Genomic DNA, 144,179 nt, shown 5'->3' on the forward strand with positions numbered 1-144,179 from the left:
GAACTCCAAAGCAACTCTTGAGCATTACTATTATTGATTACACGTTACGATCCAAGCCTGTTTACCGACCATAGTTTATTGATTTCTGTTTTGTTGACCACCGCTTGTTTTTGACTACGTCCTCGCCTACCGTTTTTGTACTTTTGCTTCGCTGATTGTTTCATGGTTTCGACTCCCGCTTCGCCCACGACTACGCCTCTGCCTGCCGTCCGTCTGTTCATCTGCCCCGCTGACAGCTCTCCTGCTACCGGACCTCCCTGCACGTCTACCGACTACGAGTTTGCCTCTTCCCTCGGCACCGTGCTTTTTGTTTGTTTACTTTTTGTTTGGCTGGATCTACGTGTATGGACTTTGCTTGTGTTGACTACTCTCCTGGGATTCGTCCCGAATAAAGCCCTGAGGGGTCTTTATATTACTATTGTTTCTGAGTCGTGCATTTTGGGTCCAACCCCCACGCACCCGTCTCAGTTGTGTTTTTATACAGCTTATTTAACCATTAACTAACTATTTACATTCATTATTGTTTGTTATCCTATATAGCACTGTGGAAATGCAAAGTGAGTGAACAAAAGAAAAATTTAAATCAAATCAATATTTGGTGTGACCACCCTTTGCCTTCAAACCAGCATCAATTCTTCTAGGTACACTTACACAAAGATTTTGTAGGCATATAGTCAGGTGTGTGATTAACCAATTATACCAAACAGAAGCTAATGATCATCAATTCAATATGTAGGTTGAAACACAATAATTAACTGAAATAGAAACAGCTCTGTAGGAGGGTTAAAACTGGGTGAGGAACAATCAAACTCTGCTTCCAAGGTGAGGTTGCTGAAGACAGTTTAATGTCAGAAGCAAGACTGAGCACAGCAACAAGACACAAGTTAGTTATACTGCATCAACAAGGTCTCTCCCAGGCAGAAATTTCAAGGCAGACAGGGGTTTCCAGATGTGCTGTCCAAGCTCTGTTGAAGAAGCACAAAGAACCGGGCAACGCTGAGGACCGTAGACGCAGTGGTTGGCCAAGGAAACTTAGTGCAGCAGATGAAAGACACATCATGCTTTCTTCCCTTCACAATTGGAAGATGTCCAGCAGTGCCATCAGCTCAGAATTGGCAGAAACCAGTGGGACCCAGGTACACCCATCTACTGTGCAGAGAAGTCTGGTCAGAAGTGGTTTTCATGGAAGAATTGCAGCCAAAAACCAATACCTCCGACGTGGAAACAAGGCCAAGCGACTCAGGTTGCTTGAACTGTGGCTAGTTCTCCAAGATGTTTGGAACAACCTACCTGCCGAGTTCTTTCAAGAATTGATGCTGTTTTGAAGGCAAAGGGTGGTCACACCAAATATTGATTTGATTTAGATTTTTCTTCTGTTCATTCACTTCTTCTGCTCATGCATCTTGTTAATTGATAAAAATAAACTATTAACATTTCTATTTTTGAAAGCATTCTTTTATAGCATTTTTTCTCACCTGCCGTATCCTTGCCAATATGTCCAAACTTGACTGTGAATGTGGGAGCGCGCTTATTGTTTTAGTACCACTGGACATGGTTTCTGAAGGCTAGACCTCATGCTGGCACCTTCAATAACCAGGCTCTTCCTGTTTGCACAGCGACAGCCATCTTGTGTTCTCAGTTATTGTGGCTGCGTTGTACAGTTTAGAAGAACTGGGCGCATTTTCTGACAGAATGACTCAGTGGCAGATTCCTTCCTGTGTACTGTGACGGAGCAAAGACTCTCACATGTTCATGCACTTCCTGCTCAGAGGCCTGTCAGGTGTTCATAGGGGCCTATAGTCTAGAGACTAAGGAGAGTAATGCCCTCACCCAGACTGGACTTTCAACTGTAAAATATTTATTATCCCTACCATCCCTACCATCAATTAGGGACATCACACACAAATATAATTAAGATGGTGACAACTGGGATTGGATGTGACTTAAGCACAATTACATTTCAAGGTGGGGGATGTTTTTTTTAAAGAATATCTCAGCTGGCTACCACATTAGTTGCTATTAGATCTACCGGCAACATAGTTTATTTCATTCTGTGGTATGTTGTATGTCTTGTCCAGGATTATTGTTTGTTTTTTACTGGGCTACACAGTCTGCTCACTTTTTCTTTTCTTTTTTTGCACCATTCTCTGCAAACTCTGGAAACTGTTGTGTGTGGAAAAACCCAGGCGATCAGCAGTTTCTGAGATACACAAGCAATCATTCCACGGTCAAAATGACTTAGATCATATTTATTCTCCATTATGACATTTGGTCTGGAAAAGCAGCTGAACCTCTTGACCATTTCTACATGCTTTTATGCCTTTTGTTTTTGCCACATGATTGGCTGATTCAATATTTGCATTAACAAGCAGATCTACAGGTCTAACTATATTCTAATAAAGAATCTCACTATAATGCTAATTACACTGAGAATGTTTTGGACAATATCTGAGGCCACCCTAGCAGAATGTCACATAGACAGATACCTTTGGCTGATATGATGCCTGTTCTGAGATGTTCGTATTGTTTTTGTTGTTGATCACTGTTACGACCCCCTGCCTCCCTGCCTGTTTGTCTCTCGCCCCTGCCTGTAGGTATGACGTTGTGTGTGTCTGTGTTCTGGCAGGGGCTGGAGGGGGGCGTGGCAGGGAGGGAAATTGGCTTCACTGGTGACACCTGTGACCAGTGAAGCTAATTGTTTCAGTATTGGATAAAAGGGTTCAGGAGAGCTCAGGTAGTTGGTGAGCTCTTCCCCCACAGAGACACCTGTGAGGTTTGTGCCTTTTGTTATGTTGTACACCTTACAACATTCCACTCCTATACTTTCCACTCATGCACTCAGTCACATTACTGATTTGCTGATTTCCACACCCCATTGTTTTATTATGTTGATTAGGTTCTGTTTGCTTTTGTTATAATAAATAAGTAAAAAGTGACTTGGTTGTGCATCTCCCCTTTATTTGTCATGGCCCAACGAGGGGGGCCATGATAAGTGGGGGCTCGTCCGACGGTTAGTTTGTTGGTTTTGGCCGTAGTTTGGCTTCCTTTGTTGGGAGGTTTTTTTGTGGGAGATGCATGTAGTTCCTTTTTTTGGCTTAGAGTTGGTTTCTTTGTTTGGTTTGGCTCCTTTTTTTGTGGAGGGATGTTTCTTTTTTTTTTTCCTTACCGCCCGTTGTGTTAGCTAATGCGTTGGTAGCCGGGCAGATTGGCAGTAGTGCATGGTGTTGATGATTTCTAGGTGTCTGGTGTGGTGTGTCGGTTCTTTGTGGAGTTTCCTTGATAGAATTAGCAACGTGGCCCACTGGGTTCGTTGGTTTATTTTTTTAGTTTCTTGTTTTTGTGCAGTAGGCGGTCTGGGGACACATCCAGGGCTGTCAGGTGGGTAACCAGCTTGCTGGGGGCTTGACCGGGCTCTCAGAGTTTGTGTTTAAAGATCCTCCCGCTGATCCGCATGAAGATTAGGGGCAGTTAGATAGTTTATTTTGGGTAGGAAGTGTAGGTAGAGGAAATTCTGCATTGGGCTTTTACACCCACCAGAAGACTAGTTTGCGGCGCTGTCTGAGTTGTGTTTTATTTTGCTGGGCTGTGAACGCATCGAGTATGGCAGCGGTAGAGGAGTTTTTTTCTGCTCCGTCTGAGGAGCTGTTGGAGAAATGTACCAAAGAACAGCTGGTGTGTATCGCTGGGGAGTACGACATCGATCTCAGTGGGTTGAGTGATAAGCTTAAAGTTACGTGGGTGTCCACGATTCGGACAAGGCTGGTTGAGCGGGGTGTGCTCTTGGCTCCACAGGGGGTAAATCGGTTGCCGGTTTCCAGTGTATCTGTGGGGAGTTTGAGTTTTGAACAGCAAAAAGAGCTACTCTTGTTACAGCTGTCTCATGATAGGGAGTTGGCAATCCAGTTGGCATCGGACAGGCAGAAGAGTGAGCTCAAAAAAGTTTAAATTGAGGCGGACACACAGGTGACTATTGAACGGTTACGGCGGGAGTCCGAGCAGGCAGAGATAAGTCTACGGGCTACTAGACTGGGCTTAGTAAGGGACGGGCTGATGTCTGGCGATGCTTTGCGGGGGGGATGACGGTTCATCTCCGCCACCGGGGGCTCCCGATGTAGTAAACAACTTACGGCTGTTACCGAATTTCAATGAGAGGGATCCGGATGTGTTTTTTTTCTTTGTTTGAACGGCTTGCAGCGGCGCGGACTTGGTCCGACTCTGAGCAAATTGTGCTGCTACAGTGTGTGTTGACGGGAAAAGCACAGGAAGCTTATGCGTGTTTGAGCAGTGGAAACCTGACTTATAAATCTGCAAGACTGCGGTGTTGAAGGCGTATGAGCTGGTCCCTGAGGCATATCGCCAACATGGGAAAGGGGGGTTGTTCAGTCGCATATGGAGTTTGCAAGGGAGCTGACTAATCATTTTGATCGTTGGTGTGCAGCCTCCTGCGTTGAGGATTTTGAGCAGCTACGTAATCTAGTCATCATGGAGCAGTTTACTAACTCCCTGCCCGGTGGGGTTGCTACCTACGTTAGCGAAAGGAAGGTGGTTACTGTGACTGAGGCTGCGGGGCTGGCTGATGAGTACGTACTCATCCATAACAGACGGCCTGGGGGGGAGCCAGTAGTGCGTAATGATGTGGGTAGCAGGCCTAAGTCGCCTGTTGGTTTTGGGGGGGGTTACAATGGTTCTCGGGTAGGGGGTCCAGGGCGGTGCCTGATAGACGTGAGGAGGATATGTGTCACTACTGCCGGGAGTATGGCCATTGGAAGTTGGAGTGCCCAATATTTAGGGCTAGGAAGTCGCAGTGGGAGGGCGGGCATGCCAAACCTACGGCGCTAGCTGCCGGCGTCTCTGGTCTGGTTGGTGTGAGATGGCGGCAGGGTGAGCATGTGGTGACTGGCGGCCCCGGTAAGTCCTATCTGCCCTTTATTACAAAGGGGTGGGTCACACAGGTGGGTAGTGACACTAAAGTTCCCGTTAGGATCTTGAGAGATACGGGTGCTTCCAACTCCTATGGTCTGGAGTCTATTTTGCCGTTTTCTGAGCAGACAGACATTGGGGATAGGATCCTTATGCGAGGGATGGGGTTAACAGTGGTACCTGTCCCAGTGGATAGGATGTATCTAGATTGTGGCTTGGTGCAGGGGGAGGTGCTTATGGGAGTGAGGCCGGAATTACCGGTGGAGGGGGTGGATATCATTTTGGGCAACGACTTGGCTGGTAGTCGTGTGTGGCCTAATGTTTCCTTGCCTCCAGTGGTCACCCTCTCTCCTCCCAGTTTAGAACAGTCTGATGAATGTGCTGCACCTTTTCATGAGGTTTTCCCTGTTTGTGCAGTTACACGGGCAATGAGCCAGGCTGAGTCTAATAAAGTTGACGATGATATTAAGAGTACCTTGCCAGTACCTGATTCTCCTTTGTCTGTGTCTTCTAGTGAATTACGGAGTGAACAAAGAGCTGACCCATCTTTGGGGGATTCTGTACTTGAGTCTGATGAGGGGTTTTTGACGGGTAGGCTGAAAAATTCAGAGACCCTCGTGAATTTGAAGGCGTTGTTTGGCCACTTGCCCGCAGAGCAGGCTGTTGAATATGAGGGTGTTATTCGGAGCTATCCTGGTCTGTTTTGTGATGTGCCCTCCCGCACTGACTGGATTGAGCATGATGTTGATGTGGGGGAGGCGCGGCCTATCCGGCAGCACTTTTATAGGATTTCTCCTGCGAAGCGTGCCTACTTGGATGCGAAGGTACAGTATATGTTGGATAACAATATTGCAGTGCCTTCTGCATCGAGTTGGGCTTCTCCGTGCCTTTTGGTGCCCAAGAGTGATCGCTCCCCTCGGTTTTGCTCAGATTTTAGGAAGGTGAATAAGGTGACGAAACCTGATTCTTTTCCACTGCCGCGGATGGAGAACTGCGTGGATCAGGTTGGCAGTGCAAAGTACGTCAGCGGGTTTGATTTGCTTAAAGGCTACTGGCAAGTGCCGTTGTCGAAGAAGGCCCAGGAGGTATCTGCTTTCATCACCCCATCTGGGCTGTATTCGTATAAGGTGATGCCGTTTGGGCTGCGGAATGCACCAGCGATTGATGAACCGCGTGGTGGCTGGGCTGGCTGGCTGTGCGGTTTATCTGGATGATGTGGTGGTGTATAGTGACACCTGGTCCTCCCATGTGCAGCGGGTTTGTGCACTTTTTGACCGGTTGGCCCAGGCTAAGCTCACGGTGAACCTGGCAAAGTGTGAGTTTGCTCGTGCCACTGTGACTTACCTGGGTTGGGTGGTTGGTCAGGGACAGGTGGCTCCTGTGCGTGCAAAGGTGGTAGCAGTTGAGCACTTTCCACAGCCTACCACTAAGAAAGAGCTTATGCGATTCTTGGGAATGGTGGGCTACTACCGCTGCTTCTGTAAACTTCTCCAGTGTGGTAGCACCCCTTACTGACCTATTAAAGGCTACGGCTGCCTTTGTGTGGTCAACTGAGTGTCAGGGGGCTTTTGAAAATGTCAAATCTCTATTGTGTACAGCGCCAGTGTTGGCTGCACCCTGTTTTACCAATCCTTTTGTTTTGCAGGTGGATGCGAGCCACATAGGGGCGGGGGCCGTGTTGATGCAGGCTGATGGGCAGGGGGTTGACCGGCCTGTGAGTTTCTTTTCTAGGAAGTTCAACCAGCATCAGTTGAACTATTCTGTGATAGAGAAGGAAGCTCTGGCTTTGATCTGGGCTTTGCAGTATTTTGCGGTATATGTGGACTCTCTGCCTGTGGTGGCCTACACAGATCACAACCCGCTCACCTTTATACACTCCCTGCGGTGCCCTAACCAGCGGCTGCTTAGGTGGTCGCTGTTTTCGCAGGCTCATGACCTGGACATCCGCCACATTAAAGGCCGTGATAATGTGGTCGCGGATGCATTGTCGTGGGCTCCAGGCGGTGGGTAGGGTGGCCTTCTGATGCGCAGAGTTTTGATGGGTTTTTTCGTTAAGGTTTAGTTGGGGTTTTCCTTTTTTTTACGGTGTCCTATGGACCCCGTCTTATGGGGGGAGGTGTTACGACCCCCTGCCTCCCTGCCTGTTTGTCTCTCGCCCCTGCCTGTAGGTATGACGTTGTGTGTGTCTGTGTTCTGGCAGGGGCTGGACGGGGGCGTGGCAGGGAGGGAAATTGGCTTCACTGGTGACACCTGTGACCAGTGAAGCTAATTGTTTCAGTATTGGATAAAAGGGTTCAGGAGAGCTCAGGTAGTTGGTGAGCTCTTCCCCCACAGAGACACCTGTGAGGTTTGTGCCTTTTGTTATGTTGTACACCTTACAACATTCCACTCCTATACTTTCCACTCATGCACTCAGTCACATTACTGATTTGCTGATTTCCACACCCCATTGTTTTATTATGTTGATTAGGTTCTGTTTGCTTTTGTTATAATAAATAAGTAAAAAGTGACTTGGTTGTGCATCTCCCTTTATTTGTCATGGCCCAACGAGGGGGGCCATGATAATCACTTTTGCATACCGCTCTGTTACTGCACCAGTGAAAGGTGTTTGTCCGTTTCAGATGGTTCTGTTGTGGTTTCACAGAGCAGAGCTACACAGGAAGACTGACCTGCCACACAGCTGTATGCACCACTCCCTTTCGCAGAACTGAAACCACACTGACGCTTCGATCAAATTCACCCGCCTCACGCCTCAGACCACCTTTCCTTTAACAACAGACCAACAGACCAGAAAAAAGAGGCTTAGAAAGAAATGCACATACAAAATCTGTCCACAATTTTCTAAATATATAACAAGAACTGCGATCACTAAAGGTTGAATTAAAACACATTTTGAATTATGAAATGTGCAGTGACAAATCATTAAATCCTTATTTAAAAACACCTCACCCTGAGTTTCTGTAAAATAGTGACCTGAACAGCACCCTTGACACCCTTGCAGAAGTCATATTTTGAGAATGAAATTTCCAGTGTTCATTGTTGAAATATCAGGCAACACTGACTGAACCATAACATTTTTCTATACAACATGTCGACTTTACCATTTCACATGCTGGCGCAATGGAAGAATATTTCATTGGTTTGCTTATCCTAAGCAAATCACATGTTATATTGAATTAGTAGTGGCATATTTAAATCTCATTAAACATTAAATCCTGCTAAATCTGTACCGTCCATGTGTGTCAAGCATTCTGAATTGCCATGGAAACCACTTGGCTTGAACTACAAAATTGTAATGATCAGATTCAGCATTCAGATAAGAGATACTGTAAACACTTGAGTATTTCACTCACTTGTGTTTTGACTAAACAAGACAGCACTCTGTTCTGTCTGGTAGATGGGCCATATTCATCTACCAAACAGCCGAGACGAGACGAGACGAGAGAACGTCTGGCTGGGGGCTGGAGCCTATCCCAGCATACATTGGGCGAAAGGCAGGAATACACCCTGGACAGATCGCCAGTCCATCACAGGGCACACACACCATTCACTCACACACTCATACCTACAGGCAATTTAGACTCTCCAATCAGCCTATCCTGCATGTCTTTGGACTGTGGGAGGAAACCGGAGTACCCGGAGGAAACCCACGCAGACACGGGGAGAACATGCAAACTTTGCACAGAGAGGCCCCGGCCGACGGGGATTTGAACCCAGGACCTCCTTGCTGTGAGGCGGCAGTGCTACCCACTGCACCATCCCTGCCGCCACGTCCGGAACGTCCGTGTTTAAATCTCAAAACGTCCGCGAGTATGGACTTGGCCACACCAAAGCGCCGAGTAAACAAATAAACGACTGTTTCCATAACGGCCCAAATTAACTGTAACCTTAAATCAATAATTGTTCTAAAACTCCAAGCTTAAGACTTAACAAGCTCAGTTTTCGAAAAGCCTGCCGCCGAGAGCCGAAGTTCTAAAATCAGACAGTTCACGCAGATAAAACTTTCTTCTAAAGATGCTAAGTCTCGTCTCGTCTTGGCTGTTGGGTGGAGACTGGGCTTTAAGGCTCACGTCCATCCTGAATACACAGTGATTATATAATGCCCGTGTTTACCATTTTGCGAATGTTATTCTGTTATGGCTTACTCAAGTTTTCAGTAGAGCTATTCATCACAATTTGACAATGCCACTGTGCTGTCCACTGTTCTCTGCTCAATAGTATCCTCGCCATACAACGTTTTTAGGTTTGGATTTCAAGTGTCTCTTGAACATTTTGAAAATCCAGTATCCTCCTATTGCCTAGTAATTCATGTTTGTCCTCTGTAGAGGATATACAGCATGTCTCTTAATCTCAAGAACAATATATTGTACAATACTGAAGCCTACACTCCTGACAGAATAAATAACATTTGTGAAAATATTTTCAGTGAATGTTTTATTCATCCAGGACACTTGTGTTATACCCCCCCCCCCCAAAAAAAAATGAAATACGGTGCTTAAAAATAGTTTCTCTGACAGGTCTCAAATGTTATGTTCTAAAGTGTCAAAAACAATTGGGAATACTCATTTAACTCATATACACCATGAATGTAATAATTAAAACTCAATCAGACAGACAAACTAAACGTACAAAATGCATTTTATTTGATTAAATTAATGACTTATTTAGCATTTGCATTGCATTTTTGTCTTTGATTTAATAAGCTGTAAATTAAAACAACTGGTATTTATTCTACAGCATATAGATTTTGTTATAAGTAAACTTTATAGTGATACAGCCATTACACGTGTTTAGAAAGACACAACTGTATATTTCACAATTGTAAGTTTTTGTAATAATAATAATAATAATAATAATAATAATAAGAAGAAGAAGAAGAAGAAGGAACAATAGGAAGATGGAAATATTATTATGAGTATTACTCAGTGGCTGATTTAATATTACACCCCATAGTAACTTTATTATTTATGTCCTTTTGCAATAGATCAGGACAAATGTGGGCAAGATGCAACACAGAACTCCAGTCCTTATGATCGAGAGCCAGACGAGCCTGGATAAATCACAACCTGAAATAAAAGAATGAAGTAGAAGATTTAATGAAATTAAAAATGCATTAAAATAAAAATATGTGTTGATTATAGTTTGACATTTCAAATGAGAATCTATACTATAAGTGTGGTATTATACCATAAAAACATTGAAATGAGCTTACCCTCAACATGTAGCTTGGTCCCGTTCCCAAACAGGATCTCCCCACAGGTGGCCACAGCACAGTAATAAGTCCCAGCATCAGAGCGGCTGAGGTTCCTCTTGGGGAAGTTGTAGACACAGCTCTGTGTGGGAGACACAGTCCCAGAGCTCCTCTGGCACTCATCACTCCTGTGTCCATGGGTGTGAATGATTCCTGGAGGGGACTCTCCTGAGGCCTGTCTGAACCAGTACACACTGTGTTCTCCTGCACAGGTCTCAGTGTGCACTGTACACTGCAGAGTCACAGAGTCTCCTGGCTGCACTGACTCAGACTCGAGCTGCTGGAGAACTACTGTCCTGTTCTGGGACTCTGGCCCTGGAAAAGGTTAATACATATAAGATATAAATTAGCTTTATTTGTAGATTATACCAATAGCTTAAGCTGATTCCACCAAATATTCTCAGTTACACTTGCGAAACAATTATACAGTAAAGAGAAGTGTTTTTTTATGACAGTGTGTAATTATTATTGGTTTCAGTATTATGTACCAGTGAGCTTCCTTAAACAAATGAGAAAAACCTATAGCAGCATTCTACATTTCTGTACATTACATCATAATAAGGATGTGCTTTTTGCCTCTTCTAAATGTACTTATTCAGGCTTGTTTTTTGATATAGTTTTTTGTTCAAACGGTAAGAATAAGTCATGCAAAAATGAGACGGTAAAGGTATGGTTGAGGGGGAAATTACAAGGATGGAACACTCAAAGAAGACGTGTCACTGTTTCTACACATATGGCGTATCAAGAGTGTTTTGACACAGGTTGTGTTCATTCTGAACATTCAGACACACAATGCGCAAGATACTCTAGAATCAGTGTACATGTTTACGTTTCGGCCACCCAAAACCCTTTAAAACGTTTGTATTTAAATGCGAGTAATTTATGTGCATTTGCATTTAATGAGCTGAAATGTATATTTTCCAATTTAAAAAACAAAAAACATAAAAAAACAACATTCTTTTGTGTTGCCCAATTGCAGTCGTTGAGTGCATTCAAATGAATGGCTTACACATTTACTGTGTCATACCCTGAACACACTCTCGAAATGTGTGTCTACACAACATGTGTTAAAAATGACACATCTCTTCTTAGAGAGAAGATGCAAATGAAATGTATGCCCCACTCTTTACCATTAGGCATTAGAAATTTTTTTTTGTAAAAGCATTAGGTGAATTCTCTTAGAATCTAATTAGGCAAACAAGTATATGTCAAGTATATGTATTTTACGAGAACCATTGTATTAAATTCAAATAATTAATTTAATTTAAATGAAATCATTAATTTATAAATCAGTATGTTTTCTACCAGAGCAGAAATAGTTAATTTGATGGCAAACTACTCATACTGAAGCTTCATAAGTATATTGGACCTTCACAAATAACTATAGTAACAATGCAATGAGATATGCTCTTAGATTTCACATTCCACAGAATGTGAGTGTTGACAACTTGATAAAATATTGTTTATTCTAATGTTTTTTTTTCTTAACTTTTTTTCACAGCGGTGGATTTATCAAATAGCAGATCTGTTTTTGAATAAATCATCACCAAAAACAATGAGGTCATAAATATTCAGGTTATTGTAAGGATCAGATTTAAAGGTATCTTTGAAATAGCATTTCTGGGACAATGTTTTTGAGTAAAGATACCCTTAGCATGAACGTATGCTACAGAATGACAAATTACAATTACAAATTAAGCTACAGAAAAAGGAATACATTTCATATTTACCTGTCAACATTAAAGTAGTTCCATTTCCAAAGGTGACCTCATTGTAGTGTATAATAGCACAGTAGTATGTTGCTGAATCAGACGGCTCTACTTGTGAGATAGTCAGGTTAAAGATCCCCTCTGTTGTGTTAGCACTGAAACGTATGATGTTTCCAAACTCATTCAAAAATACAGCACCTGATCGATGTTTCAATGACAGGGCTACAAGCTGAGGCTTCTGTCCAAGGCGTTGCTTAAACCAGCTGACACAGGTGATAAAGGCATGAGAGTGGAAACATGGTAGAGTCACAGTGTCTCCACGCTGAGCTGTCACCAGTGCGATTGGCTGAACTACATCCATCTTAATGTTTTGTTCTCCATCTGGAATAAAACAAGAAGCAATATTTCAACTGATAACAGTAGAAATACAAAGGAACTCCCCACCCCCCATCAATCTGAAATACCTCAAAATACTTCTTGCGCAAAGTTACTTTGGCCAATTAGTGAATAAAAATAATAGACTTACACACTTTGCTGATAAACACAAGAAGAGCATACAGTGGTGCCATCGTTGTATCTCCCTGTGAAACACTTCTCTCCTTGAGACCCTGCTTGTACCCTGCACTGTAAAACTCAAACTGTTCAGAGAAGGAGGACTTGAGCTTAAGGATTTCCAGTGATTCTCTGAACAGTAGGATGTCACAAGTCAGGGGCAGATTTGATTGGCTGTTCTAAGAGGCAAATCATTGGGTTACGAATGTCCGAATAATCAACACTCTCAGTGCAACTAAAGAAGAAGAGGAAACGTGAGCAGAGTTGTGGTGGGTGGGGGAAGGAAGCTGTGCCAGGGTGCTGTGAGTCTGAGGCTTCACTGTCCACGAGGGGGAGGCATGTTCTGAAAAATGTCTGATACCTTTGTTACATCTGCTGTTTTTAAACTAATTTAAGAATATAACATCTGTTATATATGTCATTTGTTTCTACAAGCTGAGGCTTCTGTCTAAGAGGTTGCTTTAACCAGCTGATGAATATCACATCTTCTGTAGGATGGAAACATACGAGAGTCACCGTACCTCCAAGCTCAGCTGTCATCAGTGTGTACTCCTCCCAAGCAGACCACCCGGAATACTACAGAAAGCAGTTGTTCAACTGAACTGGGGAAAAAACTATGGACAAAACCCATGAATCTACATATAAATACCCCTATACTGTCCTTGTGTAAAATAATTTGGGCTTATAAGTAAATAACAATTATGCACTCACACACGTCACTGAAAAACACAAGAATAGTGTAGAGTGGCGCCATCGCAGTATCTGTACTTGCTTCTTGAGACTCTCCTGTCCTCGAAAAGCCAAACTGTACAGAGAAGGAGGACTTGAGCTGAAAATATTCCTCTGATTCTCTGAACATTCGGAGGTCACATGTCCCTCGTCACTATTCACATTTTGATTATATGTGTTATGTAATAATACACAAACTGCAATCATAAGGAAAGTTTGCAATAATTTGCATCACACATTAGAAACTACACCTCAAACCCTACTGTATGTAACCGTTGTCAGGGAAAAATGCCCTTTTTAACATTTCCCAAACAACTATAGCTATACTTGAGTTAACTTTCGTATTTATTTCCAAAGAAATGACAGAAAGTGAGGACGCTTACCGGTTTTCTGATTTGAATCAGACATAGTAAGACACTTATACACACTTTTCCAGAAGGGGGGGCTTTACCAGAACAAAAAGACATGAAGCTGGCCACTAACATTTATCAGTATTTTGTCTTCTGAATACCCCTAGTTGACCTTGCTGTAAGACCGGAATCTGATTACTACCCGCTTCCAGAAGAAGCAGAGACATTAAGGTCAATGGCTGTCTGTCTGCTGGGAGAGAGACAGAGAAAGTCTCTGAGAAAGCACTTAATTCCGAAAGGGGTCCAATAGTAATGAGGATTAATAATAAAAGGTTATTTTTAACCAGGTGATTGTCTTCATGCTAACACACATTGTCAATTAAGAATCAATTAAGAAAATTTAGCCTTACACCATTAATATTATATAATCAGTCATATGCTACTTTAAACTTTTGGGAGAGAAAAACATTTGCAACAAATTGCGAAATCTGGACTCATTGATTCAAGAGGTAAAATACTGAGTGTAGCCAGCATAATGGCATACAACATCATATTTGCTAACCAGCTGGCTACCAAACTAGCTGTATTAGCAGGATGACATGGATCTCAAGCATGCTGAATATATTTGCTTTTAATGACATTGAAATGTGACGACCATCAGCAGCGATGTGTACAAAAGTGAACTTGCGGATCTGGGTCTTGTGTGAATGGCAAAGACCCGGCACTTACCCCCAACCATAACATTGTGAAGGCATCAAATGTGGGTTGAACCCGTGTTCAATACCCCGTGTCAACCCCTGGGGTTTTATGTAGGAAAGGGGTACAAATGGGCGTCAGGTGCTTGTCTAGCTACCAATACAGATGTTATGCTTCCTGCTTGGTCCTCATGGAGCTGTCCAGGCTTGAGTGGGGAGCAGGGTGCTGAGGTCTCTCCTGGTCCTGTCTGCACTGTCCATAGGCCTGAATTCCCCTGCTGTGGAATGGGACAGGTATACACCCATTCCTAAGAAAACTCCCATATGTTTATTAGCACCTGCTAAAATTCTTTCAGAAAACCTGCTGCCTTAAACCAGATTGACAATGAGATTATGGCCAGGGGAAAAATGTCCTTGCACTACATGTTCAAACTTTCATAGACATTCACAAGACATTACTTCCATCTTCTGGTTACATATTGACATTACATAGCCATATGCAGTCATATCATATAAGAAATATTTGACTATTTGTTTGCCAGGCTTATACATTAATTAAACACCCAGGTACCAAAAGTGTTTCAATATCTTCTGGCACTTGGCCAAATTCTTTAAATTATTATTTTTACAAACAATCCATTTATTGCTTTATACTTTTCTACTTCTTTCTAATCCAATTCAATGTTTTATTTTCAAAAGCATTCACATTGCATTCATCCACTGTGTGAACTCAAGATTACAGTGGAGCTGTGACTTCACAAGCATTTTACATTCTCAAGCATTTTCACAGGTATTTGAAGATCTGTCATCTGGAGACAATAAAAAAATCAGTGGTCTTTACTTCATAAATTACCCAAAGATATAGTGGAGCAGTGATGCTGGTCAGTTCAGAACATTGGACAGGGCAGGGGAATGTACATACTGTGAAGTTACAGATCCACTGTAATCTTGAGTTCAGACAGTGGCAAACACATTATACATTATCACTGTGTTGTATGGAAGAAATTGAACATTACAGTTGTAAAACATGGCCCATGTATAAGGCATTAGAAGTATAGAGAGCACTTCTGTCTTGTTTAGTCAAAAGAAATATTAGTTAGTGAGACCTTAATATGCTGAATCTGATGACTGAAGTTTATTTTAACTCACGTGGTTTTCCAAGGCATTTCAGAAAGATCGATAAAGACCAATGTCTGATGCAACAAAGTATTCATGTTTAAGAAGATCCAACCCTCTTTTTTTGGAATGTGTTTCTAAGTCAGTGTTCTCTGACTCCATTGCTTTCATCACCAGTAGCGATTGTTACATCAGCATTACTGTATTATGTAAAAGTTACGAACATTCTAAACACATTTCAGTCAGGACAACTGACATATTTAGATAAATATTTTTATGTATATGTAAGTAAATAATTTTTTATGTTTGGTGCTGAGTGGATCTGCTTCAGGTACTACAGTGCACACACCAGCACACACTACCCTATCTAACAGGGAGTAAGTGCATCATTCTGACCAGGTGTTTAGTATCGCTGTGGACTTTCCTCTAGACGCGGTAACGTTGATTTTTAAATTGCTCATTTGAACAGCAAGGGTTAGGGCTTGAGCCAGTTTGTTTGTCTATTACCTGTTAATCACTTCTACTGGTTGCATACCTGTAGAGTGTTTGAACATTTGTCTTAAATAGCTTAAATAGCTGTGGAATTTATCAGTAGATTAGCTTTGATTTGATATTGCTTGTGAGCAATTGTAGGCGATTTAAATAGGCGTGTCAGTTTGTGATGTTATGTTTCACCCCATCCCAATCTGCTCTCTCCCTCGAAGACACCCCCTGTGACGTGGGCCTCCACGGCGTCGGAACCCCTCCAACCTCAGCTACCCCCCGCTGACCCCCTGTGAGGACTTTGCTGTCACAGGGGGACTATGGAACTGCCAGTCTGCCACTCGGAAGGCTGACTTCATCCCTGCGTATGCCTCCCTCCAGTCCCTACAATTCCTTGCCCTCACGGAGACCTGGATCACACCTGACAACACCGCCACTCCCGCTGCCCTCTCATCCTCCTTCTCCTTCTCGCACACTCCCCGGCCTTCCGGCCGTGGCGGTGGTACTGGTCTTTTAATTTCCCCCTCGCGGAAATTCTCTGTTCTCCCCCTCTCTGACCTGTCCATATCCACTTTTGAATTCCATTCTGTTGCAGTATCCTACCCTACTAACCTTTTCATTGCAGTTATCTACCGTCCTCCAGGGCCCCTGGGAAACTTCCTTGATGAGCTAGACACCCTTCTCAGCTCCTTCCCTGAGGATGGCACCCCACTGATTCTCCTTGGAGACTTCAACATCCACCTAGAAGCCTCCCAGGCTGCTGCCTTCCTACCGCTAATCCACTCCTTCGGCCTCTCCCTGCAACACTCTCCTCCAACCCACAAGGCGGGCAATGTCCTAGACCTTGTCTTTGTGAGGAACTGCTCATGCTCCGATTTCACGGTTACCCCTCTGCACACATCTGATCACCACTTCATCTCATTCTCCCTCCCTCTTCCTCCCCATCCTCCTCCCCCTCCTCCCACCCACACTTCCTCAGCCCGCCGTAACCTCCGCTCCCTCTCACCCTCTTCCTTTGCCAGCACCGTCACCGCCTCACTCACCCCTCTCGAATCCTTCCTCAAACTCCCCACTAACTCTGCATCTGCCACTCTCCTTTCATCTCTCTCCTCCGCCTTTGACTCTCTCTGTCCGCCTGCCTCTGTACCTCCAGGGCCAGCCTCCGCGCAGCGGAGAGGCAGTGGGGGAAATCCAGAGACGCTTCAGACCTCACGACTTACCAGTCTCTCCTGGCGGCATTCTCTTCCGCTGTCACTGCCGCCAAAGCAAAATACTATCAAACACAAATTCAGAACTCCGGTTCTAACCCCCGGAAACTTTTCTCTATTTTCTCCTCTCTCCTCAACGCACCACCTCCTCCTCCTCAGTCCTCCTTCGCTGCTGATGACTTTGCTGATTTCTTCGATGAGAAGGTCACAGTCATCCGCAGATCCTTTACAACCACCGCCCCCCTCACTGTGCCCTTCCCCCCCTCTAGGCCCATCCCTTCCTTTTCCACTTTCTCCCCCCTTACAGACTCTGATGTTTCTCAACTCCTGCTCTGCCACCGCCCTACAACCTGTGCCCTTGACCCTATCCCCTCTTCTCTTCTCCAAACTATCACACCTGACATTCTCCCATTTGTCACCTCCCTTGTCAACTCCTCCCTGTCTTCCAGCTGTTTTCCGGCATCCTCCAAGAGGGCCCACATCACTCCGCTGCTAAAAAAGCCTACTCTGGATCCCTCCATCATCCAGAACTACCGCGCGGTATCTCTTCTTCCTTTCCTTTCTAAAACTATAGAACGAGCCGCTTCTACTCAACTTTCTTCTTTCTTTTCTAACAACAACCTGCTAGACCCCCATCAGTCTTGCTTCAGATCGGGCCACTCGACAGAGACTGCGCTCCTCTCCGTCAGTGAGTCACTCCATGCCGCACGAGCAGCCTCCCTCTCCTCTGTCCTCATTCTCCTAGATCTCTCTGCTGCCTTCGACACTGTGGATCACTCCATCCTCCTATCTGCCCTCTCAGCAACGGGCATCTGTTGCACAGCCCTGGACTGGATTGAGTCCTACCTCTCTGGTCGCTCCTTCCAGGTTGCCTGGGCTGGTTCGGTATCGACACCTTGGCCCCTCGCCACAGGAGTTCCCCAGGTCTCAGTCCTAGTTCTTTTTTCTCTTTACACTCGCTCCCTTGGCCCTGTGATCACTGCATATAGGCTATCCTACCACTGCTACCCGGACGATACCCAACTCTTTGTCTTGTTCCCGCCGTCTGAAACGCAGGTTTCAGCCCGTTTCTCTGCTTGCCTGAGGGACATCCAGAGCTGGATGGACAACCACCATCTAAAGCTCAACCCAGGCAAGACTGAAATGATATTCATCCCTGCTAAAACCTCTCCCCATCTGGATCTCTCCATTTCCCTCGGGGATACCACACTCACGCCGTCACCCAGTGCAAGGAACCTTGGCGTGGTGATGGACAGCAGACTGTCCCTTTCCGAGAACATTGCAGCGGTGACCCGGTCTTGCAGGTTCTTCCTATACAACATACGGAGAATCCGCCCCTTTCTCACCCCCTACTCGACCCAGCTCCTGGTCCAAGCGATGGTTCTGTCCCGCCTGGACTACTGCAATTCCCTCTTGGCTGGCCTCCCAGCGTCCGCCATCAGACCCCTCCAACTCATCCAGAATGCAGCAGCTCGTCTGGTCTTCAACCTTCCCAAATACTCACACGTCACCCCCCTGCTTACTTCCCTCCACTGGCTGCCTGTCATGGCTCTCATCAAATTCAAAACATTGGTGCTAGCCTTCCAAGCAGTTAAAGGGTCTTCCCCAGCTTATCTACAAAAAATCATCGGACCCTACACCCCTGCTAGACCTCTTCGTTCAGCCTCCACAGGCCGCTTGGCACCTCCCCCTCTCCGAACCTCCACCTCACGCTCACGACTACTGTCTGTTCTGGCTCCACAGTGGTGGAACAAACTCCCCATTGAGGTCAGAACTGTAGAATCTCTCCCCACCTTCAAGCGCAAGCTGAAGACGCACCTCTTCAAGCAGCACCTCTCCCTGTCCCTCCCTACCTCCCTGTGAACCTTAATTGTTGTCTCTGTGATGTGCTTTGTGTATCGGTATTTTTAGTTGGCTAGGTCAGCAGTGTTTGGATAGTTCACTTTGGTCACTCTGCTCTGTTTGTTCGTTTATTTGTTCTCAAAAAAAAATAAAAATAAAAAAGGCCCTCGTCCTTATCTTTGTTGTACAGGTAGCAGTTGAAATTGTACTTCCCTCTAGGGTCTTTCAGCGAACTTATCCCTGGTTATGGGTATGCACTTTGTTGTACGTCGCTCTGGATAAGAGCGTCTGCTAAATGCTAATAATGTAATGTAATGTAATGGAGCATGATACATCTCCCCTACTAAACACTAGTACTTCTCTGAAGAGCCAATCAAATCTGCCCCTGACTTCTGACTTCCTACTGAGAATCAATAGAAGTTTTCAGCCCTCCTTCTCTGTACAGTTTGGGTTTTACAGTTACTGATACTGCGATGACGCAACTCTACGCTATTCTTGTGTTTTTCAGCGAAGTGTGTAAGTGTATAATTTTATTTACTCATTAGGCCAAATAATTTTACACAGGAACTGTATAGGGTATTCATAGGTAGATTCATGGAGTTTTCCATAGTTTTTTCCCCAGTTCAGTGAGGTGTTGTATTCCAGGTGGTCTGCTTGGGAAGAGAATAACTCAGCCTAACACGCTGGTGACAGCTGAGCTTGGAGGTACTGCGACTCTCGTATGTTTCCATCCTACAGAAGATGTGAAATTCATCAGCTGGTTAAAGCAAACTCTTGGACAGAAGCCTCAGCTTGTTGCAAGAAAGTCACATTACCAATCACTACGTGGGTGTCCAACTGCCCCGGTCCATGAGTATCCACCCCACTTTCCACGTCTCCCGCCTTAAACCACTGCTGATAAGTGCGGGGGCCCCGGCGGAGGTCCCTCCGCCACCTCCACGGCTCATTGACGGGGGCCCGGTCTATACAGTGTGCCGCATCCTGGCTGAGCGCCGCGTGGGCAGGGGTAAGCAGTACCTCATTGACTGGGAGGGTTTTGGCCACGAGGAGCGCTCTTGGGTCCCCTCTAGGGACATTTTGGACCCAGAGCTCATCCGCAAATTTCACAGGCGGGGGGCTGAAGGATTGTCTGGGGCCGCTCCTTAGTAGGGGGGTCCTGTCAGGGTTGGGAGGTAGTGACCGGTTGTGGCCACCAGGGGGCAGGGGTTCATTATTTTCACCTGGCCCTCATTAGTGCCAGGGGAGCCTACCTCCTGAGGGTATTTAAAGCACTCGCTGGCAGTCTGTCGGCGCTTTGGTGTCAACCGTTCGCCCTTGCACCAAGCTGGTAAAGTTCGCGGTAGACTCAGGTTTTGTGAGTCAGGTATCGTGCTGGTTCGGGTTTCTGTCTCCCTTAAAAAAAAAAAGGTAAGGAAGGTGATCAGATTGTTAGTGCTGTGTGCACTTCTGACGCCTTCCTAAAGGTTCTTTTTTTTTCAACTCGTGTGAGCTTTTGGGTGAGAGACGTTGTATTGTATTTTGGTTTGTGTTTTTCCTGAGGCTGTCTCAAGGTTCTTTTATTTTTTGCATGCCTAGTGTTTTGTACGAGGTTGTACTTTTATTTTGATCCCCAGTCTGGGGTTTCAGTGCTCGTAGGGTTGTTCGCCCTGTTTTTCAAGGGTCGCTTTTATTTACTAATAGCCGTTTTGGGCTTGGACCTGGTTTGGTCGGAGTTTGTCTCCGGGTTCGGTTCTGTTCCCCTTCCTGTTCCAGGCGAGGTCTCCCTCTGTATTTGTTTTCTCCCTGTTCCCTTATCTCCCGGGATTTTGTGGTGAACATGTTAGCGTGTCCGCTTAAACGGTATTATCCTTAGTCGCTCCTGGTTCTCCGCCAGTCCCCGTCACTACACACTCGCATTGTGAACATTATATGTGGCTGTAAATGACACTGACCTATAAGACTAGCCTTTTCTTAGTGCTGTGCTTCTTCTTAAATTCTGCTGTTGTTCAAATAAAGTAAAACTTCAAAACAGTGGTGTGACTGACTGGCTTCACAATATCTTTCAAGGCTGTTAACCCAAATGACTTCAGCAAATTTCTGTATAAACTGGAAGTGTATACATATGTAAAATGATGTACTGTAGCTGAGTCATTCTGGGTAAACGTGCCTGCCACATGGCAGTAATGTTCAACAGAAATGGGAAAACATTAGGAAAAGTGAAATATTAGGACTGCACAACAAGTTCTCATTAGTCTGTTACTTTATTATTTGGCGGTAACTTTGACTTTGAGTGTGATTGTAAATAGTATCATAGTTTGCGACCTGAACAAGAGAAATAGCTGTGAGAAGGGTAAGGGGCCTAATGTTCATATGTCGTGCTGTGTTTTTCTACAGCTTATTTAACCATTAACTAACTATTTACATTCATTATTGTTTGGTATCATATATAGCACTGTGGAAATGCAAGAACAGAAGAAAAATTTAAATCAAATCAATATTCGGTGTGACCACCCTTTGCCCTCAAAGCAGCATCAATTCTTCGAGGTACACTTACACAAAGATTTTGTAGGCATATAATCAGGTGTGTGATTAACCAATTATACCAAACAGGAGCTAATGATCATCAATTCAATATGTAGGTTGAAACACAATCATTAACTGAAATAGAAACATCTGTGTAGGAGGGTTAAAACTGGGTGAGGAACAGCCAAACTCTGCTTCCAAGGTGAGGTTGCTGAAGACAGTTTAATGTCAGAAGCAAGACTGAGCACACAAGGTAGTTATACTGCATCAACGAGGTCTCTCCCAGGCAGAAATTTCAAGGCAGATGTGCTGTCGAAGCTCTGTTGAAGAAGCGCAAAGAAAATGGGAAATGCTGAGGACCGTAGACGCAGTGGTCGGCCAAGGAAACGAAAGATGATGAAAGACGCATTTGGAATTGGAAGATGTCCAGCAGTGCCATCAGCTCAGAATTGGCAGAAACCAGTGGGACCCAGGTACACCCATCTACTGTGTGGAGAAGTCTGGTCAGAAGTGATTTTCATGGAAGAAGTGCAGCCAAAAACAGATACCTCCGACGTGGAAACAAGGCCAAGCGACTCAAGTATGTACAAAAACACAAGAACTGGGGTGCAGAAAATTTGAAATATTTGGCTGTAGCTGTCATGGTTTCCCCTGTAGACTTCTGGAAATTCCTGTATTTACCGCTCTAGACCTCTAGGGGCTTGCCGGCTTTGCTCAGCAGGGGAATTTGCCTCCCTCATGTGGAATGCACGTGTAATCATGGCCGATTGCCATCATCTGGTTGGAGAGCTATTTGAGTCTCTTCCTGGCACTGCTCTGAGATTTGGTGTTTCACTTTGACACGTACACAGAGCCGGTAAGGTATTAAGGTAGCCAGACAGACAGACAGACAGACAGAGAGTTTTTTGACTGAATTGCTTTTCATCTTGAGAAGCATTCAGTTAAGAATCTAGAAATTAGAAATTAGAATTTAGAAATTAGAAATAGAGAAGCTTAGGGACCTAGTTTGTTCTGAAGAGCGAGTGGCAGAGTTCAGCGCATAATGTTTAGCCTGTTCAAGACTGCCGGTAAAATATCTCGTTTTGTTTCTCCTGACCAGTATAGCTCAGGTCAGTTTTTCTGTTGGCAGATCGTCGGGGAGTTTGGTTCCCTTTTTACGTTCTTTCCTCAACTATTTTAGTGGTTATCCAACTTATCGTTGGTAACTTTGTGATCCCTTCCTGGTCGCTCTTGGTCTCCCGCCCCTGCTCCCTTACAGTAGCAGAAAGAAGTTTGCCGAAGGGCTGGAGAGCGGTACACGAAACATGGTGGAGGTTCCTTGCAAGTTTGGGGCTGCATTTCTGCAAATGTAGTTGGGGATTTGGTCAGAATGAATGGTCTCCTCAATACTGAGAAGTACAGGCAGATACGTATCCATCATGCAATACCATCAGGGCGGCATCTGATTGGCCCCAAATTTATTCTGCAGCAGGTCAATGACCCCAAACATACAGCCAATATCATTAAGAACTATCTTCAGCGTGAAGAAGAGCAAGGAGTCCTGGAAGTGATGGTATGGCCCCCACAGAGCCCTGATCTCATCATCATCAAGTCTGTCTGAGATTATATGAAGAGACAGAAGCATTTGAGGCTGCCTAAATCCACAAAAGAACTGTGGCTAGTTCTCCAACATGTTTGGAACAACCTACCTGCCGAGCTCCTTCAAGAATTGATGCTGTTTTGAAGGCAAAGGGTGGTCACACCAAATATTGATTTGATTTAGATTTTTCTTCTGTTCATTCACTTCTTCTGCTCATGCATTTTGTTAATTCATAAAAATAAACGATTCACATTTCTATTTTTGAAAGCATTCTTTTACAGCATTTTTTCACACCTGCCGTATCCTTGCCAATATGCCACTGTTAGCCAGGGAAAACTTGACTGTGAATGTGGGAACTCGCTTGTTGTTTTAGTACCACTGGACATGGTTTCTGAAGGCTAGGCCTCATGCTGGCACCTTCAATAACCAGGCTCTTCCTGTATGCACAGCGACAGGCATCTTGTGTTCTCAGTTATTGTGGCTGCGTTGTACAGTTTAGAAGAACTGGACGCATTTTCTGACAGAATGACTCAGTGGCAGATTCCTTCCTGTGTACTGTGACAGAGCAAAGACTCTCACATGTTCATGCACTTCCTGCTCAGAGGCATGTAGGTCATATTTGACAACTAGTTAGGCAGGCATATGATTAATTAATACCAGTGTATCAGAAGTATTTTAATATGTTATGGTACCTTAACATCATGTCATACAGATTGCACAAATAAAACATATTTTACAAGGTTCTTAAGTATTACAGTGTTTCTTCTAGCCCAATCTCAAATAATTTTTTTTTTTACAAACAATCCATTGATAGCAGAAGGGCTGAAACTTATGACTTATTTTTAATTCAATTCTATTTTTTAATTTTTTTAGTCATATAGGAGGCATTTTTGGTATTTCTTCTGAAATTACCCTAAGATATAGCCCAGTGGTAATGCTATTAAATTCAGAACATTGGACAGCGTTGTGGAATCTACATCCTGTCACAGTTCCACTCTAATCTTGAACCATATCAGAACTACATTTAGTACAACACAAATTTATAAAACCAAAATATAATACCATTGCAATGTAGACTGTCTAACCGAAAGGACTCATACATCATCACACTTTTTCAAACCTCCAGTATAACTGCAATCAGCACTGTTTTAAAATGGTATCAGCTGGTTGTGGTTTGCTGTCCCTTCAGCACCCAGGTCTCCCAGCATCCTGGAGGAGCTGCATAACCACAGACAGAACCACGGACAGACCACGGACTGCACCAGCCCCACTCACAGGCAGGGTGGAAGATGTGGCTCATTGTGAGGGGGGTCAGCTGATACCCATTGTCTAATCACTGGGCCTGAAAAGGGGCCTTTAATTGGTTTCTTTTCGGTTTGAGAGTTAGTTTGTCGTGGTGTTTTGGCCTGTGGATATTTTTGGTTATGATTTCCTCATTCTGTTTTTTTGGTTGTTCTCCAAGTCCTGGACTGATGAAAGGTTGAGTGTATTTGATTTACTTCAGCTGTTCATCATGTGATACGATGGCCAGAACTGCCCCTCGAGGTCAATCAAGATAAAATTATTTTAAAGAAGAGTCTTTGAATGGTAAGTCTTAACGTCGATGACATGAAAAATTAAATAGTGATGAAACAGAAATTCTACTCATTGCAAATAATCTCCAGTTATCCAAACTCAACCTCTTTACATTAGATATTCATGGTTTCACTATTCAAGCCTCAAATGCAGTCCATACTCTGCTGTCTCTTCAACCCGATCTTAATGATCTGGTCAAAACATAATTTTGTCACCTTAGAAATATTGCCTTTGTCCCTCACTGTCCACCTCCACTGTTGAATGCCTCATTCATGCCTTCATTGCCTTCTGCCCTGACTTCTTCAATTCATTACTCTATCACCTGCCTTTACACCCTACTGACCAAAACCCCACCATGCCCAAAACTCTGCTGCCACAATGCGAACCCACACTAGATCCTGGAATCACACCATACCCACCTATGGCTCCCCATCATGCCACGAATACAGTAAACTTCCAAATTCTGTTGCTTTCATATTTCATTCACAACTGGTCCCTCCCAACTGACCTGCTAGCTGGGTGCACTCTTGCACCCTCATTCACAGGCGCTGGAAGTCCCCTCTCAAACTCAGAAACAGAACTTTCTCTGTGGCTCCTCCCAGCCTGTGGACCGCCCTCCCAATGCACATCAGGGAAACAGAGACTATGGCCACTTTTGCCTTGTTTGTGTGCTGTCCCCTCCGTTTCAGCTTCCTTTGTGTCTGTTTGCCTGTATGTACTGGTCTTGCAGTTTGATTTGTAGTAGTGACCTTGGGCTCTGGAAGAGCCCTATATGAATACAATGTATTGTTATTATGATTATTATGATTATGATGCTTATTATTATTGTTATTATTATTATTAATATTATTATTATTATTAAAATGTTTGTATTAGTAAAATTATTAAACAGCCTATTGTAGAATCATGTCAAATGGTGTTCTCAGCTTTCTGAGGAACAACAAAATGGCTGCAAGCACAGAATGATTGGAAGGGTTTCCAACTCCTTGTGGAAAATGTTACAGGCTTCTGATATGACCTGCTGAGATATGTATTCTTCAAAATAAATTGCATGTATTCACTGATTCTCATAAGAGCAAACATAGATTTGACCTCTCTGAAGTACCGCAAGAGAAAAGCACAAGAAAGAGAGAGACAGAGAGAGAGAGATGGAGAGAGAGAGCGAATGAGAGGTGTGTGAGAGAGAGAAAGGCAGGGGGAGGTACCAGCTAATGCATCAAAGGGTTGCATGCTGTGCAAAGCACGAAGGCAGAGTACATAGGTTTTCTTTTCGCCAATGACCGTGGAGTCAGGGCAAACTTCAGACAAAATCACAGAAGAATTTGCGCACAAGCTGAAAAACTATTTCTCTTTGGAAACAGACTTGTACTATTTTTATGTTGAAAGGCATCGCCTTCTAAGCCTCTCTTTTCTGGTCTGTTGTAAAGGAAAGGCGGTCTGAGGCATGAGGTGGGTGAATTTGATCGAAGCGTCAGTGTGGTTTCAGTTCTGCGAGACGGAGGGGTGATACAGCTCTGTGCGGCAGGTCAGTCTTCCTGTGTAGCTCTGCTCTGTGAGACGCTGTGAGTGGAAAATAAGTGAACCTCCCCTGTTACCACAACAGAACTGTCTGAAACGGACAAACACATTTCACCAGTAAAGAAATGAGCCGTATGCAAAATCTTTCAACAACAAATAGCAGCGCAAACATCTCCGCACTGGCAACATATCAGCCAAAGGTATCTGTCCATGTGATATTGAATACATGCATCTACCACCACTCGACAGACTTTCAAAAAGTCTGATTTTTCCCCAGAGCTTTCTAAAAGCCCCAAAATGTGCATGTTTCTGCGGGAAATGTTCTGATAATAACATGTGCATTGAGGCCATGAGAAGGGGGAAACAGCACAAGGTTTTCATGGAAAACGCCTCTACTCCAGATAGATTCATTATCATTATTTATTTAGCATGAATTTGTGCTTGTATTGTACCCTGAGGTGGGAGCAGATTAGTCACACATAGAGAATTGCCAGCTGACTGTAATGTGAGTGAGGCTGTATTCATGAAAAATTTAAAGTTAAATCAAGAGTGCATTCAAAAGTTTGTGGAAATTGATTTTAGCTTATAATCACATGAATTCCAGGGTTGGCCAACTTCTGTGTGATCTCCTTGATTCAATGTGGTGTGGGATAATATACTATATAATATAATATAATATAATATAGTCATTTTGCACAGATACGTCAAAGGGCCCTATAACCCTGTTCAGCTAAACTAAATAATTTACAGCACAAAGACCAGCCTGGGTGAGGGTATGACTCTCCTTGATCTCTAGACTATAGGTCCCTGTGAACACCTGACAGGCCTCTGAGCAGGAAGTGCATGAACATGTGAGAGTTTTTGCTCCGTCTCAGTACACAGGAAGGAATCTGCCAGAGTCATTCTGTCAGAAAGTGCGCCAGTTCTTCTAAATCGTACAACGCAGCCACAATAACTGAGAACACAAGATGGCTGTCGCTGTGCATACAGGAAGAGCCTGGTTATTGAAGGTACACGGATGGCTCTGCTATCAAGAGGCCTAGCCTTCAGAAACCAAAATTCACATTGTCAGTCATCTTTTCCCTGGCTGAGCAGTGGCATATCAGTAGGTATCGCAGATCCACCCCTGGTATGGATGTGCAGACATATCTCTACAGGCCTACTTCATGTGGAGAAAATATCCCTGACTAGGAAACAGATTTTGAGTTTGAGGTTTGCATGTTTTTCATCTGTCCATTTATATAGTAATCATTCATAAAGACTGCTTCTGCAGCTCAGTTTTGGAACAACACCAATTGACCTGATTTTCTGTGTAAATGCAAGTGCAAGGAGTACTAGTGTGCAATGTTATGAAGATAAATATATGATACCAGACAATATTCACCTAATAAATTGTTTATTAACAGTTAAATAAGCTGTGGAAAAAACAACACATGCCTCTTACCCTTGCAGTTCTCACATCCTTTTATCTTGTTCGTGTGCAAACTATGATACTATTTACTATCACACTCATAGTCAAAGTTAAGCAATAAAGCAACAGACTTATGAGGACTTGTTTCACAGTTTCACTCTCCCATCTCTGTTGGATATCCCATAACTCCTATATGGCAGGCACTTTTACCCAGAATGACTACATAATTTTACATATGTACACAGTAACAATTTATACAGCTCCATACATTTGCTGAAGTCATTTGGGTTAACAGCCTTAACCCACGTGTTGTCTTAAGGTTAAAAAAATGACCCGCCACTCCCTATGATCTTTTTTCAACTTGAAATTTGATGACAAAGTTTCTGATGAGTGACAGGTTGTTTCTTCATGGAAAATAAATTTAGGATTTAAAATTAAATTAAGCTGGGGTTAATTTTTGGGTTTAGTGAAGGCCGGTCATTTTTGAGTGTACAGAATACAGAATACAGACTACACAAGGGTTAAAGATTGAAGTCAGTTGGTCACACCAGTGTATACGTTTTGAAGTTTTACTTTATTTGAACAACAGCAGAATTTAAGAAGAAGCACAGCACAAAGAAAAGGCTAATCTTAGAGGTCAGTGTCATTTACAGCCACATATAATGTTCCCAATGCTAGTGAAGAAATGTTTGATACATTATGATCATTCCTGTGATGAAGATTTATTATGGAAAGCTTCACTTGTGGTGTGTAAATCTCATATCAGAGTAAACAGTTTCTCCCGGCACTTCCCTCTTATTCCTCCTCACTTTGGGTTTCTTGGTGAAAGACAAAGCTGCGTAATTCATTGTTTCATCTTGACACTGAAAGGAAAAGCATCACACAGCACATATGAATATTCCTCATTCTGATTATCATTTTACCAGGATATTCACCACAGAAATTGTCTTCATTTTCTTTTTCATTAAATCACAATATAATACTTGTACCTGTGCACTTGACGAGTCTTCTCTGAACGTTTGGAGGTTTGATACAGCCCCTGTTTGAGAAAATGAAAATGGCTGTATCAACCACTGGTGGATCAATTCATGCTGTGATTTCTGTTGTACGGCCGATTATCTACACTGCAGTTGGACGGTGAGTTACAACTCCAATGAGAAGTACTTCTGAGAAGAAAAATTGTTACATAATCACCAGGGAATTTGTGCAGGCTTCACTGGAGATATATTTAAATCTGTATGAAGGCCAGACAATTCTGCTAATTCTATACTTTTATTGCCTTTCATGGCTTTTGCCCAACAGCAATTTTATTTTCATAATCGAGAGACTGTCTCATCACAGCTGTCTGCCATATGTAGTATATTAAATTTATTCTGTGCCAGTTTGATGGCAAACACAAATACATCAACAATAGAACCAAAGTATGATATTGGGGCTAATATCAGAAGCTAAAAGTTCAATAAATTCAATTGAGAATTGATTTGTTTTTACATGTAATATCTAAGTTGTAAGAAAATACCCACCTCATAAACCAGACATTGATCACTTGGTCTCTTACCTCTGGAATTCTCATTGCTTTTGCTCCTGTTCACAGCGAGGACAACATTCAGGATCACACTCAACGCCAAAGTTCCCGCCAAGCAATAAAGAGGAAGTTGTTGGTTTTCTGGAATTTTAAAAGCTAAATTTAGCATAGCACCATCAGTAATATTAATAAGAGCATAATTCAGTGAGACACTGACCGTAATAACCATTCTAAATAACTGATCTACATGAAAATCCCAAGGACGGATATCAAACAATTTACATCTTACAAACTAAAAATGAATAAAAGTAAATGTTACAGAATGATTGTCTAATGTCAGATGAAATCCATATGTTTTATTGGATGTAATTAAAGCTTCAGCCCTAGCCCTGACAGAATAAATATATGTATTTTAATAACTGAATACACCAAGATGATGCTACCACCATGTGATCACATTTTTGCTTACCCTCAACATGCAGCTTGGTCCCGTTCCCAAACAGGATCTCCCCACAGGTGGCCACAGCACAGTAGTAAGTCCCAGCATCAGAGCGGCTGAGGTTCCTCTTGGGGAAGTTGTAGACACAGCTCTGTGTGGGAGACACAGTCCCAGAGCTCCTCTGGCACTCATCACTCCTGTGTCCATGGGTGTGAATGATTCCTGGAGGGGACTCTCCTGAGGCCTGTCTGAACCAGTACACACTGTGTTCTCCTGCACAGGTCTCAGTGTGCACTGTACACTGCACAGAGTCAGGCACAGAGTCTCCTGGCTGCACTGACTCAGACTCGGGCTGCTGGAGAACTACTGTCCTGCTCTGGGACTCTGGCACTGGAAAAGGTTAATACATAAGTTTTATTTGTACGTTATACCAATAGCTGAAGATGAGTCCACAAATTATTCTCAGTTCCACTTCCAAAACAATTATACAGGAAAGCGGATTGTTTTTATATGACAGTGTGTAATTATTATTGGTTTCTGTATTATGTACCAGTGACCATCCTTAAACAAATGAGATAAACCTATAGCAGCATCATACATTTCTCTATATTACATCATAATAAGGATGTACTTTTTGCCTCTTCTAAATGTACACATTTACTGTGTTAAAATCAACACAACATGTGCTGTCCCTGAACACACTCTCGAAATGTGTGTCTACACAACATGTGTTAAAAATGACACATCTCTTCTTAGAGAGAAGATGCAAATGAAATGTATGCCCCACTCTTTACCATTAGTAACGAAAACGCATCAGGTGAATTGTCTTAGAATCTAATTAGGCAAACAAGTATATGTTAAGTATATATATTTTACTGGACTAGAAACTTTAAACTCAAATAATTTGATTAAAATGAAATCATTAATTTGTAAATCAGTATGTTTTCTACCAGAGCGGAAATAGTTTAATGGCAAACTACTCATACTAAAGCTTCATAAAATAAACAAAATCAGTACTATCTATAGAACGCGATTTAAATTACATTTTCTGAAACTTCTTTGTGACATTAATGTATTTTCAAGAGTATATCGGACCTTCAAAAATTACTATCGTGATAATGCAATGAGATATGCTCTTAGATTGAGCATAGATTGACAGCTCCACAGAATGTGAGTGTTGACAACATGATAGAATATTGTTTATTCAAATGTCTTTTTTTTGTTCACTTTTTTCACAGTGATGCATTTATCAAATAGCAGATCTGTTTTTGAATAAATCATCACAAAAAATTTGAGCAATGAGGTCATAAATATTCAGGTTATTGTAAAGATTTAAAGGTATCTTTTAAATAACATTTCTGGGACAATGTTTTTCTAGAGTTTTTTGTTTCATAAATTGAATCAGTACTTTGTTTTCTGTACCAGTCTACGAGTAAATATACCCTTAGCATGAACTTTTGCTACAGAATGACAAATTACAATTACAAATTAAGCTACGGAAAAAGGAATCCATTTCATATTTACCTGTCAACATGAAAGTAGTTCCATTTCCAAAGATGACCTCATTGTAGTGTATAATAGCACAGTAGTATGTTGCTGAATCAGACGGCTCTACTTGTGAGATAGTCAGGTTAAAGATCCCCTCTCTTGTGTTAGCACTGAAACGTGTGATGTTTCCAAACTCATTGAAAAATATAGCACCTGATTGATAGTTCAATGACAGGGCTACAATCTGAGGCTTCTGTCCAAGGCGTTGCTTAAACCAGCTGGCATAGGTGATAAGTTCCTGATTGTAGAAACATGGTAGAGTCACAGTGTCTCCACGCTGAGCTGTCACCAGTGCGTTTGGCTGAATTACATCCATCTTAATGTTTAGTTCTCCATCTGGAATAAAACAAGTAGCAATATTTCAACTGACAATAGTAGAAAAACAACCCCCCATCAATCTCTGTACAAATACTCTCAAAATACTTCTTGCGCAAAGTTACTTTGGCCAATTAGTGAATAAAAATAATAGACTTACACACTTCGCTGATAAACACAAGAATAGCGTACAGTGGTGCCATCGTTGTATCTCCCTGTGAAACACTTCTCTCTTTGAGACCCTGCTTGTACCTTGCACTGTAAAATTCAAACTGTTCAGAGAAGGAGGACTTGAGCTTCAGATTTCCAGTGATTCTCTGAACTGTAGGATGTCATAAGTCAGGGGCAGATTTGATTGGCTGTTCTAAGAGGCAAATCATTGGGTTACAAATGTCCGAATAATCAACACTCTCAGTGCAACAAAAGAACGCCCTTGTTATTGTTCACACATTCATTATATTGCACAAACTGCAATCATGTGGAACTCTTCAAAAAGTTTGAAATACTTTACATTGAGAATAATCGGAGAGTAGAATCTATTAGAAACTATATCTGAATCCCCACTGACACCTGATCCCAGCCAGGATATTCCACTGACTCCATTTTATAGCAGACCTATCACAAAACTTCAGGGGGCAAGGATTCATTCAGGCAATGTAACCTCAACAACTATGAGAGAGTGACCCCTTAACCACAGCATATCTTTCTTAGTGTAAGTGTCAAAATCTAAAAACCTGCTGCAGTGTGTTCCTATCCTTGTGCTGCACATTGATTTTCATTTGATCGGAGGAGGGAGTCCTTCACTGAATCAAGAGATCCACATCCACCACCCAAGCTGGGCTTCTCCTGTTTGCTACCATATGATGTGTGTGTGTGCGGGCGTGTGTATGTATTTTTGTGTGTGTGTGTGTGTGTGTGTGTGTGTGTGTGTTCTTGTGTGTGTGTGTGTGTGCGGGCGTGTGTGTGTATTTTTGTGTGTGTGTGTGTGTGTGTGTGCATTCTTGTGTGTGTGTGTATGCGGGCGAGTGTGTGTGTGTGTGTGTGGGCGTGTGTGTGTGCGTGTGAGTGTGTGTGTGTGTGTGTGTGCAGGCGTGTGTGTGTGTGTGCGTGTGAGCGTGTGTGTGTGTGTATATATGTGTGTGTGTATGTGTGTGTGTGTGTGTGTGTGTGTGGGCGTGTGTGTGTGTGCAGGCGTGTGTGTGTGTGCGTGTGAGTGTGTGTGTGTGTATATGTGTGTGTGTGTGTGTGTGTGCATTCTTGTGTGTGTGTGTGTGCGGGCGTGTGAGTGTGTGTATATGTGTGTGTGTATGTGTGTGTGTGTGTATATGTGTGTGTGTATGTGTGTGTGTGTGCAATGTAATGCAGGACCATGGATGCGTAACAAAGACGAGGCAAGAGGCAGTTGTGGTAGGAAAAAAAACAGTTTATTTTTCCTTTTCAACAAAAGAAGAAGAGGAAACGTGAGCAGAGTTGTGGTGAGTGGGTGAAGCTGTGCCAGGGTGCTGTGTTGGTCGTGAGTCTGAGGCAGTTATGTACAGTTGGACCCCTTTCATGCTCAAGCAATGACCCGGGTCTCTGCTTGTGAGACATCTGCTGTTTTTAAACTCATTTAAGAATATAACATCTGATTTGTTTCTACAAGCTGAAGTTTCTGTCCAAGAGGTTGCTTTAACCAGCTGATGAATGTCACATCTTCTGTAGGATGGAAACATACGAGAGTCACAGTACCTCCAAGCTCAGCTGTCACCAGCGTGTTAGGCTGAACTACATTCTTCCCAAGCAGACTACCTGGAATACAACAGAAAGCAGTCATTCAACTCACCGAACTGGGGAAAAAACTATGGAAAAAACCCATTAATCTACATATAAATACCCCTATAAAATAATTTGGGCTTATAAGTTAATAACAATTATGCACTCACACAGCAGTATCTGTACATGCTTCTTGAGACTCTCCTCTCCTCGATAACCAAAACTGTACAGAGAAGGAGGACTTGAGCTGAAAATATTCAGTAGGAGGTCACATGTCCCTCGGCACTATTCACATGTTGATTATATGTGTTATGTAATACTACACAGTTTTAACTTACAAACTGCAATCATGAGGAAATCTTCAAAAGGTTTGCAATAATTTACATTATAACACACCTCAAACCCAGAACCCACTGGAGAGATGATATATCCACCAGGAGGAGCTGGAATGCATTGCTGGGGAGAGGGACGCCTGGAATACCCTGCTCAGCCTACTGCCACCGCGACCCGACTCCGGATAAGCGGGTGACAATGGATGGATGGATGGACCTTAATATGCTGAATATGATAACCCACGTTGGTTTCCAAGGCATTTCAGGAAGATTGATACAGACCAATGTCTCATGTATCAAAGTTCTCATGTTTAACAATACTTTGAAAAGTATATTTTTGGGAATGTTTGTCAAAATTCTAAGTCAGTGTTCTCTGACTCCATTGCTTTCATCACCAGTCGCGATTACTGTAGAATATTCAGTTACGAACATTCTAAACACATTTCAGTCAAAAATAATAATAATAATAATAATAATAATCATAATAATCATAATAATCATAATAATCGGAAGAAGAAGAAGTCTTGTACATCATTACAGATCACTGCATGCATTGCATCATTATTTTCATACAACCACCAGTGGTTTACATTTTTATCTTACTCAAACAGGGGCTGTATCAAACCTCGTTGTTCAGAGAAGACTCGTCAAGTGCACAGGTACAAGTATTATATTGTGATTTAAAAAAGAAAACGAAGGCAATTTTTCTGTGGTGAATATCCTGGTAAAATGATAATCGGAATGCAGAGTATTCATATGTGCTGTGTGATGCTTTTCCTTTCAGTGTCAAGATGAAACAATGAATTACACTGCTTTGACTTTCACTAAGAAACCCAAAGTGAGGAGGAATAAGAGGGAAGTGCAGGGAGAAACTGTTTACTCAGATATGAGATTTACACACCACAAGTGAAGCTTTCCATAATAATTCATCTTCATCACAGGAATGATCATCATGTATCAAACATTTCCTCACTCGCATTGGGAACATTATATGAGTCTAAATGAGTCATTTTGTTCAACAGAGATGGGAGAGTGAAACATTTGCACTGCTAAATATGTCCTCAAACCTCTGTTGCATTATGGGTTGGCAGTAACTTTGACTTTGAGTGTGATTGTAAAAAGTATCATAGTTTGCACCCAGAACAAGATAATAAACTGTGAGAAGGGCAAGGGTGTTAATATGTTGTGTTTTTCTACAGCTTATTTATCGACAGTCTGTTTCTACAGTCTGTTATACCTGCCAATATGCCACTGTTAGCCAGGGAAAACTTGATTGTGAATGTGGGCACTCTCCCGGATGTTTTAGTACCACTGGACATGGTTTCTGAAGGCTAGGGATCTTGATAGCATCTCAGGGATCTTGAGCCATCCATGTACCTTCAATAACCAGGCTCTTCCTGTATGCACAGCGACAGCCATCTTGTGTTCTCAGTTATTGTGGCTGCGTTGTACGTTTTAGAAGAACTGGGCACATTTTTTGACAGAATGACTTTGGCAGAATCCTTCCTGTGTATTGTGATGGAGCAAAGACTCTCACATGTTCATTCACTTCCTGCTCAGAGGCCTGTCAGGTGTTCACAGGAGCCTATAGTCTAGAGACCATGGTAGGTAATAAAGTTTAATGGGGCCAGTAGTGTAGCGGTTAAGGTACATGACTGGGACCTGCAAGGTCAGTGGTTCGATCCTCAGTGTAATCACAGTAAGATCTGCACAGCCGTTGGGCCCTTGAGCAAGGCCCTTAACCCTGCATTGCTCCTGGGGAGGATTGTCTCCTGATTAGTCTAATCAACTGTATGACGCTCTGGATAAGAGCGTCTGCCAAATGCTATTCATGTAATGTAATGTAATGTCATATGTTTCATAATATTGATTCTTAGTTGCCTTATGATGACCTTTGTTTAAAATGTGTGTAATTTGGATTTTACCAGTTCACATTATTTAACGGTGTGACATTATGAAGATTATTTATCGCATTATGATCTGAAACTGGTCTGATTATATTTTGGCTATAATTCCGTCAAAATGCTTTGTCTTAGCTTTCAGATTTTTCATATACTGCAGAGTTTTGATATATTGAATATCAATGTGTGTATAATCCTCAATAAAGTGCATCAAATTTGATCAAATTTGTGGCTCAGTGATTAGCACTGTTGCCTCACAAGCCAAAAGAAGTAGCCCTCAGACTTTAGATGAAAAGATATAGATGCTAGGTCTGACACTTTGAAATTAAATTAAATATACACTCAATAATTGACAAAAAATAAGAAGCACTAACATCCTCAGATAAATACAAACACACAGCATCTTGATTATTATTTCAGTTTTCACAATGAATGTACGTGCTGAGTGAGGTGTAAGTGTGTGTGCAAATATGTGTGCTTTTCTGTGTGTGTGTGAGTGTGTAAGTGTGTGAGTGTGTACATGTGTAAGTGTGAGTGTGTGTGTGTGTATGTGTAAATGTGTGAGTGTGTTTGTGTGTGTGTGTTTGTATATGTGTGTGTGTGTGTGTGCATGTGTAAGTGTGAGTGTGTGTGTGTGTGCGCGTGTAAGTGTGAGTGTGTGTGTGTGCATGTGTAAATGTGTGAGTGTGTTTGTGTGTGTGTGTGTGTTTGTATATGTGTGTGTGTGTGTACATGTGTGTGCACATGTGTGTGTGTGTGCTTGTGTGTGCATGTGTAAATGTGTGAGTGTGTTTGTGTGTGTGTGTGTGTGTGTGTGTGTGTGTGTGTGTGTGAGTGTGTTTGTGTGTGTGTGTGTGTGTGAGTGTGTGTGTGTGTGTGTGCATGTGGATTGGGTATGGGGTGGGGACTTATCTTGTTTCCTGTTCATAACTTCTTACCGTTTGAGACACTAGCAATCATACTCTGAGGCCTTGGCTGGGGTGCAGTGATCTCTGTGGTTTTGTCATTGACTCTCTGAACAAGACCTGTGTGCTCTGCCTTTTGGTCGTCATAACATGCAACCTTATCATTGTTGGTACCTCTCTCTCTCTCTCACTCTCTGTCTCTCTCTCTGTCTCTCTCTTTCCGTCTATGTTGCTTGGTGCCTCACACACACAGACACACACAATCTCTCTCTGTCTCTCTCTCATCTATGGTAATTCTTTGGGCATTTAATTAATTAAACAAGCTCAAAGCACCATTTAACTTGTTTCTACAATAGGGTGTTTACATTTTTTCAATTAAATATTGTGATGTAATCCATAATAATTATAATTGTCATATATAACCCTTATATATTTTTAAACAATGGTGTGGATTGTAATTAATCAAGATGATGAAAGTGTCCACAGGTTTGAATATGTTTGACATTTTTAATCTAAGATACCCTTCTGTGTCACATCATTTATGTTATTGTCTATCTTATGATGTCTCAAAGCCTTTTTATTTTATTTGAACTACTCATGGGTTTAGATGCTATGTATGCTCATGAACTGGTGCTTCACTGAGACAGGGCCAGTTGAGATAACAGAGGAGGTCCCCTTCATGGGGTCTCAAAATCATTCACTTCAGAATTATGAATTGTGTAATTACAAATCAGCATAATATAATTAAAGACACCTCGCCCTGGTTGTGTGCAGAGTAAAATGACAGTCTTGAGTGTAAAGCCCACTCTTCTGTTTACAACAGTGTCACAATGTTGAACTTTTGGTTGTTGACCACTCTGATTTTGTTTCACTGCACAATTATCTTGTTAGACTCACCTGTTATTCAGTCATGTGATTTGTTTAGCTTATTGTCTCTAGTATTTAAGCCTGGTCTTTTCACCCTGTCTTTGCTGAGTCTTTGCTGAACACTTTGTGAGTAACTTTGACCTGTACCGCTGTATATGGAAACTCTGATTGCCTCACCTGCTTTTGAACCTGGACTGTTGTAACTCAGATAGTGATACTTTGATTGCCCTATGGATTTGTTTGCCCTTCCTGGATTATTCTTTTTGCCAATGTAACCAAAACCTGCACCCTGATTAGTTGGATTACCCTTGGGATTAACTGTTTTATGTTTTTGCCTTTTTGTGGATTTGAGGACTGAACTTTTGCTTTTGGATTTTTTGTACGATATATTCTGAGCTTTCTAGAATTTGTCTTTGTGGAATAAACTAAACTTAACCTGCTGTTGCTCCGCAATTGAGTCATCCTCAGTTCCTTGGTGATTTAAAGGATTGTTCTCGGACTACCACACCAGAGACCTGGGTTCTAGACCAGAGTCTGACGCACAGTGAATCTTGTTTAATCATTTAAAGGTGTCACTAGCAAATCATTATTTTGACTAAACTTAACAGTAGTGCACTCTGCTGTTTCTCTATACTTCTAATGCCTTGAACATGGGCCATGTTTTACAATGCTCAATTTCTTCCATACAAAACTGTATAATGTGTTTGCCACTGTCTGAACTCAAGATTACAGTGGAGCTGTGACTTCACAGTATGTATATTCCAATGCCCTGTCCAATGTTCTGAACTGCGATCACTAAAGGTTGGATTAAAACGCATTTCTATCATAAATTAATTTTACCAGGAGGGGGCAACATAGCATAGCGATTACATTTTGCAATTTAATATGCAGTATATTGCATGCATGTTATGGTGATGATAAATTGTGTCTAAGATCTAAAGCTTTTGAAATTCCACTCAATATTGGTCTGATTTCAGCTTGTGCACCATTTTTTGTGATTTACCCTCACAATATTGAATATCACGTTAAGTTTGATAACAGTGCATCTGCATTTCTAATATGCCTTTCAGAGCAAACAAATTTGAGTGTCTGCCTTGTCTCCAATTTTATATTTACTTTTTACATTTTACTTGTAGGTTTAGTCCCCTCCTTGTGGCCATTGTGATGTCATCGAGTGACAGAACCTCAGACCTAATGTTGACACCAGTGCTGTTGTGGACAAGCTGCATTATGGGTAGAATTCCTGAAGTTATTACTGGTTCATTGCTGAGTTCAGGAAAGGTTTCACCTTTGGATTATGAAATGTGCAGTGACAAATCAAGTCCTTATTTTAAAAATGCCTCACCCTGAGTTTCTGTAAAATAGTGACCTGAGTCTGAGGACACCCTTGCAGAAGTCATATTTTGAGAATAAAATTTCCAGTGTTCATTGTTGAAATATCAAGCAACACTGACTGAACCATAACATTTTTGGTATGCAACATGTCTATCCAATATTATATTGGTGGAATTACTACTTTACCATTTCACATGCTGACACAATGGAAGAATATTTAATTGGTTTGCTTATCCCAAGAAAATCACGTTATTTTATCAGTAGTGGCATATTTAAATCTCATCCGACATGGCTCAGGCAGTAAGCGCAGTCGTCTGGCAGTCTGAGGGTTGCCGGTTCGATCCCCCCCCCCCGGGCTCTGTTGAAGTGTCCCTGAGCAAGACACCTAACCCCCAAATGCTCCTGATGAGCTGGTCGGCGCCTTGCATGGCAGCCAATCGCCGTCGGTGTGTGAGTGTGTGTATGAATGGGTGAATGAGAACCATCAATTGTACAGCGCTTTGGATAAAGGCGCTATATAAATGCCAACCATTATCATCCATCCATTATCTTAACCCGCTTATCCTGAACAGGGTCACCAGAATACCCAGAGGAAACCCACGCAGACACGGGGAGAACATGTAAACTCGACACAGAGAGGCCCCGGCCACCCGAGATTTGAACCCAGGACCTACTTGCTGTGAGGTGGCAGTGCTACCCACTGCACCAACCAAAGTTTTAAAAACCAGATTCAGCATTCAGATAATAGATACTGTGAACACTTGAGTATTTCTTCTAAAGACGCTCTAAAACAGTTCCGTCTCGTCTTGATTGGTGGAGACTGGGCTTTAAGGCTCACATCCATCCTGAATACACAGTGATTATGCCTGTGTTTACCATTGTGCGAATGTTATTCTGTTATGGTTTACTCAAGTTTTCAGTAGAGCTATTTCATCACAATTTGACAATGCTACTGTGCTGTCTGCTGTTCTCTACTCAATAGCATCCTCACCGTACAACGTTTTTAGGTTTGGATTTCAAGTGTCTCTTGAACATTTTGAAAATCCAGTGTCCTCCAATTGCCTGGTAATTCATGTTTGTCCTCTGTAGACGACATACAGCATGTCTCTTAATCTCAAGAACAATATATTGTACAATACTCCTGACAGAATAAATAACATTTGTGAAAATATTTTCAGTGCATGTTTTATTCATCCAGGACACTTGTATTATACCCCCCAAAAAAATTGCTTCTCTAATGATATGTTATGAAGTGTCGAAAACAATTGGGAATACTCATTTAATCATCTACACTCCTCATTAATCATATACACCATTAATGTAATCATTAAAATGTTATCAGACAGACAAACTAAACATACAAAATACATTTTGTTTGATTAAAATCACGATTTCTTTAGCATTTGCATTGCATTTTTGTCTTTGACTGAAGAAGCTGTAAATTAAAACAACTGGTATTTATTCTACAGTGTATACATTTTGTTCTGAGTAAAATGTATAGTGATAATGCCATTACATATGTTTAGAAAGATTCAGTCGTCTGTTTCTTTTGACAAGGTTTTGCTCGCAGGTAAAAAGAAGAAGAAGAAGAAGAATAAAAGAATAAAGGAAGGATATATTATTCTGAGTATTACTCGCTGACTGATTTAATATTGCACTATATAATATTACATAGTAACTTTATTATTTATGCCCTTTTGCAATAGATCAGGACAAATATTGGCAAGATGCAACACAGAACTCATGTCCTTATGATCGAGAGCCAGACAAGCCTGGATAAATCACATCCTGAAATAAAATAATGAAGTAGAGAAGGAATGACATTAAAATTGTACTAAAATAAAAAATGTGTGTTAATTAAAATTTGACATTTCAAATGAGAACCTATACTATAAGTGTGGTATTATACCATAAAAACATTGAAATGAGCTTACTCTCTGCATGCAGCTTGGTCCTGTTCCCAAACAGGATCTCCCCACAGGTGGCCACAGCACAGTAGTAAGTCCCAGCATCAGAGAGGCTGAGGTTCCTCTTGGGGAAGTTGTAGACACAGCTCTGTGTGGGAGACACAGTCCCAGAGCTCCTCTGGCACTCATCACTCCTGTGTCCATGGGTGTGAATGATTCCTGGAGGGGACTCTCCTGAGGCCTGTCTGAACCAGTACACACTGTGTTCTCCTGCACAGGTCTCAGTGTGTACTATACACTGCAGAGTCACAGAGTCTCCTGACTGCACTGACTCAGACTCAGGCTGCTGGAGAACTACTGTCTTGCTCTGGGACTCTGGCCCTGGAAAATGTTAATATACATATGATATAAATTAGCTTTATTTGTACGTTATACCGGCTGCACGGATGGTGCAGTGGGTAGCACTGCCGCCTCACAGCAAGGAGGTCCTGGGTTCGAATCCCGATCGGCCGGGGCCTCTCTGTGCGGAGTTTGCATGTTCTCCCCGTGTCTGCGTGGGTTTCCTCCGGGTACTCTGGTTTCCTCCCACAGTCCAAAGACATGCATGTTAGGCTGATTGGAGAGTCTAAATTGCCTGTAGGTATGAGTGTGTGAGTGAATGGTGTGTGTGCGTGCCCTGCGATGGACTGGCGACCTGTCCAGGGTGTATTCCTGCCTTTCGCCCAATGTATGCTGGGATAGGCTCTGGAACCAGCATGTTAGGCTGAACTACACTCCTCCCAAGCAGACCACCTGGAATACTACAGAAAGCAGTCGTTCAACTGAACTGGGGAAAAAACTATGGACAAAACCCATTAATCTCCATATAAATACCCCTATACTGTCCTTGTGTAAAATAATTTGGGCTTATAAGTTAATAACAATTATGCACTCACACACGTCACTGAAAAACACAAGAATAGCATAGAGTGGCGCCATTGCAGTATCTGTACTTGCTTCTTGAGACTCTCCTCTCCTCCAGACCCTTCCTACACCCTGCACTGTAAAACCCAAACTGTACAGAGAAGGAGGACTTGAGCTGAAAATATTCCTCTGATTCTCTGAACAGTAGGAGGTCACATGTCCCTCGTCACTATTCACATTTTGATTATATGTGTTATGTAATAATACAGTTTTTACTTACAAACTGCAATCATAAGGATTGCATCTCACTTTAGAAACTACACCTCGAACCCTACTGTATGTAACCGTTAATATTAAATAATGAGTCATACGCTACTTAAATATTTTGGGAGAGAAAAACATTTGCAACAAATTGATAAATTTAGACCTCATTGATTCACGAGTTAACATACTGAGTTTAGCCAGCGTAATGGCAAACAACAATATTTGCTAACCTGCTGGCTACCAAACTAGCTGTATTAGCAGGATGACATGGATCTCAAGCAAGCTGAATACATTCGCTTTTAATGACATTGAAATGTGACAACCATCAGCAGCGATGTGTACAAAAGTGAACTTGCGGATCTGGGTCCTGTGTGAATGGCAAAGACCCGGCACTTACCCACAACCATAACATTGCGAAGGCATCAAATGTGGGTTGAACCCGTGTTCAATACCCCGTGTCAACCCCTGGGGTTTTGTGTAGGAAAGCGGTACAAATGGTCTTCAGGTGCTTGTCTAGCTACCAACACAGATGTTATGCTTCCTGCTTGGTCCTCATGGAGCTGTCCAGGCTTGAGTGGGGAGCAGGGTGATGAGGTCTCTCCTGGTCCTGTCTGCACTGTCCATAGGCCTGAATTCCCCTGCTGTGGAATGGGTCAGGTGTACACCCATTACTAAAAAATTCTTTCAGAAAACCTGTTGCCTTAAACCAGATTGACAATGAGATTATGGCCAGGCGAAAAATGTCCTTTCACTAGATGTTCAAACTTTCATAGACATTCACTAGACATTACTTCCATCTTCTGGTTACATATTGACATTACATAGCCATATGCAGTCATATCATGTAAGGAATATTTGACTATTTGGTTGGCAGGCTTATATATTAATTAAACACCGGGGTACCAGAAGTGTTTTAATATCTTCTGGCACTTGGCCAAATTCTTTAAATTATTATTTTTACAAACAATCCATTTATTGCTTAATACTTTTCTACTTCTTTCTAATCCAATTCACAAGCAGATTCACAGGTATTTTCACTGTCATCTGGAGACAATAAAAAATCTGTGGTCTTTACTTCATAAATGACCCAAAGATATAGTGGAGCAGTGATGCTGGTCAGTTCAGAACATTGGACAGGGCAGTGGAATGTACATACTGTGAAGTCACAGCTTCACTGTAATCTTGAGTTCATACAGTGGTAAACACATTATACATTATCACTGTGTGGTATGGAAGAAATTGAACATTACAGTTGTAAAACATGGCCCATGTATAAGGCATTAGAAGTATAGAGAGCACTTCTGTCTTGTTTAGTCAAAAGAAATATTAGTTAGTGAGACCTTAATATGCTGAATCTGATGACTCAAGTTTATTTTAACTCACGTGGCTTTTTGTAAGAAAGTTTTCATGTTTAACAAGATCCAACCCTTTTTTTTGGAATTTGTTTCTAAGTCAGTGTTCTCTGACTCCATTGCTTTCATCACCAGTAGAGATTGTTAAATCAGCATTACTGGAGAATGTTCAGTTACAAACATTCAAAACACGTTTCAGTCAGGACAACTGACATATTTAGATAAAAAAATTTTATGCATATGTAAGTAAATAATTTTTCACATTTGCTGCTGAGTGGATCTGCTTCAGGTACTACAGTGCACACACCAGCACACACTACCCTATCTAACAGGGAGCATGATACGTCTCCCCTACTAAACACTAGTACCTCTCTGAAGAGCCAATCAAATCTGCCCCTGACTTCTGACTTCCTACTGTTCAGAGAATCAATAGAAGTTTTCAGCTCAAGTCCTCCTTCTCTGTACAGTTTGGGTTGTACAGTGCAGGGAGCAAGAAGGGTCTCGAGGAGAGGAGAGTCTCAAGAAGCAAGTACAGATACTGCGATGGTGCCACTCTACGCTATTCTTGTGTTTTTCAGCAAAGTGTGTAAGTGTATAATTTTATTAACTCATCAGCCAAAATAATTTTACACAGGAACTGTATCGGGTATTCATAGGTAGATTAATGGGGGTTTTCCATAGTTTTTTTCCCATTTCAGTGAGTTTAACGACTGCTTTCTTTTGTATTCCAGGTGGTCTGCTTGGGAAGAGTGTAGTTCAGCCTAACACGCTTGTGACAGCTGAGCATGGAGGTACTGTGACTCTCGTATGTTTCCATTCTACAGAAGATGTGATATTAATCAGCTGGTTAAAGCAACCTCTTGGACAGAAGCCTCAGCTTGTAGCAACTGCGTCAAGATTTGGATCAGATGTTACATTTCCAAATGAGTTTAAGAACAGCACACGTCTCAGACCTAAAGGAACGAAGGGAAACTTTAACCTGACTATCTCACAAGTAGAGCCATCTGATTCAGCAACATACTACTGTATAACGTCTACAACCTTCAATGGGATTAGTTTTGGAGATGGAACTACTTTAATGGTGATGGGTAAATATGAACATTTCATGTTTTAAACCTTTTTTTCTCATACAGCTTTGTTAAAGGTGAACTTAAATTATTTGAAGAAAGCAGATCTCTCTTTTAGAGTGTGATGATTCAACTTGTTTTGTGTGTTCAAGTTTTGATGAAGTGTCATACTATTGAGATGTATTGAGATTTGGACAAATACTGCTACTTGATATTACACACGTACATTTGTCACCAGTTCAGTTTGGGACATTCAGAAATGACCAAAACTAGATTAGAAATTGTGTTTGTATAGAATAAATACCAAAATTTACTTGTGAATCACACAACGGGGAAAAAAAAAATTTAATCCAAGCATGAATGTATTTATATTTTTAATGATGAATCTGAATCCTTCACTTTCAGAGTCCCAGAGCAGGACAGTAGTACTCCAGCAGCCCGAGTCTGAGTCAGTGCAGTCAGGAGACTCTGTGCCTGACTCTGTGCAGTGTACAGTGCACACTGAGACCTGTGCAGGAGAACACAGTGTGTACTGGTTCAGACAGGCCTCAGGAGAGTCCCCTCCAGGAATCATTCACACCCATGGACACAGGAGTGATGAGTGCCAGAGGAGCTCTGGGACTGTGTCTCCCACACAGAGCTGTGTCTACAACTTCCCCAAGAGGAACCTCAGCCGCTCTGATGCTGGGACTTATTACTGTGCTGTGGCCACCTGTGGAGAGATCCTGTTTGGGAACGGGACCAAACTGGATGTTGAGGGTAAGCAAAAATGTGATCACATGGTGGTAGCATCATCTTGGTGTATTCAGTTATTAAAATACATGCATTTATTTTGTCAGGGCTAGGGCTGAAGCTTTAATTACATCCAATAAAACATATGGATTTCATCTGACATTAGACAATCATTCTGTAACATTTACTCCTTTATTTTGTTTTTATTTCTCTCCTTGCTATTCTCATGTAGATCAGTTATTTGGAAAGCGTATTACAGTTAGTGTCTCACTGAATTATACTCTTATTAGTATTACTCAAGAATAGTGCTATGCTAAATTTTGTTTTTTACATTTCAGAGAATGAACATCTTCCTCTTTATTGCTTGGTGGGAGCTTTGGCGTTGAGTGTGATCCTGAATGTTGTCCTCGCTCTGAACAGGAGCAAAAGCAGTGAGAATTCCAGAGGTAAGAGACCAAGTGATCAAGTGGTTTATGTCATATTTCTTTCTTGCTTTTGCAATTTACAATTCAATTCTTATTAAATCAGACTAATATGAAACATACAAGGTCATAAAATTCAACATCTTAAAGGGTGCAGTTACAGATAAATAATGAAAAAACTTAGATCATGTTAAATGTTAGTGTAAAGTAGTTAGGATTTGAAATTTGAGATCTGAATGTAAGGCCGTTTCATGAATACTGCATGCAGAAATAGTCATATGCTGTCCCTGCACAGTTCTGTAAAACCAGTGCTACTCAACTCCAGGTCCTGTGGGCATCAGTGTCTGCAGGCATTTGCTCCTACCTTGCACTACGCCACTTCATTTTACTAATTATTTTACCTGCTTGGTTCAGATAATAAGCTAATTAGTGAAATCAGGTGGTGTACCGCACGGTTGAAGCAAATCCATTTACATCCAAATCCAAATCCATTGTTGCAGATGGCTGTTTCATACTGCTTTTAAATATGTTCACACATACCTGTAAAGGCATTTTACACATATCACATGTAAAAGCAAGTCAAATCTCAGTCGAATTTATAGCATTTTGCTTCTGGTATTAGTCCCAATATCATATATTTGTGTGTGGTGTCCAGCTAGCACTAATTAAATTATTTACACTACATTCAACAGACAACGTTGAGTGACAATCATTTGATTATGAAAATAAAATTGCTCTTCAGCAAAAGCCAGTAAAATAAAAAATAAAAAATCAGTGCACAGTATGTAGAATTGGCCTCCTCGTTTCCAAAATGTTTTAAGTATTCATAAGCAATAATAAATCTTTAAAAAATATTAAGTGAAGCCTTTTCCTATTCCATCAAGGTTATGTAACAGACGTACTTCTCATTGGAGGAGTAACTTACCATCCTACTGTGGTGTATATGATTGACTATATGTAAAACACTACTAACACTACTGCTACTACTCTTGTGAATAAAAAATAGAATTTAAGGGGAGCCGCGTTGGTGCAACGGTCTAAGATGCAGCGGACTTGCGGTTGCAGTTCGTTGCAGTTGCACACCGAGGACCAGGGTTCGATCCCCGGTCCTGCCAAAAGCCAAGTTTGCCCAGGTCTTGTGGAGCAGCTCGCTGCTCCAGAGGGAGGGACTTGGCAGGGTTAGCTGATCCCCGCACAAGAAGCACCTCGGGCGCCTCGAAGTCATGGTCTCGAGCATGAGACGAGATGGCTTGAAGAAGGCATGTCTCCTTCTGGCCGCCGAGGGACGGGGTGTGAGCAGTGTATCGAACACTAACTCTAATTGTATTAGATGGGGTAGAATTGGCTAGCAAAAAGGGAAAAAATCTGAAATTCAATCCAATAATAATAATCGGAAGAAGAAGTCTTGTACATAATGCACTGCATGCATTGAATAATTATTTTCAGACAACCTCCATTTTTATCTTACTCAAACAGGGGCTGCATCAAACATCCAAATGTTCAGAGAAGACTCTTCAAGTGCACAGGTACAAGTATTATATTGTGATTTAATGAAAAAGAAAATGAAGACAATTTCTGTGGTGAATATCCTGGTAAAATGATAATCAGAATGAGGAATATTCATATGTGCTGTGTGATGCTTTTCCTTTCAGTGTCGAGAGGAAACAATGAATTACGCTGCTTTGTCTTTCACCAAGAAACCCAAAGTGAGGAGGAATAAGAGGGAAGTGCAGGAAGAAACGGTTTACTCTGATATGAGATTTACACACCACAAGTGAAGCTTTCCATAATAATTCATCTTCATCACAGGAATGATCATAATGTATCAAACATTTCCTCACTAGCATTGGGAATATTATATGTGGCTGTAAATGACACTGACCGATGGGATTGGCCTTTTCTTAGTGCTGTGCTTCTTCTTAAATTCTGCTGTTGTTCAAAAAGAGTAAAACTTCAAAACAGTGGTGTGACCGACTGGCTTCGCAGTATTTTTTTAAGGCTGTCAACCCAAATGACTTCATGACTTCAGCAAATTTATAGAGCTGTATGAATTGCAACTGTGTACATATGTACAATTAGGTACTGCACCTGAGTCATTTTGCCAGCTAAATTACAATAATGTGATGTTCAACAGAGATGGGAGAGTGAAACATTTGCACTGCTAAATATGTCCTCAAACGTCTGTTGCATTATGGCTTGGCAGTAACTTTGACTTTGAGTGTGATTGTAAAAAGTATCATAGTTTGCACCCAGAACAAGATAAAAAACTGTGAGAAGGGCAAGGGTGTTATATGTTGTGTTTTTCTACAGCTTATTTATCGACAGTCTGTTTCTACAGTCTGTTATACCTGCCAATATGCCACTGTTAGCCAGGGAAAACTTGATTGTGAATGTGGGCACTCTCCCGGATGTTTTAGTATCACTGGACATGGTTTCTGAAGGCTAGGCCTCTTGCTGGCAGTGTCTTCCCTGTACCTTCAATAACCAGGCTCTTCCTGTATGCACAGCGACAGCCATCTTGTGTTCTCAGTTATTGTGGCTGCGTTGTATGGTTTAGAAGAACTGGACGCATTTTCTGACAGACTGACTCAGTGGCAGATTCCTTCCTGTGTATGTGACGGAGCAAAGACTCAAAGACTCATGTTCACGTTCACGCACTTCCTGCTCAGAGGCCTGTCAGGTGTTCACAGGAGCCTATAGTCTAGAGACCATGGTCGGTAATAAAGTTTAATGGGGCCAGTAGTGTAGCAGTCACTAGTGGGACCTGCAAGGTCAGTGGTTCGATCCTCAGTGTAGCCACAGTAAGATCCACACTGCCGTTGGGCCCTTGAGTAAGGCCCTTAGCCCTGCATTGCTCCAGTGGAGGATTGTCTCCTGCTTCGTCTAATCAACTTCATGCCGCTTTGGATACGAGCGTCTGCCAAATGCCATTCATGTATTGTAATGTAATGTCATATGTTTCATAATATTGATTCTTAGTTGCCTTATGATGACCTTTGTTTAAAATGTGTGTAGTTTGGTTTTTACCAGTTGGGAGCAGCATCACATTATTTAAAGGTGTGACATTATGAAGATTATTTATGGCATTATGATCTGAAAATGGTCTGATTATGTTTTGGCTATAATTCTGTCAAATTTTTTTGTCTTAGCTTACAGATTTTTCATATACTGCAGAGTTTTGATATATTGAATAGCAATGTGTGTATAATCCTCAATAAAGTGCATCAAATTTGATCAAATTTGTGGCTCAGTGATTAGCACCTCACAAGAAGCCAAAAGAAGCAGCCCTCGGACTTTAGATGAAAAGATATAGATGCTAGGTCTGACACGTTGAAATTAAATTAAATATACACTCAATAATTGACAAAAAATAAGAAGTGATGAAGGTTCTTCAGCACTAACATTCTCAGATAAATACAAACACACAGCATCTTGATTATTGGTTTCAGTTTTCATAATGAATGTACATGTTGAGTGAGGAGTGGGGCAGAATGGATTCATATGAAACGATCCTTGAATCATGGGGGGTTTATCTATAACTGGTGTTATGAGGCACTGCAAGGTCATCATCACCTTCTTTGAAAATGCATGTATTTTACCAGGAGGGGGCAACATAGCATAGCGATTACATTATGTAAAAATGATGTAAAATAATTTAATATGCATTATATTACATGCATATTATGGTGATGATAAACTGTGACATTAAGGTCTAAAGCTTTTCAAATTCCACTCAATATTGGTCTGATTTCAGCTTGTGCACACCATTTTCTGTGATTTCCCATCACAATGTTTAATATCACTGTGTATAAAACGCTCAAGAAAGAGATATCTTAAAAAAAAATTTAAATATACAATCAATAAAACATTACCTGCTGAGTAATGGAGCAAAATTGATTCATATGACACAATCCTGGTGTGCATGTGTGTGTGTGACACCAAAAAGAGTAGTAGTAGAATGTAACAATGTAAGTTACATTCCACTAACAGGACATTGTTCGCATGAATTATTGGCTGGTAAAGAGCACACTAGCAATCCCGCTCTAAGACCCGCTTGCTGGTCCATTTGCACAATGCTGGGTGTGCAGCTATCTCTGTGGTTTGCTCTGACTCCCTGGTCATTGGCTAAAACAAAACCTATGTGCTCTGCCTTCGTGGTTTCCACAGCACGCAACCCTTTGATGCATTAGCTGGTACCCCTCTCTCATGCACTCTGTCTCTCCATCTCTCTCTCTCCCTCTCTCTCTCTCTCTCTCTCTCTCTATCTCTCTATCTCTCGTACTTGTCTCCTGCAGTTCTTCACAGGGATCAGAACTTGATAAAGATTTTTAATTAATCCATCATAATGACATAATGACTCGTTTTAAAATATTCTTCTTTATAATCCTTTACCCTTAATTTTTTTTTAAACTGTGCTGGTTGTAATTCATCTGGATGATTAAAGTAGCCAGAGTTTTGAATAAGTTTGATGACTAATTCTAATATGCCTTTCAGAGCACACAATAAATTTTTGAGTGTCTACCTTGTCTCCCATTTTGTATTTAGTTTTAAAAATGTATATTCTAGGTTAACTGCTATCTATGTTGATTGAACTGGTGGTTCACTGAGACAGGGCCCGTTGAGATAGCAGAGGAAATCCCCTCCATGGGGCCATTGTGATGTCATCGAGTGACAGAACCTCAGACCTCTGATGTTGAAACCTGTGCTGTTGAAGACAAGCTGCATTATGGGTAGAATTCCTGAAGCTATGACTGGTTCATTGCTGAGTTCAGGAAATGTTTCACCTTTGGATTATGAAATGTGCAGTGACAAATCATTAAATCCTTTTTTAAAAACACCTCACCCTGAGTTTCTGTAAAATAGTGACCTGAGTTTTCTATACGAGGACACCCTTGCAGAAGTCATATTTTGAGAATAAAATTTCTAGTGTTCATTGTTAAAATATCAAGCAACACTGACTGAACCATAACATTTTTGTATACGACATGTCTATCAAATATTATATTGGTGGAATTACTACTTTACCATTTCACATGCTGACACAATGGAATAATCTTTCATTGGTTTGCTTATCCCAAGCAAATCACATGTTATATTTTATCAGCATATTTAAATCTCATCCCTCCATTATCTTAACCCGCTTATCCTGAACAGGGTTGTAGGGGGGCTGGAGCCTATCCCAGCATACATTGGGCAAAAGGCAGGAATACACCCTGGACAGGTCACCAGTCCATCGAAGGGCACACACACCATTCACTCACACACTCATACCTACGGTGAATTTAGACTCTCCAGTCAGCCTAACCTGCATGTCTTTGGACTGTGGGAGAAAACCGGAGTACCCAGAGGAAACCCACGCAGACACGGGGAAAACATGCAAACTCCACACATCTTGGGTAAAAGGCATGGAGGAAAATGAAATGCAGGTCTGTAAATGTGGTAATATTGTTAAAAATAATCTTCAATGTGTAATCTGATGTGGGTTTTTCTTTTCCTCTTAATTTATTTTTGCATTTTTAGATTCCTTTATTTGTGCTAATGTGATGTATTATGATGTAATTATATGTGTCTGTAATTTTGTGCTGCTTTTCTTGGCCAGGTCTCTCTTGAAAAAGACACTTCGTAAAAAGAGACTAACGTGGTTAAATAAAGGTTAAATAAAAAAAGTAAATGTCACATGGACAGATACCTTTGGCTAATATGTTTGCGCTGCTATTTGTTGCTGAAAGATTTTGCATACGGCTCTTTTCTTTACTGGTGAAATGTGTTTGTCCGTTTCAGACAGTTCTGTTGTGGTAACAGGGGAGGTTCACAACGTTTCACAGAGCAGAGCTACACAGGAAGACTGACCTGCCGCACAGAGCTGTATCACCCCTCCCTCTCGCAGAACTGAAACCACACTGACGCTTCGATCAAATTCACCCACCTCACGCCTCAGACCATCTTTCCATTACAAGAGACCAGAAAAGAGAGGCTTAGAAAACATGCATTTCAACATAAAAATGGTAAAAATATGTAACATAAATTGCAATCACGAAAGGTTGTATTAAAACACGTGTCTATGATAAATTCATCATCATTCACATGGCTGATGCTGCTACTTTATACTTATGGTGTTATGAGGCTTTGCAAGGTCATCATTTTAAAATGCTTGTAGTTCAGATTACATTATTACATTATTGGCATTTGGCAGACACTCTTATCCTGAGCAACGTACAGTTGATTAGACTAAGCAGGAGACAATTCTCCCCTGGAGCAATGCTGGGTTAAGAGCCTTGCTCAAGGGCCCAACGGCTTACTGTGGCTACAACGGGATTAGAATCATCGACCTTGCGTGTTCCAGACATTTACCTTAACCACGACGCTACAGGCCGCCCCTTAACGTAGCATAGCATAGCGATTACATTATGTAAAAATTACATGCATATTATGGTGATGATAAATTGTGACATTAAGATCTAAAGCTTTTCAGATTCCACTCAATATTGGTCTGATTGTGTTTTTTGGGATGAATGTTTTGTTTCAGCTTGTGTGTGCCATTTTCTGTGATTTTTTTATTTTTTTATTTTACATTATTCACAATGTTGAATATCACTGTGCATAAAACGCTCAAGAAAGTGATTGAAATATACAATCAAGTGACAAAAAATTACCTGCTAGGTGATGGAGCAAAATGGATTCATTTGAAACGGTCCTTGAATCATGGGGGGTTTATCTATAACTGGTGTGCATGTGCGTGTATGTGTTTTAAATAAACTCACCACCAAAGAGAGCAGTATCACTGCAAGTTAAATTCCACTAACAGGACATTGTCAGTATGAATTATTGGCCGGTAAAGAGCACACTAGAGATCATACTCTAAGACCCGCTTGCTGGTCCACGGTGGGTTTTCACAATGCTGGGTGTGCAGCTATCTCCTTGGTTTGCTCTGACTCCCTGGTCATTGGCTAAAATAAAACCTATGTACTCTGCCTTCGTGGTTTCCACAGCACGCAATCTCTCTCTCTCCCACTCTCTCTCTCTCTCTCTCTCTCTCTCTCTCTCTCTCTATCTCTCGTACTTGTCTCCTGCAGTTCTTCACAGGGATCAGAACTTGATGAAGATTTTCACTTAATCCATCATAATGACATAATGACACGTTTTAAAATATTCTTCTTTATAATCCTTTACCCTTAATTTTTTTTAAACTGTTCTGTGGAGGGGTTTAGTCCGCTCCATGGGGCCATTGTGATGTGATCGAGTAACAGAACCTCAGGCCTCTGATTTTGACACCAGTGCTGTTGTGGACAAGCTGCATTATGGGTAGAATTCCTGAAGCTATGACTGGTTCATTGCTGAGTTCAGGAAATGTTTCACCTTTGGATTATGAAATGTGCAGTGACAAGTCATTATCCTTATTTAAAAACACCTCACCCTGAGTTTCTGTAAAATACTGACCTGAGTTTTCTATACGAGGACACCCTTGCAGAAGTCACATTTTGAGAATAAAATTTCCAGTGTTCATTGTTGAAATATCAGGCAACACTGACTGAACCATAACATTTTTGTATACAACATGTCTATCCAATATTATATTGGTGGAATTATTACTTTACCATTTCACATGCTGACACAATGTAAGAATATTTCATTGGTTAGCTTATCCCAAGTAAATCACATGTAATTTTATCATTCATTCATTCATTCATTATCCTAACCCACTTATCCTGAACAGGGTCGCAGGGGTGCAGGAGCATATCCCAGCATACATTGGGCGAAAGGCAGGAATACACCCAGGACAGGTCGCCAGTCCATCGAAGGGCACACACACCAATTCATTCACCCACTCATACCTACAGTCAATTTAGACTCTCCAGTCAGCCTAACCTGCATGTCTTTGGACTGTGGGAGGAAACCGGAGTACCCGGAGGAAACCCACGCGAACACGGGGAGAACATGCAAACTCCACACAGAGAGGCCCCGGCCGACGGGAATTCGAACCCGGGACCTCCTTGCTGTGCTACCCACTGCACCAACCAAAGTTTTAAAAATCTGATTCCGCATTCAGATAAGAGATACTGTAAACACTTGAGTATTTCACTCACTTGGGTTTGGACAAAACAAGACAGCCGAGATGAGACGAGACAAGACTAGAGAACGTCCGGAACGTCCGTGTAAAAAAGTGTCTCTTGAACATTTTGAAAATCCAGTATCCTCCAATTGCCTGGTAATTCATGTTTGACCTCTGTAGACGACATACAGCATGTCTCTTAATCTCAAGAACAATATATTGTACAATACTGAAGCCTACACTCCTGACAGAATGAATAACATTTGTGAAAATATTTTCAGTGCATGTTTTATTCATCCAGGACACTTGTATTATACCCGCCAAAAAAATGGTTTCTCTGACAGATCTCAAATGATATGTTCTAAAGTGTCAAAAACAATTGGGAATACTCATTTCATCATCTACACTCCTTATTAATCATATACACCATTAATGTAATAATTAAAACGTTATCAGACAGACAAACTAAACATACAAAATACATTTTGTTAAATCATTGTTAAAATAATGATTTATTTAGCATTTGCATTGCATTTTTGTCTTTGACTGAAGAAGCTGTAAATGAAAACAACTGGTATTTATTCTACAGTATATACATTTTGTTCTGAGTAAACTGTATAGTGATAATGCCATTACATATGTTTAGAAAAACTCATTCGTATATTTCTTCTGACAAGGTTTTGTTTGCAGGTAAAATTAGAAGAAGAATAAAAGAATAAAGGAAGGATATATTATTATAAGTATTACCGCTGACTGATTTAATATTACACCTCAAATTAACTTTATTATTTATGTACTTTTGCAATAGATCAAGACAAATATGGGCAAGATGCAACACAGAACTCCAGTCCTTATGATCGAGAGCCAGACAAGCCTGGATAAATCACAACCTGAAAAAAATAATGAAGTTATTTAATGAAATTAAAAATGCATTAAAATATATTATAAATTATAGTTTGACATTTCAAATGACAATCTATACCATAAGTGTGGTATTATACCATAAAAACATTGAAATGAGCTTACCCTCAACATGCAGCTTGGTCCCGTTCCCAAACAGGATCTCCCCACAGGTGGCCACAGCACAGTAGTAAATCCCAGCATCAGAGCGGCTGAGGTTCCTCTTGGGGAAGTTGTAGACACAGCTCTGTGTGGGAGACACAGTCCCAGAGCTCCTCTGGCACTCATCACTCCTGTGTCCATGGGTGTGAATGATTCCTGGAGGGGACTCTCCTGAGGCCTGTCTGAACCAGTACACACTGTGTTCTCCTGCACAGGTCTCAGTGTGCACTGTACACTGCACAGAGTCAGGCACAGAGTCTCCTGGCTGCACTGACTCAGACTCGGGCTGCTGGAGAACTACTGTCCTGCTCTGGGACTCTGGCACTGGAAAAGGTTAATACATAAGTTTTATTTGTACGTTATACCAATAGCTGAAGATGAGTCCACAAATTATTCTCAGTTCCACTTCCAAAACAATTATACAGGAAAGCGGATTGTTTTTAATATGACAGTGTGTAATTATTATTGGTTTCTGTATTATGTACCAGTGACCATCCTTAAACAAATGAGATAAACCTATAGCAGCATCATACATTTCTCTATATTACATCATAATAAGGATGTACTTTTTGCCTCTTCTAAATGTACACATTTACTGTGTTAAAATCAACACAACATGTGCTGTCCCTGAACACACTCTCGAAATGTGTGTCTACACAACATGTGTTAAAAATGACACATCTCTTCTTAGAGAGAAGATGCAAATGAAATGTATGCCCCACTCTTTACCATTAGTAACGAAAACGCATCAGGTGAATTGTCTTAGAATCTAATTAGGCAAACAAGTATATGTTAAGTATATATATTTTACTGGACTAGAAACTTTAAACTCAAATAATTTGATTAAAATGAAATCATTAATTTGTAAATCAGTATGTTTTCTACCAGAGCGGAAATAGTTTAATGGCAAACTACTCATACTAAAGCTTCATAAAATAAACAAAATCAGTACTATCTATAGAACGCGATTTAAATTACATTTTCTGAAACTTCTTTGTGACATTAATGTATTTTCAAGAGTATATCGGACCTTCAAAAATTACTATCGTGATAATGCAATGAGATATGCTCTTAGATTGAGCATAGATTGACAGCTCCACAGAATGTGAGGGTTGACAACATGATAGAATATTGTTTATTCAAATGTCTTTTTTTTGTTCACTTTTTTCACAGTGATGCATTTATCAAATAGCAGATCTGTTTTTGAATAAATCATCACAAAAAATTTGAGCAATGAGGTCATAAATATTCAGGTTATTGTAAAGATTTAAAGGTATCTTTTAAATAACATTTCTGGGACAATGTTTTTCTAGAGTTTTTTGTTTCATAAATTGAATCAGTACTTTGTTTTCTGTACCAGTCTACGAGTAAATATACCCTTAGCATGAACTTTTGCTACAGAATGACAAATTACAATTACAAATTAAGCTACGGAAAAAGGAATCCATTTCATATTTACCTGTCAACATGAAAGTAGTTCCATTTCCAAAGATGACCTCATTGTAGTGTATAATAGCACAGTAGTATGTTGCTGAATCAGACGGCTCTACTTGTGAGATAGTCAGGTTAAAGATCCCCTCTCTTGTGTTAGCACTGAAACGTGTGATGTTTCCAAACTCATTGAAAAATACAGCACCTGATTGATAGTTCAATGACAGGGCTACAATCTGAGGCTTCTGTCCAAGGCGTTGCTTAAACCAGCTGGCATAGGTGATAAGTTCCTGATTGTAGAAACATGGTAGAGTCACAGTGTCTCCACGCTGAGCTGTCACCAGTGCGTTTGGCTGAATTACATCCATCTTAATGTTTAGTTCTCCATCTGGAATAAAACAAGTAGCAATATTTCAACTGACAATAGTAGAAAAACAACCCCCCATCAATCTCTGTACAAATACTCTCAAAATACTTCTTGCGCAAAGTTACTTTGGCCAATTAGTGAATAAAAATAATAGACTTACACACTTCGCTGATAAACACAAGAATAGCGTACAGTGGTGCCATCGTTGTATCTCCCTGTGAAACACTTCTCTCTTTGAGACCCTGCTTGTACCTTGCACTGTAAAATTCAAACTGTTCAGAGAAGGAGGACTTGAGCTTCAGATTTCCAGTGATTCTCTGAACTGTAGGATGTCATAAGTCAGGGGCAGATTTGATTGGCTGTTCTAAGAGGCAAATCATTGGGTTACAAATGTCCGAATAATCAACACTCTCAGTGCAACAAAAGAACGCCCTTGTTATTGTTCACACATTCATTATATTGCACAAACTGCAATCATGTGGAACTCTTCAAAAAGTTTGAAATACTTTACATTGAGAATAATCGGAGAGTAGAATCTATTAGAAACTATATCTGAATCCCCACTGACACCTGATCCCAGCCAGGATATTCCACTGACTCCATTTTATAGCAGACCTATCACAAAACTTCAGGGGGCAAGGATTCATTCAGGCAATGTAACCTCAACAACTATGAGAGAGTGACCCCTTAACCACAGCATATCTTTCTTAGTGTAAGTGTCAAAATCTAAAAACCTGCTGCAGTGTGTTCCTATCCTTGTGCTGCACATTGATTTTCATTTGATCGGAGGAGGGAGTCCTTCACTGAATCAAGAGATCCACATCCACCACCCAAGCTGGGCTTCTCCTGTTTGCTACCATATGATGTGTGTGTGTGCGGGCGTGTGTATGTATTTTTGTGTGTGTGTGTGTGTGTTCTTGTGTGTGTGTGTGTGTGCGGGCGTGTGTGTGTATTTTTGTGTGTGTGTGTGTGTGTGTGTGTGTGTGCATTCTTGTGTGTGTGTGTATGCGGGCGAGTGTGTGTGTGTGTGTGCGGGCGTGTGTGTGTGCGTGTGAGTGTGTGTGTGTGTGTGTGTGTGCAGGCGTGTGTGTGTGTGTGCGTGTGAGCGTGTGTGTGTGTGTGTATATATGTGTGTGTGTATGTGTGTGTGTGTGTGTGTGTGTGTGGGCGTGTGTGTGTGTGCAGGCGTGTGTGTGTGCGCGTGTGAGTGTGTGTGTGTGTATATGTGTGTGTGTGTGTGTGTGTGTGTGTGCATTCTTGTGTGTGTGTGTGTGCGGGCGTGTGAGTGTGTGTATATGTGTGTGTGTATGTGTGTGTGTGTGTATATGTGTGTGTGTATGTGTGTGTGTGTGCAATGTAATGCAGGACCATGGATGCGTAACAAAGACGAGGCAAGAGGCAGTTGTGGTAGGAAAAAAAACAGTTTATTTTTCCTTTTCAACAAAAGAAGAAGAGGAAACGTGAGCAGAGTTGTGGTGAGTGGGTGAAGCTGTGCCAGGGTGCTGTGTTGGTCGTGAGTCTGAGGCAGTTATGTACAGTTGGACCCCTTTCATGCTCAAGCAATGACCCGGGTCTCTGCTTGTGAGACATCTGCTGTTTTTAAACTCATTTAAGAATATAACATCTGATTTGTTTCTACAAGCTGAAGTTTCTGTCCAAGAGGTTGCTTTAACCAGCTGATGAATGTCACATCTTCTGTAGGATGGAAACATACGAGAGTCACAGTACCTCCAAGCTCAGCTGTCACCAGCGTGTTAGGCTGAACTACATTCTTCCCAAGCAGACTACCTGGAATACAACAGAAAGCAGTCATTCAACTCACTGAACTGGGGAAAAAACTATGGAAAAAACCCATTAATCTACATATAAATACCCCTATAAAATAATTTGGGCTTATAAGTTAATAACAATTATGCACTCACACAGCAGTATCTGTACATGCTTCTTGAGACTCTCCTCTCCTCGATAACCAAAACTGTACAGAGAAGGAGGACTTGAGCTGAAAATATTCAGTAGGAGGTCACATGTCCCTCGGCACTATTCACATGTTGATTATATGTGTTATGTAATACTACACAGTTTTAACTTACAAACTGCAATCATGAGGAAATCTTCAAAAAGTTTGCAATAATTTACATTATAACACACCTCAAACCCAGAACCCACTGGAGAGATATCCACCAGGAGGAGCTGGAATGCATTGCTGGGGAGAGGGACGCCTGGAATACCCTGCTCAGCCTACTGCCACCGCGACCCGACTCCGGATAAGCGGGTGACAATGGATGGATGGATGGACCTTAATATGCTGAATATGATAACCCACGTTGGTTTCCAAGGCATTTCAGGAAGATTGATACAGACCAATGTCTCATGTATCAAAGTTCTCATGTTTAACAATACTTTGAAAAGTATATTTTTGGGAATGTTTGTCAAAATTCTAAGTCAGTGTTCTCTGACTCCATTGCTTTCATCACCAGTCGCGATTACTGTAGAATATTCAGTTACGAACATTCTAAACACATTTCAGTCAAAAATAATAATAATAATAATAATAATAATAATAATAATAATCATAATAATCATAATAATCGGAAGAAGAAGAAGTCTTGTACATCATTACAGATCACTGCATGCATTGCATCATTATTTTCATACAACCACCAGTGGTTTACATTTTTATCTTACTCAAACAGGGGCTGTATCAAACCTCGTTGTTCAGAGAAGACTCGTCAAGTGCACAGGTACAAGTATTATATTGTGATTTAAAAAAGAAAACGAAGGCAATTTCTGTGGTGAATATCCTGGTAAAATGATAATCGGAATGCAGAGTATTCATATGTGCTGTGTGATGCTTTTCCTTTCAGTGTCAAGATGAAACAATGAATTACACTGCTTTGACTTTCACTAAGAAACCCAAAGTGAGGAGGAATAGGAGGGAAGTGCAGGGAGAAACTGTTTACTCAGATATGAGATTTACACACCACAAGTGAAGCTTTCCATAATAATTCATCTTCATCACAGGAATGATCATCATGTATCAAACATTTCCTCACTCGCATTGGGAACATTATATGAGTCTAAATGAGTCATTTTGTTCAACAGAGATGGGAGAGTGAAACATTTGCACTGCTAAATATGTCCTCAAACCTCTGTTGCATTATGGGTTGGCAGTAACTTTGACTTTGAGTGTGATTGTAAAAAGTATCATAGTTTGCACCCAGAACAAGATAATAAACTGTGAGAAGGGCAAGGGTGTTAATATGTTGTGTTTTTCTACAGCTTATTTATCGACAGTCTGTTTCTACAGTCTGTTATACCTGCCAATATGCCACTGTTAGCCAGGGAAAACTTGATTGTGAATGTGGGCACTCTCCCGGATGTTTTAGTACCACTGGACATGGTTTCTGAAGGCTAGGGATCTTGATAGCATCTCAGGGATCTTGAGCCATCCATGTACCTTCAATAACCAGGCTCTTCCTGTATGCACAGCGACAGCCATCTTGTGTTCTCAGTTATTGTGGCTGCGTTGTACGTTTTAGAAGAACTGGGCACATTTTTTGACAGAATGACTTTGGCAGATTCCTTCCTGTGTATTGTGATGGAGCAAAGACTCTCACATGTTCATTCACTTCCTGCTCAGAGGCCTGTCAGGTGTTCACAGGAGCCTATAGTCTAGAGACCATGGTAGGTAATAAAGTTTAATGGGGCCAGTAGTGTAGCGGTTAAGGTACATGACTGGGACCTGCAAGGTCAGTGGTTCGATCCTCAGTGTAATCACAGTAAGATCTGCACAGCCGTTGGGCCCTTGAGCAAGGCCCTTAACCCTGCATTGCTCCTGGGGAGGATTGTCTCCTGATTAGTCTAATCAACTGTATGACGCTCTGGATAAGAGCGTCTGCCAAATGCTATTCATGTAATGTAATGTAATGTCATATGTTTCATAATATTGATTCTTAGTTGCCTTATGATGACCTTTGTTTAAAATGTGTGTAATTTGGATTTTACCAGTTCACATTATTTAACGGTGTGACATTATGAAGATTATTTATCGCATTATGATCTGAAACTGGTCTGATTATATTTTGGCTATAATTCCGTCAAAATGCTTTGTCTTAGCTTTCAGATTTTTCATATACTGCAGAGTTTTGATAAATTGAATATCAATGTGTGTATAATCCTCAATAAAGTGCATCAAATTTGATCAAATTTGTGGCTCAGTGATTAGCACTGTTGCCTCACAAGCCAAAAGAAGTTGCCCTCAGACTTTAGATGAAAAGATATAGATGCTAGGTCTGACACTTTGAAATTAAATTAAATATACACTCAATAATTGACAAAAAATAAGAAGCACTAACATCCTCAGATAAATACAAACACACAGCATCTTGATTATTATTTCAGTTTTCACAATGAATGTACGTGCTGAGTGAGGTGTAAGTGTGTGTGCAAATATGTGTGCTTTTCTGTGTGTGTGTGAGTGTGTAAGTGTGTAAGTGTGAGTGTGTGTGTGTGTGTATGTGTAAATGTGTGAGTGTGTTTGTGTGTGTGTGTGTTTGTATATGTGTGTGTGTGTGTGTGCATGTGTAAGTCTGAGTGTGTGTGTGTGTGCGCGTGTGAGTGTGAGTGTGTGTGTGTGCATGTGTAAATGTGTGAGTGTGTTTGTGTGTGTGTGTGTGTTTGTATATGTGTGTGTGTGTGTGTACGTGTGTGCACATGTGTGTGTGTGTGCTTGTGTGTGCATGTGTAAATGTGTGAGTGTGTTTGTGTGTGTGTGTGTGTGTGTGTGTGTGTGTGTGAGTGTGTTTGTGTGTGTGTGTGTGTGTGAGTGTGTGTGTGTGTGTGTGTGTGCATGTGGATTGGGTATGGGGTGGGGACTTATCTTGTTTCCTGTTCATAACTTCTTACCGTTTGAGACACTAGCAATCATACTCTGAGGCCTAGGCTGGGGTGCAGTGATCTCTGTGGTTTTGCCATTGACTCTCTGAACAAGACGTGTGTGCTCTTCACAACATGCAACCTTATCATTGTTGGTACCCCTCTCTCTCTCTCTCTCTGCTCAAAGCACCATTTAACTTGTTTCTACAATAGGGTGTTTACATTTTTTCAATTAAATATTGTGATGTAATCCATAATAATTATAATTGTCATATATAACCCTTATATATTTTTAAACAATGGTGTGGATTGTAATTAATCAAGATGATGAAAGTGTCCACAGGTTTGAATATGTTTGACATTTTTAATCTAAGATACCCTTCTGTGTCACATCATTTATGTTATTGTCTATCTTATGATGTCTCAAAGCCTTTTTATTTTATTTGAGGAGGTCCCCTTCATGGGGTCTCTGATGTTGACATAGGTGCTTTGTCATGGGCAAGCTACTTTGTAGGTGCTAATTTGATAAAGTTATTCCTGATTCATTGCTCATTGCTATACTCACAAAATCATTCACTTCAGAATTATGAATTGTGTAATTACAAATCAGCATAATATAATTAAAGACACCTCGCCCTGGTTGTGTGCAGAGTAAAATGACATTCTTGAGTGTAAAGCCCACTCTTCTGTTTACCACAGTGTCACAATGTTGAACTTTTGGTTGTTGACCACTAGGTGTCACTGAATCTGATTTTGTTTCACTGCACAATTATCTTGTTAGACTCACCTGTTATTCAGTCATGTGATTTGTTTAGCTTATTGTCTCTAGTATTTAAGCCTGGTCTTTTCACCCTGTCTTTGCTGAGTGTTCGCTGAACACTTTGTGAGTAACTTTGACCTGTACCGCTGTATATGGAAACTCTGATTGCATCACCTGCTTTTGAACCTGGACTGTTGTAACTCAGATAGTGATACTTGGATTGCCCTATGGATTTGTTTGCCCTTCCTGGATTATTCTTTTTGCCAATGTAACCAAAACCTGCACCCTGATTAGTTGGATTACCCTTGGGATTAACTGTTTTATGTTTTTGCCTTTTTGTGGATTTGAGGACTGAACTTTTGCTTTTGGATTTTTTGTACGATATCTTCTGAGCTTTCTAGAATTTGTCTTTGTGGAATAAACTAAACTTAACCTGCTGTTGCTCCGCAATTGAGTCATCCTCAGTTCCTTGGTGGTTTAAAGGATTGTTCTCGGACTACCACACCAGAGACCTGGGTTCTAGACCAGAGTCTGATGCACAGTGAATCTTGTTTAATCATTTAAAGGTGTCACTAGCAAATCATTATTTTGACTAAACTTAACAGTAGTGCACTCTGCTGTTTCTCTATACTTCTAATGCCTTGAACCTGGGCCATGTTTTACAATGCTCAATTTCTTCCATACCACACAGTGATAATGTATAATGTGTTTGCCACTGTCTGAACTCAAGATTACAGTGGAGCTGTGACTTCACAGTATGTATATTCCAATGCCCTGTCCAATGTTCTGAACTGCGATCACTAAAGGTTGGATTAAAACGCATTTCTATCATAAATTAATTTTACCAGGAGGGGGCAACATAGCATAGCGATTACATTTTGCAATTTAATATGCAGTATATTACATGCATATTATGGTGATGATAAATTGTGACATTAAGATCTAAAGCTTTTGAAATTCCACTCAATATTGGTCTGATTTCAGCTTGTGTGCACCATTTTTTGTGATTTACCCTCACAATATTGAATATCACGTTAAGTTTGATAACAGTGCATCTGCATTTCTAATATGCCTTTCAGAGCAAACAAATTTGAGTGTCTGCCTTGTCTCCAATTTTACATTTACTTTTTACATTTTACTTATTGTAGGTTTAGTCCCCTCCTTGTGGCCATTGTGATGTCATCGAGTGACAGAACCTCAGACCTAATGTTGACACCAGTGCTGTTGTGGACAAGCTGCATTATGGGTAGAATTCCTGAAGTTATTACTGGTTCATTGCTGAGTTCAGGAAAGGTTTCACCTTCGGATTATGAAATGTGCAGTGACAAATCATTAAGTCCTTATTTTAAAAATGCCTCACCCTGAGTTTCTGTAAAATAGTGACCTGAGTTTTCAACGAGGACACCCTTGCAGAAGTCATATTTTGAGAATAAAATTTCCAGTGTTCATTGTTGAAATCAAGCAACACTGACTGAACCATAACATTTTTGTATGCAACATGTCTATCCAATATTATATTGGTGGAATTACTACTTTACCATTTCACATGCTGACACAATGGAAGAATATTTAATTGGTTTGCTTATCCCAAGAAAATCACGTTATTTTATCCGTAGTGGCATATTTAAATCTCATCCGACATGGCTCAGGCAGTAAGCGCAGTCTGAGGGTTGCCGGTTCGATTCCCCCCCCCCCTGGGCTCTGTTGAAGTGTCCCTGAGCAAGACACCTAACCCCCAAATGCTCCTGATGAGCAGCCAATCGCCGTCGGTGTGTGAGTGTGTGTATGAATGGGTGAATGAGAACCATCAATTGTACAGTGCTTTGGATAAAGGCGCTATATAAATGCCAACCATTATCATCCATCCATTATCTTAACCCGCTTATCCTGAACAGGGTCACAGGGGGGCTGGAGCCTATCCCAGCATATCAGCAGTCCATCGCAGGGCACACACACCATTCATTCACACAGTCATACCCACGGACAGTTTAGACCAATTTTCCAATCAGCCTAACCTGCATGTCTTTGGACTGTGGGAGAAAACCAGAGTACCCGGAGGAAACCCACGCAGACACGGGGAGAACATGTAAACTCGACACAGAGAGGCCCCGGCCAACCGAGATTTGAACCCAGGACCTACTTGCTGTGAGGTGGCAGTGCTACCCACTGCACCAACCAAAGTTTTAAAAACCAGATTCAGCATTCAGATAATAGATACTGTGAACACTTGAGTATTTCACTCACTTGTGTTTGGACAAAACAAGACAGCCGAGATGAGACGAGACAACGTCCGGAACGTCCATGTTTAAATAGTCCAAAGTATGGACGAGGTCACACCAATGGACTAGGTAAACAAATAAACAACTGTTTCCATAACGAGACAAAGTTAACTGTAACCTTAAATCAGTAGTTGTTGTAAAACTCCGGGTTTAAGATTTGACAAGCTCAGTTTTCGAAAAGCCAGCCGCCGAGAGCCGACGTTCTAAAACCAGACGATAAAACCCGATAAAACTTTCTTCTAAAGACGCTCTAAAACAGTTCCGTCTCGTCTTGACTGGTGGAGACTGGGCTTTAAGGCTCACATCCATCCTGAATACACAGTGATTATGCCCGTGTTTACCATTGTGCAAATGTTATTCTGTTATGGCTTACTCAAGTTTTCAGTAGAGCTATTTCATCACAATTTGACAATGCTACTGTGCTGTCTGCTGTTCTCTGCTCAATAGCATCCTCACCGTACAACGTTTTTAGGTTTGGATTTCAAGTGTCTCTTGAACATTTTGAAAATCCAGTGTCCTCCAATTGCCTGGTAATTCATGTTTGTCCTCTGTAGACGACATACAGCATGTCTCTTAATCTCAAGAACAATATATTGTACAATACTCCTGACAGAATAAATAACATTTGTGAAAATATTTTCAGTGCATGTTTTATTCATCCAGGACACTTGTATTATACCCCCCAAAAAAATTGCTTCTCTAATGATATGTTATGAAGTGTCAAAAACAATTGGGAATACTCATTTAATCATCTACACTCCTCATTAATCATATACACCATTAATGTAATCATTAAAATGTTATCAGACAGACAAACTAAACATACAAAATACATTTTGTTTGATTAAAATCATGATTTCTTTAGCATTTGCATTGCATTTTTGTCTTTGACTGAAGAAGCTGTAAATTAAAACAACTGGTATTTATTCTACAGTATATACATTTTGTTCTGAGTAAAATGTATAGTGATAATGCCATTACATATGTTTAGAAAGATTCAGTCGTCTGTTTCTTTTGACATGGTTTTGCTCGCAGGTAAAAAGAAGAAGAAGAAGAAGAAGAATAAAAGAATAAAGGAAGGATATATTATTCTGAGTATTACTCGCTGACTGATTTAATATTACACTCCATAGTAACTTTATTATTTATGCCCTTTTGCAATAGATCAGGACAAATATGGGCAAGATGCAACACAGAACTTGTGTCCTTATGATCGAGAGCCAGACAAGCCTGGATAAATCACATCCTGAAATAAAATAATGAAGTGGAGAAGGAATGACATTAAAATTGTACTAAAATAAAAAATGTGTGTTAATTAAAATTTGACATTTCAAATGAGAACCTATACTATAAGTGTGGTATTATACCATAAAAACATTGAAATGAGCTTACTCTCTGCATGCAGCTTGGTCCTGTTCCCAAACAGGATCTCCCCACAGGTGGCCACAGCACAGTAGTAAGTCCCAGCATCAGAGCGGCTGAGGTTCCTCTTGGGGAAGTTGTAGACACAGCTCTGTGTGGGAGACACAGTCCCAGAGCTCCTCTGGCACTCATCACTCCTGTGTCCATGGGTGTGAATGATTCCTGGAGGGGACTCTCCTGAGGCCTGTCTGAACCAGTACACACTGTGTTCTCCTGCACAGGTCTCAGTGTGTACTATACACTGCAGAGTCACAGAGTCTCCTGACTGCACTGACTCAGACTCGGGCTGCTGGAGAACTACTGTCTTGCTCTGGGACTCTGGCCCTGGAAAATGTTAATATACGGATGGTGCAGTGGGTAGCACTGCCGCCTCACAGCAAGGAGGTCCTGGGTTCGAATCCCGATCGGCCGGGGCCTCTCTGTGCGGAGTTTGCATGTTCTCCCCGTGTCTGCGTGGGTTTCCTCCGGGTACTCTGGTTTCCTCCCACAGTCCAAATACATGCATGTTAGGCTGATTGGAGAGTCTAAATTGCCTGTAGGTATGAGTGTGTGAGTGAATGGTGTGTGTGCGTGCCCTGCGATGGACTGGCGACCTGTCCAGGGTGTATTCCTGCCTTTCGCCCAATGTATGCTGGGATAGGCTCCAGCCCCCCTGCGACCCTGATCAGGATAAGCGTGTTCAGATAATGGATGGATGGATGTACGTTATACTAATAGCTGACGATGATTCCACCAATTATTCTCAGTTACACTTGCAAAAGAATTACAGTGGGAGCAATAATTATTTGATCCCTTGCTCATTTTGTAGTTTGCCCACTTACAAAGAATGGAACTGTGTAGAATTTTAATCATAGGTACATTTTAACATTGAGAGACAGAATATCACAAAATAATCCACAATAACAACATCATACAAATTTTATAAATGTAATATCATATTTTAACATGAAATAAGTATTAGATCCATAAAACAATAGGACTTAATACTTGGTGGAGAAACCTTTGTTGGCAAGCACAGAGGTCAGACGTTTTTGTAGTTTTTCACACGGTTTGCACAGATCTTGGGAGGGATTTTGGTCCACTCCTTTTGCAGATCCTCTCCAAATCCTTAAGGTTCCGAGGCTGTTGCTTGGCAACTCGAAGCTTCAGCTCCCTCCACAGATTTTCAATGGGATTTAGGTCTGGAGACTGGCTAGGCCACTCCAGGATCTTAATATGCTTCCTTTTGAGCCACTCCTTTGTTGCCTTGGCCGTATGTTTTGGGTCATTGTCATGTTGGAAGACCCATCCACGACCCATTTTCAGTGTTCTCACTGAGGGAAGGAGGTTGTCACCCAAAATTTCCTGGTACATAGCCCCATTCATCCTCCCCTCGATACGGTGAAGTCATCCTGTCCCCTTAGCTGAGAAACACCCCCAAAGCATAAGGTTTCCACCTCCATGCTTCACAGTGGGGATGGTGTTCTTGGGGTTGTACTCAGCATCTCTCTTCCTCCAAACACGGCGAGTCGAGTTGATGCCAAATAGCTCTATTTTGGTCTCATCTGACCACATCACCTTCTCCCAAGCTTCCTCTGGATCATCCAGGTGTTCTTTGGCAAACTTCAGATGGGCCTGTACATGTGCCTTCTTCAGCAGAGGAACCTTGCGCGCGCAGCAGGATTTTAATCCTTCACGGTGTAGTGTGTTACTGATGGTTCACTTCGTGACTGTGGTCCCAACTGCCTTCAGGTCATTAACAAGCTCCTCCTGTGTAGTACTGGGCTGATCCCTGATCTTTCTCATGATCATTGATATCCCCACGAGGCGAGATCTTGCGTGGAGCTTCAGACCGAGGGAGATTGGCGGTGACTTTGTGTTTCTTCCATTTTCTAATAATTGCTCCAACAGTTGTTAACATCTCACCAAGCTGCTTGCTTATTGTTTTCTTTTGTTTCATAAATTGAATCAGTACTTTGTTTTCTGTACCAGTCTACGAGTAAAGATACCCTTAGCATGAACTTATGCTACAGAATGACAAATTACAATTACAAATTAAGCTACGGAAAAAGGAATACATTTCATACCTGTCAACATTAAAGTAGTTCCATTTCCAAAGATGACCTCATTGTAGGGTGTAATAGCACAGTAGTATGTTACTGAATCAGACGGCTCTACTTGTGAGATAGTCAGGTTAAAGATCCCCTCTGTTGTGTTAGCACTGAAACGTGTGATGTTTCCAAACTCATTCAAAAATACAGCACCTGATCGATGTTTCAATGACAGGGCTACAATCTGAGGCTTCTGTCCAAGGCTTCCAGCTGGCACAGGTGACAAATTCCTGAGAGTGGAAACATGGTAGAGTCACAGTGTCTCCACGCTGAGCTGTCACCAGTGCGTTTGGCTGAACTACATCCTTCTTAATAATGTGTTCTCCATCTTGTAATGTTTCTGTATTTGTTCTGTATGTTTTCATGTTTAGTCTTGTTTATTATTCATTTTTCTTAGTTACCTGGTTTATGTTTCCCATTACAGTTCTCCATTGTCCTCCCCTGTTATGTCTGCGTCTGAATGTTTACCAGTCTAGTCACTCCCCTGTCTGCGTGTCCCACTATTCGGGTGGTTACGGTAATTTCGGTTTTTCAACATTTTTTCTAAAACTCGCGATTCTTACTTCTTGCTTTTTCTTGGTAGTTAAATGTTGTAAAACACGATTCTTACTAACTACTACTAATCTAGGTTTTGTACAGTACTAATCCGATTAATACACTTACTGTCTGCCTAACTAACTAACTAACAATCACTTTTATTGGGTAGTTTAGAAATATTCACGTAACTAACTCACTAACGCTATCTCTTAGTATTTCAGCACTGTTCTGTAACTCCGCCTCCCTATGCTATCCCTGATTACTCGTTTAGTTTCAGCGAAGTGTTCGCACCTGTCTCTAACTATCACTACGTCTTCAAACTGTGCAAATGTCTACTCCCTAATCCGGAGCCGTATGTTTTACATGTTTTGTTTCGTGCATCCAGTCTGCGTTTTCGTCTCCCTCCCGTTATTATGTTATTACCCTATTATGTTTTCCCACCTGTTGTCTATTTGTTTAGCCCACCTTTTTCTCTGCCCCGCCTAGATTGTCACCTTCCCTCTTGTATTTAAACCCCATTCTCAGTATGCTTCTTTGTCAGAACGTTGATCTTAATAAGTGCCAAGTGTGTGTAAGCCTTGTTATAGAGATTCTTGATAGACACCCCTTTTTCCTTGACTTCCGTACCTGCCTTGCCCTCTTGTTTTGTTTGCTCATCTGATCTCCTGGTTTTTTCGACGTATTATTTTGTATATTGGGACACCAGCAGCAGCAGTTGGACTCGTTTGCCCAACAGCTGCGGGCAGTATCCGACTGTTTGGCTAACCTGACCGTGACCCTCCAGACTGCGAACCCCAATTTCGGCACTCCACCCCTCAGTGCTGCGGCTGCTCCCACGGCACCACCTGCTCCAGTGTGTGAACCTCGTCTTCCACCTCCCGAGAAGTACGCCGGAGAACCGGGAGAATGCCGGGCTTTCATCACACAGTGTCAGCTACCTGCCGATTTGGAGGGGCTCATCGCGTTGGCCATCCGGGTGGACTCTCGCCTACGCGATCGCCGCCGTTTCCAGAGTCCAGTCCGTCCTGTCCGGTCTCTAGGGTAGATCCCCAGAGTCTGGTCTGTTCCCTCACCCCGGGTGGAGCGCCCTACCAACACCACCGAGACTGAACCCATGAGGGTGGATCGTGCCAGGCTGCCCCGTGAGGAGAAGGAACGGAGGATGAGGGGTCGGTTATGCCTCTACTGCGGCCAGGAGGGACACTTCGTCTCAACCTGCCCGGGAAAAGCCAACGCCCACTAGTCACTGTAGGAGCACTAGTGGGCGTGACTCCTGTGGAAGTCTCCTCCAAGAACCGCACCTGTTTTCCTGTCACCATCTCCTGGGAGGGGCAGACGAGGAGGATCTCCGCCCTCATTGACTCCGGAGCCGAAGCTAGTTTTCTGGACCGCGGGGTGGCCACCAGGTGGGGCATTCCAATGACCCAGATGCCCCAGTCCCTGGTGGCCAACTCACTCAGCGGCCAGAGACTGGCCAGCATCACCCACAAGAGCATTCCCCTTTCGATGCTGATCTCCAGCAACCATCAAGAGGAGCTGGTGCTCCACATCATAGATTCCCCTCATTCCCCCATCGTCCTGGGCCATCCCTGGCTCGGGAAACACAACCCTGAGGTGGACTGGGAGAGGTATGAGATTTTGGGCTGGAGCCCATTCTGTTCTGCTCATTGCCTTCGCCAGGCCCACATCCCTGTCTCGAGAAGGGTTCCCGAGAAGGTTCCGGATCTGGAAGGGATCCCAACCGAGTACCTGGACCTTGGAGAGGTCTTCTGTAAGTCCCGAGCCACATCGCTACCTCCGCACCGACCCTATGATTGTGCCATCAACCTTCTGCCAGGAACCACCCCGTCCAGAGGACGGCTGTTCTCCTTGTCCCGCCCTGAGACTGAGACCATGGAGAAACACCTCAGGGAGTCTCTAGCTGCAGGCATCATTCGCCCGTCATCATCTCCTGCTGGAGCAGGGTTCTTCTTTGTGGGCAAGAAGGATGGATCCTTACGCCCATGCATTGACTATTGAGCCTTGAACGACATCACTGTCAAGAATCGCTACCCTCTCCCCCTCATGGCCTCAGCATTCGAACAGCTACAGGAGGCTACCATCTTCACCAAGCTGGACCTACGCAATGCTTACCATCTGGTGCGTACCCGTGAGGGGGATGAGTGGAAGACAGCCTTTAACACCCCTACAGGCCATTGGGAGTACTTGGTGATGCCGTTCGGTCTTACTAATACGCCTGCCGTCTTCCAGAACCTGATCAACGATGTGCTGGGAGACATGATTAACAAGTTTGTTTTTGTTTACCTAGATGACATCCTGATTCACTCCAAGTCCAGGGAGGAACACATCCAACACGTTCGTCAGGTTCTCCAGCGTCTGCTAGAGAACCATCTGTTTGTAAAACTGGAGAAATCCGTCTTCCACGTTTCCACCACCTCGTTCCTGGGATACATCATTTCAACCGGCAACATCCGCATGGACCCCAAGAAGGTCACAGCAGTGGTCGAGTGGCCTCAACCCACTGGTCGCAAGGACCTGCAACGCTTCCTGGGGTTCGCTAACTTTTACCGCCGATTTATCCGGAACTACAGCACCACTGCTGCTCCTCTTACTGCCCTCACGTCCAGCAGGTGTAGTTTCCAGTGGAACGAGAAGGCCAATCAGGCGTTTAGCAGTCTGAAGGACCGATTCACCACAGCCCCTATCCTGATCCATCCCGACCCAACCAGGCAATTTATCGTTGAGGTGGATGCCTCGAACATCGGGGTAGGGGCGGTCCTGTCACAACGTTCCAGCAAGGACAACAAGGTTCACCCCTGTGCGTTCTTCTCTCGCTGCCTATCTACCACTGAGGAGAACTACGACATCAGCAACCATGAACTCCTGGCGGTGAAACTAGCCTTGGAGGAGTGGAGGCACTAGCTGGAGGGAGCTCAGGTCCCCTTCTTGGTGTGGACCGACCACAAGAACCTGGAATACCTGCAAACTGCCAAGAGGCTCAACTCTCGCCAGGCCCGATGGGCATTATTCTTCTCAAGGTTTAATTTCACCCTTGCCTACCGTCCAGGATCTAAAAACGTCAAGCCCGACGCCCTATCCAGACGATTCAAACCCTCCAGCAAGGAGGAGAGGCCGGACACCATCCTTCCCACGGACTGCTTCATCAACGCGGTACAGTTAGAGATCGAGGACATTGTCCGCACGGCCCAGAATGGTGAAGCAGGCCCGAGTAACTGTCCGGTTGACCGCCTATATGTACCTCCAGCAGCCAGGATGCAGGTGTTACAATAGGGACACTCTTCTCTCCTCTCATGCCACCCTGGGATCTCACGTACCACCACATTTATCCAGAGAAGATTCTGGTGGTCGGGCCTCAAGAAGGATGTGCTAGACTTTGTTTCTGCCTGCTCGGTCTGTGCCCGAGGTAAACCATCTCACTCACCCCCATCAGGTCTGTTACAACCCCTTCCTATCCCTCACCACCCTTGGTCTCACATAGCACTAGATTTTGTCACTGGGTTACCCCCCTCCAACACTTTCACCACCATACTCACTATAGTAGATAGATTCTCCAAAGCTGTGCATTTTGTTCCCCTCACCAAACTCCCCTCAGCCAAAGAGACAGCCAACTTACTTACCCAACATGTCATTCGTCTGCACGGTATTCTCTCCAACATTGTCACCGATAGAGGTCCCCAATTCACGGCACATTTTTGGAAAGCTTTCTGTACACTCATTGGTTCTTCATCTACTTTATCTTCAGGTTTTCACCATCAGACCAACGGTCAGACCGAGTGGGCCAACCAGGTCATCGAGACGGTGCTTAGGTGCCTTTGTGAGCGTAACGCTGCTTTGTGGAGTGAGATGTTGCCCTGGGCCGAATACGCCATTAACTCCCACACCTCCTCTGCTTCTAAGTTTTCTCCTTTTGAGTGCTGCCTAGGTTATCAACCCCCATTGTTCCCTGCCCAAGAGGAGGAGGTGGGAGTCCCGTCGGCTGAAGCCTTCATCCGGCGCTGCATCAGGACCTGGAAAGCTACCCGCATCAACCTGCAGCGCGCCAGTACCCGGATGAAGGCAACAGCCGACCGGCATCGGTCCAAGGCACCCACCTACCGTATTGGACAAAAGGTTTTCCTGACCACCAGAGACATCCCTCTACGCGTTGAGACACGTAAGCTGGCGCCCAGATACATTGGCCCCTTTCCCATCACCAAGATCCTCAGTCCCACCATGCGCCGAATTCACCCTACATTCCACGTTTCCAGAATCAAGCCGGCTGTTACCCACCCTCTCTGTCCCAGCCCTGAACCCCCCCCTCCCCCCCGACTTATCGATGGAGGCGAAGCCTACACCGTTCGGCGACTTATGGACGTTCGCCGTCGGGGTAGGGGCCTTCAGTACCTGGTCGACTGGGAGGGCTATAGCCCCGAGGACAGAAGCTGGATACCATCCAGATTTGTTCTGGACAAGGACTTATTGAGAGACTTTCACCGTACTCATCCGGTGCCACCTGTTAAAACGCCAATGCTATCCCTGATTACTCGTTTAGTTTCAGCGAAGTGTTCGCACCTGTCTCTAACTATCACTACGTCTTCAAACTGTGCAAATGTCTACTCCCTAATCCGGAGCCGTATGTTTTACATGTTTTGTTTCGTGCATCCAGTCCGCATTTTCGTCTCCCTCCCGTTATTATGTTATTATTATGTTTTCCAACCTCTGCACCGTACATAACACATCTGGAATAAAACAAGAAGCAATATTTCAACTGACAATAGGAGATAAACAAAGGAACTCCCCACCCTCCATCAATCTCTGTACAAATACCTCAAAACACTTCTTGCGCAAAGTTCCTTTAGCCAATTAGTGAATAAAAATAATAGACTTACACACTTCGCTGAAAAACACAAGAATAGCATACAGTGGTGCCATCATTGTATCTCCCTGTGAAACACTTCTCTCCTTGAGACCCTGCTTGTTCCCTGCACTGTAAAATTCAAACTGTTCAGAGAAGGAGGACTTGAGCTTCAGGATTTCCAGTGATTCTCTGAACAGTAGGATGTCACAAGTCAGGGGCAGATTTGATTGGCTGTTTTAAGAAGCAAGTCATTGGGTTACAAATGTCCGAATAATCAACACTCTCAGTGCAAAAAAGAAGAAGAGGAAATGTGAGCAGAGTTGTGGTGAGTGGGGGAAGCTGTGCCAGGGTGCTGTGTTGGCCGTGAGTCTGAGGCTTCACTGTCCACGAGGGGGAGGCATGTTCTGAAAAATGTCTGATACCTTTGTTACATCTGCTGTTTTTAAACTAATTTAAGAATAGAACATGATTTGTTTCTGCAAGCTGAGGCTTCTGTCTAAGAGGTTGCTTCAACCAGCTGATGAATGTCACATCTTCTGTAGGATGGAAACATACGAGAGTCACCGTACCTCCAAGCTCAGCTGACACCAGCATGTTAGGCTGAACTACACTCCTCCCAAGCAGACCACCTGGAATACGACAGAAAGCAGTCGTTCAACTGAACTGGGGAAAAACTATGGACAAAACCCATTAATCTCCGTATAAATACCCCTATACTGTCCTTGTGTAAAATAATTTGGGCTTATAAGTTAATAACAATTATGCACTCACACACGTCACTGAAAAACACAAGAATAGTGTAGAGTGGCGCCATCGCAGTATCTGTACTTGGTTCTTGAGACTCTCCTCTCCTCCAGACCCTTCCTGCACCCTGCACTGTAAAACCCAAACTGTACAGAGAAGAAGGACTTGAGCTGAAAATATTCCTCTGATTCTCTGAACAGTAGGAGGTCACATGTCCCTCGTCACTATTCACATACATTTTGTGTGTTATATGTGTTATGTAACCCTTCTCAGCTCCTTCCCTGAGGATGGCACCCCACTGATTCTCCTTGGAGACTTCAACATCCACCTAGAAGCCTCCCAGTCTGCTGCCTTCCTACCGCTAATCCACTCCTTCGGCCTCTCCCTGCAACACTCTCCTCCAACCCACAAGGCGGGCAATGTCCTAGACCTTGTCTTTGTGAGGAACTGCTCATGCTCCGATTTCACGGTTACCCCTCTGCACACATCTGATCACCACTTCATCTCATTCTCCCTCCCTCTTCCTCCCCATCCTCCTCCCCCTCCTCCCACCCACACTTCCTCAGCCCGCCGTAACCTCCGCTCCCTCTCACCCTCTTCCTTTGCCAGCACCGTCACCGCCTCACTCCCCCCTCTCGAATCCTTCTCCAAACTCCCCGCTGACTCTGCATCTGCCACCCTCCTTTCATCTCTCTCCTCCGCCTTTGACTCTCTCTGTCCCCCTGTCTCAAAGCCACCTCGCACATCCCCTCCCAGTCCTTGGATATCTGACACCCTCCGTACCTCCAGGGCCAGCCTCCGCGCAGCGGAGAGGAAGTGGGGGAAATCCAGAGACGCTTCCGACCTCATGACTTACCGGTCTCTCCTGGCGGCATTCTCTTCCGATGTCACTGCCGCCAAAGCAAAATACTATCAAACACAAATTCAGAACTCTGCTTCTAACCCCCGGAAACTTTTCTCCATTTTCTCCTCTCTCCTCAACGCACCGCCTCCTCCTCCTCAGTCCTCCTTCGCTGCTGATGACTTTGCTGATTTCTTCGATGAGAAGGTCGCAGTCATCCGCAGATCCTTTACAACCACCGCCCCCCTCACTGTGCCCTTCCCCCCCTCTAGGCCCATCCCTTCCTTTTCCACTTTCTCCCCCCTTACAGACTCTGATGTTTCTCAACTCCTGCTCTGCCACCGCCCTACAACCTGTGCCCTTGACCCTATCCCCTCTTCTCTTCTCCAAACTATCACACCTGACATTCTCCCATTTGTCACCTCCCTTGTCAACTCCTCCCTGTCTTCCGGCTGTTTTTCGGCATTCTTCAAGAGGGCCCACATCACTCCGCTGCTAAAAAAGCCTACCCTGGATCCCTCCATCATCCAGAACTACCGCCCGGTATCTCTTCTTCCTTTCCTTTCTAAAACTATAGAACGAGCCGCTTCTACTCAACTTTCTTCCTTCTTTTCTAACAACAACCTGCTAGACCCCCATCAGTCTGGCTTCAGATCGGGCCACTCGACAGAGACTGCGCTCCTCTCCGTCAGTGAGTAACTTCATGCCGCACGAGCAGCCTCCCTCTCCTCTGTCCTCATTCTTCTAGATCTCTCTGCTGCCTTCGACACTGTGGATCACTCCATCCTCCTGTCTGCCCTGTCAGCAACGGGCATCTGTGGCACAGCCCTGGACTGGATTGAGTCCTACCTCTCTGGTCGCTCCTTCCAGGTTGCCTGGGCTGGTTCGGTATCGACACCTCGGCCCCTCGCCACAGGAGTTCCCCAGGGCTCAGTCCTTGGCCCACTTCTTTTTTCTCTCTACACTCGCTCCCTTGGCCCTGTGATCACTGCACATGGGCTATCCTACCACTGCTATGCGGACGATACCCAACTCTTCGTCTCGTTCCCGCCGTCTGATACGCAGGTTTCAGCCCGTATCTCTGCTTGCCTGAGGGACATCCAGAGCTGGATGGACAACCACCATCTAAAGCTCAACCCAGGTAAAACTGAAATGATATTCATCCCTGCTAATACCTCTCCCCATCTGGATCTCTCCATTTCCCTCGGGGATACCACACTCACGCCGTCACCCAGTGCAAGGAACCTCGGCGTGGTGATGGACAGCAGACTGTCCCTTTCCGAGAACATTGCGGCGGTGACCCGGTCTTGCAGGTTCTTCCTATACAACATATGGAGAATCCGCCCCTTTCTCACCCCCTACTCGACCCAGCTCCTGGTCCAAGCGATGGTTCTGTCCCGCCTGGACTACTGCAATTCCCTCTTGGCTGGCCTCCCAGCGTCCGCCATCAGACCCCTCCAACTCATCCAGAATGCAGCAGCTCGTCTGGTCTTCAACCTTCCCAAATACTCACACGTCACCCCCCTGCTTACTTCCCTCCACTGGCTGCCTGTCATGGCTCGCATCAAATTCAAAACATTGGTGCTAGCCTTCCAAGCAGTTAAAGGGTCTTCCCCAGCTTATCTGCAAAAAATCATCAGACCCTACACCCCTGCCAGACCTCTTCGTTCAGCCTCCACAGGCCGCTTGGCACCTCCCCCTCTCAGAACCTCCACCTCACGCTCACGACTACTGTCTGTTCTGGCTCCACGGTGGTGGAACGAACTCCCCGTTGAGGTCAGAACTATAGAATCTCTCCCCACCTTCAAGCGCAAGCTGAAGACACACCTCTTCAAGCAGCACCTCTCCCCATCCCTCCCTGTGAACCTTAATTGTTGTCTCTGTGACTTGCTTTGTGTATCGGTATTTTAGTTGGCTAGGTAAGCAGTGTTTGGATAGTTAACTTTGGTGACTTTTGCTCTGTTTGTTTGTTTGTTCAAAAAAAAAAAAAAAAAAAAAATGGCCCTTGTCCTTATCTTTGTTGTACAGGTAGCAGTTGAAATTGTACTTACCTCTAGGGTCTTTCAGCGAACTTATCCCTGGTTATGGGTATGCACTTTGTTGTACGTCGCTCTGGATAAGAGCGTCTGCCAAATGCCAATAATGTAATGTAATGTAATGTAATAATACAGTTTTTACTTACAAACTGCAATCATAAGGATTGCATCTCACATTAGAAACTACACCTTGAACCCTACTGTATGTAACCGTTAATATTAAATAATGAGTCATACGCTACTTAAATATTTTGGGAGAGAAAAACATTTGCAACAAATTGCTAAATTTGGACCTCATTGATTCACGAGTTAACATACTGAGTTTAGCCAGCGTAATGGCAAACAACAATATTTGCTAACCAGCTGGCTACCAAACTAGCTGTATTAGCAGGATGACATAGATCTCACGCAAGCTGAATACATTTGCTTTTAATGACATTGAAATGTGACAACCATCAGCAGCGATGTGTACAAAAGTGAACTTGCGGATCTGGGTCCTGTGTGAATGGCAAAGACCCGGCATTTACCCACAACCATAACATTGCGAAGGCATCAAATGTGGGTTGAACCCGTGTTCAATACCCCGTGTCAACCCCTGGGGTTTTGTGTAGGAAAGCGGTACAAATGGTCTTCAGGTGCTTGTCTAGCTACCAACACAGATGTTATGCTTCCTGCTTGGTCCTCATGGAGCTGTCCAGGCTTGAGTGGGGAGCAGGGTGATGAGGTCTCTCCTGGTCCTGTCTGCACTGTCCATAGGCCTGAATTCCCCTGCTGTGGAATGGGTCAGGTGTACACCCATTACTAAAAAAAACTCCCATATGTTTATTAGCACCTGCTAAAATTCTTTCAGAAAACCTGTTGCCTTAAACCAGATTGACAATGAGATTATGGCCAGGCGAAAAATGTCCTTGCACTAGATGTTCAAACTTTCATAGACATTCACTAGACATTACTTCCATCTTCTGGTTACATATTGACATTACATAGCCATATGCAGTCATATCATGTAAGGAATATTTGACTATTTGGTTGGCAGGCTTATATATTAATTAAACACCGGGGTACCAGAAGTGTTTTAATATCTTCTGGCACTTGGCCAAATTCTTTAAATTATTATTTTTACAAACAATCCATTTATTGCTTAATACTTTTCTACTTCTTTCTAATCCAATTCACAAGCAGATTCACAGGTATTTTCACTGTCATCTGGAGACAATAAAAAATCTGTGGTCTTTACTTCATAAATGACCCAAAGATATAGTGGAGCAGTGATGCTGGTCAGTTCAGAACATTGGACAGGGCAGTGGAATGTACATACTGTGAAGTCACAGCTTCACTGTAATCTTGAGTTCATACAGTGGTAAACACATTATACATTATCACTGTGTGGTATGGAAGAAATTGAACATTACAGTTGTAAAACATGGCCCATGTATAAGGCATTAGAAGTATAGAGAGCACTTCTGTCTTGTTTAGTCAAAAGAAATATTAGTTAGTGAGACCTTAATATGCTGAATCTGATGACTCAAGTTTATTTTAACTCACGTGGCTTTTTGTAAGAAAGTTTTCATGTTTAACAAGATCCAACCCTTTTTTTTGGAATTTGTTTCTAAGTCAGTGTTCTCTGACTCCATTGCTTTCATCACCAGTAGAGATTGTTAAATCAGCATTACTGGAGAATGTTCAGTTACAAACATTCAAAACACGTTTCAGTCAGGACAACTGACATATTTAGATAAAAAAATTTTATGCATATGTAAGTAAATAATTTTTCACATTTGCTGCTGAGTGGATCTGCTTCAGGTACTACAGTGCACACACCAGCACACACTACCCTATCTAACAGGGAGCATGATACGTCTCCCCTACTAAACACTAGTACCTCTCTGAAGAGCCAATCAAATCTGCCCCTGACTTCTGACTTCCTACTGTTCAGAGAATCAATAGAAGTTTTCAGCTCAAGTCCTCCTTCTCTGTACAGTTTGGGTTGTACAGTGCAGGGAGCAAGAAGGGTCTCGAGGAGAGGAGAGTCTCAAGAAGCAAGTACAGATACTGCGATGGTGCCACTCTACGCTATTCTTGTGTTTTTCAGCAAAGTGTGTAAGTGTATAATTTTATTAACTCATCAGCCAAAATAATTTTACACAGGAACTGTATCGGGTATTCATAGGTAGATTAATGGGGGTTTTCCATAGTTTTTTTCCCATTTCAGTGAGTTTAACGACTGCTTTCTTTTGTATTCCAGGTGGTCTGCTTGGGAAGAGTGTAGTTCAGCCTAACACGCTTGTGACAGCTGAGCATGGAGGTACTGTGACTCTCGTATGTTTCCATTCTACAGAAGATGTGATATTAATCAGCTGGTTAAAGCAACCTCTTGGACAGAAGCCTCAGCTTGTAGCAACTGCGTCAAGATTTGGATCAGATGTTACATTTCCAAATGAGTTTAAGAACAGCACACGTCTCAGACCTAAAGGAACGAAGGGAAACTTTAACCTGACTATCTCACAAGTAGAGCCATCTGATTCAGCAACATACTACTGTATAACGTCTACAACCTTCAATGGGATTAGTTTTGGAGATGGAACTACTTTAATGGTGATGGGTAAATATGAACATTTCATGTTTTAAACCTTTTTTTCTCATACAGCTTTGTTAAAGGTGAACTTAAATTATTTGAAGAAAGCAGATCTCTCTTTTAGAGTGTGATGATTCAACTTGTTTTGTGTGTTCAAGTTTTGATGAAGTGTCATACTATTGAGATGTATTGAGATTTGGACAAATACTGCTACTTGATATTACACACGTACATTTGTCACCAGTTCAGTTTGGGACATTCAGAAATGACCAAAACTAGATTAGAAATTGTGTTTGTATAGAATAAATACCAAAATTTACTTGTGAATCACACAACGGGGAAAAAAAAAATTTAATCCAAGCATGAATGTATTTATATTTTTAATGATGAATCTGAATCCTTCACTTTCAGAGTCCCAGAGCAGGACAGTAGTACTCCAGCAGCCCGAGTCTGAGTCAGTGCAGTCAGGAGACTCTGTGCCTGACTCTGTGCAGTGTACAGTGCACACTGAGACCTGTGCAGGAGAACACAGTGTGTACTGGTTCAGACAGGCCTCAGGAGAGTCCCCTCCAGGAATCATTCACACCCATGGACACAGGAGTGATGAGTGCCAGAGGAGCTCTGGGACTGTGTCTCCCACACAGAGCTGTGTCTACAACTTCCCCAAGAGGAACCTCAGCCGCTCTGATGCTGGGACTTATTACTGTGCTGTGGCCACCTGTGGAGAGATCCTGTTTGGGAACGGGACCAAACTGGATGTTGAGGGTAAGCAAAAATGTGATCACATGGTGGTAGCATCATCTTGGTGTATTCAGTTATTAAAATACATGCATTTATTTTGTCAGGGCTAGGGCTGAAGCTTTAATTACATCCAATAAAACATATGGATTTCATCTGACATTAGACAATCATTCTGTAACATTTACTCCTTTATTTTGTTTTTATTTCTCTCCTTGCTATTCTCATGTAGATCAGTTATTTGGAAAGCGTATTACAGTTAGTGTCTCACTGAATTATACTCTTATTAGTATTACTCAAGAATAGTGCTATGCTAAATTTTGTTTTTTACATTTCAGAGAATGAACATCTTCCTCTTTATTGCTTGGTGGGAGCTTTGGCGTTGAGTGTGATCCTGAATGTTGTCCTCGCTCTGAACAGGAGCAAAAGCAGTGAGAATTCCAGAGGTAAGAGACCAAGTGATCAAGTGGTTTATGTCATATTTCTTTCTTGCTTTTGCAATTTACAATTCAATTCTTATTAAATCAGACTAATATGAAACATACAAGGTCATAAAATTCAACATCTTAAAGGGTGCAGTTACAGATAAATAATGAAAAAACTTAGATCATGTTAAATGTTAGTGTAAAGTAGTTAGGATTTGAAATTTGAGATCTGAATGTAAGGCCGTTTCATGAATACTGCATGCAGAAATAGTCATATGCTGTCCCTGCACAGTTCTGTAAAACCAGTGCTACTCAACTCCAGGTCCTGTGGGCATCAGTGTCTGCAGGCATTTGCTCCTACCTTGCACTACGCCACTTCATTTTACTAATTATTTTACCTGCTTGGTTCAGATAATAAGCTAATTAGTGAAATCAGGTGGTGTACCGCACGGTTGAAGCAAATCCATTTACATCCAAATCCAAATCCATTGTTGCAGATGGCTGTTTCATACTGCTTTTAAATATGTTCACACATACCTGTAAAGGCATTTTACACATATCACATGTAAAAGCAAGTCAAATCTCAGTCGAATTTATAGCATTTTGCTTCTGGTATTAGTCCCAATATCATATATTTGTGTGTGGTGTCCAGCTAGCACTAATTAAATTATTTACACTACATTCAACAGACAACGTTGAGTGACAATCATTTGATTATGAAAATAAAATTGCTTTCAGCAAAAGCCAGTAAAATAAAAAATAAAAAATCAGTGCACAGTATGTAGAATTGGCCTCCTCGTTTCCAAAATGTTTTAAGTATTCATAAGCAATAATAAATCTTTAAAAAATATTAAGTGAAGCCTTTTCCTATTCCATCAAGGTTATGTAACAGACGTACTTCTCATTGGAGGAGTAACTTACCATCCTACTGTGGTGTATATGATTGACTATATGTAAAACACTACTAACACTACTGCTACTACTCTTGTGAATAAAAAATAGAATTTAAGGGGAGCCGCGTTGGTGCAACGGTCTAAGATGCAGCGGACTTGCGGTTGCAGTTCGTTGCAGTTGCACACCGAGGACCAGGGTTCGATCCCCGGTCCTGCCAAAAGCCAAGTTTGCCCAGGTCTTGTGGAGCAGCTCGCTGCTCCAGAGGGAGGGACTTGGCAGGGTTAGCTGATCCCCGCACAAGAAGCACCTCGGGCGCCTCGAAGTCATGGTCTCGAGCATGAGACGAGATGGCTTGAAGAAGGCATGTCTCCTTCTGGCCGCCGAGGGACGGGGTGTGAGCAGTGTATCGAACACTAACTCTAATTGTATTAGATGGGGTAGAATTGGCTAGCAAAAAGGGAAAAAATCTGAAATTCAATCCAATAATAATAATCGGAAGAAGAAGTCTTGTACATAATGCACTGCATGCATTGAATAATTATTTTCAGACAACCTCCATTTTTATCTTACTCAAACAGGGGCTGCATCAAACATCCAAATGTTCAGAGAAGACTCTTCAAGTGCACAGGTACAAGTATTATATTGTGATTTAATGAAAAAGAAAATGAAGACAATTTCTGTGGTGAATATCCTGGTAAAATGATAATCAGAATGAGGAATATTCATATGTGCTGTGTGATGCTTTTCCTTTCAGTGTCGAGAGGAAACAATGAATTACGCTGCTTTGTCTTTCACCAAGAAACCCAAAGTGAGGAGGAATAAGAGGGAAGTGCAGGAAGAAACGGTTTACTCTGATATGAGATTTACACACCACAAGTGAAGCTTTCCATAATAATTCATCTTCATCACAGGAATGATCATAATGTATCAAACATTTCCTCACTAGCATTGGGAATATTATATGTGGCTGTAAATGACACTGACCGATGGGATTGGCCTTTTCTTAGTGCTGTGCTTCTTCTTAAATTCTGCTGTTGTTCAAAAAGAGTAAAACTTCAAAACAGTGGTGTGACCGACTGGCTTCGCAGTATTTTTTTAAGGCTGTCAACCCAAATGACTTCATGACTTCAGCAAATTTATAGAGCTGTATGAATTGCAACTGTGTACATATGTACAATTAGGTACTGCACCTGAGTCATTTTGCCAGCTAAATTACAATAATGTGATGTTCAACAGAGATGGGAGAGTGAAACATTTGCACTGCTAAATATGTCCTCAAACGTCTGTTGCATTATGGCTTGGCAGTAACTTTGACTTTGAGTGTGATTGTAAAAAGTATCATAGTTTGCACCCAGAACAAGATAAAAAACTGTGAGAAGGGCAAGGGTGTTATATGTTGTGTTTTTCTACAGCTTATTTATCGACAGTCTGTTTCTACAGTCTGTTATACCTGCCAATATGCCACTGTTAGCCAGGGAAAACTTGATTGTGAATGTGGGCACTCTCCCGGATGTTTTAGTATCACTGGACATGGTTTCTGAAGGCTAGGCCTCTTGCTGGCAGTGTCTTCCCTGTACCTTCAATAACCAGGCTCTTCCTGTATGCACAGCGACAGCCATCTTGTGTTCTCAGTTATTGTGGCTGCGTTGTATGGTTTAGAAGAACTGGACGCATTTTCTGACAGACTGACTCAGTGGCAGATTCCTTCCTGTGTATGTGACGGAGCAAAGACTCAAAGACTCATGTTCACGTTCACGCACTTCCTGCTCAGAGGCCTGTCAGGTGTTCACAGGAGCCTATAGTCTAGAGACCATGGTCGGTAATAAAGTTTAATGGGGCCAGTAGTGTAGCAGTCACTAGTGGGACCTGCAAGGTCAGTGGTTCGATCCTCAGTGTAGCCACAGTAAGATCCACACTGCCGTTGGGCCCTTGAGTAAGGCCCTTAGCCCTGCATTGCTCCAGTGGAGGATTGTCTCCTGCTTCGTCTAATCAACTTCATGCCGCTTTGGATACGAGCGTCTGCCAAATGCCATTCATGTATTGTAATGTAATGTCATATGTTTCATAATATTGATTCTTAGTTGCCTTATGATGACCTTTGTTTAAAATGTGTGTAGTTTGGTTTTTACCAGTTGGGAGCAGCATCACATTATTTAAAGGTGTGACATTATGAAGATTATTTATGGCATTATGATCTGAAAATGGTCTGATTATGTTTTGGCTATAATTCTGTCAAATTTTTTTGTCTTAGCTTACAGATTTTTCATATACTGCAGAGTTTTGATATATTGAATAGCAATGTGTGTATAATCCTCAATAAAGTGCATCAAATTTGATCAAATTTGTGGCTCAGTGATTAGCACCTCACAAGAAGCCAAAAGAAGCAGCCCTCGGACTTTAGATGAAAAGATATAGATGCTAGGTCTGACACGTTGAAATTAAATTAAATATACACTCAATAATTGACAAAAAATAAGAAGTGATGAAGGTTCTTCAGCACTAACATTCTCAGATAAATACAAACACACAGCATCTTGATTATTGGTTTCAGTTTTCATAATGAATGTACATGTTGAGTGAGGAGTGGGGCAGAATGGATTCATATGAAACGATCCTTGAATCATGGGGGGTTTATCTATAACTGGTGTTATGAGGCACTGCAAGGTCATCATCACCTTCTTTGAAAATGCATGTATTTTACCAGGAGGGGGCAACATAGCATAGCGATTACATTATGTAAAAATGATGTAAAATAATTTAATATGCATTATATTACATGCATATTATGGTGATGATAAACTGTGACATTAAGGTCTAAAGCTTTTCAAATTCCACTCAATATTGGTCTGATTTCAGCTTGTGCACACCATTTTCTGTGATTTCCCATCACAATGTTTAATATCACTGTGTATAAAACGCTCAAGAAAGAGATATCTTAAAAAAAAATAAAGATTTAAATATACAATCAATAAAACATTACCTGCTGAGTAATGGAGCAAAATTGATTCATATGACACAATCCTGGTGTGCATGTGTGTGTGTGACACCAAAAAGAGTAGTAGTAGAATGTAACAATGTAAGTTACATTCCACTAACAGGACATTGTTCGCATGAATTATTGGCTGGTAAAGAGCACACTAGCAATCCCGCTCTAAGACCCGCTTGCTGGTCCATTTGCACAATGCTGGGTGTGCAGCTATCTCTGTGGTTTGCTCTGACTCCCTGGTCATTGGCTAAAACAAAACCTATGTGCTCTGCCTTCGTGGTTTCCACAGCACGCAACCCTTTGATGCATTAGCTGGTACCCCTCTCTCATGCACTCTGTCTCTCCATCTCTCTCTCTCCCTCTCTCTCTCTCTCTCTCTCTATCTCTCTATCTCTCGTACTTGTCTCCTGCAGTTCTTCACAGGGATCAGAACTTGATAAAGATTTTTAATTAATCCATCATAATGACATAATGACTCGTTTTAAAATATTCTTCTTTATAATCCTTTACCCTTAATTTTTTTTTAAACTGTGCTGGTTGTAATTCATCTGGATGATTAAAGTAGCCAGAGTTTTGAATAAGTTTGATGACTAATTCTAATATGCCTTTCAGAGCACACAATAAATTTTTGAGTGTCTACCTTGTCTCCCATTTTGTATTTAGTTTTAAAAATGTATATTCTAGGTTAACTGCTATCTATGTTGATTGAACTGGTGGTTCACTGAGACAGGGCCCGTTGAGATAGCAGAGGAAATCCCCTCCATGGGGCCATTGTGATGTCATCGAGTGACAGAACCTCAGACCTCTGATGTTGAAACCTGTGCTGTTGAAGACAAGCTGCATTATGGGTAGAATTCCTGAAGCTATGACTGGTTCATTGCTGAGTTCAGGAAATGTTTCACCTTTGGATTATGAAATGTGCAGTGACAAATCATTAAATCCTTTTTTAAAAACACCTCACCCTGAGTTTCTGTAAAATAGTGACCTGAGTTTTCTATACGAGGACACCCTTGCAGAAGTCATATTTTGAGAATAAAATTTCTAGTGTTCATTGTTAAAATATCAAGCAACACTGACTGAACCATAACATTTTTGTATACGACATGTCTATCAAATATTATATTGGTGGAATTACTACTTTACCATTTCACATGCTGACACAATGGAATAATCTTTCATTGGTTTGCTTATCCCAAGCAAATCACATGTTATATTTTATCAGCATATTTAAATCTCATCCCTCCATTATCTTAACCCGCTTATCCTGAACAGGGTTGTAGGGGGGCTGGAGCCTATCCCAGCATACATTGGGCAAAAGGCAGGAATACACCCTGGACAGGTCACCAGTCCATCGAAGGGCACACACACCATTCACTCACACACTCATACCTACGGTGAATTTAGACTCTCCAGTCAGCCTAACCTGCATGTCTTTGGACTGTGGGAGAAAACCGGAGTACCCAGAGGAAACCCACGCAGACACGGGGAAAACATGCAAACTCCACACATCTTGGGTAAAAGGCATGGAGGAAAATGAAATGCAGGTCTGTAAATGTGGTAATATTGTTAAAAATAATCTTCAATGTGTAATCTGATGTGGGTTTTTCTTTTCCTCTTAATTTATTTTTGCATTTTTAGATTCCTTTATTTGTGCTAATGTGATGTATTATGATGTAATTATATGTGTCTGTAATTTTGTGCTGCTTTTCTTGGCCAGGTCTCTCTTGAAAAAGACACTTCGTAAAAAGAGACTAACGTGGTTAAATAAAGGTTAAATAAAAAAAGTAAATGTCACATGGACAGATACCTTTGGCTAATATGTTTGCGCTGCTATTTGTTGCTGAAAGATTTTGCATACGGCTCTTTTCTTTACTGGTGAAATGTGTTTGTCCGTTTCAGACAGTTCTGTTGTGGTAACAGGGGAGGTTCACAACGTTTCACAGAGCAGAGCTACACAGGAAGACTGACCTGCCGCACAGAGCTGTATCACCCCTCCCTCTCGCAGAACTGAAACCACACTGACGCTTCGATCAAATTCACCCACCTCACGCCTCAGACCATCTTTCCATTACAAGAGACCAGAAAAGAGAGGCTTAGAAAACATGCATTTCAACATAAAAATGGTAAAAATATGTAACATAAATTGCAATCACGAAAGGTTGTATTAAAACACGTGTCTATGATAAATTCATCATCATTCACATGGCTGATGCTGCTACTTTATACTTATGGTGTTATGAGGCTTTGCAAGGTCATCATTTTAAAATGCTTGTAGTTCAGATTACATTATTACATTATTGGCATTTGGCAGACACTCTTATCCTGAGCAACGTACAGTTGATTAGACTAAGCAGGAGACAATTCTCCCCTGGAGCAATGCTGGGTTAAGAGCCTTGCTCAAGGGCCCAACGGCTTACTGTGGCTACAACGGGATTAGAATCATCGACCTTGCGTGTTCCAGACATTTACCTTAACCACGACGCTACAGGCCGCCCCTTAACGTAGCATAGCATAGCGATTACATTATGTAAAAATTACATGCATATTATGGTGATGATAAATTGTGACATTAAGATCTAAAGCTTTTCAGATTCCACTCAATATTGGTCTGATTGTGTTTTTTGGGATGAATGTTTTGTTTCAGCTTGTGTGTGCCATTTTCTGTGATTTTTTTATTTTTTTATTTTACATTATTCACAATGTTGAATATCACTGTGCATAAAACGCTCAAGAAAGTGATTGAAATATACAATCAAGTGACAAAAAATTACCTGCTAGGTGATGGAGCAAAATGGATTCATTTGAAACGGTCCTTGAATCATGGGGGGTTTATCTATAACTGGTGTGCATGTGCGTGTATGTGTTTTAAATAAACTCACCACCAAAGAGAGCAGTATCACTGCAAGTTAAATTCCACTAACAGGACATTGTCAGTATGAATTATTGGCCGGTAAAGAGCACACTAGAGATCATACTCTAAGACCCGCTTGCTGGTCCACGGTGGGTTTTCACAATGCTGGGTGTGCAGCTATCTCCTTGGTTTGCTCTGACTCCCTGGTCATTGGCTAAAATAAAACCTATGTACTCTGCCTTCGTGGTTTCCACAGCACGCAATCTCTCTCTCTCCCGCTCTCTCTCTCTCTCTCTCTCTCTCTCTCTCTCTCTCTCTCTCTCTCTCTCTCTCTCTCGTACTTGTCTCCTGCAGTTCTTCACAGGGATCAGAACTTGATGAAGATTTTCACTTAATCCATCATAATGACATAATGACACGTTTTAAAATATTCTTCTTTATAATCCTTTACCCTTAATTTTTTAAAAACTGTTCTGTGGAGGGGTTTAGTCCCCTCCATGGGGCCATTGTGATGTGATCGAGTAACAGAACCTCAGGCCTCTGATTTTGACACCAGTGCTGTTGTGGACAAGCTGCATTATGGGTAGAATTCCTGAAGCTATGACTGGTTCATTGCTGAGTTCAGGAAATGTTTCACCTTTGGATTATGAAATGTGCAGTGACAAGTCATTATCCTTATTTAAAAACACCTCACCCTGAGTTTCTGTAAAATACTGACCTGAGTTTTCTATACGAGGACACCCTTGCAGAAGTCACATTTTGAGAATAAAATTTCCAGTGTTCATTGTTGAAATATCAGGCAACACTGACTGAACCATAACATTTTTGTATACAACATGTCTATCCAATATTATATTGGTGGAATTATTACTTTACCATTTCACATGCTGACACAATGTAAGAATATTTCATTGGTTTGCTTATCCCAAGTAAATCACATGTAATTTTATCATTCATTCATTCATTCATTATCCTAACCCACTTATCCTGAACAGGGTCGCAGGGGGGCAGGAGCATATCCCAGCATACATTGGGCGAAAGGCAGGAATACACCCAGGACAGGTCGCCAGTCCATCGAAGGGCACACACACCAATTCATTCACCCACTCATACCTACAGTCAATTTAGACTCTCCAGTCAGCCTAACCTGCATGTCTTTGGACTGTGGGAGGAAACCGGAGTACCCGGAGGAAACCCACGCGAACACGGGGAGAACATGCAAACTCCACACAGAGAGGCCCCGGCCGACGGGAATTCGAACCCGGGACCTCCTTGCTGTGCTACCCACTGCACCAACCAAAGTTTAAAAAATCTGATTCCGCATTCAGATAAGAGATACTGTAAACACTTGAGTATTTCACTCACTTGGGTTTGGACAAAACAAGACAGCCGAGATGAGACGAGACAAGACTAGAGAACGTCCGGAACGTCCGTGTAAAAAAGTGTCTCTTGAACATTTAGAAAATCCAGTATCCTCCAATTGCCTGGTAATTCATGTTTGACCTCTGTAGACGACATACAGCATGTCTCTTAATCTCAAGAACAATATATTGTACAATACTGAAGCCTACACTCCTGACAGAATGAATAACATTTGTGAAAATATTTTCAGTGCATGTTTTATTCATCCAGGACACTTGTATTATACCCCCCAAAAAAATTGTTTCTCTGACAGGTCTCAAATGATATGTTCTAAAGTGTCAAAAACAATTGGGAATACTCATTTCATCATCTACACTCCTTATTAATCATATACACCATTAATGTAATAATTAAAACGTTATCAGACAGACAAACTAAACATACAAAATACATTTTGTTAAATCATTGTTAAAATAATGATTTATTTAGCATTTGCATTGCATTTTTGTCTTTGACTGAAGAAGCTGTAAATGAAAACAACTGGTATTTATTCTACAGTATATACATTTTGTTCTGAGTAAACTGTATAGTGATAATGCCATTACATATGTTTAGAAAAACTCAGTCGTATATTTCTTCTGACAAGGTTTTGTTTGCAGGTAAAATTAGAAGAAGAATAAAAGAATAAAGGAAGGATATATTATTATAAGTATTACCGCTGACTGATTTAATATTACACCTCAAATTAACTTTATTATTTATGTACTTTTGCAATAGATCAAGACAAATATGGGCAAGATGCAACACAGAACTCCAGTCCTTATGATCGAGAGCCAGACAAGCCTGGATAAATCACAACCTGAAAAAAATAATGAAGTTATTTAATGAAATTAAAAATGCATTAAAATATATTATAAATTATAGTTTGACATTTCAAATGACAATCTATACCATAAGTGTGGTATTATACCATAAAAACATTGAAATGAGCTTACCCTCAACATGCAGTTTGGTCCCGTTCCCAAACAGGATCTCCCCACAGGTGGCCACAGCACAGTAGTAAGTCCCAGCATCAGAGCGGCTGAGGTTCCTCTTGGGGAAGTTGTAGACACAGCTCTGTGTGGGAGACACAGTCCCAGAGCTCCTCCGGCACTCATCACTCCTGTGTCCATGGGTGTGAATGATTCCTGGAGGGGACTCTCCTGAGGCCTGTCTGAACCAGTACACACTGTGTTCTCCTGCACAGGTCTCAGTGTGCACTGTACACTGCACAGAGTCAGGCACAGAGTCTCCTGGCTGCACTGACTCAGACTCGGGCTGCTGGAGTACTACTGTTCTGCTCTGGGACTCTGAAAGTGAAGAATTCAGTCTCATCATTAAAAATTTTTATACATTCATGCTTAGATTCAATAATTTCTCCATGACTGTGATTCACTGGTGTGCAATTCTGTGTACAAACACATTGGAAATCTCGTTTTGGTCATTGCTGAACTTCCCAAACTGCACTGGTGACAGCCATAAGCGTCTAATATCCATTAGCTTTATTTGTCCATTAATACAATGAAAAAAGAAAAAAAGATATATCTGTGACTTTAGAAAAATAATTATACATATTTATGCATGAAGTAAGGTTCATATTTACCCATCACTATTAAAGTAGTTCCATCTTCAAAACGTATCCTACTGAAGGATGAAGTTGTACAGTAATATGTTGCTGAATCAGATGGCTCTACTTTTGAGATAGTCAGGTTAAAGTTTCCTTTTGTTGTTTTAGCACTGAGACGTGTGCTGTTTTTAAACTCATTCGAAAATATAGCATCTATTTCGTATTTTGTCTTTGTTGCTACAGGCTGAGGCTTCTGTCCAAGAGGTTGCTTTAACCAGCTGATGAATGACACTTCTTCTGTAGGATGGAAACATACGAGAGTCACAGTACCTCCAAGCTCAGCTGTTACCAGCGTGTTAGGCTGAACTACACTCTTCCCAAGCAGACCACCTGAATTAAAGAAGAAAGCAATTGTTCAATAGTTCAAAAGTTAATCTAAGTATAAATACTTCTATACAGTCCTTGTATGAACTTATTTTTGCTGGTAATATAATAATAATATATAATATATAATATATATATAATATATAATAATAATAACAATTTTTGACTTACACACTTCGCTGAAAAAGACAAGAATAGCATACAGTAGTTCCATCACAATATTTCCTCTCCTCGAGACCGTGCTTGTACCCCGCACTGTAAAACTCAAACTATACAGAGAAGGAGGACTTGCAGCGATAACTGTAGGAGGTCACATGTCAGGGGCAGATTTGATTGGGTGTTTGCAAGAGGCAAATTATTGGTTTACAAGGTATGGAAAATCAACACTCTCAGTGCAAGAAAAGAAAACCCTTGTCATTATTCACATTTTTATTACAGTTGTTATGTAATGTCCAGAATGTAATGTACATATTACAATCACTATTAAATTCCATATAGTTCACATAGATAATAAACAGAATTTGGAAATATCACCTCAATCCCTGGGCGGCACGGATGGTGCAGTGGGTAGCACTGCCGCCTCACAGCAAGAAGGTCCTGGATTTGAATCCTGGTCGGCCGGGGCCTCTCTGTGTGGAGTTTATATGTTCTCCCCGTGTTTGCTTGGGTTTCCTCCGGGTACTCCGGTTTCCTCCCATAGTCCAAAGACATGCAGGTTAGGCTGATTGGAGAGTCTAAATTGCCCGTAGGTATGAGTGTGTGAGTGAATGTTGTTTGTGCCCTGTGATGGACTGGCGACCCGTCCAGGATGTATTCCTGCCTTTCGCCCAATGTATGCTGGGATCGGCTACAGCCCCCCTGCAACCCTGTTCCGGATAAGCGGGTTAGGATAATGAATGACTGACGACCTACCAGCCTTGTGCAACAAACAAACAAACAAACAAACAAACAAACAAACAGGAGAGTCCAGCAGACAGAATAGGACAGTGTGTGTGTGTGTGTGTGCGTGCCTGTGTTTGCCTGTGTGTGTGTCCACAGGAGTCTTTGTATATATGTGCGTGGGTGCGTGGTAGACTTCAGGACTATATAGCCATGACACAGATAAGACAATACCAGAATTATTTTTATATGTTATGGTACTGTTCTGGAGAGAATCAATTGGATACCTTAACTTCATGTCATAGAGATTGAAAAAATGAAACGTATTTTACAAGGTTCTTAAGTATTACACTGTTTCTTCTCGGCCAATCTTTAAAAATTTTTTTTTGAAACAATCCATTGATTGCAGATGGGCTGAAACTTATTTACTTCTTTTTAATTTGATTCTATTTTTTAATTTCCACCCGTCATATAGAAGGCATTTTTGGGGGTGTCTCGATGGCGCAGCCTGTAGAGCACTGACCGCATGCTCATTGCGAGCCGCGACGTCGGCGGTTCGTATCCGACCGTCCGACATTTGTCGCATGTCTTCCCCTCTCTCTCGCTCCCATTCTTCCTGTCTATCTATACTATATACTGTCCAATAAAGCTGAAAAAGGCCTAAAAATATATTTAAAAAAAGAAGGCATTTTTGGTATTTCTTCTTAAATTTCCCTAAGATATAGTACAGTGGTGATGCTATTAAATTCAGAACATTGGACAGCGCTGTGGAATCTACATCCTGTCACAGTTCCACTGTAATCTTGAACCAAATCAGAACTGCATTTTGACTTTTTCCGAACACTGCCTATGAATTCTGGAAGGTCTCCCTCAAATTATAAACATTGCTCAGGCTGTAATTTTACACTGCACTGAAAGCAGAGTACATTGTCTTTAAAGAAGTAGTTTATTCATTTGTAATTATATAATTCATCATTCAAAACTGAAACATTTAATGAAGATCTTGGAAGCAATGAACCAGTAATAACTTCAGAAACAACTTTACCCATAATGCAGCAATCGAGACCTGAAGTTCTGTCGTTTGATGACATCACAATGGCCCTCCTCTCAACTGGTCTTGTCTCAAAGGACCAAATGACTCAAATGAGCATGATCACATTCTGGTCTCACTTGGAAGGGAAATTGAATCTCAAATGGACTTATTATGAAAACAAAAGCAAGAAAAAAAGTTTTTCAGAAAATGCATGAAACCAAAATATAAAGCTATTGTAACATAGATTGTCTTACGAAAATGATACAGAAGAACTATCATCACACTTTTTCAAACCGCTGGTGACTTAAATCTTCCAGTATGACAGCAATCAGCATTGTTTTAAAATGGTATCCGCTGGTTGTGGTCTGCTGTCCCTTCAGCACCCAGGTCTCCCAGCATCCTGCAGGAGCTGCAGAACCACGGACAGAACCACGGACAGACCACGGACAGACCACGGACTGCACCAGCCCCACTCACAGGCGGGGTGGAAGATGTGGCTCATTGTGAGGGGGGTCAGCTGATACCCATTGTCTCATCATTGGGCCTTGCTCACAGGAGCAGGGACTCTTTTTTTTTTTTTTTTTTTGGTTGCTTTTCTGTATGAGGGTTTGTTTGTCGTGGACTTTTGGCCTGTTCTTTCATTATGTTTTTTTGGTTGTGTTCCTGGATTGATAAAAGGTTGACTGTATTTGATTTACTTCAGCTGTTAATCATGTGATACAGTGGCCGGAACTGCCCCTCGAGGTCAATCAGGATGAATGGTAAGTCTTATCATCAGTGACATGAAAAATTAAATAGTGATAAAACTGAAATTCTACTCATTGCAAATAATCTCCAGTTATCCAAACTCAACCTTTTTACATTAGATATTCATGGTTTCACTTTTCAAGCCTCAAATGCAGTCCATACTCTGCTGTCTCTTCAACCCCATCTGAATGATCTGGTCAAAACATAATTTTGTCACATTAGAAATATTGCCTTTGTCCCTCACTGTCCACCTCCACTGTTGAATGCCTCATTCATGCCTTCATTGCCTTCCGCCCTGACTCCTTCAATTCATTACTCTATCATCTCCCTTTACACCCTACTGACCAAAAGCCCACCATGCCCAAAACTCTGCTGCCAGAATGCAAACCCACACTAGATCCTGGAATCACATCACACCCACCTATGGCTCCCAATCATGCCATGAATACAGTAAACTTCCAAATTCTGTTGCTTTCATATTTCATACACAACCTGGTCCCTCCCAACTGACCTGCTAGCTGGGTGCACTCCCCCCTTGCACCCTCATTCACAGGCGCTGGAAGTCCCCACTCAAACTCAGAAACAGAGCTTTCTCTGTGGCTCCTCCCAGCCTGTGGACCGCCCTCCCAATGCACATGAGGGAAACATTGCCACTTTCAAAACTCCACTTTTGCCTTGTTTGTAAGTGTGCTGTCCCCTCCGTTTCAGCTTCCTTTGTGTCTGTTTGCCTGTATGTACTGGTCTTGCAGTTTAATTTGTAGTAGTGACCATGGGCTCTGGAAGAGCCCAATATGAATACAATGTATTGTTATTATTATGATTATTATGATTATTAAAATGTTTGTATTAGTAAAATTATTAAACAGCCTATTGTAGAATGATGTCAAATGGTGTTCTCAGCTTTGTGAGCAACAACAAAATGGCTGCAAGCACAGAATGATTGGAAGGCTTTCCAACTCCAATCTGACAGGCTTCTGATATGATATGCTGAGATATGTATTCTTCAAAAGAAATTGCATGTATTCACTGATTCTCAAAAGAGCAAACATAGATTTGACCTCTCTGAAGTAGCGCAGGAGAAAAGCACAAGAAAGAGAGAGACAGAGAGAGAAAGAGAAGGAGAGAGAGCGAATGAGAGGTGTGTGAGAGAGAGAAAAGCGGGGGGAGGTACCAGGTAATGCATCTAAGGGTTGCGTGCTGCGCAAAGCACGAAGGCAGAGTACATAGGTTTTGTTTTAGCCAATGACTGTGGAGTCAGGGCAAACTTCAGACATAACGTGTGATCGCTATGTCTGTGGTTTGCTCTCAAAGGTATGAACAGGAAATCAACCAGTCTATAATTAAAACTGACAATGCCCTGCCTCCTGCTACACAGTAAGGAATTAAACTTACAAAGATACTGCTCTTTGCTCATTGGTGGTGTTTGCGTTGAACACACACACACACACACACACACACACACACACACACACACACACACACACAAACGGTCGAGGATCGTTTCATATGAATCCATTCTGCTCAACACTTTACTCAGCACATACATTCATTGTGAAGACTGCATGGCCTTGGAATGAATCATCAGGCTGGAAAAGAGAGGGAAATAATCAAGATGCTGTGTGTTTCAATTTACCTGATGAAAATCCTTCATCATTGCATTCAACAATGTGAGTAACATGCCAAAAATCACAGAAGAATTTGCGCACAAGCTGAAAAACAATTTATCTTTGGAAACAGACTTGTACTATTTTTATGTTGAAATGCATGTGCATTGCTATCTAAGCCTCTCTTTTCTGTTCTGTTGTAATGGAAAGGTGGTGTGAATTTGATCGAAGCGTCAGTGTGGTTTCAGTTCTGCGAGAGGGAGGGGTGATACAGCTCTGTGCGGCAGGTCAGTCTTCCTGTGTAGCTCTGCTCTGTGAAACGCTGTGAGTGGAAAATAAGTGAACCTCCCCTGTTACCACAACAAAACTATCTGAAACGGACAAACACATTTCACCAGGAAAGAAAAGAGCCGTATGCAAAATCTTTTAACAACAAATAGCAGCGCAAACATCTCAGCACTGGCAACATATCAGCCAAAGGTATCTGTCCATGTGACATTGAATACATGCATCTACCACAACTCGACTGACTTTCAAAGAGTCTGATTTTTCCCCAGAGCATTCTAAAAGCCCCAAAATGTGCATGTTTCTGCGGGAAATGTTCTGAAAATAACATATGCATTGAGGCCATGAGAAGGGGGAAACAGCACTAGGGTTTCATGGAAAACGCCTCTACTCCAGATAGATTAATTATCTTTATTTATTTAGCATGAATTTGTCCTTGTATTGTACTCTGAGGTGGGAGCAGATTAGTCACACATAGAGAATTGCCAGCTGACTGTAATGTGAATGAGGCTGTATTCATGAAAAATATTACCTTTTTATTAAACTGTGGGAACTAACACATTTGAATTGGTTTTTGTGCCACAAACATTACCAATGCATGTTAGCTTTTCAGCCTCTATAAGGTAGCTAGGTCGGATTTTGGTTAAAAAAAAAAGGGTCCCCCACATTTGGAATCACATTTGGGAAGACCAGTTGATTTAATTTAACTGAGCATGTGCACTTGCTTACTATAATGAGTTGACTGGGTGACATTTATTTCTGTGTGATCTCCTTGATTCAATGTGGTGTGGGATAATAAACCAATCATTTTGCACAGATAAGTCAAAGGGCCCTATAACCCTGTTCAGCTAAACTAAATATTTTACAGCACAAAGACCAGCCTGGGTGAGGGTATGACTCTCCTTGGTCTCTAGACTATAGGTCCCTGTGAACACCTGACAGGCCTCTGAGCAGGAAGTGCATGAACATGTGAGAGTTTTTGCTCCGTCACAGTACACAGGAAGGAATCTGCCACTGAGTCATTCTGTCAGAAAATGCGCCCAGTTCTTCTAAACCGTACAACGCAGCCACAGTAACTGAGAACACAAGATGGCTGTCGCTGTGCATACAGGAAGAGCCTGGTTATTGAAGGTACACGGATGGCTCTGCTATCAAGAGGCCTAGCCTTCAGAAACCAAAATTCACATTGTCAGTCATCTTTTCCCTGGCTGAGCAGTGGCATATCAGTAGGTATCGCAGATCCACCCCTGGTATGGAGGGCAGACATATCTCTACAGGCCTTCTTCATGTGGAGAAAATATCCCTTTGGACCAGGAAACAGATTTTGAGTTTGAGGTTTGCATGTTTTTCATCTGTCCATTTATGTAGTAATCATTCATAAAGACTGCTTCTAGAGCTCAGTTTTGGAACAACACAAATTGACCTGATTTTCTGTGTAAATGCAAGTGCAAGGAGTACTAGTGTGCAATGTTCTGAAGATAAATATATGACATCAGACAATATGCATCTAATAAATTGTTTATTAACAGTTAAATAAGCTGTGGAATAAAAAACACATATTAACACAAGGCCTCTTACCCTTGCAGTTCTCACAGCCTTTTCTCTTGTTCAGGGTAAAACTATGATACTATTTACAATCACACTCATAGTCAAAGTTAAGCAATAAAGCAACAGACTTATGAGGACTTGTTTCACAGTCTCACAGTTTCACTCTCCCATCTCTGTTGGACATCCCATTACTCCCATATGGCATGCACTTTTACCCAGAATGACTACATAATTTTACATATGTACACAGTAACAATTTATACAGCTCCATACATTTGCTGAAGTCATTTGGGTTAACAGCCTTAACCCACGTGTTGTCTTAAGGGTAAAAAATTACCCGCCAGTAGGTTTAACAGCTGAGAAAACTCCCTATGATCTTTTTTCAACTTGAAATTTGATGACAAAGTTTCTGATGAGTGAAAGGTTGTTTCTTCATGGAAAATACATTTAGCATTTAAAATTCAATTAATTTTGGGGTTTAGTGAAGGCGGGTCATTTTTGACCCTTTGCACAAGAGGAGTATGCAGAATACAGACTACACAAGGGTGAAAGTCAGTTGGTCACACCAGTGTATATGTTTTGAAGTTTTACTTTATTTGAACAACAGCAGAATTTCAGAAGAAGCACAGCACTAAGAAAAGGCTAATTTTACAGGTCAGTGTCATTTACCGCCACATATAATGTTCCCAATGCTAGTGAGGAAATGTTTGATACATTATGATCATTCCTGTGATGAATTATTATGGAAGCAGTCTTTTATGGAAAGCTTCACTAGTGGTGTGTAAATCTCATATCAGAGTAAACCGTTTCTCCCTGCACTTCCCTCTTATTCCTCCTAACTTCGGGTTTCTTGGTGAAAGTCAAAGCAGCGTAATTCATTGTTTCATCTTGACACTGAAAGGAAAAGCATCACACAGCACATATGAATACTCCTCATTCCAATTATCATTTTACCAGGATATTCACCACAGAAATTGTCTTCATTTTCTTTTTTAAATCGCAATATAATACTTGTACCTGTGTACTTGACGAGTCTTCTCTGAACGATTGGAGGTTTGATACAGCCCCTGTTTGAGAAAATGAAAATGACTGTATCAACCACTGGTGGTTGTGTGAAAATAATTGTTCAATTCATGCTGTGATTTCTATTGTACCGCCGATTATGTACACTGCAGTTGGACGGTGAGTTACAACTCCAATGAGAAGTACTTCTGAGAAGAAAATTTTTTACATAATCACCAGGGAATTTGTGCAGGCTTCACTGGAGATAACATATCACTTAAAAATATTTCAATCTGTATGAAGGCCAGACAATTCCGCTTACGCTACACTTTTATTGCCTCAGCAATTTTATTTTCATAATCGAGCGACTGTCACATCACAGCTGTCTGCCATATGTAGCATATATAATTTAATTAGTGCCAGTTTGATGGCAAACACAAATACCTACACAATAGAACCAAAGTATGATATTGGGGCTAATATCAGAAGCTAAAAGTTCAATAAATTCAATTGAGAATTGATTTGTTTTTACATGTGATATCTTAGTTGTAAGAAAATACCCACCTCATAAACCACACATTGATCACTTGGTCTCTTACCTCTGGAATTCTCACTGCTTCTGCTCCTGTTCACAGCGAGGACAACATTCAGGATCACACTCAACGCCAAAGCTCCCACCAAGCAATAAAGAGGAAGTTGTTGGTTTTCTGGAATTTTAAAAGCTAAATTTAGTATAGCACTATGAGTAATATTAACAAGAGCATAATTCAGTGAGACACTGACCGTAATAACCTTTCTAAAAAACTGATCTACATGAGAATTGCAAGGGCGGATATCAAACAATTGACATCTTACAAACTAAAAATGAATGAGTAAATGTTACAGAATGATCGTCGAATGCCAGATTAAATCCATATGTTTTATTGGATGTAATTAAACCTCCAGCCCTTACTCTGACAAAATTAATATATGTATTTTAATAACTGAATACACCAAGATGATGCTACCACCATGTGATCATATTTTTGCTTACCCTCAACATGCAATTTGGTCCCGTTCCCAAACAGGATCTCCCCACAGGTGGCCACAGCACAGTAGTAAGTCCCAGCATCAGAGAGGCTGAGGTTCCTCTTGGGGAAGTTGTAGACACAGCTCTGTGTGGGAGACACAGTCCCAGAGCTCCTCTGGCACTCATCACTCCTGTGTCCATGGGTGTGAATGATTCCTGGAGGGGACTCTCCTGAGCCTGGACTGAACCAGTACACACTGTGTTCTCCTGCACAGGTCTCAGTGTGTACTGTACACTGCACAGAGTCAGGCACAGAGTCTCCTGACTGCACTGACTCAGACTCGGGCTGCTGGAGTACTACTGTCCTGCTCTGGGACTCTGAAAGTGAAGAATTCAGTTTCATCATTAAAAATTTAAATATATTCATGCTTAGATTCAATAATTTTTCTATTACTGTGATGCACTGGTGTGCAATTCTGTGTACAAACACATTGGAAGTCTCGTTTTGATCATTGCTGAACTTCCCAAACTGCACTGGTGACAGCCGTAAGCATCTAATATCCATTAGCTTTATTTGCCCATTAATACAATGAAAAAAGCTAAAAAGATATTTCTGTGACTTTAGAAAAATAATTATGCATATTTAACCATGAAGTAAGGTTCATATTTACCCCTCACTATTAAAGTAGTTCCATCTCCAAAACTAATCCCACTGAAGCTGGTAGTCGTCGTACAGTAGAATGTTGCTGAATCAGACGGCTCTACTTTTGAGATAGTCAGGTTAAAGTTTCCTTTTGTTGCTTTAGCATTCAGACGTGTGCTGTTTTTAAACTCATTCGAAAATATAGCATCTGATTCATATTTTGTCATTGTTGCTACAAGCTGAGGCTTCTCTCCAAGAGGTTGCTTTAACCAGCTGATCAATGACACTTCTTCTGCAGGATGGAAACATACAAGAGTCACAGTACCTCCAAGCTCAGCTGTCACCAGCGTGTTAGGCTGAACTACACTCTTCCCAAGCAGACCACCTGAAATAAAGAAGAAAACAATTGTTCAATAGTTCAAAAGTTAATCTAAGTATAAATACTTCTATACAGTCCTTGTATGAAGTTATTTTGGCTGAAAATTTAATAACAATTATTGACTTACACACTTCGCTGAAAAAGACAAGAATAGCATAGAGAAGTTCCATCACGATATCTCCTCTCCTCGATACCCTGCTTGTATCCTGCACTGTAAAACTCAAACTGTACAGAGTAGGAGGACTTGCAGCGATAAATGTAGGAGGTCACATGTCAGGGGCAGATTTGATTGGGTGTTTGCAAGACGCAAATTATTGGTTTACAAGGTACGGAAAATCAACACTCTCAGTGCAAGAAAAGAAAACCCTTGTCATTATTCGCATTTTTATTACAGTTGTTATGTAATATCCAGTATGTAATGTACATATTACAATCACTATTAAATTCCATATAGTTCACATAGATAATAAACATAATTTGGAAATATCACCTCAATCCCTGGGCGTCACGGATGGTGCAGTGGGTAGCACTGCCGCCTCACAGCAAGAAGTTCCTGGATTTGAATCCCCGTTGGCCGGGGCCTCTCTCTGGGGAGTTTACATGTTCTCCCCGTGTCTGCGTGGGTTTTCTCCGGGTACTCCGGTTTCCTCCCATAGTCCAAAGACATGCAGGTTAGGCTGAGTCTAAATTGACCGTAGGTATGAGTGTGTGAGTGAATGGTGTGTATGCTCTGCAATGGACTGGCAACCTGTCCAGGGTGTATTCCGGCCTTTCGCCCAATGTATGCTGGGATAGGCTACAGCCCCCCTGCGACCCTGTTCAGGATAAGCGGGTTAGGATAGCGAATGACTGACGACCTACCAGCCTTGTGCAACAAACAAACAAACCAACATACAGGAGAGTCCAGCAGACAGAATAGGACAGTGTGTGTGCGTGTGTGTGCGTGCCTGTGTTTGCCTGTGTGTGTATCCACAGGAGGCTATGTATATATGTGCGTGGGTGCGTGGTAGAGTTCAGGACTACAGAGCCATGACACAGATAAGACAAGAGGCAGTTGGGTACAAAAAGAAAGTTAAAGGCATGTAAAACATTACTTCCATCTCCTAGTTACATATTGGTATTATATAACCACATACAGTACAATCATATACTGTATTGTAGGTCATATATGGGGTAAAACTTATTTACTTCTTTTTAAATTGATTCTATTTTTTATTTTCTACCAGTCATATAGTAGGCATTTTTGGTATTTCTTCTTAAATTTCCCTCAGATATAATACAGTTGTGAAGCTATTAAATAGAGAACACTGGACAGCACTGTGGAATTTACATACTGTCACAGTTCCACTGTAATCTTGAACCATATCAGAACTGCATTTTGACTTTTTCCGAACACTGCCTATAAATTCTGGAAGGTCTCTCTCATATTATCAACACAACATTGCTCAGGCTGTAATTTTACACTGTACTGAAAGCACAGTCTTGTCTCAAAGGACCAATTCAATTCCCATGATCACATTCTGGTCTCACTTGGAAGAGAAATTGAATCTCAAATGGACTTATTATGAAAATAAAAGCAAAAAAAAAAGTTTTTCAGAAAATGCATGAAACCAAAATATGAAGCCATTACCTCCATAGACTGTCTCACGAAAATGACACAGAAGAACTATCATCACACTTTTTCAAACCTCTGGTGACTTAAATCTTCCAGTATAACTGCAATCAGCACAGTTTCAAAATGGTATCAGTTGGTTGTGGTTTGCTGTCCCTTCAGCACCCTGAAATCCCAGCATCCTGGAGGAGCCGCAGAACCACGGACAGAACCACGGACAGATCATGGACAGACTACGGACTGCACCAGCCCCACTCACAGGCGGGGTGGAAGATGTGGCTCATTGTGAGGGGGGTCAGCTGATACCCATTGTCTAATCATTGGGCCTTGCTCACAGGAGCAGGGACTCTTTTTTTTGAGGTTGACTGTATTTCATTTACTTCAGCTGTTCATCATGTGATACGGTGGCCGGAACTGCCCCTCGAGGTCAATCAGGATGGATGGTAAGTCTTATCGTCGATGACATGAAAATGAAATAGTGATAAAACTGAAATTCTACTCAAGGCAATTAATCTCCAGTTATCCAAACTCAACCTCTTCACATTAGATATTCATGGCTTCACTATTCAAGCCTCAAATGCAGTCCATACTCCGCTGTCTCTTCAACCCCATCTTAAAGACGGTAAATGGTAAATGGTTGGCATTTATATAGCGCCTTTATCCAAAGTGCTGTACAATTGATGCTTCTCATTCACCCATTCATACACACACTCACACACTAATGGTGATTGGCTGCCATGCAAGGCACCGACCAGGAGCATTTGGGAGTTAAGTGTCTTGCTCAGGGACACTTCAACACAGCCCGGGTGGGGGATCGAATCGGCAACCCTCCGACTGCCAGACGACTGCTCTTACTGCCTGAGCCATGTCGCCCCGATCTGTAGCCATGTCGCCAATGATCTGGTCAAAACAAAACTTTGTCACCTTAGAAATATTGCCTTTGTCCCTCACTGTCCACCTCCACTGTTGAATGCCTCATTCATGCCTTCATTGCCTTCTGCCCTGACTTCTTCAATTCATTACTCTATCACCTCCCTTTACACCCTACTGACCAAAACCCCACCATGCCCAAAACTCTGCTGCCAGAATGCGAACCCACACTAGATCCTGCAATCACACCACACCCACCAATGGCTCCCCATCATGCCACGAATACAGTAAACTTCCAAATTCTGTTGCTTTCATATTTCATACGCAACTGGTCCCTCCCAACTGACCTGCTAGCTGGGTGCACTCTTGCACCCTCATTCACAGGCACTGGAAGTCCCCACTCAAACTCAGAAACAGAGCTTTCTCTGTGGCTCCTCCCAGCCTGTGGACCGCCCTCCCAATGCACATCAGGGAAACAGAGACTATGGCCACTTTCAAAACTCCACTTTTGCCTTGTTTGTGTGCTGTCCCCTCCGTTTCAGCTTCCTTTGTGTCTGTTTGCCTGTATGTACTGGTCTTGCAGTTTGATTTGTAGTAGTGACCTTGGGTTCTGGAGGAGCCCAATATCAATACAATGTATTGTTATTATTATGATTATTATGATTATTAAAATGTTTGTATTAGTAAAATTATTAAACAGCCTATTGTTGAATCATGTCAAATGGTGTTCTCAGCTTTGTGAGCAACAACAAAATGGCTGCAAGCACCGAATGATTGGAAGGCTTTCCAACTCCAATGTGACAGGCTTCTGATATGATATGCTGAGATCTGTATTCTTCAAAAGAAATTGCATGTATTCACTGATTCTCAAAAGAACAAACATAGATTTGACCTCTCTGAAGTAGCGCAGGAGAAAAGCACAAGAAAGAGAGAGACAGAGAGAGAGAGAGATGGAGAGAGAGCGAATGAGAGGTGTGTGAGAGAGAGAAAGGCGGGGGGAGGTACCAGGTAATGCATCTAAGGGTTGTGTGCTGTGCAAAGCATGAAGGCAGAGTACATAGGTTTTGTTTTAGCCAATGACTGTGGAGTCAGGGCAAACTTCAGACAAAACGTGTGATCGCTATGTCTGTGGTTTGCTCTCAAAGGTATGAACAGGAAATCAACACTTTACCAGTCTATACTTAAAACTGACAATGCCCTGCCTCCTGCTACACAGTAAGGAATTAAACTTAAAAAGATACTGCCCTTTGCTCATTGGTGGTGTTTACGTTGAACACACACACACACACACACACACAAACGGTCGAGGATCGTTTCATTTGAATCCATTCTGCTCAACACTTTACTCAGCACATACATTCATTATGAAGACTGCATGGCCTTGGAATGAATCATCAGGCTGGCAAAGACTGGGAAATAATCAAGATGCTGTGTGTTTCAATTTACCTGATGAAAATCCTTCATCATTGTATTCAATAATGTGAGAAATATGCCAAAAATCACATCATTTGCACACAAGCTGAAAAACAATTTATCTTCGGAAACAGACTTGTACTATTTTTATGTTGAAATGCATGTGCATTGCTTTTCTGGTCAGTTGTAATGGAAAGGTGGTCTGAGGTGTGAATTTGATCAGAGCGTCAGTGTGGTTTCAGTTCTGCAAGAGGGAGGGGTGATACAGCTCTGTGCGGCAGGTCAGTCTTCCTGTGTAGCTCTGCTCTGTGAAACGCTGTGAGTGGAAAATAAGTGAACCTCCCCTGTTGCCACAACAGAACCGTCTGAAACGGACAAACACATTTCACAAGTAAAGAAAAGAGCCGTATGCAAAATCTTTCAACAACAAATAGCAGTGCAAACATCTCAGCACTGGCAACATATCAGCCAAAGGTATCTGTCCATGTGACATTGAATACATGCATCTACCACCACTCGACTGACTTTCAAAGAGTCAGATTTTTCCCCAGAGCTTTCTAAAAGCCCCAAAATGTGCATGTTTCTTCGGGAAATGTTCTGAAAATAACATGTGCATTGAGGCCATGAGAAGGGGGAAACAGCACTCAGGATTCATGGAAAAACACCTCCTCTCCGGATATATTAATTATCTTTATTTATTTAGCATGAATTTGTGCTTGTACTGTACCCTGAGGTGGGAGCAGATTAGTCACACAGAGAATTTCCAGCTGTCTCTAATGTGAGTGAGGCTGTATACATGAAAAATATGACCTTTTTACTAAGCTGTGGGAACTAACACATTTGAATTGGTTTTTGGGCCACGAACATTATCAATGCATCTTAGCTTTTCAGCCTCTATAAGGTAGCTAGGTCAGATTTTGCTTGCAAGTGTCCCCCACATTTGGAATCACATTTGGAAAGTTGGTTTAATTTAACTGAGCATGTGCGCTTGCTTACTATAATGAGTTGACTCGGTGACATTTATGAAGATGTCATTCCTGTTATTCTTCAATGCATGAAATATCAGCATGCTAAAATGAAATCAAGAGTGCATTCAAAAGTTTGTGGAAATTGATTTTAGCTTATGATCACATGCAATTCCAGGGTTGGCCAACTTCTGTGTGATCTCCTTGATTCAATGTGGTGTGGGATAATATACCAGTCATTTTGCACAGATAAGTCAAAGGGAAGAGCCCTATAACCCTGTTCAGCTAAACTAAATATTTTACAGCACAAAGACCAGCCTGGGTGAGGGTATGACTCTCCTTGATCTCTAGACTATAGGCCCCTGTGAACACCTGACAGGCCTCTGAGCAGGAAGTGCATGAACATGTGAGAGTCTTTGCTCCGTCACATACACAGGAAGGAATCTGCCACTGAGTCATTCTGTCAGAAAGTGAGCCAGTTCTTCTAAATCTTACAACGCAGCCACAATAACTGAGAACACAAGATGGCTGTCGCTGTGCATACAGGAAGAGCCTGGTTATTGAAGGTACATGGATGGCTCTGCTATCAAGAGGCCTAGCCTTCAGAAACCAAAATTCACATTGTCAGTCATCTTTTCCCTGGCTGAGCAGTGGCATATCAGTAGGTATCGCAGATCCACCCCTGGTATGGATGTGCAGACATATATCTACAGGCCTTCTTCATGCGGAGAAAATATCCCTGTTGACTAGGAAACAGATTTTGAGTTTGAGGTTTGCATGTTTTCATATGTCCATTTATAGAGTAATCATTCATAAAGACTGCTTCTACAGCTCAGTTTTGGAACAACACAAATTGACCTGATTTTCTGTGTTAATGTAAGTGCAAGGAGTAGTAGTGTGCAATGTTCTGAAGATAAATATATGATACCAGACAATATGCTCCTAATAAATTGTTTATTAACAGTTAAATAAGCTGTGGAAAAAAACATCACATATTAATACTAGGCCTCTTACCCTTGCAGTTATCACAGCCTTTTATCTTGTTCAGGGTGCAAACTATGATACTATTTACAATCACACTCAAAGGCAAAGTTAAGCAATAAAGCAAAAGACTTATGAGGACTTGTTTCACAGTCTCACAGTTTCACTCTCCCATCTCTGTTGGATATCCCATTACTCCCATATGGCTGGCACTTTTACCCAGAATGACTACATAATTTTACATATGTACACAGAAACAATTTATACAGCTCCATACATTTGCTGAAGTCATTTGGGTTAACAGCCTTAACCCACGTGTTTTCTTAAGGCTAAAAAATGTTTAGCAGCCGAGGAAACTCCCAATTATAATTTTTCAACTTGAAATTTGATGACAAAGTTTCTGATGAGTGACAGGTTGTTTCTTCATGGAAAATACATTCAGGATTTAAAATTCAATTCAGCTGCTTTATTTTTGGGGTTCAGTGAAGGCGGGTCATTTTTCACCCTTTGGACAAGGGGAGTATACAGAACGTTAAGACTACACAAGGGTTAAAGATTGAAGTCAGTTGGTCACACCAGTGTATACGTTTTGAAGTTTTACTTCATTTGAACAACAGCAGAATTTAAGAAGAAGCACAGCACTAAGAAAAGGCTAATCTTACAGTTCAGCGTCATTTACAGCCACATATAATGTTCCAAATGCTAGTGTGGAAATGTTTGATACATTATGATCATTCCTGTGATGAAGATCAATTATTATGGAAAGCTTCACTTGTGGTGTGTAAATCTCATATCAGAGTAAACCGTTTCTCCCAGCACTTCCCTCTTATTCCTCCACACCTTGCCGCCAGGTCGCAAACTTTGATACTATTTAAAAAGTCAAAGTCAAAGTTACCGCAACAGACTAATGAGGGATTGTTTTGCAGTCCTCATGTTTCACTCTCCCATTTCTGTTGAACATTACTGCCATATGTCAGGCACGTTTACCCAGAATGATTCAGCTACAGTACAGATGTGATTTTACATATGTATACAGTTCCACTTTATACAGCTCTATGAATTTGCTGAAGTCATTTAGGTTTACAACCTTAAACAAATACTGCGAAGCCAGTCGGTCACACCACTGTTTTGAAGTTTTACTTTATTTGAACAACAGCGGAATTTAAGAAGAAGCACAGCACTAAGAAAAGGCTAATCCCATCGGTCAGTGTCATTTACAGCCACATATAATATTCCCAATGCTAGTGAGGAAATGTTTGATACATTATGATCATTCCTGTGATGAAGATGAATTATTATGGAGAGCTTCACTTGTGGTGTGTAAATCTCATATCAGAGTAAACCGTTTCTCCCTGCACTTCCCTCTTATTCCTCCTCACTTTGGGTTTCTTGGTGAAAGACAAAGCAGCGTAATTCATTGTTTCATCTCGACACTGAAAGGAAAAGCATCACACAGCACATATGAAGACTCCTCATTCCGATTATCATTTTACCAGGATATTCATTTTCTTTTTTAAATCACAATATAATACTTGTACCTGTGCACTTGACGAGTCTTCTCTGAACGTTTGGAGGTTTGATACAGCCCCTGTTTGAGAAAATTAAAATGACTGTATCAACCACTGGTGGTTGTGTGAAAATAATTGTTCAATTCATGCTGTGATTTCTATTGTATGGCCGATTATGTACACTGCAGTAGGATGGTGAGTTACAACTCCAATGAGAAGTACTTCTGAGAAGAACATTTGTTACATAATCACCAGGGAATTTGTGCAGGCATCACTGGAGATAACATATCACTTAAAAATATTTCAATCTGTATGAAGGCCAGACAATTCTGCTAATTCTATACTTTCATTGCCTTTAATGGCTTTTGCTCGACAGCAATTTTATTTTCATAATCGAGGGACTGTCAGATCACAGCTGTCGGTCATATGTAGTATATATAAATTAATAATATCAGAAATTCTCAATAATATCAGCTAAAAGCTAAAAAAAGAAGCTAAAAGTTCAATAAATTCAATTGAGAATTGATTTGTTTTTACATGTGATATCTAAATTGTAAGAAAATACCCACCTCATAAACCACACATTGATCACTTGGTCTCTTACCTCTGGAATTCTCACTGCTTTTGCTCCTGTTCACAGCGAGGACAACATTCAGGATCACACTCAACGCCAAAGCTCCCGCCAAGCAATAAAGAGGAAGTTGTTGGTTTTCTGGAATTTTAAAAGCTAAATTTAGTATAGCACTATGAGTAATATTAACAAGAGCATAATTCAGTGAGACACTGACCGTAATAACCTTTCTAAAAAACTGATCTACATGAGAATCGCAAGGAAGGATATCAAACAATTGACACCTTACAAACTAAAAATGAATGAGTAAATGTTACAGAATGATTGTCGAAGGTCAGATGAAATCCATATGTTTTACAGGATGTAATTAAACTTTCAGCCCTGACCCTGACAAAATAAATATATGTATTTTAATAACTGAATACACCAAGATGATGCTACCACCAATTGATCACATTTTTGCTTACCCTCAACCTCCAGTTTGGTCCCGTTCCCAAACAGGATCTCCCCACAGGTGGCCACAGCACAGTAGTAAATCCCAGCATCAGAGAGGCTGAGGTTCCTCTTGGGGAAGTTGTAGACACAGCTCTGTGTGGGAGACACAGTCCCAGAGCTCCTCTGGCACTCATCACTCCTGTGTCCATGGGTGTGAATGATTCCTGGAGGGGACTCTCCTGAGGCCTGTCTGAACCAGTACACACTGTGTTCTCCTGCACAGGTCTCAGTGTGCACTGTACACTGCACAGAGTCAGGCACAGAGTCTCCTGGCTGCACTGACTCAGACTCGGGCTGCTGGAGAACTACTGTCCTGCTCTGGGACTCTGAAAGTGAAGAATTCAGTTTCATCATTAAAAATTTAAATACATTCATGCTTAGATTCAATAATTTTTCCATTATTGTGATTCACTGGTGTGCAAGTCAGTGAATCACGTGAAGTCTCCTTTTGGTCATTGCTGAACTTCCCAAACTGCCTCGGTGACAGCCATTAACGTCTAATATCCATGAGCTTTATTTGTCCATTAATACAATGAAAAAAGATAAAAAGATATATCTGTGACTTTAGAAAAATAATTATGCATATTTAAGCATGAATTAAGGTTCATATTTACCCATCACTATTAAAGTAGTTCCATCTTCAAAACTTATCTCACTGAAGAATACAGTAGTGCAGTAGTAAGTTGCTGAATCAGACGGCTCTACTTGTGAGATAGTCAGGTTAAATTTTCCCTTAGTGGCGTTAGCACTGAGACGTGTGCTGTTTTTAAACTCATTTGAAAATATAGCATCTGATTGGTAATATGACTTTCTTGCAACAACCTGAGGCTTCAGTCCAAGAGGTTGCTTTAACCAGCTGATGAATTTCACATCTTTTGTAGGATGGAAACATACGAGAGTCACAGTACCTCCAAGCTCAGCTGTCACCAGCGTGTTAGGCTGAACTACACTCTTCCCAAGCAGACTACCTGAATTAAAGAAGAAAGCAATAGTTCAAACTCACTGAAATGGGGAAAAAAGCCAAGAACTAAACCCATTAATCTATGTATGAATACTTCTATACAGTCCTCGAATTAAGTTATTTTGACTGATAATATGATAAAAATTATGGACTTACACACTTCGCTGAAAAAGACAAGAATAGCATAGAGTAGTTCCATCATGATATCTCCTCTCCTCGAGACCCTGCTTGTACCCTGCACTGTAAAACTCAAACTGTACAGAGAAGGAGGACTTGCAGCGATAACTGTAGGAGGTCACATGTCAGGGGCAGATTTGATTGGGTGTTTACAAGAGGCAAATTATTGGTATACAAGGTACGGAAAATCAACACACTCAGTGCAAGAAAAGAAAACCCTTGTCATTATTCCCATTTTTATGACAGTTGTTATGTATAATAGATAATAAACATAATTTGGAAATATCACCTCAATCCCCGGGCGGCACGGATGGTGCAGTGGGTAGCACTGCCGCCTCACAGCAAGGAGGTCCTGGTTTGAATCCCGGTCGACCAGGGCCTCTCTGTGTGGAGTTTGCATGTTCTCTCCGTGTCTGCGTGGGTTTCCTCCGGGTACTCTGATTTCCTCCCACAGTCCAAAGATATGCAGGTTAGACTGATTGGAGAGTCTAAATTGCCCGTAGATATGAGTGTGTGAGTGAATGGTGTGTGTGCCCTGCGATGGACTGCCGACCTGTCCAGGGTGTATTCCTGCCTTTCGCCCAATGTATGCTGGGATGGGCTCCAGCCCCCCGGTGACCCTGTTCAGGATAAGCGGGTTAGGATAATGAATGACTGACGACCTACCAGCCTTGAGCAACAAACAAACAAACAAACAAACAGGAGAGTCCAGCAGACAGAATAGGACAGTGTGTGTGCGTGTGTGTGCGTGCCTGTGTTTGCCTGTGTGTGTATCCACAGGAGTCTATGTATATATGTGCGTGGGTGCGTGGTAGACTTCAGGACTACAGAGCCATGACACAAATAAGACAAGAGGCAGTTGTGGGTAAAAAACAGAAAGTAAAAGGTGTGAAACATTGTAAAACATTACTTCCATCTCCTAGTTACATATTGGTATTATATAGCCACATACAGTACAATCATATACTGTATTGTAGGTCATATTAGGCAGGCATGTGATTCATTAATACCAGTGTACCAGAATTATTTTAATATGTTATGGTACTGTTCTGGAGAGAATCAATTGGATCATGTCATACAGATTGAAAAAATTTAAATGTATTTTACAAGGTTCTTAAATATTCCAGTGTTTCTTCTGGGCCAATCTTTAAAAAGGATTATTTTTTACAAACAATCCATTGATTGCAGATGGGCTGAAACTTATTTACTTCTTTTTAATTCAATTCTATTTTTTATTTTCCACCAGTCATATAGTAGGCATTTTTGGTATTTCTTCTTAAATTACCCTAAGATATAGTACAGTTGTGATGCTATTAAATTCAGAACATTGGACAGCGCTGTGGAATCTACATACTGTCACAGTTCCAATGTAATCTTGAACCATATCAGAACTGCATTTTGACTTTTTCCGAACACTGCCTATGAATTCTGGAAGGTCTCCCTCATATTATAAACACAACATTGCTCAGGCTGTAATTTTACACTGCACTGAAAGCAGAGTACATTGTCTTTAAATAAGTAGTTTATTCATTTGTAATTATATAATTGATCATTCAAAACTGAAACATTTAATGAAGCAATGAACCAGTAATAACTTTAGAAATAACTTTACCCACAATGCAGCAATCGAGGCCTGAAGTTCTGTCGTTTGATGACATCACAATGGCCCTCCTCTCAACTGGTCTTGTTTCAAAGGACCAATCCAATGACCATGATCACATTCTGGTTCCGTCTCACTTGGAAGAGAAATTGAATCTCAATGGGACTTACTATGAAAATAAAAGCATAAAAGTAGAACCACGGACAGAACCACGGACTGCACCAGCCCCACTCACAGGCGGGGTGGAAGATGTGGCTCATTGTGAGGGGGGTCAGCTGATACCCATTGTCTAATCATTGGGTCTGAAAATAATCCTTTTATTGGTTTCTTTTCTGTTTGAGAGTTAGTTTGTCGTGGTGTTTTGGCCTGCGGATAATTTTTGGTTATGGATTCCTCATTCTGTTTCTTTGGTTGAGCTCCAAGTCCTGGATTGATAAAAGGTTGAGTGTATTTGATTTACCACCACCCAACCACCTGTCCTCTTGACCCCATCCCCGCTCCCCTTCTACAATCTATCTCTAATGACATTCTCCCTTTTCTCTCCTCTCTAATCAATACCTCCCTCTCTTCAGGCACCATGCCCTCTTCCCTGAAGAGGGCCAGAGTCACTCCCCTGCTCAAAAAACCAACTCTTGACCCCTCTGCACTGAACAACTAACAGCCTGTCTCTCTTCTACCCTTTCTCGCTAAAACTCTGGAATGGGCGGTCTTCTCCCAACTGTCCACTTATCTTCTCCAGAACAATCTCCACGATCCCAACCAGTCCGGCTTCAAGAGTGGCCACTCCACTGAGACCACCCTGCTCGTGGTCTCTGAGGCACTCCACTCTGCCAAAGTCAAATCTCCTCTCCTCTCTCCTCATCTTACTCAACCTGTCGGCCGCCTTCGATACAGTCAACCATGAGATTCTGCTGATTGTTGAGGACTTTGTAGTATCCTCCTCCCCTACGGCCAAGAATCTTGATGAATCTTGGTTGACTCTTGATAACCGCCTCACCCTGGCTCCACATGTATCCTCCATTGCCAGAACCTGCAGGTTCTTCCTCTTCAATTTACGCCGTATCCGTCATCTCGTGACGGAGAAAGCCACCCAGCTCCTAGTCCAGGCGCTCTTCATTTCCCGCCTGGATTACTGCAACTCCCTCGTAGCCGGTCTCCCAGCTTGTGCCATCAAGCCCCTCCTCATTGGCCTCCACTGGCTTCCTATTGCCACACGCATCCGCTTCAAGGCCCTAGTGTTGGCATTTCAGGCTGCTAAGGGGACTGCCCCACCTTACATCCAATCCTTAATCACTCCCTACTCCCCAGTGAGACCACTCCAGTCTGCCAGCTCTGGTCGCCTTATGGTTCCCTCACTATGAGCACCTGGCGGTCCAGCTGCACGTTCACGCCTGTTTTCCATTCAGGACAGTAGAATCCCTCCCCCTATTTCGACGCAGATTAAAAACACACATTTTCAAACTGTACCTTAGTCCTCCCTCCTGATCCCCCCCCCCCCTTTTCTGATATCCCTCTTGTCTAACCCAAAAAAGAATGATAATAAATTGCAATAAATTAAACTATTTGTTTAGAACAGCACTTCATGTGTATTTTACTAGTTGCTAGCTTTAACCTATGCACCGGTAAGTCACTTTGGAATTAAAGCATCTGCCAAATAACTAAAATGTAAATGTAAAATGTAAATGTTCTTCAGCTGTTCATCATGTGATAAGGTGGCCAGAACTGCCCCTCAAGGTCAATCCACATAAAATTATTTTAAAGAAGAGTGGCTCCCCATCATGACACGAATACAGTAAACTTCCAAATTCTGTTGCTTTCATATTTCATTCACAACCTGGTCCCTCCCAACTGACCTGCTAGCTGGGTGCACTCCCCCCTTGCACCCTCATTCACAGGGGCTGGAAGTCCCCACTCAAACTCAGAAACAAAGCTTTCTCTGAGGCTCCTCCCAGCCTGTGGACCGCCCTCCCAATGCACATCAGGGAAACAGAGACTATTGCCACTTTCAAAACTCTACTTTTGCCTTGTTTGTGTGCTGGCCCCTCCGTTTCAGCTTCCTTTGTGTCTGATTGCCTGTATGTACTGGTCTTGCAGTTTGATTTGTAGTAGTGACCTTGGGCTCTGGAAGAGCCCAATATGAATACAATGTATTGTTATTGTTATGATTATTATGATTATTAAAATGTTTGTATTAGTTAAATTATGAAACAGCCTATTGTAGAATCATGTCAAATGGTGTTCTCAGCTTTGTGAGCAACAACAAAATGGCTGCAAGCACAGAATAATTGAAAGGCTTTCCAACTTCAATGTGACAGGCTTCTGATATGATATGCTGAGATATGTATTCTTCAAAAGAAATTGCATGTATTCACTAATTCTCAAAAGAGCAAACATAGATTTGACCTCTCTGAAGTACCGCAGGAGACAAGCACAAGAAAGAGAGAGACAGAGAGAGAGAGAGATGGAGAAAGAGAGCGAATGAGAGGTGTGTGAGAGAGAGAAAGGCGTCAAAATGCATCAAAGGGTTGCGTGCTGTGGTAACCACGAAGGCAGAGTGCATAGGTTTTGTTTTAGCCAATGACCGTTGAGTCATAACAACCCACAGGCATAGCGTGTGATCGCTAGTGTGCTCTCAAAGGTATAAACAGGAAATCAACACTTTACCACTTTATAATTAATAGTGACAATGCCCTGCCTCCTGCAACCCAGTACCTAGTAAGGAATTTTACTGATAAGGATGCTGCTCTTTGCTCATTGGTGGTGTTTACTTTGAACACACACACACACACATACACACATACACACACACGGTCGAGGATCGTTTCATATGAATCCATTCTGCTCAACACTTTACTCAGCACATACATTCATTATGAAGATTGCATGGCCTTGGAATGCATCATCAGGCTGGGAAAGAGAGGAATAAAATCAAGATGCTGTGTGTTTCAATTTACCTGATGAAAATCCTTCATCATTGTATTCAACAATGTGAGTAATATGATAAAAAATCACAGAAAGATTTGCACACCAGCTGAAAAACAATTTATCTTCGGAATTTATGTTGAAATGCATGTGCATTGCTATCTAAGCCTCTCTTTTCTGGTCTGTTGTAATGGAAAGGTGGTCTGAGGCGTGAATTTGATCAGAGCGTCAGTGTGGTTTCAGTTCTGCAAGAGGGAGGGGTGATACAGCTCTGTGCGGCAGGTCAGTCTTCCTGTGTAGCTCTGCTCTGTGAGACGCTGTGAGTGGAAAATACGTGAACCTCCCCTGTTGCCAGAACAGAACCATCTGAAACGGACAAACACATTTCACCAGTAAAGAAAAGAGCCGTATGAAAAATCTTTTAACAACAAATAGCAGCGCAAACATCTCAGCACTGGCAACATATCAGCCAAAGGTATCTGTCCATGTGATATTGAATACATGCATCTACCACCACTCGACTGACTTTCAAAAAGTCAGATTTTTCCCCAGAGCATTCTAAAAGCCCCAAAATGTGCATGTTTCTGCAGGAAAATAACATGTGCATTGAGGCCATGAGAAGGGGGAAACAGCACTAGGGTTTCATGGAAAACACCTCCGCTCCGGATATATTAATTATCATTATTTATTTAGCATGAATGTGTGCTTGTATTGTACTCTGAGGTGGGAGCAGATTAGTCACACATAGAGAATTGCCAGCTGACTGGAAGGTGAGTGAGGCTGTATTCATGAAAAATATTACCTTTTTATTAAACTGTGGGAACTAACACATTTGAATTGGTTTTTGTGCCACAAACATTATCAATACATATTAGCTTTTCAGCCTCTATAAGGTAGCTAGGTCAGATTTTGCTTACAAAAAGTGTCCCCCACATTTGGAATCACATTTGGAAAGACCAGTTGGTTTAATTTAACTGGGCATGTGCGCTTGCTTACTATAATGAGTTGACTCGGTGACATTTATGAAGATGTCATTCCTGTTATTCTTCAATGCATGAAAAATCAGCAAGCTAAAATTAAATCAAGAGTGCATTCAAAAGTTTGTGGAAATTGATTATAGCTTATAATCACATCCAATTCCAGGGTTGGCCAACTTCTGTGTGATCTCCTTGATTCAATGGGGTGTGGGAGAATATACCAGTCATTTTGCACAGATAAGTCAAAGGGAAGGGCCCAATAACCCTGTTCAGCTAAACTAAATATTTTACAGCACAAAGACCAGTCTGGGTGAGGGTATGACTCTCCTTGGTCTCTAGACTATAGGCTCCTGTGAACACCTGACAGGCCTCTGAGCAGGAAGTGCATGAACATGTGAGAGTCTTTGCTCCGTCACAGTACACAGGAAGGAATCTGCCACTGAGTCATTCTGTCAGAAAGTGCGCCAGTTCTTCTAAACCATACAACGCAGCCACAATAACTGAGAACACAAGATGGCTGTCGCTGTGCATACAGGAAGAGCCTGGTTATTGAAGGTACACGGATGGCTCTGCTATCAAGAGGCCTAGCCTTCAGAAACCAAAATTCACTTTGTCAGTCATCTTTTCCCTGGCTGAGCAGTGGCATATCAGTAGGTATCGCAGATCCACCCCTGGTATGGATGTGCAGACATATCTCTACAGGCCTTCTTCATGTGGAGAAAATATCCCTTTGGACCAGGAAACAGATTTTGAGTTTGAGGTTTGCATGTTTTTCACATGTCCATTTATATAGTAATCATTCATAAAGACTGCTTCTACAGCTCAGTTTTGGAACAACACAAATTGACCAGATTTTCTGTGTAAATGCAAGTTCAAGGAGTACTGGTGTGCAATGTTCTGAAGATAAATATATGATACCAGACAATATGCATCTAATAAATTGTTTATTAACAGTTAAATAAGCTGTGGAAATAACATCACATATTAACACTAGGCCTCTTACCCTTGCAGTTCTCACAGCTTTTTCTCTTGTTCAGGGTGCAAACTATGATTGTCACGGTCAGGGGACAGAGGAACCAATAGCAGACACAGGGGTTATGAGACAATGGCAGGTTTAATAAGGCAGATCAAGGGGCAGACAGAGCGTAATCAAAGCAGTTAAAAAACCAGGAGGTCAGTCCAAACAGGGCCACACATTGATCACAATCCTAGAGAGGAGTCCAGAGAAGAGCCAGGCAGGAGTAAAAAACCAGAAATATCCAAAACCAGACAGAATGCCACAAGGGCAGAGGGACAGGGACAAGGAGGCATACAAGTGGGAAGGATCTCGGAACTAGCAAAGTGCAACTGAAAAGGACAGGTATAAATATACAGGGAAATGAGACAGCCTAGGCGGGGCATGGGAGAGATTGCGGCCTAACAAATAAACATCAGGTGAGACACAAGAAAGGGCAATCATACAATGATGAGGGAGGAACGAAAACGTGGGACTGGATTCACATAGACACACATGTAATACAAACGGCTATAGAGCAGACCAGAAATAGACAGTTAGTATCTTAGTTATTTGATTAAACTATAAATACCCAAAACTAGTGAATGTTAGTTTGTTAGTTAGACAAACATATTAGTGTGTTAATATAATTACAGTCTTGGTGTACAATAATTTGGCCTGATAACTTAATGACAATTATGCACTTACACACGTCACAAGGTGCCATCGTAGTATCTGTACTTGCTTCTTGAGACTCTCCTCTGCTCAAGACCCTTCCTGCACCCTGCACTGCAAAACCCAAACTTTACAGAGAAGGGAGAGAAAAACATTTTCAACAAATTGCTAAATTTGGACCTCATTGATTCACGAGTTAACATACTGAGTTTAGCCAGCGTAATGGCATACAACATCATATTTGCTAACCAGCTGGCTACCAAACTAGCTGTATTAGCAGGATGACATGGATCTCACGCAAGCTGAATACATTTGCTTTTAATGACATTGAAATGTGACAACCATCAGCAGCGATGTGTACAAAAGTGAACTTGCGGATCTGGGTCTTGTGTGAATGGCAAGGACCCGGCACTTACCCACAACCAAAACATTGCGAAGGCATCAAATGTGGGTTTAACCCGTGTTCAATACCCTGTGTCAACCCCTGGGGTTTTGTGTATGAAAGGGGTACAAATGGGCTTCAGGTGCTTGTCTAGCTACCAATACACATGTTATGCTTCCTGCTTGGTCCCCATGGAGTTGTCCAGGCTTGAGTGGGGAGCAGGGTGCTGAGGACTCTCCTGGTCCTGTCTGCACTGTCCATAGGCCTGAATTCCCCTGCTGTGGAATGGGACAGGTGTACACCCATTCCTAAAAAAAACTGCCATATGTTTATTAGCACCAGCTAAAATTCTTTCAGAAAACCTGCTGCCTTAAACCAGATTGACAATGATATTATGGCCAGGGGAAAAATGTCCTTGCACTAGAACTTTCATAGACATTCACTAGACATTACTTCCATCTTCTGGTTACATATTGACATTACATAGCCATATGCAGTTATATCATATAAGGAATATTTGACTATTTGATTGGCAGGCTTATACATTAATTAAACACCAGGGTACCAGAAGTGTTTTAATATCTTCTGGCACTTGGCCAAATTCCTTAAATTATTATTTTACAAACGATCCATTTATTGCTTAATACTTTTCTACTTCTTTCTAATCCAATTCAATGTTTTATTTTCCATCATTCACAAGCATTTTTACAGGTATTAGAAGCTCTGTCATCTGGAGACAATAAAAAATCAGTGGTCTTTACTTCATAAATGACCCAAAGATATAGTGGAGCAGTGATGCTGGTCAGTTCAGAACATTGGACAGGGCAGTGGAATGTACATACTGTGAAGTCACAGCTCCACTGTAATCTTGAGTTCAGACAGTGGCAAACACATTATACATTATCACTGCGTTGTATGGAAGAAATTGAGCATTGCAGTTGTAAAACATGGCCCATGTATAAGACATTAGAACTATAGAGAGCACTTGTCTTGTTTAGACAAAATAAATATTAGTTAGTGAGACCCTAATATGCTGAATCTGATGACTCAAGTTTGTTTTAACTCATGTGGTTTTCCAAGGTTTTCCATTTCAGAAAGATTGATATTGACCAATGTCTGATGTAACAAAGTTTTCATGTTTAACAAGATCCAACCCTATTTTTTTGGATTGTGTAGTCAGTGTTCTCTGACTCTATTGCTTTCATCACCAGTAGCGATTGTTACATCAACATTACTGTAGAATTTAAAAGTTACGAACATTCTAAACACGTTTCAGTCAGGACAACTGACATATTTAGTTAAATATTTTTATGTATATGTAAGTAAATAATTTTTTACGTTTGGTGCTGAGTGGATCTGCTTCAGGTACTACAGTGCACACACCAGCACACACTACCCTATCTAACAGGGAACATGATACGTCTCCCCTACTAAACAGTAGTACCTCTCTGAAGAGCCAATCAAATCTGCCCCTGACTTCTGACTTCCTACTGTTCAGAGAATCAATAGAAGTTTTCAGCTCAAGTCCTCCTTCTCTGTACAGTTTGGGTTGTACAGTGCAGGGAGCAAGAAGGGTCTGGAGGAGAGGAGAGTCTCAAGAAGCAAGTACAGAAACTGCGATGGCGCCACTCTACGCTATTCTTGTGTTTTTCAGCAAAGTGTGTAAGTGTATCATTTTATTGATTCATCAGCCAAAATAATTTTACACAGGAACTGTATCGGGTATTCATAGGTAGATTAATGGGGGTTTTCCATAGTTTTTTCGCCAGTTCAGTGAGTTGAACGACTGCTTTTTGTTGTATTCCAGGTGGTCTGCTTGGGAAGAGTGTAGTTCAGCCTAACACGCTGGTGACAGCTGAGCATGGAGGTACTGTGACCCTCGTATGTTTTCATCCTGCAGAAGATGTGACATTCATCAGCTGGTTAAAGCAACCTCTTGGACAGAAGCCTCAGCTTGTAGCAACTGCGTCAAGATTTGGATCAGATGTTACATTTCCAAATGAGTTTAAAAACAGCACACGTCTCAGACCTAAAGGAAGGAAGGGAAACTTTAACCTGACTATCTCACAAGTAGAGCCATCTGATTCAGCAACATACTTCTGTATAACGACTACAACCTACAGTGGGATCAGATTTGGAGATGGAACTACTTTAATGGTGATGGGTAAATATGAACATTTCATGTTTTAAACTTTTTTTTAAGCTTTGTGAAAGGTGAACTTAAATTATTTGAAGAAAGCAGATCTCTCTTTAAGAGTGATGATTCAACTTGTTTTGTGTGTTCAAGTTTTGATGAAGTGTCATCTATTGAGATGTATTAAGACTTGGACAAATACTGCTACTTGATATTACACACGTACATTTGTCACCAGTTCAGTTTGGGACATTCAGAAATGACCAAAATTGGATTAGAAATTGTTTTTTTATAGAATAAATACCCAAATTTACTTGTGAATCACAGCAATGGGAAAAAAATATTAAATCCAAGCATGAATGTATTTATATTTTTAATGATGAAACGGAATTCTTCACTGTCAGAGTCCCAGAGCAGGACAGTAGTACTCCAGCAGCCCGAGTCTGAGTCTGCGAAGCCAGGAGACTCTGTGACTCTGCAGTGTACAGTACACACTGAGACCTGTGCAGGAGAACACAGTGTGTACTGGTTCAGACAGGCCTCAGGAGAGTCCCCTCCAGGAATCATTCACACCCACGGACACAGGAGTGATGAGTGCCAGAGGAGCTCTGGGACTGTGTCTCCCACACAGAGCTGTGTCTACAACTTCCCCAAGAGGAACCTCAGCCGCTCTGATGCTGGGACTTACTACTGTGCTGTGGCCACCTGTGGGGAGATCCTGTTTGGGAACGGGACTAAACTGCATGTTGAGGGTAAGGAACAATTTGATCACATGGTGGTAGCATCATCTTGGTGTATTCAGTTATTAAAAGGCATACATTTATTTTGTCAGGGCTAGGGCTGAAGCTTTAATTACATCCAATAAAACATATGGATTTCATCTGATATTAGACAATCATTCTGTAACATTTACTCATTTATTTTGTTTTTATATCCCTCCTTGCGATTCTCATGTAGATCAGTTATTTGGAAAGCATATTAAAGTTAGTGTCTCACTGTATTATACTCTTATTAGTATTACTCAAGAATAGTGCTAAACTATGACTATAACTATGCTAAATTTGTTTACATTTGTTTACATTTCAGAAAATGAACATCTTCCTCTTTATTGCTTGGCGGGAGCTTTGGCATTGAGTGTGATCCTGAATGTTGTCCTCGCTCTGAACAGGAACAAAAGCACTGAGAATTCCAGAGGTAAGAGACCAAGTGATCAAGTGGTTTATGTCATATTTCTTTCTTGCTTTTGCAATTTACAATTCAATTCTTATTAAATCAGACTAATATGAAACATACGAGGTCATAAAATTCGACATCTTAAAGGGTGCCATTACAGATAAATAATGAAAAAAGTTAGATCATGTTAAATGTTAATGTAAAGCAGTTAGGATTAGAAATTTGAGATCTGAATGTAAGGCCATTTCATGAATACTGCATGCCGAAATAGTCATATGCTGTCCCTGCACAGTTCTGTAAAACCAGCGCTACTCAACTCCAGGTCCTGTGGGCATCAGTGTCTGCAGGCATTTGCTCCTACCTTGCACTACGCCACTTCATTTTACTAATTATTTTACCTGCTTGGTTCAAATAATAAGCTAATTAGTGAAATCAGGTGGTGTACCGCACGGTTGAAGCAAATCCATTTAAAGTTACTCCATTGTTGCAGCTTTTAAATATGTTCACACATACCTGTAAAGGCATTATACACATATCACATGTAAAAGCAAGTCAAATCTCAGTCGAATTTATAGCATTTTGCTTCTGATATTAGTCCCAATATCATATATTTGTGTGTGGTGTCCAGCTAGCACTAATTAAATTATTTACACTACATTCAACAGACAACGTTGAGTGACAATCACTTGATTATGAAAATAAAATTGCTCTTCAGCAAAAGCCAGTGAAATTAAAAATTAAAAATTAGTGCACAGTATGTAGAATTGGCCTCGTCGTTTCCAAAATGTTTTAATTATTCATAAGCAATAATAAATCTTTAAAAAATATTAAGTGAAGTCTTTTCCTATTCCATCATGGTTATGTAACAGACGTACTTCTCATTGGAGGAGTAACTTACCATCCTACTGTGGTGTATATGATTGACTATATGTAAAACACTACTAACACTACTGCTACTACTCTTGTGAATAAAAAAGCTAATTTAAGGGGAGCCGCGTTGGTGCAACGGTCTAAGATGCAGCGGACTTGCGGTTGCAGTTTGTTGCAGTTGCACACCGAGGACCAGGGTTCGATCCCCGGTCCTGCCAAAAGTCAAGTGTGGCTAGGTCTCGTGGAGCAGCTTGCTGCTCCAGAGGGAGGGACTTGGCAGGGTTAGCTGATCCCCGCACAAGAAGCACCTCGTGCGCCTCAGAGTCATGGTCTCGAGCATGAGACGAGATGGCTTGAAGAAGGCATGTCTCCTTCTGGCCGCCGAGGGACGGGGTGTGAGCAGTGTATCTAACACTAACTCTAATCGTATTAGATGGGGTACAATTGGCTAGCAAAAAGGGAAAAATCTGAAATTCAATCCAATAATAATAATCGGAAGAAGAAGTCTTGTACATAATGCACTGCATGCATTGAATAATTATTTTCAGACAACCTCCATTTTTATCTTACTCAAACAGGGGCTGCATCAAACATCCAAATGTTCAGAGAAGACTCTTCAAGTGCACAGGTACAAGTATTATATTGTGATTTAATGAAAAAGAAAATGAAGACAATTTCTGTGGTGAATATCCTGGTAAAATGATAATCGGAATGAGGAGTATTCATATGTGCTGTGTGATGCTTTTCCTTTCAGTGTCAAGATGAAAGAATGAATTACGCTGCTTTGTCTTTCACTAAGAAACCCAAAGTGAGGAGGAATAAGAGGGAAGTGCAGGATGAAACTGTTTACTCTGATGTGAGATTTACACACCACAAGTGAAGCTTTCCATAATAATTCATCTTCATCACAGGAATGATCACGATGTAATATTTCCTCACTAGCATTGGGAATATTATATGTGTCTGTAAATGACACTGACCGATGGGATTTGCCTTTTCTTAGTGCTGTGCTTCTTCTTAAATTCTGCTGTTGTTCAAATAAAGTAAAACTTCAAAACAGTGGTGTGACCGACTGGCTTCGCAGTATTTTTTTAAAGCTGTAAACCCAAATGACTTCAGCAAATTCATAGAGCTGTATAAACTGGAACTGTATACATATGTAAAATCACATATGTACTGTGGCTGAGTCATTCTGGGGAAACGTGCCTGACATATAGCAGTAATGTTCAACAGAAATGGAAGAGTGAAACATTAGGACTGCAAAAAAAAGTCCTCGTTAGACTGTTGTGGTACCTTTGACTTTGACTGTGATTGGAAATAGTATCATAGTTTGCGACCTGGCAGCATGGATGGTGCAGTGGATAGCACTGCCGCCTCACAGCAAGGAGGTCCTGGGTTCAAATCCCGATCGGCCGGGGCCTCTCTGTGTGGAGTTTGCATGTTCTCCTCGTGTCTGTGTGGGCTTCCTCCCGGTACTCCGGTTTCCTCCCACAGTCCAAAGACATGCAGGTTAGGCTGATTGGAGAGTCTAAATTGCCCATAGGTATGAGTGTGTGAGTGTGTGAGTGAATGGTGTGTGTGCTCTGTGATGGACTGGCAGGGTGTATTCCTGCCTTTTGTCCAATGTACACTGGGATAGGCTCCAGCCGCCCTGCGACCCTGTTCAGGATAAGCGGGTTAGGATAATGAATGAATGAATGAATGAGTTTGCAACAAGGTAGTTATACTGCATCAACAAGGTCTCTCCCAGGCAGAAATTTCAAGGCAGACAGAGGTTTCCAGATGTGCTGTCCAAGCTCTGTTGAAGAAGCACAAAGAAACGGGCAACGTTGAGGACCGTAGACGCAGTGGTCGGCCAAGGAAACTTAATGCAGCAGATGAAAGACACATCATGCTTTCTTCCCTTCACAATTGGGAGATGTCTAGCAGTGCCATCAGCTCAGAATTGGCAGGAACCAGTGTGACCCAGGTACACCCATCTTCTGTGTGGAGAAGTCTGGTCAGAAGTGGTTTTCATGGAAGAATTGCGGCCAAAAACCAATACCTCCGACGTGGAAACAAGGCCAAGCGACTCAACTATGCACAAAAACACAGGATCTGGGGTGCAGAAAAATGGCAGCCGGTTCTCTGGACTGATGAGTCGAAATATTTGGCTGTAGCTGAAGGCAGTTTGTTCACCGAGGTGCTGGAGAGCAGTACAAGAGTGAGTGTCAGCAGGCAACAGTGAAGCATGTTGGAGGATCCTTGCAAGTTTGGGGCTGCATTTCTGCAAATGGAGTTGGAGATTTGGTCAGAATGAATGGTCTCCTCAATGCTGAGAAGTACAGGCAGATACATATCCATCATGCAATACCATCAGGGAGGCATCTGATTGGCCCCAAATTTATTCTGCAGGAGGACAATGACCCCAAACATACAGCCAATATCATTAAGAACTATCTTCAGCGTAAAGAAGAGCAAGGAGTCCTGAAAGTGATGGTGTGGCCCCCACAGAGCCCTGATCTCAACATCATCAAGTCTGTCTGAGATTATATGAAGAGACAGAAGCATTTGAGGTTGCCTAAATCCACAGAAGAACTGTGGCTAGTTCTCCAACTTGTTTGGAACAACCTACCTGCCGAGTTCCTTCAAAAACTGTGTGCAAGTATACCTTGAAGAATTGATACTGTTTTGAAGACAAAGGGTGGTCACACCAAATATTGATATGATTTAGATTTTTCTTCTGTTCATTCACTTCTTCTGCTCATGCATTTTGTTAATTGATAAAAATAAACTATTAACATTTCTATTTTTTAAAGCATTCCTCTTTTTCAGCATTTTTTCCCACCTGGCGTGTTCTTGCCAATATGCCACTGTTAACCAGGGAAAACTTGACTGTGAATGTGGGAACTCACTTGTTGTTTTCGTACCACTGGACATGGTTTCTGAAGGCTAGGCCTCATGCTGGCACCTTCAATAACCAGGCTCTTCCTGTATGCACAGCGACAGCCATCTTGTGTTCTCAGTTATTGTGGCTGCGTTATACGTTTTAGAAGAACTGGGCGCATTTTCTGACAGAATGACTCAGTGGCAGATTCCTTCCTGTGTACTGTGACGGAGCAAAGACTCTCACATGTTCATGCACTTCCTGCTCAGAGGCCTGTAGATCATATTGGACAACTAGTTAGGCAGGCATATGATGAATTAATACCAGTGTACCAGGAGTATTTTAATATGTTATGGTACCTTAAAATCATGTCATACAGATTGAACAGGTTCTGAAGTACTACAGTGTTTCTGAAACTTATGACTTCTTTTTAATTCAATTCAATTTTTCATATAGTAGGCGTTTTTAGTATTTCTTCTTAAATTACCCTAAGATATAGTACAGTGGTGATGCTATTAAATTCAGAACATTGGACAGCGTTGTGGAATCTACATACTGTCACAGTTCCACTGTAATCTTGAGCCATATCAGAACTGCATTTTGACTTTTTCCGAACACTGCCTATAAATTCTGGAAGGTCTCTCTCATATTATCAACACAACATTGCTCAGGCTGTAATTTTACACTGTACTGAAGCAGAGTACATTGTCTTTAAATAAGTAGTTTATTCATTTGTAATTATATAATTCATCATTGCAGTACTGAAACATAAAAAAAAATGTATAAAACCAAAATATAAAACCATTGCAAAGTAGACCGTCTAACAGAAAGGACTCATACATCATCACACTTTTTCAAACCTCTTCCAGTATAACTGCAATCAGCACAGTTTTAAAATGGTATCAGCTGGTTGTGGTTTGCTGTCCCTTCAGCACCCAGGTCTCCCAGCATCCTGGAGGAGCTGCCAAACCACAGACAGAACCACGAACAAAACCACGGACAGAACCACAGACAGAACCAAGGACAGACCACGGACTGCACCAGCCCCACTCACAGGCGGGGTGGAAGATGTGGCTCATTGTGAGGGGGGTCAGCTGATACCCATTGTCTAATCACTGGGCCTGAAATGGGGCCTTTTATTGGTTTCTTTTCTGTTTGAGAGTTAGTTTGTCGTGGTGTTTTGGCCTGTGGATATTTTTGGTTATGATTTCCTCATTCTGTTTTTTTAGTTGTGCTCCAATTCCTGGATTGATGAAAGGTTGAGTGTATTTGATTTACTTCAGCTGTTCATCATGTGATACGATGGCCTGAACCGCCCCTCGAGGTCAAGCAGGATACAATTATTTTAAAGAAGAGTCTTTGAATGGTAAGTCTTAACGTCGATGTCATGAAAAATTAAATAGTGATAAAACAGAAATTCTACTCATTGCAAATAATCTCCAGTTATCCAAACTCAACCTCTTTACATTAGATATTCATGGTTTCACTTTTCAAGCCTCAAATGCAGTCCATACTCTGCTGTCTCTTCAACCCCATCTTAATGATCTGGTCAAAACATCATTTTGTCACCTTAGAAATATTGCCTTTGTCCCTCACTGTCCACCTCCACTGTTGAATGCCTCATTCTTGCCTTCATTGCCTTCTGCCCTGACTCCTTCAATTCATTACCCTATCACCTGCCTTTACACCCTACAAAACCCCACCATGCCAAAAACTCTGCTGCCAGAATGCGAACCCACACTAGATCCTGGAATCACACCACACCCACCAATGGCTCCCCATCATGCCACGAATACAGTAAACTTCCAACTTCTGTTAATTTCATATATCATACACAACTGGTCCCTCCCAACTGACCTGCTAGCTGGGTGCACTCTTGCAACCACATTCACAGGCACTGGAAGTCCCCACTCAAACTCAGAAACAGAGCTTTCTCTGTGGCTCCTCCCAGCCTGTGGACCACCCTCCCAATGCACATAAGGGAAACAGAGACTATTGCCACTTTCAAAACTCCACTTTTGCCTTTTTGTATGCTGTCCCCTCCGTTTCAGCTTCCTTTGAGTCTGATTGCCTGTATGTACTGGTCTTGCAGTTTGATTTGTAGTATTAACCTTGGGCTCTGGAAGAGCCCTATATGAATACAATTAATTGTTATTGTTATGATTATTGTGTGCTGCGCATTGCAATACAAAGCAGAGCTTTGTAGTGCAAAAGCACACACCTTAATATTCGCAGCCATACTTCATAATTTTATTTAATTTCATTTAATTGTGTGCTGCGCATTGCAATACAAAGCAGAGCTTTGTAGTGCAAAAGCACACACCTTAATATTCTCAGAGCTTTGTAGTGCAAAAGCACGCACCTTAATATTCTCAGCCATACTTCATAATTTTATTTATTTAATTTTCTTCCTTCAAAAGTTCGGCATGCTACTCCTCCGAAAGCTTTGAGAAATCCCAGGCAAGATATATATCAAAACAACCGGAATAGATGGGAATCGGTGGGAAAGACTTTTCTCAATTCTGCGACATCTCGTTTTCTTACGAAATGCGAAAAACCGACCGATTTTTGCCCATAGGAATGAATGAGAATTCGTTAAAAAAAATCTCACAAATTGATCAAACCCACCCCTCTTTGGAGCCACACCACTTCGTCATACTTTGTCGCAGAAACGTGATTAAAGGTTTAAACGGGTCACAAGACTTTGAACTGTGTTTGTCTAAAGACACTTTTTGATTTTTACAAAATCACAGTTTATGTTTTATGAAATTTTTGAGATTTTCAGATTTTATAATGGGTGTGTATTGCGTGGCTTTAGAGTGCGGTGACATCACCCACTCTAGCATTCAGCCCTTCTAAATTTTATCAAAAATATTCAAGACATTCTCATCTTACTCCCACAGCTTCTACTCTACAACAATTTATACATCAAAATGTAGAGAAACTTGTCCTCTCTCATTCAATGTTACTTGCATTGAGATAGGACTCACGGTTTTTTAATCAATCGCCCAAAAGTGCAGAGAGTGCCGGATCCAGCTCTCATTGACTCCAATGTTATCTGAAGCGTCAACTGCCGCGTAAAGTAGGCACAATATGGTGATTTATAAACTGTCACCGCTCCTGCATTTTAAATCCTACAGACACATCTCATAGATCGGAATCGCCATTGAAGTCTTGGGTCGCTCAAAATACAAAAATAAATTATATCTGACTTATACTTTTGAAGATACATGGATTTGTTCGGCACCAGCGCCAGTTAGCTTCACCACTAGCATTCAGGACGTAAGCAGTTAAACATTTACACAAAGTTGTACGCAGTTAAACATTTACACAAAGTTGTACACACAAACTGCCGCTACCCCTTCAATTTTACATATTTTATATCAAACTGTTCATATTTTCACCCTGTCACTCACATTCAAATATCTAAGAGATATGACGTATAGTTTTGGAAAGAGAAGCGTTTAAACCCGAGCATGTCAGAAAAAAAAGTTAGTTCCTAGATCTCTAACAGACAGAGACTCTCACACACACAGAACATGCACGAGCCCCTGGTTGCTTGGCAACCAGCACACTCAGCTCACTCAACCGCCCATCCCCCCCCCCCCCCCCCGGTTGCCTTAGCAACGGCCCTGAGACATAGCAGGCCCTGACACATAGCCCTAGCTTCGACCACAACATAAATATGAAGTCTAAAACTGACACAAATAAGCACAATACATGTAGTATCACTCGTTTTAACCGCAGCATTCACAGCCTGTGAATAGAACCGGAATAGAACCGAAAGTAGCCGAAGCTAGCGCTAGCCTTGGCTAGCTTCCCATGTTATCTGAGTGGTAAACTGCAGAGTAAAATAAATAAAATATGGCTATTTTTAAACTGCCACAACTCCTGCATTCTAAATCCTACCGGCACATCTCATAGATCGATCTCGCCACTGAAGTCTCGGTTCACTCAAAATGATTTTTTTTTAAATGTGAGTTACAGTTTTCAAGATACAGCGATTTGTTTGACGTTAGCTTCGGTGCTAGCTTTCGTTAGCTTCGGCGCTAGCTTGCGTTAGCTTCGTCGCGCTAGTTAGCGTTAGCTTCGGCGCTAGCTAGCTTAACTAACTAACTGACGGTCTGACTAACTGATTAACTAAGTGACTGTTACGAACTGATTAAAAAACTAACAAGTTAGCTGACTGACTGACTAACTAACTAGCTAGCTGACTGGCTAACTAGTTAGCTGACGGACTAACTAGCTAGCTAGCTGACTGGCTAACTAGTCAGCTGATTAGTGAACTGTCACTGTAATTTATATTTACCAATTTACCAAACTAAGTGTAATATTCTATAAAGTTTTTATTATTTTAGAGAGGTGTTGATTTGGTTGTTTGTTATCTGTAGTTTGTGATGCTGTTGAACTGTATGTATGTTCTGCCTCTGCCTAACACGTCTAACTAAGTAATTAATAAGAATAATTAACTAAATAACTAACTAACTGACTGACTCCATCCTGTCCACATTATATGAAAATACCGAGGTTTTTAACTGTTTTATTTCTATGTCCATGTCTTAATGGTTGTGCTAACTGTAACAGGAGGGTGGGTGTGGTTGAGCAACCCATACTTAGCCAGACAACCCCACCTTGGGAATTGTACCCTTATACTGTCCAGACCACCCTAGCAACCGCCCAGAACACCTTAGCAACCGCCCAGAACACCCTAGCAACTGCCCAGAACATGTGTATAGATGAGGTTCTCCATTTTTGTGAGGACCAAATTGTGGGTTACATCTGTGTTTGTGTGAGGGATGGGCACCAGCAGCAGCACACTTAAAATTTCACTGGAATTTTTTCTGGTTATTATTATTATTATTATTATTATTATTATTATTATTATTATTATGTTTGTATTCGTAAAATTATTAAACAGCCTATTGTAGAATCATGTCAAATGGTGTTCTCAGCTTTCTGAGGAACAACGAAATGGCTGCAAGCACAGAATGATAGGAAGGGTTTCCAACTCCTTGTGGAAAATGTTACAGGCTTCTGATATGATATGCTGAGATATGTATTCTTCAAAAGAAATTGCATGTATTCACTGATTCTCAAAAGAGCAAACAAAGATTTGACCTCTCTGAAGTACCACAAGAGAAAAGCACAAGAAAGAGAGAGACAGACAGAGAGATAGATGGAGAGAGAGAGCGAATGAGAGGTGTGTGTGAGAGAGAAAGGCGGGGGGAGGTACTAGCTAATGCATCAAAGGGTTGTGTGCTGTGCAAAACATGAAGGCAGAGTACATAGGTTTTGTTTTAGCCAATGGCCGTGGAGTCAGGGCAAACTTCAGACATAACTTCAGACATCGCTATGTCTGTGGTTTGCACTCAAAGGTATGAACAGGAAATCAACACTTTACCAGTCTATAATTAAAACTGACAATGCCCTGCCTCCTGCTACACAGTAAGGAATTTAACTTACAAAGATACTGCTCTTTGCTCTTTGGTGGTGTTTACTTTGAACACACACACACACACACACACACACACACATTTCACCAGTAAAGAAAGTAATCTTTCAACAACAAATATCAGCGCAAACATCTCAGCACTGGCAACAAATCAGCCAAAGGTATCTGTCCATGTGACATTGAATACATGCATCTTTCAAAAAGTCTGATTTTTCCCCAGAGCATTCTAAAAGCCCCAAAATGTGCAGGTTTCTGTGGGAAATGTTCTGAAAATAACATATGCATTGAGGCCTTGAGAAGGGGGAAACAGCACTAGGTTTTCATGGAAAACGCCCCTACTCCAGATATATTAATTATCTTTATTTATTTAGCATGAATTTGTACTTGTATTGTACCCTGAGGTGGGAGCAGATTAGTCGCACATAGAGAATTGCCAGCTGACTGTAATGTGACTGAGGCTGTATTCATGAAAAATATTACCTTTTTATTAAACTGTGGGAACTAACACATTTGAATTGGTTTTTGTGCCACAAACATTACCAGTGCATGTTAGCTTTTCAGCCTCTATAAGGTAGCTAGGTCAGATTTTGCTTACAAAAAGTGTCCCCCACATTTGGAATCACATTTGGAAAGACCAGTTGGTTTAATTTAACCGAGCATGTGTGCTTGCTTACTATAATGAGTTGACTGGGTGACATTTATGAAGATGTCATTCCTGCATGAAATATCAGCATTCTAAAATAAAATCAAGAGTGCATTCAAAAGTTTGTGGAAATTGATTTTAGCTTATAATCACACGCAATTCCAGGGTTGGACAACATTTTATTTCTGTGTGATCTCCTTGATTCAATGTGGTGTGGGATAATATACCAGTCATTTTGCACAGATAAGTCAAAGGGCCCTATAACCCTGTTCAGCTAAACTAAATATTTTACAGCACAAAGACCAGCCTGGGTGAGGGCATGAACATGTGAGAGTCTTTGCTCTGTCACAGTAAACAGGAAGGAATCTGCCAAAGTCATTCTGTCAGAAAATGCGCCCAGTTCTTCTAAAACGTACAATAGAGCCACAATAACTGAGAACACAAGATGGCTGTCACTGTGCATACAGGAAGAGCCTGGTTATTGAATGTACACGGATGGCCTAGCCTTCAGAAACCAAAATTCACATTGTCAGTCATCTTTTCCCTGGCTGAGCAGGGGCATATCAGTAGGTATCGCAGATCCACCCCTGGTATGGATGTGCAGACATATATCTACATGCACCTAATAAATTGTTTATTAACAGTTAAATAAGCTGTGGAAAAAACATCACATATTAATACTAGGCCTCTTACTCTTGCAGTTCTCACAGCCTTTTATCTTGTTCAGGGTGCAAACTCTGACACTATTTACAATCACACTTAAAGTCAAAGTTAAGCAATAAAGCAAAATACTTATGAGGACTTGTTTCACAGTCTCACAGTTTCACTCTCCCATCTCTGTTGGATATCCCATTATTCCCATCTGGCTGGCACTTTTACCCAGAATGACTACATAATTTTACATATGTACACAGAAACAATTTATACAGCTCCATACATTTGCTGAAGTCATTTGGGTTAACAGCCTTAACCCACGTGTTGTCTTAAGGCTAAAATATGATGTTTATCAGCCGAGAAAACTCCCTATGATCATTTTTCAACTTGAAATTTGATGAGTTTCTGATGAGTGACAGGTTGTTTCTTCATGGAAAATACATTTAGGACTTAAAATTCAATTCAAAATTTGCACTTTGTTGTACGTCGTTCTGGATAAGAGCGTCTGCTAAATGCCACGTAATAATAAAAATAAAATAAATTCAGCTGCTTCATTATACACACCAGTGTATACGTTTTGAAGTTTTACTTCATTTGAACAACAGCAGAATTTAAGAAGAAGCACAGCACTAAGAAAAGGCTAATCTTACAGGTCAGTGTCATTTACAGCCACTTATAATGTTCCCAATGCTAGTGAGGAAATGTTTGATACTTGATGATCATTCCTGTGATGAAGATGAATTATTATGGAAAGCTTCACTTGTGGTGTGTAAATCTCATATCAGAGTAAACCGTTTCTCCCTGCACTTCCCTCTTATTCCTCCTCACCTTGCCGCCAGGTCGCAAACTATGATACTATTTACATTACATTACATTACATTATTGGCATTTGGCAGACGCTCTTATCCAGAGCGACGTACAACAAAGTGCATACCCATAACCAGGGATAAGTTCGCTGAAAGACCCTAGAGGTAAGTACAATTTCAACTGCTACCTGTACAACAAAGATAAGGACAAGGGCCTTTTTTTTTTTTTTTTTTTTTTTTTTTTTTTGAACAAACAAACAGAGCAAAAGTCACCAAAGTTAACTATCCAAACACTGCTTACCTAGCCAACTAAAATACTGATACACAAGTCACAGAGACAACAATTAAGGTTCACAGGGAGGTAGGGAGGGATGGGGAGAGGTGCTGTTTGAAGAGGTGTGTCTTCAGCTTGCGCTTGAAGGTGGGGAGGGATTCTATAGTTCTGACCTCAACGGGGAGTTCGTTCCACCACCGTGGAGCCAGAACAGACAGTAGTCGTGAGCGTGAGGTGGAGGTTCTGAGAGGGGGAGGTGCCAAGCGGCCTGTGGAGGCTGAACGAAGTGGTCTGGCAGGGGTGTAGGGTCTGATGATTTTTTGCAGATAAGCTGGGGAAGACCCTTTAACTGCTTGGAAGGCTAGCACCAATGTTTTGAATTTGATGCGAGCCATGACAGGCAGCCAGTGGAGGGAAGTAAGCAGGGGGGTGACGTGTGAGTATTTGGGAAGGTTGAAGACCAGACGAGCTGCTGCATTCTGGATGAGTTGGAGGGGTCTGATGGCAGACGCTGGGAGGCCAGCCAAGAGGGAATTGCAGTAGTCCAGGCGGGACAGAACCATCGCTTGGACCAGGAGCTGGGTCGAGTAGGGGGTGAGAAAGGGGCGGATTCTCCGTATGTTGTATAGGAAGAACCTGCAAGACCGGGTCACCGCCGCAATGTTCTCGGAAAGGGACAGTCTGCTGTCCATCACCACGCCGAGGTTCCTTGCACTGGGTGACGGTGTGAGTGTGGTATCCCCGAGGGAAATGGAGAGATCCAGATGGGGAGAGGTATTAGCAGGGATGAATATCATTTCAGTTTTACCTGGGTTGAGCTTTAGATGGTGGTTGTCCATCCAGCTCTGGATGTCCCTCAGGCAAGCAGAGATACGGGCTGAAACCTGCGTATCAGACGGCGGGAACGAGACGAAGAGTTGGGTATCGTCCGCATAGCAGTGGTAGGATAGCCCATGTGCAGTGATCACAGGGCCAAGGGAGCGAGTGTAGAGAGAAAAAAGAAGCGGGCCAAGGACTGAGCCCTGGGGAACTCCTGTGGCGAGGGGCCGAGGTGTCGATACCGAACCAGCCCAGGCAACCTGGAAGGAGCGACCAGAGAGGTAGGACTCAATCCAGTCCAGGGCTGTGCCACAGATGCCCGTTGCTGACAGGGCAGACAGGAGGATGGAGTGATCCACAGTGTCGAAGGCAGCAGAGAGATCTAGAAGAATGAGGACAGAGGAGAGGGAGGCTGCTCGTGCGGCATGAAGTGACTCACTGACAGAGAGGAGCGCAGTCTCTGTCGAGTGGCCCGATCTGAAGCCAGACTGATGGGGGTCTAGCAGGTTGTTGTTAGAAAAGAAGGAAGAAAGTTGAGTAGAAGCGGCTCGTTCTATAGTTTTAGAAAGGAAAGGAAGAAGAGATACCGGGCGGTAGTTCTGGATGATGGAGGGATCCAGGGTAGGCTTTTTTAGCAGCGGAGTGATGTGGGCCCTCTTGGAGGATGCCGGAAAACAGCCGGAAGACAGGGAGGAGTTGACAAGGGAGGTGACAAATGGGAGAATGTCAGGTGTGATAGTTTGGAGAAGAGAAGAGGGGATAGGGTCAAGGGCACAGGTTGTAGGGCGGTGGCAGAGCAGGAGTTGAGAAACATCAGAGTCCGTAAGGGGGGAGAAAGTGGAAAAGGAAGGGATGGGCCTAGAGGGGGGGAAGGGCACAGTGAGGGGGGCGGCGGTTGTAAAGGATCTGCGGATGACTGCGACCTTCTCATCGAAGAAATCAGCAAAGTCATCAGCAGCGAAGGAGGACTGAGGAGGAGGAGGCGGTGCGTTGAGGAGAGAGGAGAAAATGGAGAAAAGTTTCCGGGGGTTAGAAGCAGAGTTCTGAATTTGCGTTTGATAGTATTTTGCTTTGGCGGCAGTGACATCGGAAGAGAATGCCGCCAGGAGAGACTGGTAAGTCATGAGGTCGGAAGCGTCTCTGGATTTCCCCCACTTCCTCTCCGCTGCGCGGAGGCTGGCCCTGGAGGTACGGAGGGTGTCAGATATCCAAGGACTGGGAGGGGATGTGCGAGGTGGCTTTGAGACAGGGGGACAGAGAGAGTCAAAGGCGGAGGAGAGAGATGAAAGGAGGGTGGCAGATGCAGAGTCAGCGGGGAGTTTGGAGAAGGATTCGAGAGGGGGGAGTGAGGCGGTGACGGTGCTGGCAAAGGAAGAGGGTGAGAGGGAGCGGAGGTTACGGCGGGCTGAGGAAGTGTGGGAGGGAGGAGGGGGAGGAGGATGGGGAGGAAGAGGGAGGGAGAATGAGATGAAGTGGTGATCAGATGTATGCAGAGGGGTAACCGTGAAATTGGAGCATGAGCAGTTCCTTACAAAGACAAGGTCTAGGACATTGCCCGCCTTGTGGGTTGGAGGAGAGTGTTGCAGGGAGAGGCCGAAGGAGTGGATTAGCGGTAGGAAGGCAGCAGACTGGGAGGCTTCTAGGTGGATGTTGAAGTCTCCAAGGAGAATCAGTGGGGTGCCATCCTCAGGGAAGGAGCTGAGAAGGGTGTCTAGCTCATCAAGGAAGTTTCCCAGGGGCCCTGGAGGACGGTAGATAACTGCAATGAAAAGGTTAGTAGGGTAGGATACTGCAACAGAATGGAATTCAAAAGTGGATATGGACAGGTCAGAGAGGGGGAGAACAGAGAATTTCCACGAGGGGGAAATTAAAAGACCAGTACCACCGCCACGGCCGGAAGGCCGGGGAGTGTGCGAGAAGGAGAAGGAGGATGAGAGGGCAGCGGGAGTGGCGGTGTTGTCAGGTGTGATCCAGGTCTCAGTTAGGGCAAGGAATTGTAGGGACTGGAGGGAGGCATACGCAGGGATGAAGTCAGCCTTCCGAGTGGCAGACTGGCAGTTCCATAGTCCCCCTGTGACAGCAAAGTCCTCACAGGGGGTCAGCGGGGGATAGCTGAGGTTTGAGGGGTTCCGACGCCGTGGAGGCCCACGTCGCAGAGGGGGTCTTCGAGGGAGAGAGCAGACTGGGATGGGGAGAAACATAACATCACAAACGGGGACGGAGCGACGCTAGCGTCGCTCTGACACGCCTATTTAAATGGCCTACAATTGCTCACAAGCAATACCAAATCAAAGCTAATCTACTGATAAATTCCACAGCTATTTAAGTTACCTAAGACAAATGTTCAATCACTCTACAGGTATGCAACCAGTAGAAGTGATTAACAGGTAATAGACAGACAACCTGGCTCAAGCCCTAACCCTTGCTGTTCAAATGAGCAATTTAAAAAAAAAAAATCTACGTTACCGTGTCAAGAGGAAAACCCGCAGCGATACTAAACACCTGGTCAGAATGATGCACTTACTGACTAAGGACAACTTTCGCCAGTCTAATATACGCTAGCGTCGCTCTGACACGCCTATTTAAATGGCCTACAATTGCTCACAAGCAATACCAAATCAAAGCTAATCTACTGATAAATTCCACAGCTATTTAAGTTACCTAAGACAAATGTTCAATCACTCTACAGGTATGCAACCAGTAGAAGTGATTAACAGGTAATAGACAGACAACCTGGCTCAAGCCCTAACCCTTGCTGTTCAAATGAGCAATTTAAAAAAAAAAATCTACGTTACCGTGTCAAGAGGAAAACCCGCAGCGATACTAAACACCTGGTCAGAATGATGCACTTACTGACTAAGGACAACTTTCGCCAGTCTAATATACGCTAGCGTCGCTCTGACACGCCTATTTAAATGGCCTACAATTGCTCACAAGCAATACCAAATCAAAGCTAATCTACTGATAAATTCCACAGCTATTTAAGTTACCTAAGACAAATGTTCAATCACTCTACAGGTATGCAACCAGTAGAAGTGATTAACAGGTAATAGACAGACAACCTGGCTCAAGCCCTAACCCTTGCTGTTCAAATGAGCAATTTAAAAAAAAAAATCTACGTTACCGTGTCAAGAGGAAAACCCGCAGCGATACTAAACACCTGGTCAGAATGATGCACTTACTGACTAAGGACAACTTTCGCCAGTCTAATATACGCTAGCGTCGCTCTGACACGCCTATTTAAATGGCCTACAATTGCTCACAAGCAATACCAAATCAAAGCTAATCTACTGATAAATTCCACAGCTATTTAAGTTACCTAAGACAAATGTTCAATCACTCTACAGGTATGCAACCAGTAGAAGTGATTAACAGGTAATAGACAGACAACCTGGCTCAAGCCCTAACCCTTGCTGTTCAAATGAGCAATTTAAAAAAAAAAATCTACGTTACCGTGTCAAGAGGAAAACCCGCAGCGATACTAAACACCTGGTCAGAATGATGCACTTACTGACTAAGGACAACTTTCGCCAGTCTAATATACGCTAGCGTCGCTCTGACACGCCTATTTAAATGGCCTACAATTGCTCACAAGCAATACCAAATCAAAGCTAATCTACTGATAAATTCCACAGCTATTTAAGTTACCTAAGACAAATGTTCAATCACTCTACAGGTATGCAACCAGTAGAAGTGATTAACAGGTAATAGACAGACAACCTGGCTCAAGCCCTAACCCTTGCTGTTCAAATGAGCAATTTAAAAAAAAAAATCTACGTTACCGTGTCAAGAGGAAAACCCGCAGCGATACTAAACACCTGGTCAGAATGATGCACTTACTGACTAAGGACAACTTTCGCCAGTCTAATATACGCTAGCGTCGCTCTGACACGCCTATTTAAATGGCCTACAATTGCTCACAAGCAATACCAAATCAAAGCTAATCTACTGATAAATTCCACAGCTATTTAAGTTACCTAAGACAAATGTTCAATCACTCTACAGGTATGCAACCAGTAGAAGTGATTAACAGGTAATAGACAGACAACCTGGCTCAAGCCCTAACCCTTGCTGTTCAAATGAGCAATTTAAAAAAAAAAATCTACGTTACCGTGTCAAGAGGAAAACCCGCAGCGATACTAAACACCTGGTCAGAATGATGCACTTACTGACTAAGGACAACTTTCGCCAGTCTAATATACGCTAGCGTCGCTCTGACACGCCTATTTAAATGGCCTACAATTGCTCACAAGCAATACCAAATCAAAGCTAATCTACTGATAAATTCCACAGCTATTTAAGTTACCTAAGACAAATGTTCAATCACTCTACAGGTATGCAACCAGTAGAAGTGATTAACAGGTAATAGACAGACAACCTGGCTCAAGCCCTAACCCTTGCTGTTCAAATGAGCAATTTAAAAAAAAAAATCTACGTTACCGTGTCAAGAGGAAAACCCGCAGCGATACTAAACACCTGGTCAGAATGATGCACTTACTGACTAAGGACAACTTTCGCCAGTCTAATATACGCTAGCGTCGCTCTGACACGCCTATTTAAATGGCCTACAATTGCTCACAAGCAATACCAAATCAAAGCTAATCTACTGATAAATTCCACAGCTATTTAAGTTACCTAAGACAAATGTTCAATCACTCTACAGGTATGCAACCAGTAGAAGTGATTAACAGGTAATAGACAGACAACCTGGCTCAAGCCCTAACCCTTGCTGTTCAAATGAGCAATTTAAAAAAAAAAATCTACGTTACCGTGTCAAGAGGAAAACCCGCAGCGATACTAAACACCTGGTCAGAATGATGCACTTACTGACTAAGGACAACTTTCGCCAGTCTAATATACGCTAGCGTCGCTCTGACACGCCTATTTAAATGGCCTACAATTGCTCACAAGCAATACCAAATCAAAGCTAATCTACTGATAAATTCCACAGCTATTTAAGTTACCTAAGACAAATGTTCAATCACTCTACAGGTATGCAACCAGTAGAAGTGATTAACAGGTAATAGACAGACAACCTGGCTCAAGCCCTAACCCTTGCTGTTCAAATGAGCAATTTAAAAAAAAAAATCTACGTTACCGTGTCAAGAGGAAAACCCGCAGCGATACTAAACACCTGGTCAGAATGATGCACTTACTGACTAAGGACAACTTTCGCCAGTCTAATATACGCTAGCGTCGCTCTGACACGCCTATTTAAATGGCCTACAATTGCTCACAAGCAATACCAAATCAAAGCTAATCTACTGATAAATTCCACAGCTATTTAAGTTACCTAAGACAAATGTTCAATCACTCTACAGGTATGCAACCAGTAGAAGTGATTAACAGGTAATAGACAGACAACCTGGCTCAAGCCCTAACCCTTGCTGTTCAAATGAGCAATTTAAAAAAAAAAAATCTACGTTACCGTGTCAAGAGGAAAACCCGCAGCGATACTAAACACCTGGTCAGAATGATGCACTTACTGACTAAGGACAACTTTCGCCAGTCTAATATACGCTAGCGTCGCTCTGACACGCCTATTTAAATGGCCTACAATTGCTCACAAGCAATACCAAATCAAAGCTAATCTACTGATAAATTCCACAGCTATTTAAGTTACCTAAGACAAATGTTCAATCACTCTACAGGTATGCAACCAGTAGAAGTGATTAACAGGTAATAGACAGACAACCTGGCTCAAGCCCTAACCCTTGCTGTTCAAATGAGCAATTTAAAAAAAAAAAATCTACGTTACCGTGTCAAGAGGAAAACCCGCAGCGATACTAAACACCTGGTCAGAATGATGCACTTACTGACTAAGGACAACTTTCGCCAGTCTAATATACGCTAGCGTCGCTCTGACACGCCTATTTAAATGGCCTACAATTGCTCACAAGCAATACCAAATCAAAGCTAATCTACTGATAAATTCCACAGCTATTTAAGTTACCTAAGACAAATGTTCAATCACTCTACAGGTATGCAACCAGTAGAAGTGATTAACAGGTAATAGACAGACAACCTGGCTCAAGCCCTAACCCTTGCTGTTCAAATGAGCAATTTAAAAAAAAAAAATCTACGTTACCGTGTCAAGAGGAAAACCCGCAGCGATACTAAACACCTGGTCAGAATGATGCACTTACTGACTAAGGACAACTTTCGCCAGTCTAATATACGCTAGCGTCGCTCTGACACGCCTATTTAAATGGCCTACAATTGCTCACAAGCAATACCAAATCAAAGCTAATCTACTGATAAATTCCACAGCTATTTAAGTTACCTAAGACAAATGTTCAATCACTCTACAGGTATGCAACCAGTAGAAGTGATTAACAGGTAATAGACAGACAACCTGGCTCAAGCCCTAACCCTTGCTGTTCAAATGAGCAATTTAAAAAAAAAAAATCTACGTTACCGTGTCAAGAGGAAAACCCGCAGCGATACTAAACACCTGGTCAGAATGATGCACTTACTGACTAAGGACAACTTTCGCCAGTCTAATATACGCTAGCGTCGCTCTGACACGCCTATTTAAATGGCCTACAATTGCTCACAAGCAATACCAAATCAAAGCTAATCTACTGATAAATTCCACAGCTATTTAAGTTACCTAAGACAAATGTTCAATCACTCTACAGGTATGCAACCAGTAGAAGTGATTAACAGGTAATAGACAGACAACCTGGCTCAAGCCCTAACCCTTGCTGTTCAAATGAGCAATTTAAAAAAAAAAAATCTACGTTACCGTGTCAAGAGGAAAACCCGCAGCGATACTAAACACCTGGTCAGAATGATGCACTTACTGACTAAGGACAACTTTCGCCAGTCTAATATACGCTAGCGTCGCTCTGACACGCCTATTTAAATGGCCTACAATTGCTCACAAGCAATACCAAATCAAAGCTAATCTACTGATAAATTCCACAGCTATTTAAGTTACCTAAGACAAATGTTCAATCACTCTACAGGTATGCAACCAGTAGAAGTGATTAACAGGTAATAGACAGACAACCTGGCTCAAGCCCTAACCCTTGCTGTTCAAATGAGCAATTTAAAAAAAAAAAATCTACGTTACCGTGTCAAGAGGAAAACCCGCAGCGATACTAAACACCTGGTCAGAATGATGCACTTACTGACTAAGGACAACTTTCGCCAGTCTAATATACGCTAGCGTCGCTCTGACACGCCTATTTAAATGGCCTACAATTGCTCACAAGCAATACCAAATCAAAGCTAATCTACTGATAAATTCCACAGCTATTTAAGTTACCTAAGACAAATGTTCAATCACTCTACAGGTATGCAACCAGTAGAAGTGATTAACAGGTAATAGACAGACAACCTGGCTCAAGCCCTAACCCTTGCTGTTCAAATGAGCAATTTAAAAAAAAAAAATCTACGTTACCGTGTCAAGAGGAAAACCCGCAGCGATACTAAACACCTGGTCAGAATGATGCACTTACTGACTAAGGACAACTTTCGCCAGTCTAATATACGCTAGCGTCGCTCTGACACGCCTATTTAAATGGCCTACAATTGCTCACAAGCAATACCAAATCAAAGCTAATCTACTGATAAATTCCACAGCTATTTAAGTTACCTAAGACAAATGTTCAATCACTCTACAGGTATGCAACCAGTAGAAGTGATTAACAGGTAATAGACAGACAACCTGGCTCAAGCCCTAACCCTTGCTGTTCAAATGAGCAATTTAAAAAAAAAAAATCTACGTTACCGTGTCAAGAGGAAAACCCGCAGCGATACTAAACACCTGGTCAGAATGATGCACTTACTGACTAAGGACAACTTTCGCCAGTCTAATATACGCTAGCGTCGCTCTGACACGCCTATTTAAATGGCCTACAATTGCTCACAAGCAATACCAAATCAAAGCTAATCTACTGATAAATTCCACAGCTATTTAAGTTACCTAAGACAAATGTTCAATCACTCTACAGGTATGCAACCAGTAGAAGTGATTAACAGGTAATAGACAGACAACCTGGCTCAAGCCCTAACCCTTGCTGTTCAAATGAGCAATTTAAAAAAAAAAAATCTACGTTACCGTGTCAAGAGGAAAACCCGCAGCGATACTAAACACCTGGTCAGAATGATGCACTTACTGACTAAGGACAACTTTCGCCAGTCTAATATACGCTAGCGTCGCTCTGACACGCCTATTTAAATGGCCTACAATTGCTCACAAGCAATACCAAATCAAAGCTAATCTACTGATAAATTCCACAGCTATTTAAGTTACCTAAGACAAATGTTCAATCACTCTACAGGTATGCAACCAGTAGAAGTGATTAACAGGTAATAGACAGACAACCTGGCTCAAGCCCTAACCCTTGCTGTTCAAATGAGCAATTTAAAAAAAAAAATCTACGTTACCGTGTCAAGAGGAAAACCCGCAGCGATACTAAACACCTGGTCAGAATGATGCACTTACTGACTAAGGACAACTTTCGCCAGTCTAATATACGCTAGCGTCGCTCTGACACGCCTATTTAAATGGCCTACAATTGCTCACAAGCAATACCAAATCAAAGCTAATCTACTGATAAATTCCACAGCTATTTAAGTTACCTAAGACAAATGTTCAATCACTCTACAGGTATGCAACCAGTAGAAGTGATTAACAGGTAATAGACAGACAACCTGGCTCAAGCCCTAACCCTTGCTGTTCAAATGAGCAATTTAAAAAAAAAAATCTACGTTACCGTGTCAAGAGGAAAACCCGCAGCGATACTAAACACCTGGTCAGAATGATGCACTTACTGACTAAGGACAACTTTCGCCAGTCTAATATACGCTAGCGTCGCTCTGACACGCCTATTTAAATGGCCTACAATTGCTCACAAGCAATACCAAATCAAAGCTAATCTACTGATAAATTCCACAGCTATTTAAGTTACCTAAGACAAATGTTCAATCACTCTACAGGTATGCAACCAGTAGAAGTGATTAACAGGTAATAGACAGACAACCTGGCTCAAGCCCTAACCCTTGCTGTTCAAATGAGCAATTTAAAAAAAAAAATCTACGTTACCGTGTCAAGAGGAAAACCCGCAGCGATACTAAACACCTGGTCAGAATGATGCACTTACTGACTAAGGACAACTTTCGCCAGTCTAATATACGCTAGCGTCGCTCTGACACGCCTATTTAAATGGCCTACAATTGCTCACAAGCAATACCAAATCAAAGCTAATCTACTGATAAATTCCACAGCTATTTAAGTTACCTAAGACAAATGTTCAATCACTCTACAGGTATGCAACCAGTAGAAGTGATTAACAGGTAATAGACAGACAACCTGGCTCAAGCCCTAACCCTTGCTGTTCAAATGAGCAATTTAAAAAAAAAAATCTACGTTACCGTGTCAAGAGGAAAACCCGCAGCGATACTAAACACCTGGTCAGAATGATGCACTTACTGACTAAGGACAACTTTCGCCAGTCTAATATACGCTAGCGTCGCTCTGACACGCCTATTTAAATGGCCTACAATTGCTCACAAGCAATACCAAATCAAAGCTAATCTACTGATAAATTCCACAGCTATTTAAGTTACCTAAGACAAATGTTCAATCACTCTACAGGTATGCAACCAGTAGAAGTGATTAACAGGTAATAGACAGACAACCTGGCTCAAGCCCTAACCCTTGCTGTTCAAATGAGCAATTTAAAAAAAAAAATCTACGTTACCGTGTCAAGAGGAAAACCCGCAGCGATACTAAACACCTGGTCAGAATGATGCACTTACTGACTAAGGACAACTTTCGCCAGTCTAATATACGCTAGCGTCGCTCTGACACGCCTATTTAAATGGCCTACAATTGCTCACAAGCAATACCAAATCAAAGCTAATCTACTGATAAATTCCACAGCTATTTAAGTTACCTAAGACAAATGTTCAATCACTCTACAGGTATGCAACCAGTAGAAGTGATTAACAGGTAATAGACAGACAACCTGGCTCAAGCCCTAACCCTTGCTGTTCAAATGAGCAATTTAAAAAAAAAAATCTACGTTACCGTGTCAAGAGGAAAACCCGCAGCGATACTAAACACCTGGTCAGAATGATGCACTTACTGACTAAGGACAACTTTCGCCAGTCTAATATACGCTAGCGTCGCTCTGACACGCCTATTTAAATGGCCTACAATTGCTCACAAGCAATACCAAATCAAAGCTAATCTACTGATAAATTCCACAGCTATTTAAGTTACCTAAGACAAATGTTCAATCACTCTACAGGTATGCAACCAGTAGAAGTGATTAACAGGTAATAGACAGACAACCTGGCTCAAGCCCTAACCCTTGCTGTTCAAATGAGCAATTTAAAAAAAAAAATCTACGTTACCGTGTCAAGAGGAAAACCCGCAGCGATACTAAACACCTGGTCAGAATGATGCACTTACTGACTAAGGACAACTTTCGCCAGTCTAATATACGCTAGCGTCGCTCTGACACGCCTATTTAAATGGCCTACAATTGCTCACAAGCAATACCAAATCAAAGCTAATCTACTGATAAATTCCACAGCTATTTAAGTTACCTAAGACAAATGTTCAATCACTCTACAGGTATGCAACCAGTAGAAGTGATTAACAGGTAATAGACAGACAACCTGGCTCAAGCCCTAACCCTTGCTGTTCAAATGAGCAATTTAAAAAAAAAAATCTACGTTACCGTGTCAAGAGGAAAACCCGCAGCGATACTAAACACCTGGTCAGAATGATGCACTTACTGACTAAGGACAACTTTCGCCAGTCTAATATACGCTAGCGTCGCTCTGACACGCCTATTTAAATGGCCTACAATTGCTCACAAGCAATACCAAATCAAAGCTAATCTACTGATAAATTCCACAGCTATTTAAGTTACCTAAGACAAATGTTCAATCACTCTACAGGTATGCAACCAGTAGAAGTGATTAACAGGTAATAGACAGACAACCTGGCTCAAGCCCTAACCCTTGCTGTTCAAATGAGCAATTTAAAAAAAAAAATCTACGTTACCGTGTCAAGAGGAAAACCCGCAGCGATACTAAACACCTGGTCAGAATGATGCACTTACTGACTAAGGACAACTTTCGCCAGTCTAATATACGCTAGCGTCGCTCTGACACGCCTATTTAAATGGCCTACAATTGCTCACAAGCAATACCAAATCAAAGCTAATCTACTGATAAATTCCACAGCTATTTAAGTTACCTAAGACAAATGTTCAATCACTCTACAGGTATGCAACCAGTAGAAGTGATTAACAGGTAATAGACAGACAACCTGGCTCAAGCCCTAACCCTTGCTGTTCAAATGAGCAATTTAAAAAAAAAAATCTACGTTACCGTGTCAAGAGGAAAACCCGCAGCGATACTAAACACCTGGTCAGAATGATGCACTTACTGACTAAGGACAACTTTCGCCAGTCTAATATACGCTAGCGTCGCTCTGACACGCCTATTTAAATGGCCTACAATTGCTCACAAGCAATACCAAATCAAAGCTAATCTACTGATAAATTCCACAGCTATTTAAGTTACCTAAGACAAATGTTCAATCACTCTACAGGTATGCAACCAGTAGAAGTGATTAACAGGTAATAGACAGACAACCTGGCTCAAGCCCTAACCCTTGCTGTTCAAATGAGCAATTTAAAAAAAAAAATCTACGTTACCGTGTCAAGAGGAAAACCCGCAGCGATACTAAACACCTGGTCAGAATGATGCACTTACTGACTAAGGACAACTTTCGCCAGTCTAATATACGCTAGCGTCGCTCTGACACGCCTATTTAAATGGCCTACAATTGCTCACAAGCAATACCAAATCAAAGCTAATCTACTGATAAATTCCACAGCTATTTAAGTTACCTAAGACAAATGTTCAATCACTCTACAGGTATGCAACCAGTAGAAGTGATTAACAGGTAATAGACAGACAACCTGGCTCAAGCCCTAACCCTTGCTGTTCAAATGAGCAATTTAAAAAAAAAAATCTACGTTACCGTGTCAAGAGGAAAACCCGCAGCGATACTAAACACCTGGTCAGAATGATGCACTTACTGA

General features: G+C 41.8%; 7 protein-coding genes, 1 pseudogene and 1 gene segment (V, D, J or C); 3 read left to right on the top strand and 6 right to left on the bottom strand.

The window, feature by feature from the left end:
* Positions 1-9,868: 9,868 nt before the first annotated feature.
* On the bottom strand, positions 9,869-12,008 carry LOC133123754 (Ig kappa chain V region K29-213-like). The segment is given in 3 exon segments: positions 9,869-9,986; positions 10,133-10,486; positions 11,902-12,008. Coding segments are annotated over 3 exon segments (465 nt in total).
* Positions 12,009-19,608: 7,600 nt separating this feature from the next.
* LOC133123546 (uncharacterized) lies at positions 19,609-31,268 on the bottom strand. The gene is made up of 4 exons (XM_061234018.1): positions 30,902-31,268; positions 29,435-29,767; positions 28,964-29,024; positions 19,609-19,921 (listed from the first exon to the last, which is right to left on the bottom strand). The coding sequence occupies exons 1-4, from the start codon at positions 31,266-31,268 to the stop codon at positions 19,609-19,611; spliced, it is 1,074 nt and encodes a 357-aa protein (XP_061090002.1).
* An 11,995-nt stretch (positions 31,269-43,263) lies between these two features.
* LOC133123547 (uncharacterized) lies at positions 43,264-46,784 on the top strand. The gene is made up of 5 exons (XM_061234019.1): positions 43,264-43,371; positions 43,517-43,873; positions 44,258-44,611; positions 45,005-45,030; positions 46,659-46,784. Exons 1-5 carry the CDS (start codon positions 43,329-43,331, stop codon positions 46,782-46,784), a joined length of 906 nt encoding a protein of 301 aa, XP_061090003.1. The 5' UTR covers positions 43,264-43,328.
* A 7,061-nt stretch (positions 46,785-53,845) lies between these two features.
* Positions 53,846-55,917, bottom strand: LOC133123548 (uncharacterized). The gene is made up of 4 exons (XM_061234021.1): positions 55,578-55,917; positions 54,692-54,696; positions 54,083-54,404; positions 53,846-53,946 (listed from the first exon to the last, which is right to left on the bottom strand). Exons 1-4 carry the CDS (start codon positions 55,915-55,917, stop codon positions 53,846-53,848), a joined length of 768 nt encoding a protein of 255 aa, XP_061090005.1.
* Positions 55,918-64,129: 8,212 nt separating this feature from the next.
* Positions 64,130-68,995, bottom strand: LOC133123549 (uncharacterized; annotated as a pseudogene).
* A 9,355-nt stretch (positions 68,996-78,350) lies between these two features.
* On the top strand, positions 78,351-93,477 carry LOC133123550 (uncharacterized). The gene is made up of 5 exons (XM_061234022.1): positions 78,351-78,458; positions 78,604-78,960; positions 79,345-79,698; positions 92,472-92,594; positions 93,392-93,477. Exons 1-5 carry the CDS (start codon positions 78,416-78,418, stop codon positions 93,475-93,477), a joined length of 963 nt encoding a protein of 320 aa, XP_061090006.1. The 5' UTR covers positions 78,351-78,415.
* Positions 93,478-97,158: 3,681 nt separating this feature from the next.
* LOC133123551 (uncharacterized) lies at positions 97,159-101,204 on the bottom strand. Its single transcript, XM_061234023.1, has 5 exons — positions 101,180-101,204; positions 98,958-99,314; positions 98,311-98,664; positions 97,877-97,984; positions 97,159-97,169 (listed from the first exon to the last, which is right to left on the bottom strand). The coding sequence occupies exons 1-5, from the start codon at positions 101,202-101,204 to the stop codon at positions 97,159-97,161; spliced, it is 855 nt and encodes a 284-aa protein (XP_061090007.1).
* A 5,252-nt stretch (positions 101,205-106,456) lies between these two features.
* LOC133123552 (uncharacterized) lies at positions 106,457-108,917 on the bottom strand. Its single transcript, XM_061234024.1, has 6 exons — positions 108,841-108,917; positions 108,338-108,691; positions 107,696-108,049; positions 107,262-107,369; positions 106,688-106,737; positions 106,457-106,582 (listed from the first exon to the last, which is right to left on the bottom strand). Exons 1-6 carry the CDS (start codon positions 108,884-108,886, stop codon positions 106,457-106,459), a joined length of 1,038 nt encoding a protein of 345 aa, XP_061090008.1. The 5' UTR covers positions 108,887-108,917.
* Positions 108,918-118,030: 9,113 nt separating this feature from the next.
* LOC133123553 (uncharacterized) lies at positions 118,031-121,468 on the top strand. Its single transcript, XM_061234025.1, has 7 exons — positions 118,031-118,073; positions 118,219-118,278; positions 118,447-118,575; positions 118,950-119,297; positions 119,632-119,739; positions 121,167-121,216; positions 121,343-121,468. The coding sequence occupies exons 1-7, from the start codon at positions 118,031-118,033 to the stop codon at positions 121,466-121,468; spliced, it is 864 nt and encodes a 287-aa protein (XP_061090009.1).
* The last annotated feature ends 22,711 nt before the right edge of the window (positions 121,469-144,179 follow it).

Source organism: Conger conger, chromosome 3 (assembly GCF_963514075.1).
Source record: "Conger conger chromosome 3, fConCon1.1, whole genome shotgun sequence".
Taxonomy (NCBI): Eukaryota; Metazoa; Chordata; class Actinopteri; order Anguilliformes; family Congridae; genus Conger; species Conger conger.

Bases quoted from the DNA above. Each gene is read 5' to 3' on its own strand.
- LOC133123546 (XM_061234018.1), bottom strand. From the start codon at position 31,268: ATGGATGTAATTCAGCCAAACGCACTGGTGACAGCTCAGCGTGGAGAC. The intron at 29,768-30,901 runs GTAGCTTAATTT...GCAGGACAGTAG, and splicing joins TGAAATGGATTCCTTTTTCC to TTCTCCAGCAGCCCGAGTCT. The intron at 19,922-28,963 runs GTGGGTATTTTC...AAATGTCCCTAG, and splicing joins ATCAATGTCTGGTTTATGAG to AGGGGACCCAAGAGCGCTCC.
- LOC133123547 (XM_061234019.1), top strand. From the start codon at position 43,329: ATGGTGCCACTCTACGCTATTCTTGTGTTTTTCAGCAAAGTGT. The intron at 43,372-43,516 runs GTAAGTGTATAA...TTTGTATTCCAG, and splicing joins TGTGTTTTTCAGCAAAGTGT to GTGGTCTGCTTGGGAAGAGT. The intron at 44,612-45,004 runs GTAAGCAAAAAT...CGCTCTGAACAG, and splicing joins GACCAAACTGGATGTTGAGG to GAGCAAAAGCAGTGAGAATT.
- LOC133123548 (XM_061234021.1), bottom strand. From the start codon at position 55,917: ATGGATGTAATTCAGCCAAACGCACTGGTGACAGCTCAGCGTGGAGAC. The intron at 53,947-54,082 runs GTAAGCTCATTT...TATTTTTTTCAG, and splicing joins GACCAAGCTGCATGTTGAGG to GTTGTGATTTATCCAGGCTT.
- LOC133123550 (XM_061234022.1), top strand. From the start codon at position 78,416: ATGGTGCCACTCTACGCTATTCTTGTGTTTTTCAGCAAAGTGT. The intron at 78,961-79,344 runs GTAAATATGAAC...CTTCACTTTCAG, and splicing joins AACTACTTTAATGGTGATGG to AGTCCCAGAGCAGGACAGTA. The intron at 92,595-93,391 runs GTGAGGGGGGTC...CCTCATTCACAG, and splicing joins GGTGGAAGATGTGGCTCATT to GCGCTGGAAGTCCCCACTCA.
- LOC133123551 (XM_061234023.1), bottom strand. From the start codon at position 101,204: ATGAGCCACATCTTCCACCCCGCCT. The intron at 99,315-101,179 runs GTGAGTGGGGCT...TCTTTATTTCAG, and splicing joins CCACATCTTCCACCCCGCCT to GTGGTCTGCTTGGGAAGAGT. The intron at 97,985-98,310 runs GTAAGCAAAAAT...TTAAAATTCCAG, and splicing joins GACCAAATTGCATGTTGAGG to AAAACCAACAACTTCCTCTT.
- LOC133123552 (XM_061234024.1), bottom strand. From the start codon at position 108,886: ATGATGGAACTACTCTATGCTATTCTTGTCTTTTTCAGCGAAGTGT. The intron at 108,692-108,840 runs GTAAGTCCATAA...TCTTTAATTCAG, and splicing joins TGTCTTTTTCAGCGAAGTGT to GTAGTCTGCTTGGGAAGAGT. The intron at 106,738-107,261 runs GTAAGAGACCAA...TTTCTCAAACAG, and splicing joins AAGCAGTGAGAATTCCAGAG to GGGCTGTATCAAACCTCCAA.
- LOC133123553 (XM_061234025.1), top strand. From the start codon at position 118,031: ATGGCGCCACTCTACGCTATTCTTGTGTTTTTCAGCAAAGTGT. The intron at 118,074-118,218 runs GTAAGTGTATCA...GTTGTATTCCAG, and splicing joins TGTGTTTTTCAGCAAAGTGT to GTGGTCTGCTTGGGAAGAGT. The intron at 119,740-121,166 runs GTAAGAGACCAA...TTACTCAAACAG, and splicing joins AAGCACTGAGAATTCCAGAG to GGGCTGCATCAAACATCCAA.